This window comes from Mya arenaria, chromosome 9 (assembly GCF_026914265.1).
Source record: "Mya arenaria isolate MELC-2E11 chromosome 9, ASM2691426v1".
Lineage (NCBI taxonomy): Eukaryota > Metazoa > Mollusca > Bivalvia > Myida > Myidae > Mya > Mya arenaria.
Window position 1 is genome coordinate 44,663,440 of NC_069130.1, and position 144,179 is coordinate 44,807,618.

Below are 144,179 nucleotides of genomic sequence, written 5' to 3' on the forward strand. Positions count from 1 at the left end.
TTTCACAGTTTGCAAAATTCTTAATTGGCATTCAATGGCTTCGCCTTTCTGTATTTATGATCAGGGTACATCTTCTTTTATGACCTAAATTTCCAATTAAATCGATAATTGACATGGGTATGTGGACTAATTGGCATGTTGTACCACTTTAGCGAGTGTGATAAACCGAGTGATTTAGAAGACGGAAATCACGAACCAGCGCGTGGAGTTAATGCAGACGATCTAGAACTATAGCAGTTTCGATTATTTATTTATTTTTTCAAAAACGAAAAACCACGAATTTAAGTACCCACGAAATTGTAATTTTTAGGGAAACCATGAAATTTCATGCCAACGAATATAAATGATTTCACAGTACATAAAATACCCTTTTATAGACGGGTATAATTGAAGCATTTGATAAATATTTGTATAATATCCAGTTTCAGGAAGAATATTTCATCTAACGAAATCTTAAACTTCAGTCGAACGATGCGGATTAAAATCAGTTTATCCATTGGATTATTGTAATATATCTTTATATTGACTGTTTTGATAACCAATATGAAGATTGGCTTCTTTAGTGAAACCACCGGCCAGCGGCCAGTGGTCAGGCCCCAATATTTTGCACGATAGTATGTCCCTTAAAAACTGAGTCAAGCTAATCGCATTATTATTGTGTGGGTGTAATTTATATGATATCTCCATTTTGAAGTATAATGGGGCTTTTTATTGAAATTAACCTGTAGATACCAATTAATTTTGAGAAATCAAGTTTATGTAATTAAGCTAAATGCAATGTGTATATTTTATCAGGTTACATTATATTTCTTCAGGTTACCTATTAACCAACCACTGGCCTGTACCTTAATAGCGACGTTTTCTCTTATCGCGGTATAAATGTACATGGTATTTTACAGATTTGCGGCTTACGGTTACATCTTGTACCTCGACTACAGGCATCCGATTTAAAACAATGGACGTACTTAAGGTTATACTGTGCTTGCTAAGTGTAATTACTTTGGATGCGCAAACATATTCGGGCTTAGGGGAAAGTAAGTTTTAAATATAGACTTATGTTTTATTGTAATTATAATAAGTTGCATTTAAGGAAGCTGCAAGAAATGCTAGAAACTTAAGATCGATATTGTTTTGCATATTAAGTGTTTGCTTCATAAGGTTGCATATAAACCAACTACTGGCTTCTTCTTTAATACCGACGTTGTCTCTTATCGCGGTAGGGATACACATGGTATTTTACAGTTTAGCGGCTTACAGTTTGCGGCATTCGGTTTGAAATAATGGAAGTACTAAAGGTTATACTGTGCTTTTTAAGTCTTGGCACCTTGGATGCGCAAAATTACTCGGGCAAAGGAGAAAGTAAGTTTGAGATATACACATTTTTAATTACAATTCAATTCTAATAATTTTATAAGAATGAAAGGCCACACTTCAATCAAAGTACATAAATTCAAAACAACGACAAAAGTAAAGTTACATGAAAATTTACATAAACAGTATGAGCAGTACAGTTGTATGGATGGTGGTCGATAAGGCAAAACTGCATGTCATCTACTTGTATTAAAGATATGGATGATACATTTACAGATATAAAAAAAAGTTCTTTAACATTTTTTGTTGTAAGTTTATTGTAAAATACATTTAGAGTTGAGTTTGAGTCTTATAGACATACAATTGTGTTTTATTGTAATTTTAATTATAATTAAAGTTCCATTTAAAGAAGCTGCAATATTTGCAAGATCAATAACATTCTGTGTTTTGAAGTGATTTCCCTGTTCCCGTTCATACATGAACTCACATTTCGGAACGATAACAAGACAGCCAGTCGGACAGACAGACAGACAGAAAGGCAAACAGTTTATTGACTTGCACATAGTTCATCGTCATAACACATACATTTTGTAATACATTTTGTCAACGTGTATAAGCAATGATAATAATAAAGAATAATAAATACACATTACAACATAAAAATATGTCGAAAAAACAACAATAATACATAATAAATAAGAAGGTAAACATAGCTTATAAATGTTATTAAGTATTGGCATTTAGTAAGCTTGAGAAGAAATGATTATATTTATTGTGCGGTAACATAATTGTGCTGTTGAATAATGACGAACGCTATTTGTTGAGCTGGGTACTTGTCGTTGAACAGACGGTTTCGTCAAAAAACTTCCACAAACTTCTTTTATTAATACATTTATGCTGAAGCGCTCGTGAATATTGATGCTATGTCGTTGTGCAAAGACTGTTACATGATAAGAAAAAAATGTACTGCTCTTTTTTTTTTTTACATGAAACGTGCTTTTGATAATGTTAGTTTACGTACATAGGCTGAAGCTTTATAGAGCAGGAGTTGGCGGTAAAATGCTTAGACGTGTTAAAAATATGTATTCCAATGTGAAATACTGTCTAAAAATGTAGCTTGTTGTCTGATTACTTTGATTTTGATGTCGGCCTTAAAGAAGCGAAAATAATGTCCCCGATTTGATTTGCCCTTTGCGTCGATGATCTTGAGCTATTTTTAGAAGATAATCCTGTTAGCGGTCTTACCTGAGATGATATCACTGTTATGCTGATGTTATTTGCCGACGATATGGTAGTAATGTTATTTCGGAAAAGGAGCATTAAAGGTGAAAATTAAAAAGGGACATATAAAAATAACTATCTTGAAACAGTTGATGTTAATATCTTGGAACAGTTGATGTTAATATCTTGGAACAGTTGATGTTAATATCTTGAAACAGTTGATGTTAATATCTTGGGACAGTTGATGTTAATATCTTGGAACAGTTGATGTTAATATCTTGGAACAGTTGATGTTAATATCTTGAAACAGTTGATGTTAATATCTTGGAACAGCTTTTACCTACACCGGGTCTTTTTTCTAAACCAAGAATCCAAAGCAGGAGAAGGTATTAAGGCTCTCAAGTTTTTATAAATAATACAAAGCATTAAATTTGAAACCTAGCTTTCTTTGTCAATTGTTTGACGCTTATGTTGGAGCAAGCGTGGTCCTCACTCTTTACCGAGAAAACCACCTGTCTTCAAGCGAATCAGACAGGTCTCTGACAGTAAGGGCAGTCTAAATGTCCATGTATAATAAAACATACTCTAAAACTACGAAAAATGTTTTTCATCCAATTAGTATCCGCATTTGTTTTACTAACACGTTCAACCTTTCAAATTGTAATTCATAAATGGCAGCGAAGTAATTTGGTGCTGGATTCATGCCCTTTTAAATTTAAAAAGCGAATTTGTACATATAAAAATAACTATCTTGAAACAGTTGATGTTAATATCTTGGAACAGTTGATGTTAATATCTTGGAACAGTTGATGTTAATATCTTGAAACAGTTGATGTTAATATCTTGGGACAGTTGATGTTAATATCTTGGAACAGTTGATGTTAATATCTTGGAACAGTTGATGTTAATATCTTGAAACAGTTGATGTTAATATCTTGGAACAGCTTTTACCTACACCGGGTCTTTTTTCTAAACCAAGAATCCAAAGCAGGAGAAGGTATTAAGGCTCTCAAGTTTTTATAAATAATACAAAGCATTAAATTTGAAACCTAGCTTTCTTTGTCAATTGTTTGACGCTTATGTTGGAGCAAGCGTGGTCCTCACTCTTTACCGAGAAAACCACCTGTCTTCAAGCGAATCAGACAGGTCTCTGACAGTAAGGGCAGTCTAAATGTCCATGTATAATAAAACATACTCTAAAACTACGAAAAATGTTTTTCATCCAATTAGTATCCGCATTTGTTTTACTAACACGTTCAACCTTTCAAATTGTAATTCATAAATGGCAGCGAAGTAATTTGGTGCTGGATTCATGCCCTTTTAAATTTAAAAAGCGAATTTGTACATAATCTGTTATTATTTGGAACATAAATCCATAAAGAAAAGTTCATTGACTAATATTAATTATATGTTTGCCCTTCAAAAAAGAGGAAGGAAATAATAATTTGTAAAATATAAATATCAGTGAGTTTTTTCTCCACAAACCAGAAATAGAAAATTGACAGCTACGTCATCAGCTATAATTTTTCGCGAGGTGTGTTCCAAAGGGAGCGGCGTAACAAACACTATTTTCAAAAGGGTGTATTTAGAAAAAAAACAAAACATTATACTGATAACACTACAAAATAAGCATATAAGAAACTTACTTTTTTTCTTTTCTTTGTAATTATGCCATGCATCGTTGTGACCATACTTTCTATCTAAATAGTTATGCTTATATTTATAATATTTTGTCACGTGCTCTTTCATACCATTTTTGCGACAATAAACATTTATGTCTTTCTGGGTTTGGGTTTGTTTGTCGTGTATTTAAAGTTTAATACACCGGTTGTGGGTTAATGTTGAAAGCCTCGACTTGGAAAATAGTAGCAGAAGCTCCGAATGAATAGAAGTCTCAAAATGATATGTCAGTGACTTATTTTCCCCCAAGGGTCTACTTTGGGTCAACTATTCCAAAAATGGTTCTTTAAAAATTCGATCGGTCTCTTTTATTCTTATAATGTCCAGTTTGTTGGCTTGAATAGAGAATTATTCGCGAAGGAACTCAAAGTCAACTCGCCGGTGCGTTTTTCTCAAAGCAAATACTCCAACCACGAAAACACATACCCGTTAGTTAATTATTCGAGAGTAGTAGCTGTGGCTGTTTTTTTAAATATCGAGAATTATATAAAGCGCGTTTGTTTTCTATTATTATAATTATCCTAAGGTATAGATTATTTAAATGGTGTCAATATTACATCAAAATTTGATTGCAATACTAGACGACGATTGACGTCGACGTGCAGGCAAGACAGTTACATCGTTCGTAAGTGGTTAGGGACCGGATGAACATTTATAAACTATAATGATGACTGCGCTATTTGCGACATTCTGATAAATATGTTGATATGACTGTAATGATTCAAAAACAAATGCATACATTTCATATCTGTCTGGACAATATTCATGGAAGCCATTTATATTTGACTTTATGCTACTGGCAAATCATTTGATATGAAAAATAACATAACATTAAAACAATAAAGTGCATATACATTCAATTTGTAGTATTTCCGTGTACTAATATGGTTTAAAACGCCTAGGTGCAGTGTTTGAATTTAACTGTTAACTAATGAGAATGTACTCTCTGACTTGCTTTTCTTGAGAACGAGCACTTCATTTTTAAGTTTAAGATTGTTAATTTTCCTTTCATGTTTTTTGATGTCACAGTGCCACTTAGGGTTAAATATTTAGAGAAAAAACGTTTCTCAAATGAATGTGGTGTCAGCATTTTCGAAAGTTTTTGTAAAATGCACTTTTATGTGTATGACCTAATGTGGCAAATCGGGTCACGGACACTACGGACCATGGACATTACGGACCAGACACTACGGAGCAGATTTAGGGACACTACGGACCAGATTTAGGGACATTACGGACCAGATTTAGAAATTTACGGACCATGATTTATATTGTTTTTAAACATTTGTTTTTTTAATTATTCACTCATTGGTCTGAAATTTGTTAATAAATACTATCTGGCAAATCATAGGGAGTGTTTAAACTTAGATACTGAAAGCTGGAACCTCTCAGCAAATGTTGTTATTTGCTCAAGTATCGTTGTTGAAGACCACAATTTTCATATAAGCGTCAACAGCTTTGTTTTTGCGCGTTTTTTTAATTGGCATTAGCACATGATGTTATCAATGTATGGTCAACATGTCTAAATATCTAACGGGTAAAGAAAGTCTTGGTGATCTGGTGGGTCAAGTGTTGATACTCTATTTTTTTTGAGCCCAAATAAAACCAAACTATTTTTATAATATATCTTATTTTTTCGCTGCTATATCGATATCATAGAGTAAAATATGATAAAATTAAGTGTTTTCAGATGAATTATCGGGAAAACTCTTTAAACAATAAACTTCTTAGTTAAAATAAACAGATCACTTCTTTATAAAGCAACATAAAAAATTAGGTATTTAGAAAGTCACGTGATATGCATATTAAGTAATGACGATGTGCGCGCTAATGTGACTTGAAGGGCCATTCTGTGTTGTCCTCAGAGTCGGAATATTCCTGAATTATATATGAAAATATTATAACATCGTACATACATTCTTACATACACACGCACACATACATACGCACATATACACGCACGCGTACATAACACGCAAACATTCACTCAAATTCGCACATGCATACGAACGCACGCAAACACTTACATATGTTTTAGCTATTTTGCATGTGTTCATTAACGGCGGAGTATGTTCACATGTGTTTTAAATGTATGCATACGCTTCATAGCTGGTCTTTATTGATTTCTGCATCATCAGCGTATGGGTTGGCCGAAGGCTTTACTTGTACCTGTAGCACACCAAAATGTTCTCGTAGTATAACAGGCGATACTAGGGTGACACTCTTGCACATAACCGGTGGCAAACAGCGCTTTCCGATGACTCGCGTGATTCGACATCGAAGTTTCAAGTCCTTTACTTGCTTTATATTGAGTGAAAGATCTCTATGACTAAAATTGGTAAATTAATTGCAATTTATCATTTAACCTTTAATTGGCTTCAAAATGTATCGAAAATAATGAATTGGTTTGACGAATGCTATACAATAAGTGAACCATGGTTTATGAATTATAATTGAACCCTTTTAAACATAGTATACATGGTATTTGGACGAACTATAAACTCATCATGATATAAGGCTTATCAGCTTGTACATGTAGGTCAGCGGATATACAAGTGTTGTTTATAAATTTCAGACACCAGAGAGATGTTAACCAGTTATTTATAGTTCGCCTGTTCAGATAATTCGGTAAAATTAGCTTATACGACTGCGCAGTAACTGGAGCAGTAGTTTTAGGTGTATATTTAAATAGTGGTGAGTTCAAGTAGATTTCCATCTTGTAAATTTTAGTATAATAGAAGCTATGGAATAACAGTTGATATAATTATGGTAGCATCGAGATATTAAAAAGGACAATAAATTGACTTATTCAGCCATGTAAAAAGGAATGGGAAAACACCCACCTTGAACATGCTAGGAGGATCAAGAATAGAGAGAGACTTGAAATTTGTAGGTTATACATGATCGCAGATATTGGCTTTACGATGTTCAACTGTGTTCTATGATTAACTCGAGGCATTTGGAAAAGCTGCAGTTTTCTATTTTGTATTTACAATGATTTACAATTCACTATTGAAAATACATTTAATGTAAAAGTACGGATGAGTTAATATTTTACTCTCATACTGAAATTATGCCACTTATAAATCAATGAAAACAAATTTGATTTCCCTAATTAAACACTTACCATTACATTCTTTAGCATCTGCTTAGCAACGAATGGCAAATCTTTTACGCTTCACATTTCACGCAAACTTCTGATTATACATGCACGCCACCACACCGGTTTTTGTTTTTTTTGGCATACAGATTGGCTCCAAAACGGCCAACGTGAACATTTACGTCCGAAAACAGAAAAATGCGTATTAAAAGTGTTTCTATGTGGTTAAGCTGTACTGTGTACTGAAACAATCTGACTAATTGATGTTATAAATTTTTTTTTCAAATTCCAGGATATTAAAGTCAGAAAAGTTCATAATACATCATGAAGACCAACAATAATATTATGTTCCTTTATATACTTTTCTACGATAGTGCATCTATAAAGTGAATGTTCAGTTCACTCCCTTAAACAAGGAAATGTACGTAACAATATTTGTCATCTTATTGAGAAATTCATATCTGATTATGTTGAACTATCTTATTATAAGTAAGTGTAAGTTCATAATCTATATAGTTGGTGAAATCTAGATGGTCTGGTGGATATGCTACAGCTTTGATACGCATGGTTCAAATCCCAATTTGGCTGGCTATAGATTTGTTTTCTTTTTTTATTAATTTTACTGAATTGCTGAGCGTACTCTGTGGCACTTCAGTTGCGATATAGAACAAAATTACTGAGTATACAAACGCTTGTCATAGAGCAAGCATAGTATAACGAATGTAAATGACCGGGAAGGTCACTGCTGCTGCGTCTGAAAAAATGACCAATGTAACGACGTCACACCAGTCCTCAAGCAATGAATCCACCAGTGCTTGCAGGGCTTTGATTATTTTCATTAATGATTTCTTTAATAACATTCTTACTCAAAAGAGTAAAGTTCACATTTCCGCTTTATAATAATAGAGTTCTGTATCGAGATGTACCGCAAATGATAACCTTTACCCGTGCAAGGTTTTTAAGGTTAAATGTTCTAATAAACATGACCCAGTATAAATCTCGAATTTGTTTATCTTTTAGAGCAAACGCAGTGCAAAAGATTTCTGGATTACACTCGAATAATTCGCGAGTTTACAAACCTCTGATGCACCCAGAGTAGAAACATATTAGCTTTTGTATTTTCACAAATCAGCAGTTGAATTGAGTCGGATTGGCTTGTTTACAATAATACCTAACAAATAATAATGTTTCATAAGAAAATATCGTTAAGACTTCAAAAACATCAGTTTAAAAAGCAGAAATCAACACGCGACACTGGCACTATACCGGATCCTAAGATATCTTGGATCGCAGAGTAAGATTTTCTTTGCGTTGTTTAGTTGTGCACTTCCGTTGAACGCCTCTATTTCAGCTTTAAAGCCGGGCACGAAATGAAGCATACCTGTCTAAAAGTAGCATGGTACATATGAACGACAGTAGTGTGCATCATGCTGTCAATGGAAAAGGAAATGTATCGGGGCATGTAATATACGTAGTTTACCACGATTACCACGTGCAGGCTCGTCATAACGTTCTACATCTTACACTTGTAATAAATACCACCGCACGTGTTTATATTCATCATAATCATGGTGTTTACTTTTGATGGTAATCTGACCTGAGCTTGTGTTTGTGTGAGTGAGGAGTGTTATGATTTAGATCTTTAGGAACACCTCAGCCGTTTTCCATCGAAAACAATATCGGATGTATATGGACGGTTTATAATGTAAGAAATCTTAACATTAACTACGCTGCAAGTAGATCGCGTAGTAATTTCTATTTAGACCTGATGTCTTTACTCTTGGGAATCTTACTATTTTTGCAATAACACACTTTGTTGGCAATCAATTTAAAATAAGTGATACATAATACACATCAAAACGCTACAATTTTTTACGAACTTCTTCCACTGATGTACCGGAATACATTCGAAGTTGTTTTCGAAGGAAAAAGACCGAATTTTAAATGGCTTTAAATTTGTCTTTCTTAAACATTCAGAATTGTGATACACGGTGAATCGTTCGTGTCACTGAAACTTAAGAACACTTATTAAGGACTGCTTTATTGTAAATAATGCAAAGCAAACAGCAGGTTCTAAACGCCACTAAGTTGCCCCTCATGTCCTTGCATTTATTATCACAGGTGGATAAACAATGTTTATTTACCCGTATGATTACATGCTGCAAGATGATTTGTAATGGTATCAGTCAGGGATAGTACCTAATATTATACGTCTTATTTTTACCTGTAATCGTATCCAGTATGATTGTGTCGACCTGTTAAATAATTACTTAGTTTATGTTGGAGTTTTATTTAGCTCACTCTTTCTTCTGTGGATGAAGATTATACTCTTTTTTATTCATTGAACTACAGAAAAATAAAGCAGGTTTGCGTGGCGCCCGAGGTAGCTTGCTCTATTTTCTGTAGATCAAAAGTAGGCTCTAACTTATTTGGCGATCTACAAAAAAATAGAACAGGCGAACATGGCGGCCGAGGTAGCCCGTTTTTTTTGCGCCCGAAGTAGCTCAGTCTTTTTTCTGTATATCAAAATTAGACTCTCACGTATTTGGTTTTAATTGGTGCATCTGTCAAAATTGTTTATCGTAAAAAAATAACATAACATTTGCAAAGTCCTCGATTTTCGTCGGCCGCCACTAAAAATGCGAACACCAATATGTATAGAAGGAAGTTCTATAAATATACGTATACAAATATGTATATATATATTTATATGTACACTTAGATATTTCCGTATGCTACCAAATTCCTTTTTAACTTATGAATACACATTTCTAATTGTCTAGATGTACAAAATCAATGATTTGCCATTGAATAGCAGTTTCTTATGTATAGACAGTAACGCGTTTTAAAGATGCACTCTCACAGATTAAACGTTTTGACAACTTTGTGTTTTTTTGGTCATGGAACGAACCAATGTTTGAGAAAATGCATGGACACCAGTTATATAATGACAGCTGACAAAAAATAGATCGCAGATATTTATATTTAAGTTTAAACATTGATGTTTAATGCATTTTTCTTAAACCGTTAGTAAACCATAAAACATTAATTTTCGAACGGAAATGTGAAAATTTGCAATCAGATCTTTTGTCAGCAATCTTATATCATTGGTTTGCAGATATTTACGCAAACAATTGCTCTTTCCACGACAAAAATAAAAATAGGTTGTAAAAACTGTATATCTGTGAGAGTGCAGATTTAAAGGGACACATAACATATAGGTTACACTTGAGAATGCAATTTTATGTTTAACTCATTTGATTTTAATGATCAAATAAAAAAAGCATATGATTTGTATACAGCTTAAAGCATATTTATTGAGATTAGCATAGTTATGGTACATCCTATATTGTGCCCCTTAAATGCCCCTTTCGAAAATGATGTTCCACTTTACATGGACTCAGTTGATATTTTGTGGTCTGTTACAAAATACTTCAGCTAAGCCTAAAACAGGCAGGGAAGGTCGGCCTTTCATTATTAGGCTCTTTACAAAAACGTTATTGCCTTAATTTGGGAAAGGCGTTAATGCACTCTCCTGCATAAATCCTTAATGATTTTAAACTACATATTAAAACACACACTAAAATGCAAACTCACTTTAAAAACGGTAGGATCGGCGCTTATTTCGAAGGTAGGTTCGGGTAACTCGAGCTATAAGAATTATTTAATTTGACCAGATCTTAGTAAAGATCGAAATATATTACATAATTTTATTATGATATCACGCCTCAGACAGAAAAAAACGAAACGCCATTGGTCTAGGACCGGTCATTCGGTGACCCCATATTTTTCCATATTGGGTCATTGAAATGTATTGTTCCAAAATGGCGTCTAGTTAATAATTCCGACGAATGAAAAAAAAACATATCCCATAAATTTATCAATTAAAACGGGTTATCGGCGTGATTTATACGTTACGGAGTTAGTATTTGACCCGATATGAGATGTACGGGCGCAGGAAACAATAGTCGGGTTCGGGCTTTGCTCTAATGCGCTATGGTTTCTTTTGCCACGATTAACTCATATCAGGTCACATTCTTACCCCGTAACTTAATATATTATCCCCTGAATTAACATAACAGACCAGATGTAATAAAACGAATATCACTCAGACAGGCTTAAACAGGATGTTCGAATTAATGGAGTCGGCGGAGTGGCGTTTATTTACAAGCTACTTGTGTGCATCAATTTAAAATCAGTTTTATGATCATAAACCTCTCACGTGTGATTTAAATTTGTATGCTAGTCTTAAAAGTGCACGAAATAGATTAATGCAAAGTGCATATGATCGTGGTACAGATAATGAAGACACTAGCACGTAGCTATTAAGTGACTCGCTCATTGTTTGTAAAATGCACTTTTATAATTACGAAATAAAGCGTGGTAAGTCATTATGAGTGTTCAGACAAAAATACCAAAAGCTGGAAAACTTCAGCAAATGTCGATATTTGCTCAAATATCGTCTTTGGAGACCACAATTTTCATTAGCGTTTATAACGCGATTGAAAATGAATTACGGCTGTGGTGTTGCGTGATTGGTTGATTGACATTATGTTATCAATGTATCCTTAACAGGTCATCATGTCCATCTAATTGTTAAATTCCCGTTGGCCGTGTGGACTAGCCGGCTGTTTTTTACTTTTTTCTTGACTTTACCAGCTTGGGCTCGAACCCCACTAACACTATAATAGTACTTTGTATGCTATAACTGTATTTTTTTTCTGCAATTTCGATATCATAGAGAACATAATGATAAAATAAGTGTTTTCAGATGCATTACCGGGAAAACTTATTTTTGGTCCATAACATGAGCGAGTCACCTAAAGGTTACCATTTTTTATCTGTACCTAAATTAGCAATAACAACGTAACGTCGTTTTTTACACTTCCCTATTCTGCACACTGCTAATACCACTCCTCACTTCAATGGATTTTACTCCTGCAAACATTTATACATACTGCCGAAAATGGTACCAAAATAATCATGAATAAATCATATCTTTTTTGTTAGACTCATATAAGTCAAATAAGTTAAATATGAAAATACATCAATTAAAAAAAGTTTTGCATCAACCTACATTGTGAGCCTTTAACTCGTTGGTATTCACTAGTTCGGAAATTAGCTCATTTGGCTAATGTTTCTTGTTATTTCACACCCACAGGGGTAGGTTGCGTTGTAACACACCCCTTTGACAACGAACTCCTACCCCCATTTTTTTTTAAAATCCCAGACTTATTAATAATGATGGGGGAACTGTTACTTAAGATAACTTACAAAAACACGATTTGTTATTCTGTTAGTTATGTAAAGGGTGACGACTTGCCTCTGTATTTTCCCATAAATGCTGAGATGACCCTGCTCAAGAGTATGGAGGCTATTCGTTGCCAAAAGTCCAGACGTGTAATTCCCACAATGGGCTTCTTAATCGTACTAAATATCTCTTACATTTGTCAATGTAGACGTGCTTTTTGTTGTTTCTATTTGTCAGTTTTTCCGTATTGATTTGTCATTTGTTATTATAGTTGTCAAAATGTATATTTGTCAGATCGACCCTGTATAAACTCACTAAAACATAGATCGTATAACTTGCCTTTAACAATATGATGATGTAATTTAGAAAGCCGAATCATGCATATGTAAAACTGCAATCCTACAGTCGACACTCGCATTCGTAAAATGAACATTTGCAGTTCAACAAGTCCAGGTTTACAAAAGTGAATTGACAACTTCAGAATTACAAGGATAGACGATTTCGCCTATACCTTATATGGTAAATGCCACCGAAAGAAACGAAGGTGAATGGGCGGAGCTAACGAATCAGATTTTCTTTCGTTTATTTCCGTCGAATCAAGCAAGGGAGATAACATCTTCGAGTACTCTCTCTTTATTTCACAATAAAAACTAAAATTAACTTCATCTTTTATTTTATTTTGACGATCAATGTTCCTAAATGGGTTATAAATCACCATATTATTTAGTCAATTGCAGTTGGGTGTATCTGAGCTGGGCTCACGGACCCAGATTTATACTGCCACTGTCAGTTGTTTTTTTACTTATATACCCAAGCAAGCAAAACATTTTCATTTATTTTATTTACAAGTGGACCATGTACGGCCTGTGTCCCCCCCAGTTGGCCCGCAAGTAAACTTAAAGGTTAATTTCTTTGTCAAAATTTATCAGAAAAAAAACTTAATTACGCCATAATGCACCAATTCAGACTAAAATTATTTAAAATATTCTAGGGGGAGTACCCCTAAACCCCACTTCCCACATTTTAAACATATTAATGTAATGCCCACTCGAGGGATCATGTCCAAAAAGTTGTGCCCCTAAGTAACGCCCCTCTAACGCAAGTCCCTGTTCAAACCCTGCTCCAGCAAACCCACGAAACTTTTTATGGACATCATAATGATATCCACCTAGTTTTGTCTGATGTTATACATGTACTATCTTAATAAACATGTATGGTGCAAACGTGTAATTTCAATACATCATTGAAACAAAATATCCATGTGGATGGAAGAACAGCCCTCCAACCCACTTGTGTCCCCCAGTTATGAATTACGGGATCTGCCACTGTGAACCATAACAATCAAGTGGGGGATTTCAAGAACATGAAAAAATAGATATCGTGAGTATTAGATTAGAAAAACAAACGCGCGATTTTTCCCCTCTAAAAGGGCTAGGTCCGCTTCACCTAAATGTGAAAAAAGCCCTGACTGTTGAGTGTGGGTGGGGTATAAAAGGTAGCATCAAGTAATAATTGTTTATTAGCAATAAATTGACTTCATCATTAAAATACTTTATTAATTACCTATAAAATAATATTCGTTACAGTATAATGTACGAGTTATATGAAGTTGTAATCTAAGTGTATTTTATCCATACAGTTCCAGCTACCAGGTAAGAAACCTCTGGGGCATCTTAGTGAATAATTTCAACTTAATGAAAATTTAGATTTTTTTCTTCGTAAATTTTAAATTATCTAATATTACTTGCAATCTTAAACATTGCAAAAAGGCAAGAAAGTGTCCTCTAATGGTAGAATTTAAAATCGTGTTTATAGTAATTTAAAGCTGCACTCTCACAGATTGACAGTTTTGACAACCTTTTTTGTCCCAGACTCGGCTGATTTTGGCAGCAATGCTTTCTATACAAATAATAAGATAACTCACACTAAAACAGATCTAAATTTTATACACAACTTTATAAACACGACTGAATCGTCTGTTGAATAGATGCAACGAGAATAATACTCCAATTGGTACAATGAAAAATGAAAATGTGCAGTGTAAAATGTAAACATACAACCGATGAGTTGGCGGTTGTAAAATGTAAACATACAACCGATGAGTTGGCGGTTGTAAAATGTAAATTGGTAAATCATCAATGTTACAAACCTAAAATACACACATACACGTCTGGACTTTTGGCAACGAATAGCCTCCATACAAGAGGCCATAACTTTGTCAAATCGCAACCAAACTATACACTTTTGGGCTTTCCTTGTAGAGTTAATACCAAGCTTTAAGAAAATGTACACCTTTACTGAAAATAAATGCAATTTCAATCCTGAAATGCAAGAAAAACACGTTACTCGACGAACCAACAGGGATTTAATTAGTTTCTAATTTGTGAAGAATCGTTACTTATTGCTGAAGACGACTCTTATGATAAAGGTAATTGCTATAATTACACATGCGCATATAGCCTATTATTTGCATAAGCAAAGACGCAATTTCAGTGTCAAGCTTAATCACGAAGAAATAGCATAATAAATTCTTACCTGTACTTGGAATACAACCTACATTTTTAGCAAATGAAATTACAGACAGGCATAAATTAAGTGCTAGACTTAATCATTAAGAATTATTTCACGGGTGTATTAAGTTCCGTCCATTGCCACTAATCCGATCTACAATCCCTGCATCAGATTTTGCGTTGTCAATGTATCAGCCAATGAGGTTGTATTCGAAGTCAGTTGTGTGACCTGAATTAAAATCTTAATGATTAAGAGGGGCTTCGCTTCGCTCGATCAGCCCATTCTTAATCATTAAGAGTTTAATTCAGTTCATCTCACTATTACATATCACGCATAACATAGCACGGCATTTAATATGTCGTCATTGATATATTGGTATAAATAGATGGTGAAAGAGTATTGTAGGGATATCAACGGTGTTGCAATGGTGATTAAAAAAACAACAACACAAAACTCACCACAACGAATCTTTTCACTTGTTAGGGAATCAAGCAGATGAACCAAATGAGTAGTCTTTCTACCATGGTTCTGTCGTGTTAGATCATAAATGCAACTGACCTGAAATCAAATGCGAAAACATAGTCGTGTATTTCGTTTAAACATAGTAGATACATTTCAGCTATATATATAGTAAAAACCACTGTATAATTGAACAGACGGGATCGGTTTAGAAACTAGAAATGTGTAGCTATGGTTGATTGCAAGTTATCTTCTGTATACAATTTCTAAATGGGAACGTCTGATTTATTCAACGAAATAGAGGAGAAGTGCCCATTTCAGTATTAGATCAATATATTAACATTGGTCTAGTCATTTGGATAGGCGGAACTTCCCGTTTATATTGTATAATACGCAAGGAATAATAAATAATGATTTAAAACGTAAATAAAAGTATTGATAGCATTTTTTCTTGCGTAAATGCTGTATGAACGCAGTCGGACAAGCGAGCAAATGACCAAAAAGCTCTAGCGCGCTTCATTTAACATACTCGCCCACTGTGTTCGTACAGCATACACGCATACAAATCCTACCAATCCTGGAATAGATTTCACAAAGGGAAATTCAAAAGCGATATTTAACTATTGGCCTAGCCACAAGTGAACACTTTACTTTTGGGTTACCCGATATAAAATATTTCACTAAATAAAACAATGTTTATTTTACAAGATGCAGGAAAAAATCGACAAGCCTTGTGATTTTGTTGACCAGTTTGAGTTAAGCCGACAGTACCGCAATATTGACAAGCCTTGTGATTTTGTAGACCAGTTTGAGTTAAACCGACAGTACCGCAATATTGACAAGCCTTGTGATTTTGTAGACTAGTTTGAGGTAAACCGACAGTACCGCAATATTGACAAGCCTTGTGATTTTGTAGACTAGTTTGAGGTAAACCGACAGTACCGCAATATTGACAAGCCTTGTGATTTTGTAGACCAGTTTGAGTTAAGCCGACAGTACCGCAATATTGACAAGCCTTGTGATTTTGTAGACCAGTTTGAGTTAAGCCGACAGTACCGCAATATTGACAAGCCTTGTGATTTTGTAGACCAGTTTGAGTTAAGCCGACAGTACCGCAATATTGACAAGCCTTGTGATTTTGTTGACCAGTTTGAGTTAAGCCGACAGTACCGCAATATTGACAAGCCTTGTGATTTTGTAGACCAGTTTGAGTTAAGCCGACAGTACCGCAATATTGACAAGCCTTGTGATTTTGTTGACCAGTTTGAGGTAAACCGACAGTACCGCAATATTGACAAGCCTTGTGATTTTGTAGACTAGTTTGAGTTAAGCCGACAGTACCGCAATATTGACAAGCCTTGTGATTTTGTAGACTAGTTTGAGTTAAGCCGACAGTACCGCAATATTGACAAGCCTTGTGATTTTGTAGACTAGTTTGAGTTAAGCCGACAGTACCGCAATATTGACAAGCCTTGTGATTTTGTAGACCAGTTTGAGGTAAACCGACAGTACCGCAATATTGACAAGCCTTGTGATTTTGTAGACCAGTTTGAGTTAAGCCGACAGTACCGCAATATTGACAAGCCTTGTGATTTTGTAGACCAGTTTGAGTTAAGCCGACAGTACCGCAATATTGACAAGCCTTCTGATTTTGTAGACCAGTTTGAGTTAAGCCGACAGTACCGCAATATTGACAAACCTTGTGATTTTGTAGACTAGTTTGAGTTAAGCCGACAGTACCGCAATATTGACAAGCCTTGTGATTTTGTTGACCAGTTTGAGTTAAGCCGACAGTACCGCAATATTGACAAGCCTTGTGATTTTGTAGACCAGTTTGAGTTAAGCCGACAGTACCGCAATATTGACAAGCCTTGTGATTTAGTAGACCAGTTTGAGTTAAGCCGACAGTACCGCAATATTGACAAGCCTTGTGATTTTGTAGACTAGTTTGAGGTAAACCGACAGTACCGCAATATTGACAAGCCTTGTGATTTTGTAGACTAGTTTGAGTTAAGCCGACAGTACCGCAATATTGACAAGCCTTGTGATTTTGTAGACTAGTTTGAGGTAAACCGACAGTACCGCAATATTGACAAGCCTTGTGATTTTGTAGACTAGTTTGAGGTAAACCGACAGTACCGCAATATTGACAAGCGTTGTGATTTTGTAGTCTAGTTTGAGTTAAGCCGACAGTACCGCAATATTGACAAGCCTTGTGATTTTGTAGACCAGTTTGAGTTAAGCCGACAGTACCGCAATATTGACAAGCCTTGTGATTTTGTAGACCAGTTTGAGTTAAGCCGACAGTACCGCAATATTGACAAGCCTTATGATTTTGTAGACCATTTAGTTAAGCCGACAGTACCGCAATATTGACAAGCCTTGTGATTTTGTAGACCAGTTTGTGTTAAACCGACAGTACCGCAATATTGACAAGCCTTGTGATTTTGTAGACCAGTTTGAGTTAAACCGACAGTACCGCAATATTGACAAGCCTTGTGATTTTGTAGACCAGTTTGAGGTAAGCCGACAGTACCGCAATATTGACAAGCCTTGTGATTTTGTAGACTAGTTTGAGGTAAACCGACAGTACCGCAATATTGACAAGCCTTGTGATTTTGTAGATCAGTTTGAGTTAAGCCGACAGTACCGCAATATTGACAAGCCTTGTGATTTTGTAGACCAGTTTGAGTTAAGCCGACAGTACTGCAATATTGACAAGCCTTGTGATTTTGTAGACCAGTTTGAGTTAAGCCGTCAGTACCGCAATATTGACAAGCCTTGTGATTTTGTAGACCAGTTTGAGTTAAGCCCAACACTCCAGTTTCATTACCGCAGTGTTGACTAGCTTAAAGTATTTCGTAGACCATTTTAAATTATGCCAAACATTCTTGTTACAGTACCGCAGTGTTGACTAGCTTAAAGTATTTTGTAGACCATTTTAAATTATGCCAAACATTCTTGTTACAGTACCGCAGTGTTGACTAGCTTAATGCATTTTGTAGACCAATTCGAATAAAGCCGAACATTTCTGTTTCATGGTCGCAGTCCTACAAGTCTAATGTATTTTGTAGACCAATTTGAGTTAAACTTTCAGTACCGCAGTATCGACAAACCTAATGTTATTGTAGACCGGTTTGAGTTAAGTCAAACATCCCCTTTTCAGCACCGCATTGTTGACAAGTATATTTTTTTCGTAGACCAGTTTAAAATTCAGCCAAACGATCCTGTTTCAGCACCGCAGTGTTGGCTAGCTTAATGTATTTCGTAGACCAGTTCGAATTAATCCAAACATTCCCTTTTCTGCACCGCAGTATTGAAAAGTCGTATATTTTTTGTAACCAGTTTGAATTAAACCAAACGACCCTGTTTCAGCACCGCAGTATTGGAATGACCTTGGCAAAGCTGATATTAACAAAGCCAGGAAACTTAAACCGAATATCGGTGTGGCCAAGAATGTTATCATCTTCCTTGGAGATGGTATGGGTATTTCCACGGTAACCGCTGCTAGGATACTTAAAGGTCAACTTCAAGGTCAACCAGGAGAGGAATCAAAATTAGTTTTTGAAGAATTCCCACATGTGGCATTATCGAAGGTAGGTTATCAATTGTAAGCCCATAACAAAACTCATTATCATTATCGTCTGTTTTTTTTATCTTGCAAAAACTTTAACCTTGGCCATAAAGTTTCAAAACCATACTTCTAAATACAGGATTTCAAAAGTGTTTTGAATAAGACTAGACCAACACCCAACCTCGGGTAAAGAACGGAGGCCCTTGGGCGGCGTAGGGCTGCACCGTGTCTAAATTAAGTTGGAAAAACAACCTTGCTACCAAGTTCCTTGGTTTTAACATTTTAACTGAGACACGTTCTATATGACGTATTTATAATATTTGTCATGTGTTTCCGGCCGGATAGAATAATCCGACCCGAGGGCACCTATTTCGCCAGGTAACGAGGCTTGCCATGATACCGGCTACGCAGCGTGACCGAGGGTCAGATATTCTATCCGGACCGGAAACACATGTTTTTATTTTTTTCGAACATACCTTAACTTACTTTTTGGTGAAAAAGCGCGGGTGGTGATGTTTACTGACAGTATGACGCGCAGTATATTTTATTAATTGCATACGTCAAGAAATTTCTTAAAAAACAACAACATCTTTTAACGGCTATTTTGTTTTGTTTTGAAGCTATATTTTTGTTTAGTTAATGTTTATATATATATATATATATATATATATATATATATATATATATATATATATATATATATATATATATATATATATATATATATATTTTGAAAACTCATAATAATTATTATAATGATTACATAAAGAGAAAATATGATAAACGAAATAAAATAATCCGTCACAGTGCGTGTCTCATTAAGCAAATCGGTGCCGGAAAGACTTTTCCAGCACGGCTGAATTCACCGGGAATCGCTATCCGGTGTGCTAGAAAAGCATTTTTGGCGTGGTCAATACACACTGCAACCTATCTTTCAGACATATAACCAAGATGCACAAACACCCGATTCCTCGGCAACAGCGACAGCCTACTATACGGGCGTTAAAGCCAATCTTGGCACAATGGGCTTGGATGCGAGCGCCCGTCGGTCAAACTGCTCCTTTACGGACGAGGCTAAAATAGAGAGTATCCTAGATTGGTCGTTGGCAGCAGGTATAAATAATTATTGTTAGAAAAAGTTAGTTGGTTCAAAACTATGTTTTACCAAAAGAAGGATAACCGTTTGAAAATAATATTTGTTACTTCTGTAACGCATCATACGAGCCCCAAGTATCTAGTGTTCTATATGAATCTATATGTATGTCGGCGTTTGATTTATTATTTTATCCAAAAATTCGTCGGTCAATTACCAACATTCAATATTACAATGAAAAATAAACGGACAAGTGAATTTGCCATAAACCTTGTGACAACGGTAAAGTTTCAAAGAAGTTAGTGTAAACGTAAAATGGCGTTTTATAGTAGGACTATTCTTATTTCGTCTAGTTTTCAAAAAAAAAGTCCAGGTCATAGCCTCGGTGTCGTTGTCGGCGGCGGCGTCATTGTTGTACAAAATGTTAAACCTAGCTCAAGATATAAACATGTGACTTAGCACACATATTACCAGAGGCAATACGCACATGTTAAGCAAAGCCGATCAATTTAATAATTTACGAGTTATGCCCGTTATTTGAAAGAATAACCAAATATGAGCTTTGGTGTTCACAGTTAAGAAGGGTTAACAGCACAAACAGTGAATAATCCAAGGATATTTTTTCACCACCAAGCGAATTCCGCCTGCACTGGTGGCACATGAAATGTCCGGTGATATTTTCAACAATACGTTGACACTATCACCAATACTGGAGTGATTTGACATGGAGATATAGTTTCATATAAAGAGGAATTTGAAACATGACAATGACATAGGAGTTTACTCGACGACCTTATGATGTGTTAACTACACGCCAGATCCAGAGATGTTCACTATGTCACCAATAAAGATAGGGTCAGAATTGTAAACACATTTTCCATGAACATAGGAAAACCTTTTGGTTTTTTCACCACTCGTGTTACCTGGACTACATCATTTATCCTTTTATCCAACGCACCATGACAGCAAAATTGGGGAAATGACATTTGCATGGGAGTCACTTGAAACATTGTTAAATTTACCTGTTCTCTTATACTGTCTGGTACATATATTGACATAGTCACCACAATTCGCTGATCCAGGTGGCGCATCTTCTGCCCCATTCGTTATGAATGTGCAAACATTGCGTCAATATGGTAAAAATATAAGCAAACATTCCAATATAATGGGCCATTTTCGTCTTAAATTAGCCACAATCATCTCGGGGGAGCACCCAAATCCCTTATACAACGTTCAGAGTCGAAGTTTGGCTGTTGTTTTTTAAGCGGAAGGAGAGCACGCCCTACATTTTGTGTCCAACATATTCCCTCTAACATCAAGTCCTGGAACCGCCCTTGACCACAACCAGGGTTACCCAAGCGACGACATAGGCCCTTTATGTCAACACACCAATGTAAAATGAGGTAACTGACAAGGACGAGAAGGTCTGTTATAAGCAGGGACATGGATGGCATAAGTGTATCTCTTATCCTTGCAGGTAAATCAGTCGGTATAGTTACCACCAACCGAGTGGCCCATGCAACCCCCGTAGTCCTTTATGTCATCACCCCAGAGTGAAATACTTTTTAGTAGTAAAATTGGCAATGGCATAACTGTTAGCTTAAGCACGGAGCATGAATGTCATATAGGTATAAGTTTCCCTTCCAGGTAAATCAGTGGGTATAGTTACCACCACCCGAGTGACACACGCAACACCCGGCGCTCTGTATGCCAGCATTCCAGAAAGGAATTGGGAGAATGACAATGACATGGCAGACGTTGCTAACTGCAGCGTTAAGGATATAGCGGCACAGCTGATAGAGAACCCGAATATTCAGGTGTTGTAAACTTGTTATCAGAGAGGTTACGAAACTAGACTTGAACGTGTACTAAAACGTGTAGCTACACGTTTACGTACTCGTTGAAGTTGAGTCTTAAAGTCGTTTGCAAAATTTCACTTTAAACCTGTACATGTAGGCTCGCTGATACTTGAAAAAACACTTTCAAAGTAAGGACCCATCTTACATGAATGATACTCTGAATGTGTACAGTGTACACACACGCTGATGACGTAGTACGCAAAAAGTAGGTCATATGTACCCGTAGACGTTTCGCAGGCTCTCGTGTCTGATGTACGAATTTAATTCATTGTCCTATACGTAAGTGTATCAGCATAAATCATTTACATTATTGTACAGACTTATATTTAGTGGTTCTTGTGAACAAAAACTGTATATATTATCTTAAGCAATATTATTACGAAATAACTATTTTAGCATTTTATTTTCCCTAAAGTTTTCAGTAAGAAAACTCATGATTTTGTACGCTCTGAATCATGCCAACTTTAATTTTAAGGTGGTTTTTGGTGGAGGACGGTCGAAATTTTTGATGAATAATACAGAAGACCCGGAAAATGGCATCATAACAGATGGAAGACTAGATCGGGACCTCGTTGAGGTTAGAATTTGACTTGAATTATTGTGTTTGCTATGATTCTGATTTATAGTAAGTAAATACACATGTTTGCATGTATATATATATATATGTGTGTAAATGGAAAAGTTGCATGTTTAACTATTTGCTGGCACTCACATCTGAAGCCTTTATAAAAGGCTTTAACAGCGTTTGAGTAGAATGACTTTACAGCAGACCATGAAAGTATGTTACTGATTTATCGGCTTTTGATGTTACCGCTATCGTTCTATTCATAGATTTCTGCAGCTAAAAAACGTTCAGTCAGTCAGTTGCGATCCACTGGATACATTTTGGCTAGTTGACTCTTTAAAATGAATTGATTGGTTAATCGTTTTTATTGGATATCTATTGACCAATCAGTATACATTTAGGATACCTTTGATTAAAACCAAAACCATTACGAGTTACTATTGGCGGAAGCTAAAAAATACTTTGCGACATTTAAAAAAACAACTTTAATTATTTCGGGAATAATTAAAACACATGATATGAAAATATATGTTATTTTGGCCGAAAAAAGGCTGCATAATTATTACACACATATGATACAGAACAATAGCAGCCAAATCACCCAAAACAAAAACTCGGCTAAAAAAATTAATTTGACAGAGCTACATGTCTAGCGGCCTGAATCAAAGATATGTCAGAAAAACGTAAAAAACGTAAATAGCAGCCCGACTTCCAGTTGCCAAATAATTGAACAAGTTCACCTGGTACTCCACACTTAAAGTAAAAAGATGCACCTCCTCTTCTAAAAGTACAAATTGTTTGATTACAGAGGCTCCAATTAAACCTAATTTTAAGTTTCTTCATTAATTGCAGCTTTTTTAAGACTTTTCAATGACACTGTTCTAAACATTTAACATTTTTTCCTTAGGAATGGAAGTCCATACAAAACGGTAAAGACCGCAGATACAAATATGTTTGGAACAAGACGGACTTTGACAACATCAATCCACAAGATACCGATTACGTTATGGGTAAACTTTTGTATTGTGTTGTTGTAAAGCTGTAACTGGGCAATATTGATGTTCATGGATCTAATTCATATAGATGTGTTAGCTAATCAGCTTTTAACCATTATTATAGTCGAGTGGACTGTAGTTTGAATAGAAGGACTTGTTACAAGCTCACATAAAAGTGGCTTGAGCCGTTTCTCGCAAGAAACCGCTACCTGTATTCACTTTGAAAGTCCACAAGAAGTTCTTTTGACGAGGCTCAAGATAAAGACACCTAGATCATTGTAGACTTTAATTTATTGAAGGCTATATTAAACTATAAATGTGTTTTTCCCACCGCAGTTAAACAAAATATAGTAACAATGCTGTTTATTTTATTTTTTTCATTCATGTTCTTTTTTATGTTTGCCGTATGACATGATAAGGATTTGAGCATGACCAAATATTAGGATATAGTTTTCTTGGATAGGAGAAAAGATTGTCCAAAACTATTATAGTCCCCGACTAATGCTATCACCTACGCATTCAAAATTTAAAACGTAAAACCGATATCACCTGCTAAATTTTGAACTTTTATTTTCAGGTCTTTTTGAAAGTAGCCATATGCAATACGTACTCGACAGAGATACAGATGTTGCAGGGGAGCCGACTCTGGCCGAAATGACGGAAAAGGCCATTGATATTCTAAAGAAAAACGAAAAAGGGTTCTTCCTATTAGTTGAAGGTATTATATTAGTGGCACATGGTCAATGTGTAACATATTTGGCAATTCTAAAAATTAAATGACTTAACAATTTGGACTGTACTGATTAATGCCTCTGAATCATTATTAATCTTCGATCTCCAACATTGGACATGACAATTTTCGTAGTGTATTACATTGCAAACGTAGTATCAGTTAAACAGTCAACGTCATTATCATGTCCCTTTGACTGATTCTTGCACTAATAGTTCCACGGTAGATAGACAGATAAATTTATTTCGGCATTGAGTGCATAACATGGACAATCAAAACAACATATACAGTAAACATAAAAATATTAGGTACATGCAAATATTACTGGTCCATGCCCTGCATACCAGCACCAAGGATAACTCAAAAAGGTCACAGGGAACCCTTATTTCCATTGAGGTCCTTACAATGTAAGGCTACAAAGATGTTTGAATCCAACTTTCTGCGGTATATCCATTTCAGTTCTTTTGATCAAGTTGTCCACATGGGATCTTTTGCCTAGTTGCTTGATCAAGTTGTCCACATGGGATCTTTTGCCTAGTTATTTGATCAAGTTGTCCACATGGGATCTTTTGCCTAGTTGTTTGATCAAGTTGTACACATGGGATCTTTTGCCTAGTTATTTGATCAAGTTGTCCACATGGGATCTTTTGCCTAGTTGTTTGATCAAGTTGTACACATGGGATCTTTTGCCTAGTTGTTTGATCAAGTTGTCCACATGGGATCTTTTGCCTAGTTGTTTGATCAAGTTGTCCACAGGTGATCTTTTGCCTAGTTGTTTGATCAAGTTGTACACATGGGATCTTTTGTCTAGTTGTTTGATCAAGTTGTCCACATGGGATCTTTTGCCTAGTTGTTTGATCAAGTTGTACACATGGGATCTTTTGCCTAGTTGTTTGATCAAGTTGTCCACATGGGATCTTTTGCCTAGTTGTTTGATCAAGTTGTACACATGGGATCTTTTGCCTAGTTATTTGATCAAGTTGTCCACATGGGATCTTTTGCCTAGTTGTTTGATCAAGTTGTCCACATGGGATCTTTTGCCTAGTTGTTTGATCAAGTTGTCCACATGGGATCTTTTGCCTAGTTGTTTGATCAAGTTGTCCACAGGTGATCTTTTGCCTAGTTGTTTGATCAAGTTGTACACATGGGATCTTTTGCCTAGTTGTTTGATCAAGTTGTTCACAGGTGATCTTTTGCCTAGTTGTTTGATCAAGTTGTCCACATGGGATCTTTTGCCTAGTTGTTTGATCAAGTTGTCCACATGGGATCTTTTGCCTAGTTGTTTGATCAAGTTGTCCACATGGGATCTTTTGCCTAGTTGTTTGATCAAGTTGTCCACATGGGATCTTTTGCCTAGTTGTTTGATCAAGTTTTCCACAGGTGATCTTTTGCCTAGTTATTTGATCAAGTTGTTCACAGGTGATCTTTTGCCTAGTTGTTTGATCAAGTTGCCCACAGGTGATCTTTTGCCTAGTTGTTTGATCAAGTTGTTCACAGGTGATCTTTTGCCTAGTTGTTCATTAAAACAATTCGATTGGTTAGTAGTTATAATTGGATAAATATTGACCAATCAATAATAAGTTCTTTGACCATATTATAATATGAAATGTTAAGGGTTAATAACACAAGTGGTTTGACATTTTAATTAGAGAAAAACATCCTTGCAAATACACATAAATACGAGGCTTTCGACCACGATTTTTTAACTGTCAGTAATGGCTACCAGGTATAATGATTGGCTGTTTAGTGTCACGTGAGATCAAGCTAAAGGCTATGACAGTTTCAAAAGAAGAAGATAATTCTCAACGACACTGGCGATATAAAACATGACGCTAACAATATTAAACCTAGATTCAAAGTTAAAGCATCATTTGTAAAAGAAGCTATACAAAGAGAGAGAAATAAACAGTATAAAATGCACGGCTACGAAAAAACATTAAAATGCATTATTAAATGCAATGTTCTTTACAATGGTTTTATATATTAAATGGATGCTCCAAAGGTTTTCACCGGGTATAATTTCTCCATAAAAATTACACGTGGATACATATCCTTAAGACATTAATAATGTCTGTCATGACAACTTACTTTTTCTATTTGTATTCAACCTACATCGGTTCTGTATTATGTGATTTGTTGAATTCATATTTGTAAATGTGTTTGATATTATTTGACTATGTACTGTGATGGTATACGTCTAATAAAATTCTGTTCTGTTCTGTTCTGTTCTGTTAACATTGTAAACAATGAAAAAGACATAATTATAACACAGTATATTGTCCTAGCTCTAGTTCGCTAATACCGTTGCGTTATTTTATCACTTTTTATACATACATGTAAAGTAACACAACATTGATGACATGAAGTAGACATTACGCTTCCATTGCTGCTTTATTTGAACCAAGTTCACGAGGATTAACACAATTGTAAATCAATAACCCTTAAACGAAGTAAAACATTTTTACACCTTGATTAATAAGAATTGAAAGTATTTCTTATATATTTCTATGTTTCAGTTTGTATATTTCACACAGTGATTTTTTTTTTTTAAAAACCACAGGTGGGCGTATCGATCACGGACACCACGCCTCCATGGCTAAACGAGCACTCCATGAGGTCATCGCTTTTGACGATGCCATACGGACAGGGGTCACCAAAACCAGCGAGAGTGATACGCTCATTGTGACCACTGCCGACCACTCCCACGTATTCACAATGGGTGGATATCCGTCACGTGGGAATGATATATTTGGTATAATATATAATTAGTTCTTACTATAGCATTATACTCAAAGGTATTTCTTATTGTTGGCTGACTTTGCAGTTATAAAACATTTGCGATGTCACTTAGTCTATTTTTCACCGGCATATAACTGTAAATAAAAACATACACATTTACTGAAATAATCGAGTATATTTATATATTATTTCGGGCTTCTCCAAAAGAGACTAATCAAGGCAATTATATATAAGCTAAACATCTCACCTCTGTGCCCAAGGGGCGAGGTAAACCTCGTTTCCGCAAAACCCCACACACCCGGGTTGGGATAAACCCACCTCACACACTCGTTCATGGGAGATACTTGTTCCAATTCTAAAAGTATTGGTTATCTATATACTGTTCATAAATGTTTATTTTTACCTAGGACTAACGGACGACAAAGGTGAACACCTAAAACTAGCGGGAGACAGCCAGCCTTTCACTACCCTGGGGTACACAAACGGACCCGGTGGATACGCAACAGGACTGAATGAATCTAGGCCGAACTTGACCAGTGTTGATACAGGTAGGTAGTTGGTTTGAGTTTGCTGTATAAGAATATGAAGGCATGACGAAATACTTGCTTCAACTACCGTTTTGGATTTTTTATTTTTTTATTTTTACAGTATGATTGTTATGACCCTATTTGATTACCTATCCGCCTATGGGCTTGTGATATGGATCGAGAGTTCTTACTTAAGGAATGAATTGCGGGGTTGATGTCATTATCAGGGTATGAACGCAATTGGATTGGTAATGTGTGTGGAGTCCAAAGGACTCCACGCGTACTTTGACCAACTCAATTGCGTTTATATCCCCGATAATGACATCAACCCCGAAATTCATTCCTTATATTTACACCATTAGTTCATTATTTCATTCAAGAATTGGTAAAAAAATAATTTATTTCATAAAAGAAAACCTTTCAGTAATCCGTTCTTACCTATTCTGTAAATAGAACGACCCGACTATAACCGGAAACATTTTTTTTCAAATGACGTCACAATAACGCGGGAAAAGATCAACCACTTGAAATCACTTTAAAACGTAAAATTGAAACACTTCTGGTACCAATATATTTAAAATATAATAAACTAACACCTTTTAAAATGTTGATCTATATTTTACGGGACACAATACAAACAATAACAAGATCAATAGCTTTCATGTATATTGTTATGCAATGAATTACGATCCGAACATATCCGAAGATGTTGCGTTCATCGATTGATGAACGCAATTGCCGAAAGGCGGTTCATTTAAGGAATGGAAAATGAGGTGTAAATATTTTTCTATGAATTTACAATCGGGAAATTTCATGATAAACCCATGCTCTTAACCACTGTGCTATGAAATTATTTTAGAAATGTTTATTTACTAAAAATTTAAGTTTAACACACTTCAAGCCAACTTTGAACACATTTGAATAAAGAACATTTTTTTTTTTAAACAATTTCACCAGTATGTGAAGCATGTCATATGATTTCGCTGTCAAAATGCATATTCTACTTGAATCGTTTTTGTTTCATTAAATATGTAATAACTCATTTGAAATGTCTGTTTAAGGCCACAAGGACTTCGTACAACAATCAGGAGTCAAACTCGAATCGGAGACGCACGGGGGCGAGGACGTTGGAATCTACGCACGTGGTCCGATGAGTCATCTATTCCATGGGGTGCACGAGCAAAGCTACATAGCGCACGTGATGGCCTATTCCTCGTGTGTGGGGAGATATTCGGACCCGGAGTCGTGCGCCATGGTCGATGTGAAAGAGAATGAAATTAGCAGCGGCAGTACCATGAGAATGACTGTTTGGATGTTGGCTATTTCTGCATTAGTATATATATGTATATAAAGCACCGGGCCCCCTTTTTTGGCATAAGCTGCTTTTCAATAAAATTATCGTAAGGACATTTATCGTATATATTCTGCCCGTACACTCACGGCTGAACCCAAGAACTTTAAATCAGCGTTAGCCCGTGTCACACTGTAGCGAGTTTCGATGAACTGATGTACGGTACCACCAGAATTTATACCCAGATCAAAATGTGCCTTCCTTTCTTGTTGTTCACTCGTAGTAACTCGCCATAATCACGTGCACATATCGGTAAAACTCATCTAGACTCGCTTAAACTCGTATGTTCTTGGAGAAATCTTTACGATAGTCGATAGTGTCGCACACAGATCGTACCGATTTTGCTTAAACTCCAGACAAATAGAATCGTCTCGTATTACTATCGTATAACGATACATGGGAAAGTGAACTCGAGCAGGTGTCGAACTGATGTCCCCAGCATCGGAAAACTCGGTGGCATCTCGTGGCATTTTCGGCGAGTTATAATTCGTCAGCACTCGTGGAAACTCGCGGTTTCAATTCCTTACAGTGTGACACGGCCTTATAACGTTTACAGCTAAGATATGTTTTTTTCTTCTTATTTTTCTATTTTCATTATGATTCAACACATATAAAACAATGTTGCGAAAGATGACATGCACTGAATAATTATATTATACCAGCATACTTTGCAAAACTATTTAAACAAATGTTTGAGACTTTATGCTTTCTATATAGTATGAAAATAGAGTAAAAAATCATTTTAAAATATATGTTAAATATCGATTTTTTTTTCTCTTTACTGTCGCTAATGAAATATGCTTAATAAAGACTACCACATCGAGTGGCAAATTTTATTATCATAATATTTTAATTTAAAAATATAAAGGATTACTTACATTATATCAAAGATATTCTTTTGAAAAGGGGCTTTGAGGCGGTATTCATAAAATTTCTTAAGTTATTTTTTAAATAAAGTCAACTTCCTCATATGTTCATAGTAAATTTAGTGGGTTTTTTTATATGTGTCTTTCATAGAAAAGTTTTATTTTTTTATTAATTAATTGAAAACAATACATTTTAGATATTTCACATAGAAAGTCACTTTATTATATGATAAAATGACTTAAACTAAGGTAAACGACTTAAGTTAGGAAAATACTTAAAATGTTTTAGAATATTGACCCTATGGTATATAGCTGTATTGTATACGGTACTTATGTGTGTATGCTTCTGAGAAAAACGAAATAAAATTTTGAAATATTTACCAATAAAACGTATACATTCCTATGTTATATTCTCTTTGGTAAGAGAGGTTTCCACTAAAAGTAAACCCGATATAATGAGCCATCGTGCGTTTCTTAAGGAATCCTTCCCATGATGCACCAGTCAATTGCAAACACGGACCCCCAGGGCCGGGGGTATACCGGGGATAGCCGGGGAAATGGCCCGGGGGGTATACCGGGGATAGCCGGGGATAGCCGGGGAAATGGGCCGTGTTTTGACCTTTTAGTTGGCCCCGCAGTGCCGGGAGAACGCGGTGTTTTTGTCTTCGGTTTAAAAATAGCGAGGAATGGACGTTACCTAGTTTCCCTAGGGTGCGGGTGCATTTGTCGGGGATTTAACCATCTGTTCGTCCTTGCAGGGCGGGGATTTTAGCCTGGATTTGCTGGAATGAAATTCAAAGTCCCCGCTATTCACCGGATCTTGGGGTCCGTGGTTACCACTGACTGGTTATTAATAATACAGTTTTTTGATGGCTACATTAATATTTAAGTTAAAGTTAGGTATCATTTTAAATGTGTTTGCTGGACCATTACTTGAATGTAAGATATATGTGAGAAAATGTAAAGAACTAGCAAATCCAGGTAGGAGGGGGCGTAGCCCCCCCCCCCCCCCCTTAAATTGTCCAATATACTTTTTATTTCAATAAAGAGAAAAAAAAGTATTAATATACGCCCAACATGCACCATTTCGGACAACATTCTCATAAAATTTAAACCGAATAAATTTCGGTTCAAATGTTTACGCCCCTAAGTTACGCACCCTCTCACTAAAAATTCTGGATCCGCCCATGAAAAGTTATTGCAGTCTGTACATTTGTACAGTTCGGGATTCGTTTTACATATTTATTTTTTTTGTACAAGGGAACACCTTGCAAGTGTTATCAAAGTATAATGGGGCCAACAAGCTTCCAAAAAACACCTATATGTGGACTGGATTCCATTAAACTATACTGCCAAATATCAGTGTGTGTATACCACGTGATAAATTGCGTCATAAATGCTACGTCGGAAGGCAATGTTTTGATTTGAAAAGAATACTTTAAACAAAGATAACTTAACTATTTCTTTACCATTTTAAATGAAATAAAGCGCAGTCTACTCCGCTTACGGAGCCCTGCTTTCGGTCTTTCACAGGAGTTTGATTGGGAGTTTAATTTCTTTAAACACTTCGACAAACCTTTTCGCAATACGGCCGTCTGACGGAGCACTGTCGAAACATGATTATGTAAACAGGTTTGTCGAAGTGTTTAATGAAACTAATGACCTTATCAAATGTCGGCAATAAAACAAATGCGGGCTCTTTAAGCGGCATAGACTGCCCTTAGTTTCATTTAAAATGGTATTGTAAAAGAAAAGTTATCTTTGATTTAAGTCTTCATTTTTGGCAAACTGTTGCCTTCCGACGTAGGATATATGACGTAATTTATCACGTGGTTTACACACACTGAATATGATGCAAATGTCACATGTATCCAATACTCCCATACTCCCTCCAAAGAATGTCGTGTACACGTTGCGGCTTTCTATAGAACTCCGCCAGGGCAGACTACCCGTGAGGCGTCGATGCCAAAACATTTGCTTACTTGTTTCCCTTTGAATGAAATTCAATATTCATAGGTATCAATAGGTCAGACAGTTTGCATGAAAATCATGAATGCGCGACATTCGGAAATATCTCGGCCATTTTCCATCGAAAATATCTTCGGATGTATGTGGACGGTTTACAATGTCAGACATCTTTACATTTAAATACGCTGCAGGTAGATCGGGTCGTAATTTTAATTTAGCAGTTAAACTTAATGGCTTTACTGTTAGGAATCTTAATTGTTTATGCAATAATTCACTTAACTGGTATTAAATTTAAATTTAGTAGAACAAAATTCACGTTAAAACACTACGATTCATTAACGCTTGGTTTCAATGGGAAATGGTCGAGGTGTTCCGAATGGAATACACAATTGTTTTGAAACACAATACTATTTTTAGTCCTTGGTTGTTGTATCACTTTCAATCAAACCAAGATTGTTAATTTCATCTGTAAGAAGAGGATCTAAAATTAACTGACAATATCTACAGTAAGATTACATTTGTGATAATACTCTAAATTGGCGAATTCTAGTGTAAACTTCTTTTACTACGAAGAGGCCATACATGTCTGCATTGAGGAAGGGGGCGCTGTGCTAATTCAATTCTTCGCCGTCGTTCTTTTTGTAAATATCTATATTAAGGTTTAAAGCAGGCAAAAGGAAATTCTTATACATGTACTTTGTTCGTCAGTAACACAAGCACTGAACTATTGACTACATGCGTCTCCCATTTTCCCACTCAGAGCATGTAGCATCCTCCGTGACCGGCAACATATAAACGGTACTAGTCATTTAGATGTCGTACTTTCCAGCACTGTTAATAAGTTTTGTGTTTTTTTCTTAAATTTGCAGTATTTCTGCACATGGCCACCCAAAAATATACCTCATAATCGTACTTTGTATTTCTAATCAAGACAACCAAACCTTTGTTTTAACTAAATCAATTAAATCGTTACATGACATCGAACATGTTGGGAAAAACAAATGCAGTTTTGCCCTGGGAATGTCCACGAGAACCGTATATTTAAAGTATACGATAATTGCGTTATGACAAGAGACCGCTAAACTATTTCCTGTAATTTCTATATTTAATTGACCAATTTGCACGCGGAATATCACCGATTTCTTGTGTTTTACGAACCCCGACATTATCTAGGGAAGCAAGTTTCACATGTTTATAAAACAATGTTTAAATTGTGGAAAAAGGTGCTTAAAGTAGATCAAGGAACTTTTTTTAAACCACAAACCATTAAACTTCAAATGCTATTTCAAACTCGAACATTTGTGGTAGACATGTCTTCTCTTGTCGCTGTTTCTCGCCGCGTTAGTAGTTCTTGACCCCTTCGAGTTTAGCAGCGACGTAGGGAGACATTGATACGATCTCTGCTCGAGACTCGTTCGAATTGTAATGGGTTTGCACGTGCCCCTTTCGACATGCACTCGAGGTTTCTGCGTTTTCCGTCGAGTTCGTTGTCCTCAACGTATTTATAAGAAAAATATATAGAAATGAAGGCCAGTTTATTTTCGTTAAAATAATATTTACCACATGATTCTCATTATAAAAATGACTGTAATTGATGTAAAACAGTGTTGACGTGTGGGGAAATCTAACGTGACCCCCATCTTTTGACGTTACGCCTATAGATAAAGAACCGCATAATTTCTCCTGGTGACTCCGACCTTTCATCATCACTATTTTACAATTCTTTGAGCTTACTCATTGTAATACGAGTAATGTTTCCAAATAGTTAGGGAAAGGCTCCATTAAAACGAAAGGAGGCTTTGATGCGGCACCTACGATGAATAACTGGAATCTTGACCTGATGTACAGTACCTGCATACTATATACTCAGAGCGCCATTCCTTTCTCGTAGTTCGTGCACATCAGCAAAAACTCGTCTAGTATCATCTTAACTCGTACGTTCACGTAGAAATATCTTCGGTAGTCGAGAGGGTGTCGTACATAGATCGTACAAATGCTGCTAAAGGTCGAATTAAATAGAAGCGTCTCGTAAACATGTTGAAAAGAACTCCATCAGTAATGAACGGATGTCCCTAGCATCGGAGACCGCGGTCACATCTTGTTTCATTTTTGGTGAGTTCAATTATAGGCTACAACTTCGAGTGGCAAATTTTATTATCATAATAGTTTAATTTAAAAATATTAAGGATTACTTACATTATATCAAAGATATCCTTTTGAAAAGGTGCCTTGAAGCGGTATTCATAAAACTTCTTAAGTCGTTCTTTTTGTAAATATCCAAGGGCAGTAATGTCAGGTGCGTCCATGCTTCCCGGTTCATTGTTTTGAGTGAAAAACGTCCTCGATTCGGTGAGTATTACCACTGTTTTCTATATGTTTCAACGATAATTTTAGAAACGACCTTGTGCACCGAATGAAGAGCAATTGTTCGTTTACGAAGACGCTTGTTTTAGATCAAAATAATATCTGTATTAAAATATCTCGTGAAAACAATGCACGTTCTTACTAGGCTTCCCGATTCACTCAATGCATAGTTTGCTTCAAAACAACTATTTAATACCGTTCTCTTGCGTACAAACCCCACCCGATGCTTTGTTTTGGATATTATTTTGATCTAAAACAAGCGTCTTCGTAACCTGTCACGAATTGGATCCGCGAATTTTGACGAGTGCTGGCGAATTGAACTCACCAAAAATGAAACAAGATGTGACCGCGGTCTCCGATGCTAGGGACATCCGTTCATTACTGATGGAGTTCTTTTCAACATGTTTACGAGACGCTTCTATTTAATTCGAGCTTTAGCAGCATTGGTACGATCTATGTACGACACCCTCTCGACTACCGAAGATATTTCTACGTGAACGTACGAGTTAAGATGATACTAGACGAGTTTTTGCTGATGTGCACGAGCTTATGACGAGTTATTACGAGTGAACTACGAGAAAGGAATGGCGATCTGAGTAAATAGTATGCAGGTACTGTACATCAGGTCAAGATTCCAGTTATTCATCGTAGGTGCCGCATCAAAGCCTCCTTTCGTTTTAATGGAGCCTTTCCCTAACTATTTGACTTGAAGCGGTATTCATAAAACTTCTTAAGTCATTTTTAAATAAAGTCAGCTTCCTCATATGTTCATAGTAAATTTAGTTTTTATATGTGTCTTTCATAGAAATGTTTTGATTTTTTATTAATTAATTGAAAACAATGTATTTTAGATATTTCTTGGCCACTTTATTATATGATAAAATGACGTAAACTAAGGTAAACCAAGGAAATTACTTAAAATGTTTTAGAATATTGGCCCTATGGTATATGGCTGTACTGTATACAGTACTTATGTGTGTATGCTTGTGAGAAAAACGAAATAAAATTTTGAAATATTTACCAATAAAACGTATACATTCCTATGTTATATTCTATTTGGTAAGAGAGGTTTCCTATTAAACCCGATATGATGAGCCATCGTGCCGTTTCCTAAGGAATCCTTCCCATAATAAACCAGTTCTTTGATAACTTCAATATTATTTAAGTTAAATGACGGTATCGTTTTAAATGTTTTGCTGGACGATTACTTGAATAAATGAGCAAATGTAAAACACTAGCGAATCCAGGTCGGAGGGGCGTACCCGGCGCCCCCACCTAAATTGTCCAAATTTACTTTTTATTTCAATATAAGACAAGAAAAGTAATAATATATGTCCAACAAGCACCATTCCGGACTTAATTTTTTTTTTTAATTTAAACCAAATAATTTTTTCGCTTCAAAAGCTTTAGTCTCTAAGTTACGCCCCCTCTTTCTTCAAATCCTGGATCCACCCCTGTATAGTTATTGCACTTTGTACATTTGCTCTTTATTTTTACTGAAATCGGACGTAAAAAATGATGAAACAGAGTAAGATACAAGAGATCCGGGTGCGATACCCTAGGTCTTTGCAAAAAGGGACCTTTTGGTTCTTTGACGTGCTCGGTGTAAAACACCGATAAACGGGATACAGGTTTCCTGGGTTGAACCAGTACTGAGCACGCCACTTTTCCAAGCACTACCCTTTAAATGCCGAGTGCCAGACAAGGAAGCTACTTTAACCAACTTTCAACGTCTTTCGGTATGACGCGGCCCGGGATCGAACCCACGACCACCCGCTCCGCGGACGCCTTAAGCACAAGGCAATGGAGACGGTTACAAAGAATGTCGTGAACACGTTGCGGCTTTCTATAGACCTCCGCCAGGGCCGACAACCCGTGAGGCGTCGATGCCATAACATTGGCTTACTTGCTTCCCTTTGTATGAAATACAATATTCGTAGGTTAAACAGTTTGAATGTAAATCATGAATGCACAGCACTCAGAACACCATTATCAATCTTAAACAACTACAGATGTACGATTGGACGGTTTACAATGTCAGAAATCTTTTCATTTAACTACGCTGCAAGTAGATCGCGCAATGATTTTAATTTAACAGTTAAACTTAATGGCAGTCTTCCAAACAATTGAGATCTGTTCTACAGGGATTTATCATAAATTCATGACGGGACTGAATTGAAAGCATTGATGCAAAAATGAGCTGATTCTGAGACAAAAAGGGAAAAGGTTGTCAAATAGGTCAATCAGTGTAGCTTAAAATGAAAAGCTAAAAAATCATGACATTTTTAACAGCTGGGATGCCATACAGGTCGACATGGCGGTAGGTGGCGCCGGGCTCATTCAATTGTTAGCCTTTGATTCGTTGTATATATATTATGGTTTTTAATTAGGAAAAAATACTTGTAACTTGTGAGTTATTAACACACGCAATGAACTGTTGATAACATTCATTATTAACCACTCAAAGTATGTAGCATCCTCCGTGACCCGCAACATATAAACCGTACTAGTCATTTAGATGCCGTACTTTTCAGCACTGTTAAAGATGCACTCTTACTCCCAGATAAGATTGATCACACAAAATAATATTGTTTTAATATTCGAAAATGGATGAATCAATGTCGAAAACAATGGTTCTTATGAAGGATACCGAGTTTGATTCGAAAGAAATGAGCATAAAACACGGTATTTCTACCTTATGAGACTATAGTAGACCTCAGTAAATCTTTTAGCATTCACCAATCATTTAATATTTTTGCGTTTAAATACACGGTTACAATCTTGTTATCAGTAATTATTTTTTTCCATAAATGTATTATTTAGTAAGTTGCAAAGGTATATCAGTCAAAATTTCAAAACTGATGTTTGTTATACATGTGTATGTATTGATTTTAAATAAGAGTGTCACTTTAATCTGTTCGTGTTTTTGTCTTGAATTTGCAGTTTTTCTGCACATGAGCATCCAAAAATACACCTCATAAGCTTACTTTGTATTTCTAATCGAAGACAACCAAACCTTTGTGTAGAACGTTATCAATTCAATCGTTACATGACGTCGAACATGTTGGGAAAAACAATGCAGTTTTGCTCGGGGAATGTCCACGAGAACCGTATATTTATAGTATCATTCGGAGCTCCTCGGCCATTTTATCGAAAACAACCTCGGATGTATTTGGACGGTTTACATACTCAAAAAGTGGTACGTTTAAGTCCGCTGCAAGTAGATCGCGTAGTAATTTTATTAAGCAGTTTAACTTTGTGACATTACTCTTGGGATTCTTAATTATGTTTGCAATAATACAATTTAATGGCAATAAAATTAAACTTAGATCAATAAATACAACTCTAAAACACTACATTTAATTAATGATATAATTCAAAATTTTACGAACTACTTCAACTGATGTACCTGCATACATCCGAGGTTGTTTTCGATAAAAATGGCCGAGGAGTTCCGAATGTTATAGTATATGATAATTGCGTTATGACAAGAGACCGCTAAATTATTTCCTGTAATTTCTATATTTAATTGACCAATTTGCACGCGAAATACCACCGATTTCCGGTGTTTAACTACCCACGACATCATATATGGAAAGCAAGTTTCACATGTTTACAAAACATTAAAACATGCTAGAAAAAAGTACGTTTCTTAAAAGAAAAAGGTTAAAGTAAACAATGCAGTAAAATTAAGGAAAAAGTGAATAAAGTAGATCAAGAAACTCTGCACGTTTTTTTAAACCAAAAACCATTAAGTTTCAAATCCTATTTAAATATGGAAACAAGCCAATGGTCTGAGATGGTAGTAACATGTTTTGATTCACTGTTAAAAAAGAACAAAAATGACACTTCCGAATTGGTGTAATTTGTTGTAGTGTTATACTTTCGTTTAGGATTTTCTTTGATCTTAATATTTGCGGTTTAAAAAAAATATTATGGTTACATTTTAAACTTTCTGGACCATGATTATGAACAGTCTCTTGAAAGTCTGAGCTCAGACTCAAGTGACTATACTGTAAACTTTCATTTCCTTTTCGTTGATAATTTGTTATGAAATATGTTAAATGTTGTAATTATGTAAAGCTAACATTAATGTTTGTACAGTGAATTCAATAGATAGAGGGGCGAAGCCACGAGTTTAATATTTACTTTTGGTGTTCACGAGGTGAAATATATTGCAATCTTAAACTGAAACTAACATGTTTTCTTTTATCTTTTACCTAAAATTGATATTGAAATACATTTTAATTGCATTTCATGAGAAAAAAACGTTCCTAGCTGTATGCGCAAGCACCGTCATTCCGGAAATGACGTCGTCGATATTGTAGATAAAGACTGTTCTTTGTAATTTAAAGATGCACTATTGCTTCAAAATGAGATTTACCACACTTAATAATATCGTTTTAATATTCCAAAAAGGGTGATTAAATGTCGAAAACAATGGTTCTTTTAAAGGAATTTATTACCGAGTTTAATTTGAAAGAAATGAGCATAAAACACGGTATTTCTACCTTATGCGTCTAAAGTAGACCACAGTAAATCTTTAAGCATTCACCAATCATCAAATATTATTGCATTTTCTTCTATCAAATACGCGGTTATAATTAATATTTTCCATAGATGCATTATTTAGTAAGTAGTTAAAGTTATATCAGTCAAAATAGATGTTTACTTTACATGCGCATGTATTGATTTTGGATAAGAGTGTCACTTTAATTAAAGTGTTTTTCTGAGTCTGAAATCAGACTGAAGACTGTTATCACGGCCCATGGGCGTGTCACTGTAGTCTCCATTGTATTACAGTCGAACTTCGTTGGCTCGATATCGCTTGGCTCGAATTATTCATTGCCTCAAACTTCATGTAAAAAAACGTTTTTATCTTCTATGTAAGCATTCCCGCTTGGTTAAATATTTGCGGGGCTCGAAGTATTTTGATCGGTCCTTGGAATATCGAACGGGCTTTAATTGTATTTACTGAATGTTGTACTTTTACACAGATTAAAAGTAAACGTTTGAAACATGGACTTTGGCATTGACTCAGATTACGACAACTATTTGCCAAATTGTTAATGTTTTGAAATGTATTTATTGAATCAACTAATTAAGGTAATCCGAATTATCTAAAGATTAAAGGGCACAAATGAGTTCACATAATATACATGTTTTAATCCATGTTAAGTCGAATTAACTATATCGCGCTTACAGAAGGGACGTCAATTGCACATTGCTTCGGTAATAATGACGGGATTTAATTACATTATGTGAAAAGTTATCTGGTATGTATAATAATTTTTGAACTTATATGTTTAACTGGGAAAATGATTTAGCACCACAATGAAAGAAAATGCTATAAAGTTTCAAGATCTGTATTTAATTATTAAATGCTGTTCACAATCACTAAGTGTTATAGTTTTGCGATTAAGTTCGGTATCGTATAATGTTTCTTAAGTAAGCAGTGTGTGTATACCACGTGATAAATTACGTCATATATGCTTCGTCGGAAGGCAACAATTTGCTTAAAATAAAGACTTAAATCAAAGATAACTTTTCATTTACAACACCATTTTAAATGAAACAAAGGGCAGTCTATGCCGCTTAAAGAGCCCCGCATTGGAAATTAGACATTCAAAATCGAATGTTGTGCTGGCACGACATTGGGCATTGGACATTCAAAATGAATGTCGTGCCAGCACGACATTGGACATTGGGATTTCAAAAAATAAATGTCGTGCTAACAATAAATGTCGTTCAGCACGACATTGGACAGCGGATATTCAAAATCGAATATTGTGCTGGCACGACATTAGACATTCAAAATCGAATGTTGTGCTGGCACGACATTGGACGTTCAAAATTGAAAGTCGTGCTGGCACGACATTGGAAATTAGATATTCAAAAATGAATGTCGTGCCAGCACAACATTGGACATTCAAAATCGAATCTTGTGCTGGCACAAAATTGGACATTCAAAATCGAATGTTGTGCTGGCACGACATTGGATATTAGATATTAAAAAGTGAAAGTCGTGCTGGCACGACATTCGACATTGGACAAGGCTACTGACTGTATGACACGCGATCTGAAAACGCAGTGTGTGAAACGGGATTTCTGTCCGCGATGTCCAATTTAAAAGGTCTAAAATTATTGCAATAACGTGCAAGTCTCCTAACTTATTTTTGGACCAATGTAGTTCCATTTTTTTCAAAGAAATCTGTACATTTATTTTTAAAATGGTTAAATAAATATTGAGTCTAGTTGGTTAAAATATTTCGTATTGAAGTTGTTCATTATTGTTTGTCTGTTTATTTTTTTTAAAAAACGGCTAGATTAGTCTCATATCCTATGATCTTGTGTAATAATTGTATCTTGAAATGTAATTCTGTATTGATGAGACTTAAATACATTATGAAACATATGATCTGGAAATGTTTGCGTGCGCAGAAAGAAAGCTAATAGTCGAAATAAGGGAAATAAATTAGAGTTTGCGTGAAATATCCTAAAATAACACGAGATTATAGTTTTTCTGTAACATTATACGGCACATGTTTTCGGTCCGCTTATAGGTTCATGTGTTGTTAATGTATTGGATAAAATATGTTAATTAAAATCCATTTTTATAATGACAATTCTAGTTATGAACTGCCTTAAAGCTGCACTCTCACAGATTGACCGTTTTAACTTGGAATGAGGCATTTTTTGCGTTAAGTGTTTGGAAACTTATGTGATATAAGGCTGCTGATAAAAGGTCAGATCGCAGTTTCCTTTCGCAGCAGGTCGGATATTTGCCACATAAACAAAAATTATTTAATAATTTGACATTTGAATAAATAACAATTTTTAATAAATATAATCAAATATTTACACCTTTAATGACGTTTGCCGTTTTCATGCGTTTACGCGTATAAAGCAGCGTTAAACAAAGCTACAGAAGGCTAATAAGTCGCCTACGAGCACGTTTTGATAATATTAAAAAAATATTTCCAACATTAATATACGTATCCTTTATTTTAAAGATCACTAAATAAACAACAATCATACCGTTTCTCAGTCTTAAAACAAACCCTAATTGCTGACCGACTTAAAATCTGGGATGAATCTTTACTTTGTCTTATAAACGCTATAATTACTTTAAAAAAATAATAAGGAGAACAAATTTCAAATAATGATTGCCACTGAAATTGAATCTTTTTATGAAAGAAACTTTTTTTTTCAAACGTACATTTATCAAAATAATATTTGTTTTCAGACACGATGCCATTTCCGAGTTTATTTGTGACGTTGTGTTTTGCCATCTGCATCATTGATGGCGTAGATGGCACGGCACCAACCCACTGCAGTGAAGAAGGAGATAAGGAGTACTATTGTGATTACACGGCGATGACGTCATCCTCAGATCGACCAATAGACTATGCCGGCTTCGGAACAGTTCCGCAAACGCTGAAAATTGACGTGTCTGGATTTATTCCGTATTTCGGTACTACTTTTTCATAAACAAATCATGTTAGATTTAATCCTCATTTAAGTTCATATAGGCAACAAATAATGCTCTTACAATACAATGCCATATAGTTACATTTATTCGGCAATTAAATATTAAAATGATATGAAATGATATATAAATATTAACTGCCTTGAGGGTGACAGTGCATATTGTCAACCTGAGGTAAATACTGTCGACCGAGGCGAAGCCGAGGTTGACAGTGTTTTCCGAAGGTTGACAATATGCACTGTCACCCTAAAGGCAGTCAATATCTATTTTATTATACCGAACAAAAACTGTAGTATTTTAAAGACTAAAAATACCATTTTCACTGACAGCTGCGAATCTTGCTGCCATTTTGGCAAGAATTGTCGGCTGGTAAACAAAAGGCTCAGGTGATACAGACTTTAAGTAAAATACTATCAGTAAATCCCGTATTCGTACCGTATTGCCAATTTCATATGTTTTATAGAAGTGAGGTTTTATAATTAGTGCATTTTAAGGTTGCAATGCCAGTTATATATTAATCATAATTTTTCACATAGAAATCCAACATGGCGGCGTATTTGTAGCGTATTTTCAATTTCATCACGTCAGAGGGTGACAGTGGGGGAGAGGGTTTTTACTATATGTTCTAAAGAAGTGAGGTATAATAATACATGTTACCAACATACAGCCATACGCTTAAATAGCTCATATGGATTTTTTTTATCTGTATGTATACCATGAATGTAGAGTTAGATTTTAATAAATATTCTGTCGGTTTGTCTGTCTGTCTGTCTGTCATTTTTAATGAATTATTATGTATCACTGATTTAAACTTAAATGAGCAAAACATGAAAGCATTTCATTTGTGTACAGATAGTTGCCATATCTTGGGCAATTTTCAACTGGGAATTTGTGTCCACAGAGCTATTCATCAAACTGAGTAAAAAAGCTCGCCCTCATTTTGTTTTTATCTGTATACAAATTATACGCTCTTTATCATTAATAACATAGTAACATAATAAAACGTTAATTTATTTTATTTCTATCACATCAACCTTTATTGGGCCCCCGAATCTGGAATATGAATTAAAACATGTTTGCTACTTTCAGGCGACACACAGATGTTCAGCACGTCGTTTGCCAATGTTGATGAAACCACACTGGACACCAACAGACCCGCGTCGCTCGAATTATACTGTAGTCTCGGAGCCAATATCTTCTTTGAGGAAAATGCATTTGATAACATGACATACATGCAATATTTCAAGGTACATCGTCGAAATGGTCGGCCGGATATTGTTTTTTATTGATGCATATTTCGGGCAGCGATTAAAACAAAATCTGGCTAGATGTTTTATACATGCATATTTCGGGGGGGGGGGGCGGGGCGATACAAAAGTCTTACCTACCATTAGTTGCAGGAAAAACCAATTACACAGTCACAACTGTTTCGGTAATTTCAGTGGTAGATAAAGAAGTGATTAATAAGTCCAGAACACTTATCTTTACTCAAAATTGATTGCAGTAACCATTTTAAACATTTATTAATTTGGTTCAAATCCGACTGTGTGCGAAACGTTGAAACTACATCCATGTATTTCAGTGTCTGCAAACGTAAAAAAACCACAATACATGATTTGAAGTAAAATCAAATTTAACGACCGCTTACATGATTAAACTCGTCCGCTGATTGTGATCATGCCCTCAAAAAGTATTTTCCCTTTATTGTACAAATTATTATCATTGCAGATAAAGGACTGCACCACTCTTTATGTCCCTGCTCGAGCGTTCGCAGGATTTGTATTCTTGGACTCGTTCATTATCGAAGGGGGGTCAATCGATGACGTCGACCCCAGCGCCATGAGTGGTTTGGACGTTAAGGACCTTTCTGCCTCTATTCACGAAATGCCAAGAAATTTCGGAAGTTTCGCTATACGCTATGCGAAGTTTGTCGGCCAGACAATCCCACCTGGTTTACTCTACAGCTGGAAGTATTTGAACGATGCTGCCATTGTGGTGAGTTGATGGAAAAGTAACAGAACCGGAAATGCATGTTTTAATAAAGACAGCATGAAGCTAGGACATCTATCATTAGTATGCAAAGATGAGTTAGTGCATTTAAATATTAACATCGATAGTATGTATATGTTTATTTTATATTGATTAACCATTATACTATTTTTGCATGGATTACAATTTTTGAATAACACCATAATGACGCTACTGTTATGGTATATTATATATCAAAGGGGGGTAATAAAGCAAAAAATACTATTTAGCAAATTAAATCAATTTAATTCTTAAATAACATATTGCCTTTATCAAAAAAAGATAAAAACTTCAAAAATAGTCATTTTTTACATTTTGTAACTTTAAAATGAAAGTTAACCAGTAACAATGTGTTTTTGTATTAATAAAGATGGCTTGCTTTAGACACTGTTATCTAAAAAGGAATCCGGTAAAATGTATTTTTACCAACAATGGTTACGACCTTTTTCCAAATTGAAGTCAATTCAATAATTATATGATAATTAAAATCTGAGTCAAATTTTAAACAGTCATTGTTCGAAGCTCTAATTTCAATAACAAATAGAAAGAGAAAACAAACGATTCAGTAATAGGGTAGAATTGTCTAGTGGTAAAGATATCCGCCTCTTACATGAGTATTTAAAGGCGCTCTACCATGGTCATTTTTGGTTAATGATCTTTCAAAATAGAAAGCAGTGCTTGTTTCTTACTAAGGAAACGGAATCAACATAAACAAACGACATAAATAACCCCGTGACAATATCAGTCCGAGATGGTGACAAGTTCATATCATTATACATTAAACAAGTGTTCACCATCTCGGATTGATAGGGACTTGTATGAATCAAAGATTCCAGAAATTTAAAAAAAAATAGCGGAACAAATTACTGTTAGTACCATGTTTTTGCATCAGGGTGCAGACGTGGCGACGATGACAGCTGATGCGTTCAAGTACAGCGCACGACTCAAGAGGATTGACATCAGTGATAACACGTTCACCTCCATCCCCTCAGGAATGTTTGAGGTTAGAATAAAACTTGCTCCAAAAGGCTACCCTTTTTAATAGGCCATTAAACGAGATAAGTGATAACACATCTACCTTTATCCCCTAAGGAATGTTTGAGGTTAGGATAAAACTTGCTCCATAATGCCACACATTTCTATATGCCATTAAACAAGATACGTGATAACACATTTACCTTTATCCCCTAAGAAATGTTTGAGGTTAGGATAAAACTTGCACCATAATGCCTACCGTTCAAATTGCCATTAAACAAGATAACCGATAACACATTAACCTTCATCCTCTTAGGAATTTTTGCGGTTAAGATAAAATTTGCCCCAAAAGGCCTCACTTTTCTAAATTCCATTTGATAAGATAATTGATAACACATTTACATAAGGCCCCACCTTTCTATATATGCAATGAAAGAAGATAAGTGATAACACATGTACCTCCATCCAATCAGGAATGTTTAAGGTAAGGATTAAACCTTCTCCATTGCCTTCACGTTACTGTATGCCATAAAACAAGATATTAAAAGATGTCTTTTCGACTTAAACCTTTTTGCATATAGTTTTAATTTCATAATCAATAAATTGTAGAGATAAATATAAGGTTGAACGATTGCAAAATCAGTGTTATGTTTTATACTCCAAGAGAATAACCCTAAGGTTTATTTACTTTTCTTTGGCACATAGTAAAGCTGAATGGTGTAATGCAGTTTCATAAAGCCGGTTGAAACTAATGCACTTGTCAATTGTAACCACGGCCCCCCTGGTCCGGGGAATAGCGGGGACTTTTACTTTCGGTCCAGCCAACCCCGGGTAAAATCCCCGCCCTGCGGGGACGTACTGATGGTAAAACCCCGGCCAAATGCCCCCGCACTCCAGAGACTCTATATAAGGCCCAATCTCCACTAAATTTGGCGCTAAGACAAAACCACAGCGGTCACCAGGCCCTGTAGGGCCACCTGGAAAGTAAAAACACGGCCCTTTTCCCCGGCTATTCCCGGTATACCCCCGGACCTGGGGTGCCGTGGTTACAAATGACTGGTGCATAAAATTGTTGGTTGTCCGGTTAGTACAGTGGTTGGTTTCAACGTCATATATTTCACAACGATTGTGAAGAAAGCAATGATAGCTTATACTAAGTCACTCTCGTTGGCACGATGTTGCGCGAGAGTGTAGTTTTGTGGTCTAGTGCAGTGGTTAACCAATTCGCTTCTCACCAGGTTCAATTCCGACCTTGGCGCAAATGAGTTTGTTTTGTGGTTACACAGCCGGACAAGTGGGTTTCCTTCGGGTACTAACGTTTCTCTCACAACAAGAAATAACACTCTTGTGTAACACCGGGCGTTAGCTAAGTTTGTTTTGTAAGGTTAAAAAACCTAATCATTTAGTATATGAACATAACAGACGGTTGTTAATTTTAGGGGCTTGACATGCTGTCCGAGGTGACGATGAACAATATTGCCTGGACATGCACGTGTGATGACGCCTGGTTCGTAGAGTACGCCGAAACCAACAATATCACCATTCGGAGTGATTTGGTATGCGGACAGGAAGGTATGGCAGTCCATTGGTTTCACTTCGCAGTCGAAAAAACTCTATATGACATACATATATTGTAAATATTACTTGTTATCTATTATGTTAAAGTGGCACATCATAGTTAACACTTCATATATGGCCTTTTAATGTATTATTATGTAAAATACAATTGTGCAGTTGTCAAGTTTATAATCAACATAAACAATTTAAGTAACCAAGTATGATGGTAACGATAAAAAATATCAGCAATATTTTGGGGCGTTTAAACTGGAATATTAATGGCCACGTAGATATCAACCCCATTTATCACGGTTTATTTGTAATAATTGTACACAAATCATACGCCATTTTTGTTTTGATCATTATAAAGAAAAATGAATAAAACCTATTCATGAATTAAAATAAAACAAAAACAACATTTTTTTAATCACCCTGCCCCAATAAAACAAGTTGCATATACTTTCTATGCGCTGTTTTATGCCAGATGTTCAGTAAATGATGTTGAAATAATTTTGATGGAGTCATCTTAAATTTGATCTTAAGCGTCAAAGAGTCACATTGTCCATATACATCATTCTAGCACACCGGATAGGCATTTCCGGTGATTTCAGCCGTGCTGGAAAACTCCATCTGGCATCCCCCCATGCCAGATGAGTCACGCGCTGTGACGTAATACTTTCAATTTCTTTTATTAAACACTTAATGTAACCATAGTAATGAGATTTCAATAGATGAGTTCCATTAACATTAACTTTACAAAATATTCCTTAAAAACAAAACAAAAAAAGCCTTAAAAGAAGCAATCTCATTAAAATCATATAAAAAGGTGACGTTCACTTCATTTCATTACGTTATGTACACTAGCACGACGCTCTACACAACTGAGCTTACCGGGCGGCTGGTTCTTACCCACACACAATACGATTTTGTATTTACGTTTCATAATCCGGTGTTTTTATCAAACTGTTCATTCCAATAATTCTTTCCAAGCAGGCCTTTAACAGAGTATCAAATGCTGCAGCAGAGTCATAACATTTGTACATACGAAATGAATAAATAATGTAATATTTTTGGTGAAAATGAAAGTGTCAGTCAACTGGACAAACAGCAAGTTCATAACATTTCATGGACATCAGAATAACCCGTTAATATTATGGTATTAAACTATTCATATTTAATATTTTACTCACGCTTATGTATCCGCATCGTTTATAATAGGTCAATAGTTCGTAATATTATGATCATATTGGAATTGTTTTACTAACAAACAAGTTCAATTTTCTAAGACGCCATTTTGTTTTTTGGTAGTGTTAATTACGGGAATACTTCAGTAATCGATGACACGTAAAAAAACAGTTAAAAGAAAATACAGGATGGAAAGGAATATTTATTATAAACTTAATCCAGTAGCAATCGGTTTACATCTAAAAGTGACGGATGCCGGTTTTTTACCTCGGCTAAACGGCTATTGCAGCATCTTAAAATGGTGTCCTTTTAATGACATTTGGTATAAAGAGAGAAAAGTAGTTTCGGATGAAACCTTGAAAGTTTCATCAAAACGACACCATTCTGAGCATACGAATTTGCTATTTTTTGTAAAATTGCCATATACTCACAGCTTAATTCGGCCATGACGTTTGGAGAAAACGTCAGCTTCGTGTCTGCCTTCGACGTAACGAGCAATTTCATTGGCTAGTGGAGAGGTCAATCTGAGGTGACCCCTTACGCGAAGTCCTCAGATCCACATAACGTAACGTCGTGAAGCGAGTATTGGCGATCTGGCCCCGATTTCTCGAAACTTCTTAAGCATAACAGGCTTAAGTAGCTTATTTCAATTAGCTAAAATACATACTTGAATTTAGCTTTTATGAAAGGAAAATGGTTTATTGTGATTATCATAAATTTAATTCTTATCTAAAGTATAAAAGTTCTTGAAGAAGTTAATATTACGCAAATTATTGAAAAACAAAAATAGGGAGCTTAGCTTAATCCGGTTATAAAGGACTTAAGAAGTTTCGAGAAATTGGGCCCTGATTTTAATGAGATTGTAAAAGACGTGATAGCGAAGGACGTATGCAGTGTATACAAATTACTGCGCGTCATGACGTCAGTAAACATCATCGCACGCGCTTTTTGGTGAAATGTACAAAAACGCGCTTTCTTATGTATTTTCTTCACAAAAAATGTAATTTAAGGTATGCTAGAAAAAATATCTATCACGTGTGTCCGTTCCGGATAGAAAAATCCGACCTCGGGCACGCTGCGTAGCCGGCAAGCCTAGTTACCTGGCAAGGCAGGTGCCCTCGGGTCGGATTTTTCGATCCGGAACGGGAGCACATGATAGATATTATCATTCTGAATGTATTGAGCACATCTTTTATATATCTGCGTGCTTTTGTTGACATGCAACTGGAGACTTCTGTATTATTCGTAAGCCACAGCTTTCAATAACTCAAAATGTACTATAAATGTTTATGCGTAACATCAATTAGTACGTTTTTTACTGCATGTTGTGTAAACGCAGTGTATTTAACCATAGACGTCCATTTCAGGTATGACGATTACAAAGTATTACTACGACACGTGTGTAACGACGAACGTCTGCGACGGAATGATCGGTAATGTTTACTTCCGGCAATCTCCAATTAAATATTAAACCTTTTTAAATCGTCGTCATATCTTCTGCGATAAACGTAGCTATGTTGGCGACATTAAACAAGTTCATATAAGATAGCATGTTTCTCGTTATAGTAATATATGCATAAATGATATCGACGTTGATATCATTATGGCCAATATAAAATAATTGCTAGATTTTTATCAATTTTTTAATAGGGCCTGGTGACATTTTTTCCTAGATGACTGTTTTACCGTTTAATATGTGTTCATGCTCCTTCTGATTGCATAAGGGATCATATACATGTGTTTCAAGACGAACCACGAACACGATCGTAACAATTCTCTATTTTTAACATGCGATTGTTGAACATCGACTCCGAATGTATGTATATAAACGCCGTCCTTGGACAGTACCGGACCGATACGCAATTACAAACCCTAGTTCAACATTTTTATTTGAGTCAATACAATTGAAGTGGCGGCGGAAAAAAGAGGTGGGGGCGGGAATGCAAATCTAGCAATTAATTTATAGTCGCTTAAACAAACACGTTTAAGTTTCCCATTGTGCACATCAGAAGCTAGCAAACATGCATTTTTGTAGTAACGATCAGCCAATTTTCATGAAATTTAATCATTTGATTTTTTCTCTATGCTACAGGCTTTGCTGTTTCGGGAAAATGCCTCCACCTGATTTCCCTCCTAGTCTACGGTCTAGCCTTCGTTGCTTTCGTTCTATGTTGGGTAAGCCTCGGTTTGATCATCTGCACACGCAAGCAGCACGCGCAGAAGGGCGAGCGCAAAACGAAAGCACGTGGTCGCTGGAATAAAGTCTTGGATATGAAAGCAAAAGGGAAAGGGAAAAAGAAATAGACAATTCATTTCTATCTATTATTTTGAGTAGTGTCTTAAATAATTATATGTTTACCAATTGAAGAAGGCATGCATTTTAACATTGAGAGAAACTAAAGAATATACCAGATATGTACTAAAAATGTAACTGATGATGAATTTCACTACTTAACTTGAATGTAACCATCTTTCAACCATACGTAAAAAACTAACTGTCCCTATTGCATTCGACACCCAAACTCCTTTAAATAAGATGATCTTATGAGGTTTAGCAATAGTTCTTAATTGATTAAGATGGCATTGTTCTGTAAAACTATTTTACTGAAATCCAAATGACACATTCTCCATACTCTTATTAACTACAAGAACTGTTGATAATTACCATTTCGAAGTGTTTTATTACTTCATATTTTCACTGATGTTGTTTGAAAAAGTGTATTGTGTTTGATATGCATGTTAACCGATTCATTTGATGTTTAGGCCTAAAAAAATATGTCTGTTTCGGGTAACCCGACCCTACCTATAACAATACGCCGACCCTAACTATTTTTTTTCCGTTTCTGAGCAAAAACAATATTCATTAGCGAATAGAGAGTTACGAAGGGCGGATAAATGCAGATTTTAATCAGAATTATTGTTTATATAATAAAACAAAGTCAGGCAATGACAGTAATGTAGGAAAGACTGTCATGTGCAAGAAAACACTCTGAACTTACGACAGATTTTGAAAACAAAAATAAAAAAATCCCTACCTACCCTACCTAGAAATTTTGGGAAGGTAACCCTAACAAAATTTTTTTTTTGGCCTTATCAAATATGTTTTCATTGTTCTGTGATATGGCATGCATATTATATGCCATGATGAAAATAAAACTTGTTTAAGCATTTATCTTAGGAAAATGAGTCGAAAGGACATAGCTATGGCGTCAGATTCCAAGACTTTTTAAAATCATGTAAAAACAGCGCCTAACCCATACAATCAAATGATTGTGTCGATGTTAATTAGAATATACTTCTTTAACTTTTTATAAATATTAAGCAAATGCATAGTTTTAAAAATGTTCATTTTGTTCAACTTAAAAACATATTTTTTAGGTCTAATCATTCCAGTTTTCAGCTTTTTTGCTTGGATAGATCCGTGTTTTTAGCTGATATTTCCATTTTTATAACGAATAAAGTTTTAAACAACTGACTTAAAGTTTACGCCAAGTATCCAAATATAGGTTTATAAAAATCCCGAACATATTATACAGTCTTATCTATTTCCAAGGATACTAATGAAATAATTTGTAAGAGATCGTGATTAGCAATGTTATTTTCATGATTAATATAACTCAATACTTCAAATTTGAGATTGAGCGGTCATTCACTTGACTGTACTGATTTAATCTTAAGGTATTCTTATACATATTTGATTATCAAACATATAAAACGTAATAAGAAAAACGAGTGTCATTTCCTTGATGTTATTTAGTGTATACATAGCACTCAATCATTGGAGCTTTAAAGCCCGATTTTTAAATTTTACCCCAATAAGCCTCTATAATGGAAACTATGAAACCATACTCACTGTCCATTTCCCACTCAAGGCGTTACCGCGGAACACGCGTTGGAGCATTTTCAACGCAAAACAAAATATTATGGCTCCAATGATTGCCCGCCGTGGTATATGGTCATTCAATACGGAATTTATTAAACGAGTCTTCTAAAACTATTAGAGATGAGCCATGGCAAATTTATACTAATTTAATTATGTTTGTATTTAATGATATTTTATTAATATAATAAATACTATATTGTATATAATAAATGTGCTGACTTAAAGCGCTAAATACATAAAACGCTCTCTTTTGACACTAATTATCTATCTAAAAACACTTATACTATCATTATTTTATTCTATGATACCGACATTGCAGAAAAATATTCCATGTAAGTAAAAGAAATCTGTTTATAGTGGGAAGCGACACCCCCCCCCCCCTCCCCCATTCAAAAAACAGAAAAGAAAAAAGATGCCGTACCATATCGCCCACAATGACTCATACTAAGCCGACGGATGTTTATTCTTTCATTGAATACATTGGTAGCGTCACGTGATAATGTCACCCAACTAATAACGCTACAGCCTTTTACTGAATCGCGTGATAATTGGTGGATTTCAAAGACAATATTTCAGCGTATCTCGATATTTATTAAGGATTCCAGCCGTCAGTATCTTAGATTCATCACTCGTCATGTGTTGCTACACTTAATTTCGTAATCATGTAAAAGAAATCCGTAAAATGCATTTTACAAAGTAAACCATAAAATAGTGCCTTTTGATATTAAAAAAAAAACGGTCAACAAGAACCGACATTTTTATCTGTTGCTAAGACTGCTATGCGCACGAGTATTCTAAAATAGGATTTAAATACGAACTACAAAAAGATGTATGATGTTAAACGTGTTATTATTTATTTATTGATGTCTAATTAAGGAAACGGACGATGGTTAACTCTTAATTCAAAAAGTCAGAAATACCCGTATTTTCTTTGATAATCTTTAAACTAGTCACTTTACTACAAAAAGTAACTCGTCGCAGTTTATTTGGTCAGTTACAAATTCGAAACGTCACTAAGGATACATATATAGTCAGTTTTTCAAACTTTACTCCAGTCACTGTACTACGGCAAACTGCACCATACCGCAGTCTATTTGGTCAACCACGAGGATGAATAAATGTCAAAAACAATGTTTTTTATGAAGAATATCGGGTTAAATTTGAAAGAAATGTGCAAAAATCACTGTATTTCTACTTTATGAGACGATATTAGATCACATTTAATATTTTTGCACTCACCAATTATAAAATATGTTTGCGTTTTCGGCTATTAAATACACGGTTATAATCTTGTTATAAGTTACTAATACAAACATCATAAATGTATTATTTATTCAGTAGTTGTCTGTTTATGTTTATAACTGAAAATTTATGTTTGTTTTACATGTGTTTGTATTGTTTTTGAATAAGAGTGTCACGTAAATATGCATAGTCATTTTAACAAACTTTACTCCTGGTACCTTTACGCACCGTACTGCAGTCTAGCCACGAAAGACATTTAATTACTTTTACTACCGTTCGTGTAGTCACTTAATGGCAAAGCGTACCATACCGCTGACATTTTTTGAAAATAAATTTACTAATAAAAACTCCTGGAAAAGTAATTAATGAAATATCAAATGTCTGGGAAATTTAATAAGTAGAGGGGTGAGAAAAATAAACAAGAATGTTAACTTAATTTCTAGCTAAATGGTGATTGGAGAAGAACATTAATATTTTTATACATACTTAAAAAGGTTGTATTGCTCTCTTTTTTAGGACCAACGTCATAAAAGTACAATTCTTAGTACAAATTTAAACTATAAAGTAAATATATTTCAAATTAGTATTCCCATTGGCATTACATAAAGGTTCTAAGCTGTCTACGTGGGGGAGGCGTGTATCACACACTTTTTAGAGTACTATTGATAGTCCAGTCATATCGTGGCGAAATTTAACCAAATTGTGCACTTTTGGTTAAAATAAAATTATTATGACACTTTGCCTGATGATACTTATGCATTGTTAGGTTAAAAAGCCTCAAGACACTCATTAATTTCGTCCAAGATGGCTGCCAAAATCCAAGATGGCCGCCATGACCCTTAATATCATAAAGAGGAACTGTCTTAGTAAATAAATTGTGACATGACCTCAGTATGTACATTATTCAAGTAGTTTTTACTTTTGGTTCAAATCTGAGAAAGAAACCTTATAAAATTCAAATATTATTGCCTACAGAATTATTTTTTGGTTGCCATTGCAACCATTTCTCCCTTAATATCATTTGTTCGTCAGTGTAATCTACTCAAATCCTGTTAACTTCTAATATAATGTTGATTGTTAAAAGACTATAGTTTTGTTTGGTTCCGGTAGAAGGGGGAGAAATTTTTCAAATGTCCGCCACGTCCCCCTCCCAATAAATGAATCAATAAATAACTCCTGATTCCGCCACTAGTTTGAACAAGGGGAAAACGTAATCAACGATTAGAAACACAAATTGGCAGTGACATTTTGCTTAACGATTGTTTTGTCATTGGAAATTAATATTCATAGAAATGTTCACTTACAAGTGATAGGAGCCAACACTAATTTCAATTTGTACGTGAACTTCTACAGGTAACAACGTTAATTATTAGCACATTGTTTAATAAATTTTGTGTCCACATAGAATATACCGCTTCATGGCGATAATCGATTTTGAGATGATGCAATCGAGTATCGGCGTCCATGTTTACAAAACGGCTATATAATCAAGTAAAAAATAGCTAACTGGCTCCAAGCTTCAATAATTTGCAGAATTGCATTGGTTTAAACAATTTTTATTTCTATATAAGAACATTTAGCAAAGACATAAATTACATTGATGATAATAAAGGATTGAGGAGATAGCTTAGAGCTAATATGCATACCTCTTTATTGAATTGCATTACTTACGGTATTAAAACTGTGGTCGTCAGCGAATATCAACATTTGTCGAAGGGTTCAAGCTGTCATTATCTCAATGCTTATACACGGCCTCTAAACGCCAGCTCCACCACTTTACGGTGGTGCAAAGAAAAAGAGCTGTTGACACTTCCGTGGTGGAGCTGTGCCCTATGTTTACATGAACAAACGTGAGTATGATTTATATGTTATTTGATAATTACATTTAACGGACATATTTGGAAAATCGGAGAATATGGTACCGTGTAAGAACACTTCTACTGTAGGCTGGTTACTATTTCGTTTCAATATTGTGCAAACTGTGGTGCCAGAAGCTTTTCTCCCGAATGGGACTTTTGAGATCTGATTGCATAGCACGTTCATTTCGGTGCTTACACACCCCGTAAGAACATTCTCACGCATGCAAACATAACTATACCTATGCCGGAACACAACAAAACTGATAAGCACTTCTTAAAATGGAAAAATGCACATATTTATAAAAGTGGTGGCGCTGTTGCCCTAGTGGTGGCGCTATCGAGTATGTTTTGCGGTTGAAGTAATATACCAAGTTAACGCTTTTGGAATGAATACAAAAGTTGCTCTGTTTATCATTCATTGTTATGCTGGTTATGCATACTACTTGCGGAAACAAAACTCTTCGCGAACTACCTTAACCTTACTGAAAACTATTTCGAAAACAAACAGGTGCTGTTATTTTTTACTAAAAGGGAAACATTTCATAAATATCTCAGAGAGTAATTTATTTTGCTGGACCAGAACCCGGCTGTAGTCTGGTCTGATGCAACATAAATTAACGGTGCTAAACTTCAATTGAAAGTGAGTGAATATTTTATGGAGAAAGGCGACATACCTTTTTTACTGTTTAAATCAATTGGGTTTGAACTATATTTCAAGGAAACGTATAATTATCTATACTTGAATCGCAATAAATGTATTTTTTTCAATCTGAGGTGTGGCCTGTTTGCATTGAAATGTAAAGGGAAAATAATTAATAATGCATAAGCTAAATTATCCATTTTTGCAGGTTTCGCGATGCGGTGTCAGTGTAAAAAATAACTATATTTCAAATTAAGTTCATAGTGAGGATGTGAAGAAGCGATAATGTCAAAATCAAATCTCGTGTGTTTTTGCTATGAAAAGAAACACCCAAGTGTAAAAGGATGCGCGGAATTAAAACTGAAATCTCGTGTCTTTCTGATGCTTTTTTTATATGTAAACTCATATGTTATTAGTGGATTAAATGATCGAAAAACATAGATGTGAGAATGTACAATGGCACCAGATGTTGTTTTTTTTCATGTGCAATATCAAGAGACGAGATATGAAGTGGCGATGGACCTTACAGGATTCCATACCTTTGTGAGATTTGGTAATACTTAAGATTATTGAAGTCACGCCCATGATTTAGATTCATTATTGAAACAGCCCGTTGTTCGAATTTCATTGTTTTTTTTTTTTTCGGCAAACCTTATTACCGGCTTCCGCATATGCCTTCGGGTCTGATTTTCCCCTCCGCCCCGAATACATGTAAAATATACTTGTATTCTATTTATTTAATTACGATGATCCATTTGACAATTAATGTAGAAGTCCCTCATTATCAACATGTTTTAAATATGCTTTGTATAAATATATTCAGTTAATCTCACTATATTTGTTGTTCTATAAAATGGGTAATATTTAATTCTTCAATAATTTTGAGAAATTATGTAGGAATAATCTGTATGATTATCAGAATAAACCATTTTTCATTTATCAAAATCCATTTTCAGTATGTTTTTTGGCTAATTTAAATAAGCGGCTTAAGCCTGTTAAGCTTAAGAAGTTTCGAGAAATTGGAGCCTGTTTATTAAATTGTCGCATTGAAGAGGAACTATGTTCCCTCATTAAACACAAATTTTAAACAGACTTATAAAAATCCAAAATCGAATGTGTATACATTGCTCAGATTTATGCAATGCATTCCCTTATCTCAGATACTGGGTAGATCCAATTATTTGGCCATGCTGGAATATAAGTATCTTCCATGGCCGAGAGTGTAAGATAGGTTCATTCCGACCGCTCCGAGCGTAGGGTGTTTTGCGGAAACGAGGTTTACCGAGTTTCCGCAAAACACCCTGCGCGAGGGTCGGGATGAACCTATCTTATACGAGCGGCTATGGTAGATGCTTTTTCTCCCACCTCAGTTAAACAAAATTAAGTAAAAATGTATTTTTTGCTGGAACTCTTTTTTGCTTAGTGAAAATAATTGCGTATAGATATGCGATAGCACGTGCTTGTCATGGATATACGCGCAGTGATCCAGTTAATGTTAATAGTCAAATCGGTCTTTTAAAATAGTTCTAAGGCGAATGAAGCATTTATTCTTGAATGGTGCGTGAAAACTGTTATATGGTGACATTTGAAGCGAGAAATAATTAATAAACGTTCTAAATATTACCATAAGACAAGATTTCCTTGATGCTACTAACGACAGTCTTCAACAAGGGAGGTAATTACAATGTGGTTAAAGGAGTTCCATACGGGCATTTTATCTTCGCCCGTGGACAAGATAAGAATATCTAGCATGGTTAGATTATTGGATCTACTTATCTGAGGTGGGAGAAATGTTTTTCTCCTCAGATAAGTAGATCCAAAGATTGGGCATGCTTGAAATCCTTAGATAAAACAAGTACCCGTATGGAACTCCTTTTTATTGTCATCGCACAATTATAACCTCCCTTGTTGAAGACCGTTGTCTCTTCCATCATGGAAACCTTGTCTTGTAGCAATATGTAAAATCCAACTTAATTATTTCTCGCATCAAATGTCACCATCAAATTTTTTTCACGCTGCATTCATTAACCAATGCTGCACACTCCTTAGAACTATTTAAAGAACGATTTGACAATTTGGAATCACTGCGCGCATAGCCATGGCAACCACGAATTATCACATATCTATACGAAAACGATTTTCAATACGCACAAAAGAGTTCCAGCTAAAAGTACATTTTTACTGTATTTTGTTTAATTGAGGTGGGAGAAAAGGCATCTACCATAGCCGCTCGTGTCAGATAGGTTCATCCAAACCCTCGCGAAGGGTGTTCTGCGGAAACTTGGTTAACACCCTACGCTCGGGTCGGGATGAACCTATCTAACACTCTTGGCCATGGAAGATACTTATAATCTCACTCCTTATAATTATCTTATCCTTATCAAGGGCAAAGATAAGAAGGGCCCGTATGTAAAAAAAAACTTATTAAACACAATTTTACAATATTTCGTTTTAATTGAGCCATCTCCCATGGCCGCTCGTGTAAGGTAAGTTTGTCCCAAACCTTTGTGCTGGGTGTTCTGTGGAAACTCGGTAAAATAACGTTTCTAGAATAAGTTCAATAAAATTGTTCATTATTCTTTCCTTTTAAAAGCACTAGCTACTAGATTAATATATTACTTATTTGTAACATAACGAAATTGGGGATCTTCAGAACTTGCCTGACGTAATCTTGCTGGATTTAAAGACAGGGAAAGTATTTTATAAACTAAATTAATGAATGTGTTTTCGATAAACAGCATTGCAGATTGACATTATCATTTTTTGATTTCGTATTGGTATTCAACAAAATCGCTGGAGTGACAACCATTCTAATAGTCTGTTATTATAGATCATTCTTGAAGCACTGACTTTTTTGAAGCAATCCGCATTGGATAGCGCGGATTTTCACTAGTGGCGTCCAATCAGGTCTGTCTTTTACAGTTATTGGTATTTTAGCGTCGCCGATACGCGTCTTCGGAACCCGCAATTTGATTTATGAACGTAGGCGTCCATATATATCCGGCGGCGCATTTAGCACTATATTAAGATTACGATTGGTAACGTTATCGAGTTAAGGTCTATGACGACTGATTGAGCATTTAACAGACAAAAAGGCGAAGAGTTGTTCTCAAATTTCTCTGAATTCTGTCAAATTGTGTTTCCATTTTGTACCATTTTCGCAAGAACAACAGGTGCGCGTAAAGTGGTTGATAATTAAACTGCAATTAGCGAGTACCACAAAACGCACCGCTCTCCTTTGGGACTGGTGAGGATCGGAGCTTAGTTTCTGCGTATAAGGTCTCAATTACAGGATTTATCGCCGACATTTTGATATTGCGATAAATGACAATGGGTATAAAATAATAGAGGGATCGCTTCTTCCTCAGTAGTGGATGATCTGTGAAAGCTATCGGAAAAAGACGAAACTCAGGTACGATGTAAAATATATCATTTCCTTTTATGTTTGGTTCTTGTTTTAATCGTAGCATGAAATAGAATGATGAAGTTGCTTTAATAACTAAACACACACATGCATGGAATTGAATCGCGTTTTCTTTGAAATAAAATTAATCATATCTTTCTTTTAAAAAAAGAATACAAACTTTCTGTTAAACAAGGGACAAGTTCTGAAACCTTAGTGCTGCTATTCATTTGATAGTATCTATGCATATTTGATGCTGGTATTAATTAAAAGAGTTTTGACGTAAGGAAAAACGTCTGAAAATGGTACATATTTGTTCAAGTTCTTGTACAATCTACGATATCTGTTTTTGTTTTCAAACAAAGTCATTATAATGTTATATTAATGGCTTTTTTTATATTAATTTATGGAAAAATATCCGTTGCTAAAACATCACGCATAGTGGCCTTGTCTTTTTATATCAATGACATAATCGTATTATAACAAAATCATTTGCTTAAAAAAAACACAACATTTGAAATAAACAGACCGAATTTTCTTATTTTAACAACAGCGTTTTCTAATTATAACAATGGCATTTTCTGATGAAAACAATGGCATTTTCTAATTATTAATATGGCATTTTCTTATTATAGCCAGGGCGTTTTCTCATTACAACAATAGCAATTTCTAATTATAATAAGGGCATTTTCTAATTATAAAATGGCATTTTCTTATTATAGCAAGGGCATTATCTTAACATAAATATGGTATTTTCTTCTAAATATGGCATTTCTTATTTAAACAACAATATTTTCTAATTTAACAATAGCACCTTTATAAACAATGACATTTGATTTTTTTATTTCGTATAACAACATTTTCTTGATATATTCTTATAACTAATGGATTTCTTATTGACACTATGACATAAAAGTATGAAATTAATCTAGCTAAAAAGACCATAACAATGCCATAACACGATGAGTATTCGGAAAGGATTAATTGTCCTACACAATCTTGCAAATGGACTGTTAAAAAGGACAATCTACCACTATCTAGCTATATCGAAATGAAAACTAAGCGAACAGTTCAATAACACCATTATATGATGTTCAGATACTGAGTATCATCGTCGGCAATCACGGTACTTTCTTCCGTCACACTTCATACACAACGAACCATAGCGTAATGTGTATCGGGGGTATCCGACGATGACCGAGTCTGTGAAGATCACTTACTCTGTTAAGTAATACTACTGTTGTGTATCCTTACAGCTGCTTAAAGTTTGTAACTCCATAATGAACGTTACTCATATCTGCACGTATCTCATGCGTAACCTGCGCGTATCTCATGCGTAACCTGTGCGTATCTCATGCGTAACAACTTCTTTCTTTTGCCTTAAAATAAATCCCCGGCAGCAATCAACCGTTGAGTATATATATCAAAGGGCAGTAATCATAAAACATCTTAAGTCATTTCTTAACTTAAGTCAATTCTCTAAAATTTACGTAGTGAAATTGAAAGAACTGTGTAACTGTTTTTTTTACATGAAAGTAAGTATTTTGATTCAAATCAATGAAAATAAAGTATTTGATGTATGATGAAACGATAATATCATATAAAACGTGAGAAACTTAATTGAAGAAATTGACTTACGTTCGGAAATGGCTTTATATGGTTTATAATCTTAAAGATGCACTCATACTCCCATATAAGATTTACCATAATTAATAATATTGATTTAATATTTCAAAAGAATGAATAAATGTCGAAAAAAATGGTTCTTATGAAGGATACCGAGATTAATTTGAAAGAAATGAGCAGAAAACACGATATTTCTACCTTATGAGACGATCAACCACAGTAAATCTTTTAGCAATGCACCAATCATTTAATAGTTTTGCGCTTTCTGCTATTAAATACACGGTTACAATCTTGTTATCAGTAATTAATAGTTTCCATAAATGCATTATTTAGTAAGTAGTTAAAGGTTTATTAGTCAAAATATATGTTTGTAATACATGTGTATGTATTGATTTTGAACAAGAGTGTCACTTTAATGTATTTTTTGAGGTAACGCAGAAAAGTGTCTATCTGGTACCATTTAAATGACACACAAAACATCTCCGACTTCACTCGTCCTACGGCAGATAATGAACTATAACAGTGGTAAAATTTAGTTTGAAGAAGAAATCTGATTTTAATATACGAACGCAAATAGTGGTGGTATTAAGTTACGATAACGGACTTTAATGTTGATAGATGCACAAAAACGGTGATAGTAATTAGTTTCTGTGACGAAATCTAATGTTGATAAATGCACGCAAATAGTTAAAGTTTCGAAAACGAAATCTTAATTGATTAAAGCACGCAAACAGTGATACCATTTAGTTTCGAAGACGAAATCTTATGCTGAAAAACGCACGCAAACAAGATATATCTTTGATGATTGTCGTTATACACATACATGTTATTTGAGTTGAGAAAATTGAGCGTATCGTCGCTATTACTGTATGATATATCCTTCCTGGTTTCTGGTCCCATATATTTTACACAACTTATTGAGTCATTAGATTTTTTAAACAACTTGTAATTGAACTTGCATGGAGACCTTTAGATTTTGATAATGACCATAATTAATATTTCACTTTTGTCATCACTCTTACGATGTTTCGTCAAGAGGTCGTTTATTCATAGGGCAACAGCGAACTGCATAATTATATACCGAAATGACATTCACTATCTTGTTCTAAAATGTCGCTTTATTAGAGAGCAGGTGATTTATTTTGAAAAAATGGAGGTTGTTTTTTGTTTCTTTAAAGCATATTATTCATTTTCAAACAACAATGGCAAACTTGCGTCTGAATTTACTTGCATTACACTGGATGTGAAAATGGTTATATCAGTGCTATGTAGTACCTTATTCAGTTCGTTACCGCATACTGTCTGTCGGCGAACTCTATGCTGGGCATTTGTTGATTTATTGTTGGTAAAAGAACCAATGAAAATCAAAAACTTAAAACAGATTAAAACATTCACCAAAAAAGAAGACAAATGCCGCGTTTGTGCCTGCGCATTTGTCGCTTGGTTTTGAATGGTAAGGCAAAATCGTTCCTGAGTTTATTTGTCTTGAACAACGTTCACTATAACATTGAAGTCTGCTAAAACTGCAAGTTTCATTTGCTTCAATCGATTAAAAACAACAACTTACGGTATTTCAATGAGTGGTCCGGTGATTGTTCTCCGTTTAAAATATATTTATTTTAACAAGGGAACCATATGCTAAATGCGTAATGTTCTTTTCTTATAATGAAGGTGCAAGCAAATGGTTCAAAGTTTTCGTGTTATGCTTTAGTTTAAACATAGAACTCGAATGTTGCAAACCCAACCCTTTAATTGCGTTGTGGCCGTTTATTTCGCCGCATTTGGATCTCCTCGGCCATTTTATATCGAAAACAACCTCGGATGTATATGGACGATTTACAATGTCAGAAATCTTTACACTTTCACTACGCTTCAAGTAAATCGCGTTGTAATTTCAATTCAGCAATTAGACTTAATGGCTTAATTATTGAGAATCTTAATTATGTTTTCAATACTACACTTCACTGGCAGTCCATTAAAACTTAGATATAAAAATACACGTTAAATCACAACATTTAATTAATAATATTATTCAAAATTTTACGAACTACTTCTAATGATATAGGTGCAAACACCCGAGGTTGTTTTCGATAGAAAATGACCGAGTCGTTCCGAATATTTTTGCGACATTATAGGTCGTCTTGACACGACCGTCACGTAGATATTTCTTGGTGAAATTTATGCAGTGACGTACTTCAGTGCTATTGAGCCATGAACTTATCTTCTCCGGTTACTGAAAGAATAATTCAACCAAGAATAATATATTATTAAATCATAGTATAATTATATAAGGAAAATCAGATGAAGCATTATAACACTATCCCTGTCGCCACAATTATTTTAATAACGCTTGTTTGTTTATCAGAGATGTACAACGTATGTCAAGGATGATAAAAAGAAATGATGACCATTTTAATACATAAAGGACGTATTCGTCCCTCGCTCTCACATTTTTTTAACAAAAGGGCGTGATTTTCTTCTATGATTCGATTTATCATTAAATTCGTCTTATAAAATAAACGAAAAATCGTGCGAGAGCTTACGACACGTAACAATACGATTCGATCCAATTCGTTACGACACGCTACGATACGGTACGATACGATACGGTATGATACGATCCGGTACAACACGATAAGATCATTGCGAAAAGCGCTATATTTTGGTCATAACTTTTAACGCAACAGACTGACTCTTTTGCTGAAGAAATGTATTTTATTTTTCGAAAGATGATTCTCCCTGAATGTATGAATGCTGTCTTTGTTTTGGATTTGGTTTCAAACACAGAACTATATGATAAGTTCTTCACCCACAACGTATCGAATTTATTTCACCCCAAGGTCATAAGGCGTAGCACTATTCTATGACTAGAAAAAAATATTTACGAGATTCAAATCACGTTTATATAGACGTCTCTTTGAACAAACCAAGCACCTTAGAGGCCTATCGTCATAAATCACTTTAAATCATCTCTAGCTATCTCCGTTTTAGTACGTTACGTAGACCTATTATTGCCATTTAGGTTTCTTATTGCCCTGAAGCAAGGATATGATTCTGGTGAAAAATAGCAGAAGTATAAATGACTGTTTTGATATTTATCGTACCGTCAACGTCATGTCTCTCCCTGGTGAAATAAGGTTAAAGGGACTGTTCACCAGAGTGGCACCATTTCTTTTCTGTTACGAATCTCAGGACAATTATTTAATCAAATGTTCTACTCTTTGATATCATAATTGTAAAAAAAATACCAAAATATAAAAAAAAAATCGAATCGGAGACCTGGGTCGGCAAAATTGCAGCCCAGTGTTGTATCCACTGTGCTACGAAGGCTTACTCCAAACGGGTGGAATATTTCAGCAATATACCTTACTTGGTAATATCACTTGATAACTTCGACTAGCCAATCACGCATAAGGAATGAATTCTACTTAGTAGGTAGACAAACCTAGTTATTTATTGAATGCAAACATACCAAAAAACTGCGAAAAATAAATTAATTTTAAACTATGTGGTACTTCAGTTAGTAAGTTTTAGTGCATCGATACCAAGTTTATGTCAGTTTTCGACAATTTTCTTTTTATTTCGCTATTTCATCATACGGAGTACAGCCCCTTTAAATAGAGTGTGTGTAGTCTGATCTGTACTCGTACTGGCTAAATGTCCATTCGGAGAGTGCTCCGATAAGATTGTTCGTCATTATAGGCTTTTGAAGCAAAGTGCACAAAATAATAATAATAATAATACTACCCTGATTAGAACTACTCTGGTTCTTTAACGTGGAAAGTTTTAGTGTAAAGTACTGTCACACGGGACCCCCGTTTAATGTCTCTCCAGGAAGACCATTCATATTTTCTCATTCGGAGCTCCTCGGCCAGTTTTTCAAAAACAACCTCGGATGTATATACCGATTATTTACATACTTAAAAAGTGGTACGTTTAAGTCCGCTGCAAATAGATCGCGTAGTAATCTTATTTAGTAGTTAAAATTTATGACTTAACTCTTGGGAATCGTAATTATGTTTGCAATAATACACTTCACTGGCAATCAATTTAAACTGAGAGCAATGAATAGAACTCTTAGACACTACATTTAATTAATGCTTTTATTATTATTATTATATATTATTTTTATTATATCCGAATGATATTTTCTAAGTGGTGCGGTGGGGAATCGCACATACGACACCTGTATTGACAGCCAACTGTGTTACCACTAAACCACGGACCAACCACATGGTTGAATAATAATTTTTAAGATGACCTATTTCCAACAGAAAGTGACAATCATACCTACTGAATAAAAGCAATCAGAAAATGTTTTGTTTTCAGTAACTGTCCATTATATTTATCTTTGTCGCCCTATTGTCAATCTAGATAAAACTATATATCTTAGCGGGAATCTTGGGGATTACCTCACGAAGAATAGGAGGACAAATCTGAAGCCGTCGACCTTCAATGTCTCGACGCTGGCAATACATACTTCGTCAAGCTAACAACCTTTAAAGGGACTAGACACCAGATGGTCCCAAACTCGGCTAATGCATTATTTCCACCAGACAAGCTTAGAATTGTCGTTACCAGGTCGTCTTATAGATCATTTTAAATGATTAAAATTATATCTTGTCGCTGTCTCAGCTGAGTTAACCCATTTGAAATTAGCTCGTAATGGCTTCACAGTTTATAGTGTGTATATTTACTATTTAGTATGTGAAAGTCACGTGATTAGTTAAGATATATATACCAACACTATTCTTAAGTAAACTGGGATTAAAGTGGTACATTTCGAAATTAGTAAGTAAGAGTCAAAGCGTTGTACTTAGCGAAAACAATTTTATGTCAGTTTTTGACAAAAACAAATCTTGCAATGGTATCATCTGGTGTCTATTCCCTTTAATATTTAGTGATAAAATGAAAATATTTATAGAAACTTTGACCGATCTGTACCAATGCACTATGAAATTAAGTAAGAGATTAGCTTTATCTGGTATGAAGTGACAAACCGCGTATAAGCTCGTATATTATATAATGTCTAGTCTATTGTATGTTTTTATGTTTATCTGATCCTTATAAGTTCTGTATGTAAATACAAATATCAGATTTGAATGTACCAAAGATACCTTAATATTGTAGCATTCGTGTTTTTTTTCATTAATAACGACACTAATGAAATTTTAATGGGAAAGGATTTCTCATTTTTTTTATTATTTATCTTGAATGGCATTTCAATTTCGTTCATTTTCTTCTCAGAGACGAATTAAATAAATAAGTTTGATGAACTTTAAGTTGTTTAGAGACTCATTAATGTCAAAATATAAAAGAAGAATAAAAATACTTTACTGGGCTAATTCTTTTTTGTTGTTCAAAATTAATTACATACGTGTTGCGTTTTTAACGACGCTCAGTATTTGTAAATAGGATAAAAATCTGATTTATTGATACAATATTTACCGACAAGGATGAAGTGAAAGTTCGATTGTCAATATTATATGAAAGTACATTCAAAACTCGCTATGTCGAACTTCGGTATTTCGATGTTCCGGTAATGTCTAATGTGTAACTATTATGTATTTCGGTTTAATCGAATTTTCGTTATCTCGAAGATTTTAAAGAGGTTCAAACCACTTCGACATAGCAAGTTTTGATTGTAAACCAATATGGCAATAAACACATTTACTCAGCTATTCTTTAACATTTAGTGCAGTGTGTGTTTCATCACCTGAAAAGTGCTTGCAATCAATGATGAACTACAATGATAAATTCGGATAAACCGTGTTCGGAATAACGGTGTTTAAATATACACTGTATTTTTATTTCGTTTTTTTGGCAATTTTCTTATGTTGTTAATCCGACCATTTAACTCGCATTTTTGGTAACCTGTAGTTCTCACGCTGCACTATATTTCCATCAAGATTGAAATGAAATACACTATTGTTAAACCCAGGAGAGAATGACTTCCCATAAGCCTAACATATTCAAAAACTTGGAAGTGATATACAAACAGTCCTGTGTCAAACCAATTTTTGTGAACAGTCTGCTAACAATGAAATTCAATTTAAATATATAATGAGCTTGATACATTATATTTTCTTGCGGAGAAACCCGATTTATCATAACAGAAGCCGATGACAAGCATGCTGGTGGCTGCATTTAAACGGTTTGTTCAGTGTACAAGCTCAGATAAAACTGCGAGCGCTTGTTTTTTTTTCTTATATAACTTAAGAACGCAATGTTCTAGAAAATTCACACTGTTCATATCGAATATTTGTTATTTAAGAATACCTGTTCGCTCACATCAAATATGTGCTTGATGACTTGTGTCTTGTATATATCTTATTGTGGTTAATCGTCGGATACCCACGATACACACACTACGCTATGCTTCGTTGTCTACCGGGGGCAATTGGGATAGGAAAATCTCGTAATCATGAATAATTAATGAGTCAGTTTCATTGGTTCCGTAGAGTACCAATTGCTTTAAGGTTGGACAATATTCTGGCGATTGCCGGTGTAAAACCGGGTCCACCTTCTCAGTACAATAATATTTGGCAGTAGTCAAGACCACACAGCCACAGAGGCTACTGTCATTGAAAATATATTGAGCAATATTTGACTGTAACATGAGACTTTATTGGAATAAGAGTTGTTTCCTCTGCCTTCCCCTGTATTATGTGTGGCGGAAGAAAGTACCGTGGTTGATTATGATTATGATAGGCTTCCATACATGCGTCCTTAAACTAGGCCATATTTGAATAATTGTTTCCTTGATTTGGCTTGCCATTTCCCGAATACGTACTAACCTTTATCCATCAAAGGATTCTATTTGGCCCTAAACGTTCGTCGCTTCACACAGTTTGCCAAAGCAGAAATTTATGATAATATAAAAAAGCGCCCTTTTTGTGAACTACTTTAATGACAAAACATTGAATGCTATTTTTAGATTTAAAAAAAAATAATTGCTGGAAAATGTTTCATGTAAATTGTTCTCATGCACTGCACTTTTGCACTTTTAAGACGATACCGTAAAGAACAATTTGATGCAAAAAACACAAACTACCAAAAAACACAAACACAATATTTTCTTTATGTTTTCATCTCATATTCCTTTCTAATTTCAGTAATTTTCTCAAACGAAATTGGCCATCTTACAAATCAAAGGAACATTTTGCAAAATGATAAAAGCATCTTATTAAAATGCTTATTACGTGTTTGCTTTTCTACATTGTAGTACGTCACGAAGAGTTTCCAACAAGAATAAAATCAAGAACACAAAAACAACTATTATCGAAAAAAAATCGAAATAACCATCATGTCCAACGGGAAAAAAAATCCGCGTGAAAACGTACCATTTTCTAAGATTTTCATTTTTGTCTTCTTATTTTAAGAATAAATGTTTGCACAACGTTCATATAAAATAGAGTTTTACTCTCTCATATGGTTAAACTAATAGAAAAAAACAACATGAAACACAATATGCACACATAATTTAACACACAGACTAATACACTCATCGCAGTCTGTATCGTTCTGTTGCATTGTGGTCGTTTGAAATCACGTGATACAAAATAGTTAAATTCATTTTTTTGGATATTTTATTTAGATTTCTTTGCAATGCCATTTAAAACACAAATGCACGTTAATGCGTGTGCATATATTTTTTGTAAAACTATATTACAGCCGATATTCACCTTGCGTCAGTAGTAGCCTCGGTCGACAGTATTTACCTCATGTTCACAAGATGCTCTGTCACCCTTAAGGCAGTCAATATTCATGATGTGTTGTCAATGTTGACAAGTAGCCAAACAGTGTATGCCTTGCTATTTAAAATATGACGATGCAAGCAGTCAACCAATAAACTTATATAGCGACCGAACAAGAATCAACGACCTATACTTACAACATAAAAAAGTAACTTCAAATTGCTGCGTTTCATGTACCAGTGTTCTGTCAATAATGCACCTGCCTTCCGCACGGAACGATTGTCTGAACGCATCCAAAAGAGAACAGGGTTAAAGGGGCTAGACACTAAATGATCTAAATATCGGCAAATGCAGTACTACAAGCATATAATTTGCAATTCGAGTTAGTGGGAGGCCGATAATAATCACTTTATATGATTCAAATACTAAACACAACACTCATGTTGCTGTCTTATCTGTGTTTCCACGTTTAAAAGAGCACATTATGATTTCTTTGTTTAAATTATTTATGTTTATAAGTACAGATAAATATACAGACGGTATTTTTAAACTTACAGGGGTTAACGTGGTCAACCATAGCATATTTCGATTTGAAAATGCGCATGAACTGCGAAAGATGCATGTCTATTGCATTTGTATCATCTGGGGCAGTGATTACGAAGAGTCTCAAGTCTGAGTTCAGACTCAAGACTCATCATGACAAAACTTCATTTCATTGTAACTTTCCTTTTATAAGAGTATTGATGGTAAAATATACTGAAATATATTAATATTTGAATGTTTTACCTTTATTAACATACATTTTTGTAAAAGAAATGAAATAAATATGATTTTTTGATCCTTTATAAAAATGCTTTTCTGAGTCTAGACTTGGACTTGAGATTGTTCGTAATCACTGGCCCTGGTGTCTTGTCCCTTTAAGGTGTTTAGACTCAGCAAATTTACAGTTTGAGATACCTTTTAACAAAAGAAAATCTGTTAATGACAGAAGTTTTAGTACAATTGGCCCTAAGCTCTGGATGAAACTGCATTTCATGATAATACAGTCTACCTCTTTTGACACTTTTAAGAAAAGCCTGAACACGCTCTTTTAAGAGACATCTATGCACTGTTTTAAACATAGTGGTCGATTTACAGTCAATACACTGTATGAGATTCTTTTTTACATTGTTTAAAACATACATAACTGATATATGTCCTGTTTTTATTGTTTTTTTGTTGTCGTTTCTCTATATGCTTTTATATTATCTGGTTTTTGTATGTTTTTGTTTATGGGCATTCATATCTCTTTTTCGTTTTTGTTTCAATCAATATTTAATGTCTATTATTGTACATGTTTTATACTATTGTATCACGCCATTGAATGTGATTTTGTACAAAATATGCGTTTTAATTAAATAGGACAGTTTCAGTTTCAATTTGATGTCGAACTATTGCCAATTTTTTACTACCAATAATGTACAATGTCGACAACAGATTCCTTATGATAATTATATTCACGAATTCATTGGTTGTAAGCACTCTGGATTCTTTAAAGGTGCACTTTCACAGATTGAACGTTGTGACAACTTTTTTTATTTTTGTCTTGGAACAAGCCATTTTTTGCGAAAATGCATGGACACCAGTTATATAAGACTGGTGACAAAACATTAGATCACAGATTTTTATATTTAAGTTCAAAAAATGATGTTTTATGCATTTTTCTTAAACCGTTAGTTACGGTTTAAACCATAAAACATTACTTTTCGAACGGAAATATGAAAATCTGCGATCTGATCTTTTTTCAGCAATCTTTTAACATTGATTTGCAGATATTTACGCACAAATTTGCTCTTTCCAAGACAAAAAATAGTTGTAAAAACTGTATATCTGTGAGAGTGCAGCTTTTAAACAAAGGTGTTATCTAAATATAGCATTTAAATGCATTAGATACATGTCTACACTGAACACATTAAATTTGTCTTGAAAATAAAAAAGTAATGTGTATAATTCAAAAGTATCGTATGAGACAAAAAACAATAATTTAATTTTCATAATTTACGGATGTTCTGATCCGTCCTATTAATTTAAAAATAAATTTCTTGCGGCAAAACAATGTCATTTAAGCACCAGATGAGAAAATGTTTCCATGAAGATATAAAAAATATCAGCTTTTCAGTAGACTTTCAGAAATTTCCATTCAGTCACGTTGACAATAAACCTTGTGTTCTTCGTCAGTATAAATGCCTCATCCATATTTCAAACAGTTTAAAGCTGGCGTCAGTTTTTCGTTAAAATATGGCGATTTATCAGTGGAATAACAACAGTGAAAATATGAGATCTTTGCAAAGGGGTGTGCAATCTTTTTCTTAAAACCAATAATAAAAGCAGCAAATTAAAATACAGTTATATCTCCAACGGTAAGCATAAAAGACACAGAACAGTTATTGATTTCAGTGTAAGTTGCTAACTAATTTCACGATCATAGACAAACGATAATTATGCGGTTGTTTTTTGAAACACCCGTGAAATTAATACAGTCCTACACTGAAATCAACATACAACATGCATGTCCTCTGCTCTCACATAAATCATAGATTCTACTTTCTAAAAATCTGTATTAAGACACGAATTTTTGTTTTGTTTTCAAATATTTAACAGATGTAAGACACGTTTTAGATTGTTTAATTCTTGTAACAAAATACATTCTATTTTCAAGCGATAATAAGAAAGGAAATACAAGTGCGATAACAAATTGTTTATATATAAGGGCAATAAAGTATTGAATAATGATTTCCATTGGACAAGAGGCTGTCACGTGACAGACAATAGAAAGTGATATACACCTGCAAACAGTGATATTTTGTAAACAAACCTGCCTTCGTGTCAAGAAGTGCCGTTATTTTCCTTGAACGCTTTGATAAAATACGTGACTTAACGCCAGTTAAGTCTAAGTTAAACATTGTTGGTCGTGCTTCATAAACACATTATGTGAAAGGAGAGTTAAGGAAAAAAATACTCTTACAGATTGATAAAATCTGTGTATATCCCGTTTTATTGAGTACAAAAAGTGATATTCAACTCTACTTCGTTTAGGTTATCAGTCAATACTTGAATATTATAACATAGTGCAAAACAAATATATGAACTCTACGTGAACATGCCTTTCAGTCATGACTATATGGAACAGTGCGTGTCTCTCGACGAGAGTCTGCTTGAGTCGCGTGTACCTGTAGCTTTCAACGTATTATTTGTTCATTACAAAGTGATCGAAGCAAATATAAACAAGGCCAGTATTCAATATTGATCTAATCATTGACCTTAGACATGCCTCAGTAATTTCAGCTTATTGGTCAGCTAAATATACAGGCAAATCAAAATACTTAGTTCCTTATCTTAATTTTAAGTGCAATCTAAGTTGCTTATTTAATACGGCCACATGCAAAAGACATCACACTCAGTTTAGAACCATATCAGTGTTTCTCTTAAAAAACTGTTGGGTCACATTCAAAGAACGGATGTTCACTGGGGTGAGATTATTTCAAATCTTAGAAATATCATGAACATACATCGAAACATCCACAGTTTGCAAGTATCATCGTAAAGATTGAAGAGATAGCTGAAAGCTTTTATTATTACATCTCCCCTGTGGGCGAAATTAAGCTATGGATGACGTTTACTTATAGCATTCTATAAGAGAGTCGTCAACATTTTTAACATATTTTTTGCACCAGACAATGAAAAGAACATATACCGATATCTTATTTTCACATTATAATACCTGTTTTAAAGATATAAGAATAAGTATCAAATTCGTCATGAGCATCTGTTATAACAGATAAAAGTAAAAGTCTAGACTAATATGTCTGATTTAAAGAGAATCGGCTCTGATCCTTTAAATAAAGACAGCGTGGAAATAATGATGTAAAATTGCGATATATTATATAGTTTCTGTTATAACGAGCTGTTTGTTTATGTAATATTAAACTCTAAATAGTTATTGAAAAGGAAAATCGTTCAAAAGTCGAGCTATTCACTAATAACTGCTACATATTCTTTTCGTCTGGCTCGCTCGAAAATCTACGATTAACACACATTCACTTTTTATTTTGTCACGGTAACATATCGTTACAACAGACATGTAATAACATATTGGCTTCAAACTTAGGGTCATTCAACTATCATTATCACAAAATAATTTCACTGGTTAAGTTTCATTTTAAAGTTACAAAATGATTAGTTTGAATATTTTTAAAGTTTTCACCGAGACCTCTCTTTATATAGACATTATTTTATATAAGAAACACATTAATAATTGCTATAAAATCATAGTAAAACTCCCTCTTTGTTATATCAATCATAATGTTAGCGTTGCTATGGTCATTAAAAATGTAATCCAAGCAAATATAAAATAATAATATCTAATAATTAATCAATATAAATTAAACTTAGAAATAACCTAGATGTTAATATTTAAAATGCACTAAACACATCTTTTTATCCTTGTGATGGATAGCTTACCTTAAAAGAGTTCGAAATTGTTTGATAATTAACCAATGCTAATGCTTAAACCGTATTTCTACATTTATAATAATTTAGTTCTCTATTAATGTAATCTAAACCCATAACAAATTGATAATTTCCTTATTTTTTATCATGAAAAAATATCAATTTACAAAATTAAATTTACAATCATTAAAATGTCGTTTTAGACTGTTTTGCTTGACATTAAAATGGAACAACCATGTGTCAGGAATCTAGTTCAATTCTAGCATCACGCAAAACACCACCTGAACGCAGGATGATTATAAGTATCTTCCATGGCCGAGAGTATAAGACCCGAGCGTAGGGTGTTTTGCGGAAACGGGGTTTACCGAGTTTCCGCAAAACACCCTGTGCGAGGGTCAGGATGAACCTATCTTACACGAGCGGCTATGATAGATGCTTTTTCTCCCACCTCAGTTAAACAAAATTAAGTAAAAATGTATTTTATTTTGCTGGAACTCTTTTGTGCGTAGTGAAAATAAATGCGTATGGATATGTGATAATTCGTGGTTGTCATGGATATGCGTGCATTGATTCAGATTATGTTAAAACTGAAATCGGCCTTTAAATAGTTCTGTGGAGAGTGAAGAATTATTTCTTGAAAGGTGCGTGAAAACTTTTTTATGGTGACATTTGAAGCGAGAAATAATTAATAAGCATTCTTAATATTGCAACAAGACAAGGTTTCTATGATGCTACAGACGGCAGTCATCAACAAGGGAGGTAATTACAATGTGATGACCATTAAAAAGGAGTTCCATACGGGCGTTTTATCTTTGCCTGTGGGCAAGATAAGAATTTCTAGCATGGTTAAAGTTTTGGATCTACTAATCTAAAGTGGAAGAAATGCGAATCCTCGATATGCTAGATACCAATCGGAAATAAACGATTCAAGAACTTACGCTTTAGAAAACTAACAATAAACCGAAATGTACTTGCAAATCACATGTAGGTCGCTTTTTATTGTTGATTACAACTTGGCATTTAACATTGTTATTTCATACGTTTAAAACTGATTGTTTACAAAACGAAATTTTATCTGAGGGCATATATTGCGGGGCTCCAATATGTCGAAGCGAGAAATACCTCTATACCAGTCAGTGAGCAATTTTTCGAGAATAACTTGTGAATCTGTAGTCCTACAGGTATGTATATGATCGCATAAAAGATATTGCTGGAAGGGTAATATTGGAGTACCCATCCTAAATCAGAAAAGTGTATAAACTCATGTCTGACCCACAACTACCTATATCTCAAACCAATTATCGCCCATCTGTCTCTACCATCTCCTTCACGGTCGCAATTTGATTAACAATCAAACGGGTTTTGCCGTCAATAACACTGGCCGTCCGTAATGCCTGAAAAGCCATCTTTGAATACCATGTCCGTCTACAAATGGTCATGAACGCTATGAATGAAGCTCCATCTATGTTAGTCAACTCTCCATTGACGAGCTGTGATTGAGATGGCAAAGAAGATTCATTTTAAATCATATTACACAGTTCAAATATTGACCAGCGTACATACACAAGGGGCCTACCACTTTATAATTGACCACATGTTTCATTTCTTCTTCAACTCCTATGCCATATTCTAAAGTAAAATGTCGATTCTAAGTATGAATTTTAAACTGTAACAGATTGTTTCCACTGATGCACCATCCGTCAAAGGGACACCAGCTCCGATAAACGAAATCACACTCTTGACATAACTATTAATATTCATCTTTAAATCAGTACATGATGTTGCGACAATAAACTGAGTAAAGATTAAAGTTGATTTTGTTAAATCTATGAATCGTGACCACCGATATAAAAAAAAGCGAAAAAGGGCAGTAGTCAACTCGTTACTACAGAAGCCAAGTTAAAGGTCAAGGCTATTAGTACAGAATTGATCAAATATTTTTTCGTCTTGCCAAAGAAAACAAGATATCTGATAAGACATGCGAAGATATCATATAAATATGTAATGTTTGATTCATGACGCGAATGATAATAACATCTCGAATGAATATAATGCTAGTATAACCCTTGATATTAATCACACAGACTCTTTAGGGAAATACGTTAATATACGATGTTTTGCAATTCATTCATTTTCGCATTATCGTCTGAATTATAAAGACGGTCGCTATTGTGTAACAACAATAAATTATGTATATATGATATTATAACATAACTAGTAGCATTACAGACCAAGACATAACAATGGAACCTCTGAGAAAGTGCGATTAGGAAATAAATGGTGGTCAATAACCTAAGGCGATAAACTTGAAAGTTATAGAGATAATGATCTAAAAAATGTGACCCGGCTCCTTTTTAAAACTCCGATACCAGCTAATGCCATCACTACTTTCAACTTCCTTTAGACGCCCATAAACAAAACAGTCCATAATCTCCTATTCTGTTGTACCGACTTAATCCGCCATTAAATCGTTTGCCTATATGGTGTTCTTTGTTTCACACAAGGAACAAGATTTGGGTGTAAAAAAGCTCCAAGATAATAAAACTATTTGATCGGTTCTTTGCCGTTATAATTATGACCAATCGAGCAGTGAATTTTGCCATCAAGCAGTTACAAGCATCACGCCCTGAATGGTCCGACGAGGGCATCGTTAAGTTACCCACGCTCCGCTGTAGGGGTAACGATTAAATGCCATTGACAAATTCCCGAACCGTTTTTTGAATCGCGGAAAAAACTTATCTGATCTCCAACTTTTCTCACCATTTTCCATGGTTATTTACTGCAAACAAATTGTTATTCGCACAAATAACAGAAACAATTTAAAGCCTGCGTGAATGTTCAATCTATGTACATTTATTGGTTGGGTGAGGTAAGGTGAGGGTTGCCCTACATCCTAATATCATTAGTCTCGTTTGTTTTTATGGTCTGAATTTATCCATTCGTCATTGTTTTACGAATACAATGCGTTCATAGTGCATCACAATAAACTTTAAGAACCGGTAATCTAACGCCAATCCTGTTTCAGAAAGGTCAAATGATCTCAATTAGCACTCTAATATAAATTATTTTAGGGAAAAAATGTTCATTTCCCATGATTGGAAAGCATGAATTATTAAATAGCTTTAATTGTTGTTAGCGTCGCAGGGTGTTAATCTAGCCAAATGAAATAAACTAATTACACGAGAGACACAAACTGTGCTATTTTGTTTTTAATTGCTGAACAGTGTGATTCCGAATTTTGCCAAAGAGCGTTAAGAACGCTATGTAAAATTGTATCTTTAAGCTTTAATTTACTAAATTCTGTTCAATCTACAAATTGCTATATAGTCAAGGCAAACTGAAACGAACTACAACTGAAAACACAAAGGACACAGCTTTCAAAATACAAAGAACACACTTGTCTGCAATTAAGGTTTCTAACATCCATCTTTGTGTTTGAACAGTTAGTGATATATTAAAAGGGACAATGCCATGTTTGGTGAACTAGCGCATGCTAGAAAGCGGTAAAAGGTTGTTTCAAAAGAATGTTGATTTGAGAAAATCAGACTATATGATTTGGTATCAATGAGCATGCGTGTTTTCAATATTTATGTGACATGGGGATTTAGCGGCTATTTGGCTATTCAGCTATTTGTTGCATATATTTTCTCCATACGACTGTACTTTATACTATCCATTCTACCATTTTTCCTGATGCATCCTTCGTGTGTTTGTGTGAACAACTTATGATTATAGATTCCACATATTTAGGCTAGCCTTCTGACATTAGTACCGCAATTTAAAATCAAGTATAGTCAGATCTACTATTTAACATGACATGTAAAGATGATAATTGCGCCGAGGTGAACAAAATATGACGTATGGTGTTATGCGGTTTAAAATAATGCGAATTAAAATACCGCTTATTTATATACGTTCATAGGATTGCAACGTTAATGTTAATATGAAAGCATGATGAAGAATTTTAAATGCATCTTGGTGAGGAACCGATAGAAAAAGAACATAATAGATAATAACGCAGAAAACGGAAAGGTGTTGACTAAAAGCCTTTAACTCATAAACTACAAATAGTCGAAACATTCCGAGCCAATATCGGTTTCATTTAATTAACTCTACACTTGCGAGATGAAAGCAATTTTCATATATCCTAGTACATAGCGGTTTATCCGTTACTGTTATGGCACTAGCTAATTGTATTAAATATTCATTAAATTACATCACCTATTACTCGGTAATAACGGCCACTTATCGGTTAAAGTTTTGGAATACTTCAAGTATATTTTTATATTATTTTGTTTCAGTCTCATCAATACATTATAAATTCATGAATAAAAGGACATTCAACAAACAATACATACAAGTGCATTGCCGCTCTAGTAAGAGTTTTAAGAGACTACCAAATTTATAATACAACTAAGACACATATCAATACATCGTTTTACAGATACGAGCAAAATACCCTTGCTAATCCCATTTTAAAAACTGCAATAAATATACCCTTGCTTATCAACTGCTTTAAAAAAATCTGATAGTGTAATCAGATCGGATTATAAAATATGTTTTGGAATGGATATTTTCCTGTGAACATAATTGTATAAAAAGTAAATTCACACTTGTCGCGCCTACAACCTTTCAGCTCTTTCAGCGCTTTGATTGTATCCTTATCCTCGCATCTGATTTGTACACCAAACCTATTTTATCATGTTTCGTGTGTTGAAAAGGGTGTTTTGAAATGTTCTAATTCTCGTTTATCTTCAAACGACGCTCACTCTCGCGAATTATATTAACAAAGATGTGTTTGTGGCGGAGTCTGATAACATTGTTTTAGTCTTTCAGAGATTTTAGCCTTAGGTGCTGATATTTTTATTTGGCTTTTTGGCTTTTACGTTATGGCTTTGGATTGACTGGCTACAAGGCTTGTCACTATAGTCTCCACTGCATTTTCGTCTGTGTTATAACATATATGGGTGGATTATCAGCATATCTGTTACATTTTCAGTAATTGTTGAAGATTGATAATTAGTTTTTACAAAAATAAATGGTTTAATGCGATGCAGTCTCATAACCGTTAATGTTGTGTAAAAAGGTACTTAAACATTTTAGTTGTTTATATAATAATAAGTAAACTACCCACTTACTGAACCAGCCACTATCTACCGCTTCACATGATTAAAATCAAAAGCGGGTGACTGCTGATGTACTGAAATAAATGCATTGGAAAACTGGAGAAATATTGCCTTCTCATTGGACAAAATATAATGTTGACCACTAAACAAGAATATATTTATTGGAGGATATTTCCAAATTATCAAGAAGCAATGAAATGTATGAGTGATTGTAGTATAACTGATAACTGTATGTATTAAGTGTGGAATACCTGTCCGTTATATTCTAATAAGTGTTTTGTTTCAAATCCAGATAAAATTCTTTTTTTTCCAAAGGTACTTTTTTTGTAAAAATGATTGATTTGATAAAACCTATAACGATAGTCACGAGCATAAAAAACCCTTATATAATAATATTCCAGTTAACTTTGCGAAATATAAGGCAAAACGCGTGAAAAAAAATCAACGACCAACATAAGATTTCTGAGGAAAAACAGAATATTTACAAAAATGACAATGTTCAAATCAATGGAAAGGTATTTATGAAAAGAAAGACTTTCATTGGTATGGTATTGTTGGTATAATCAGAGACAGAGAAAAAAATCTGTTTTCATGACAAAATCCATTTAAGCTACTTCCGAAACATAAAGTTCACACGAGTTCAACACTCATTCAGAAAGAATTAGAATGAAAATACAGCGGGCGAACCTAAACAACACTAATGATGATCTTGTTAACATGCTCTTTAACCATAAATGGCTTTAATGCAAACACACAATTGGATCACGCTCGCCTAGTTCTGAGATGAACAATATACATTTAAGAAGTACTGCTATGAAGTACGCCATATTGAAATTCTCGCGCCAACCACGTGTTTATAAAGTATCATGCAAGGTTGATTCAATGGTTATTCAATATTAAAGGGGCCAGACACCAGTTGGTCCAAAATCGGCAAATACATTTTTTACACAAAACAAGGCTAGAATTGTCAATACAAGATATTATGGGGCCGATAATACAAACGTTTACATTATTTATATAATATGCCTAGCCGTTTGAAAATTATGCTTTAGTTAACGGTTTCCCAGTTTATAGTGTTTATATGTAGCATGTGAAAGTCACATGAAACGTACAGAAACACATACTGACGCTGTTTTGAAATTAACTGGGATTTTCGCGGTAAATAAACCATGTAAACTTCGATTTTTTAAAAAAAATAACGCAAAAAAAATGCGAAAGATACATGTGTCGTAAGCGATGTGATACATCAGTGAGTAAGTTTCAACGCGTTGTACGTAACGATGTCAATTTTCTGTAAGTTTTGGACATTTTTTTCTTGTAATTGTTTCATATAGTCCCTGCAAGGTATGCAAAATACAAATCGGCTTTGCATTTCAATGATATATTGATAATACTGTTAAATTTAGATGTCTGGTGACCCCATGTGACCCCATGTAATTTTGGTATCATTTGAAAAGTTATTTTATACTGACACAAAAGACACTGAACGCATTCACGAAACAAACCGTCCATGAGTCAACTTAGGTTTATTTAAAGCTTCACTCTCAAAGATTTAACGTTTTGACAACTCTTTTTTATTTTTTGTCCAGTAACGAGCCAATTTATTCGAAAAATGCATGGAAACCACTGATATAAGACTGCTGACAAATAATCAGATCGCAGATGTTCATATTTAATTCAAAAGTTTGATGTTTAATGCATTTTTCTTAAACCGTTAGTAATGCTTTTAGCCATTAAACATTGATTTCCAAACGAAACTATGAAAACTGCGATCTGATCTTTTTTCAGCAGTCTTATATCACTGGCTTTCAGATATTTACGCAAAAAGTGGCTCATTTCAAGACACAAAATAAAAAAGTAATCAAAACAGTAAATCTTTGAGAGTGCAGCTTTAATCCGGCGGTTCGATCCCCCGCTGTACCACTAAATTAATACTAATCGTCTTCTGTGAGGGATGTGGGGAAATGAGGTCCCGGGTAACAGTGCTAAACAGTTGTGCAAATTAAAGAACCAGGGTAGCCCGAGCAAGGGTTACATTCTGTCTGTGCACTGTGCTTCGAAAAAAATGAATGACCCGCAATCTTATCGGAGCACTCGTCGAATGGGTCTTACCCGAGTGCGAGTATAAATAAGCTGGCACACCCAACCAATAGGTAATTATTCCGGCCTGGAACACTGAAGCGAGCTGATCCAACATCTGACCGCTCCTGGACATGACGTCACGATTCATTGACCATTGGGATTAGCCTTTACAAAAGCAGCCCAATCAACTGTGAAATAGTATATACTATGAAGATAAAGACGATTTTACCAGAAAGTTTGATATACCATGAAGATAACTTTGCTAGAAATTGATGCCCAGAGTCGACTGCGACGGAGACTCCAAGAAGACTATAGCGATGGGTGTGCAAGGCAAAATCAAAGCGTGTTTACTGTTGGGCACCATACCATTGATTCTCCTGTATGATGTCATCGCCGTTTAAGCCATGAACGACACCACTCGCCGCTGATATATTCATAGGCGAAATAATCAAGCTAGTTTCCACACATTGGTTGTCCTAAAGGGAGCTGTTTGTCATTAACATTCCACACTGTATCAACATATCCTGAAGACAAATCTACACTGAAGTTACTTAAGGAAATATATTGTATTACCAATGAAAGAGAATTAACTCGTGTACTCGATACCTACCCAATATGCTCTGGATATGAAAGCAGAATGATGTTGTGCAAGCCTTTCTAGCCTTTGTAAATGAAGATTAATTAACATCTCTAAGTAAAAAACTATACTTTTTAACACGAAACAATACATTGTTCGTATTGTATAACACTTACAAGATCTTATTTTCTGCGAGTATTCCGACGTTCACGTCCTCTAAGTGAAGGAATATTGCGTAATGAACTTATCGTGGGATTGCATGGTTCACAGTCTCCGTGGACTTTAATTCTGAAGTTTCATGGCGTATCAAGTCTTTAAATTTTAAACATCGTTTTTTTCTGAACCATATTGCTGATGTTTTTGTTTTCCCTTAGCATAAAGCGATTAATCATGATATTTCACTGTGACATTTTGACACACCTTCTGACAGGGATAGGTTTTATTGAGGAATGGCCTTTGCTGAAAAATAATGTTCCTAGTTTGAGGTGATGTGAAAATGGAACGGGCGCTTAAAAATGATTTAATACTTCATCTGAATCTTTAGGGATAAGGCCAGTAAGCAGAGTAAGTGTGTATTCTTTTGAGGAATGGCCTTTGCTGAAAAATAATGTTCCTAGTTTGAGGTGATGTGAAAATGGAACGGGCGCTTAAAAATGATTTAATACTTCATCTGAATCTTTAGGGATAAGGCCAGTAAGCAGAGTAAGTGTGTATTCTTTTGAAACACGGATAAAAAGCTACAATAGATGTGGATAAACTTACACACACGCACAAGACAACAAACTCACAACCAACATTGAACATAAAAATTGACGATAAATATTTCTTTAGAAAATGACAGTTAAACCGCAGAAATATCCATTGTTTTATATTAAATATTCAATCAAGGTAATACGTTATGAGATAAAATAAAATATGTTGATTAATTGAAACCCAGCTTTTTTCGAATAGGGGAAGGAGAGGGGGGGGGGGGGCATAAATGTTCTTGCTTGTTAAGGGAGGTATTTGCACTGGAGAAGTCCGAAGTATCTCGCTTCCATTGACTGAGTGTTGGCTATTTTGAGTTCTGGAGTTGTGACTCAGTTCCCATTAGAACTTAATGCTTTTGTCGATGCAACAATGCGTTTTGAAGAATCAACCTATACCTGCATTTCAAAACTATTGTCTCTCGTTTTCATCCTACTGTGCATGCTGTTATAAAACGATTATCTTCTCAACAAAGCGGCACTTTTTTCCTTATCGCACAAATGAAAGGTTTTGCGGGATAATCATTAGTTAATGCCATGAAAGTAGCGATGCGTTCTGGTGAGGCTAACAGTCACCCACGATAGCTAACATTTGCGATGTGGTTTCGCGCTTGAATTGTATGCTCTGCGATGTAACATGGAAACAAAACATCGTTAGCCCTAACAAATTAATCGAAAAAAACGCTTTGTAATAATATTCCGATAAAAACTGCAGGGACAAGCACAGTAGTCGTGTTTCACTGTGCGTTCCAAGGCGGTTATCCAATCATTCATCGGTTAAACTATTTTAAATTGACACTCTTATTCAAAATCAATACATACACATGTATAACAAACATAAATTTTTTGAGTGATAAACCTTTAACTACTTACTAAATGTGCATTTATGGAAAACATCAATACCGGATAACAAAAATGTAGCCGTGTATTTAAAAGCTGAAAACGCATTTTTTTAAATGATTGGTGAGTGTTAAAAGATTTACTGTGATCTACAATCGTCTCAAAAGGTAGAAATACCGTGTTTTCTGCATCTATCTTTCAAATAAAACTCGATATCCTTCATAAGAACCATTGTTTTTGATATTTATTCATACTTTTTGGTATATTTAAACAATTGTAAAAAAGTCTTATTTGGGAGTAAGAGTGTATCTTTTACGAATATGTACATGGTCTGTTTGTGGTGGTTTTATTTATGTATGTGGTGTTAAAATGTTTGTGTCCTGTGTTCATTGTCGTTCGGGCACCTACCTCCTGCCTCCTTACAGGGTTTGTATTTGATTTGTCAACTGGCCCCAAATTCTCTTAAGTCCCTTATAACACGATTAAGCTAATCTCACTATTTTTGTTATTCTATAAAATGTGTTATATTAACTTTTTCAAGAATTTTTAGAAATTATGTAGGAATAATCTGTATGATTATCAGAATAAATATTGTTTCATTTATCAAAATCCATTTTCAGTATGTATTTTGGCTAATTGAAATAAGCAACTTAAGCCTGTTAAGCTTAAGAAGTTTCGATAAATTGGGGCCTGGGCCTGTCTCTGTAGTTTTCATTGTATCATTACAATAAGTTTGTACAGTTTTGCGCTAAATGTTAGGACAGTTTATCAGGCAAAGTTCAACATATGTTTGTATTTTTATGATAGAAATATCGGATTGCAAAACGCGACGCCTATTGAAACGGAATTGTGATGCTTTGTTGTTGACTCATGCGTAGAAATTCTAATACATTTATAATAGAATTTGTCCCTCCGGAATGTATTTCCAAACTCATTTGCTGTCAATTTGTGATTTACCCGTACCTGTTAATTGATTTAGGGATCATCACGGCCTTTTAATACCTGCAATGAAAAAGGCGCGGTAGATAACATCACAATTTGTTTAAGTGCAGCCAAAGCTATATAGCTGCCAATAGAGATCCCTATGGAATGTAGTGGCTCGATAATCGTGGCTCTTTGTTAATTAAAAATGTTATTTGGCGCAGCTTTAGTATATCTCATTTATTTAATTTAAAATTTATATCGTATATTTTCCATGATATATTTTATAAAATGCAAACTGTCTGTGGCCTTGGTGATAATATGCCACACATCTGAACTGTATGCGCAAACTACAATGATATATGATCTCTGAAGGTTTTCTTACATAAAATAATAATACATACAGCGTATACATTATACAGCGTAAGCACTGGACAGTGTAAACACTAAATAGCGTTGAAACTAAACACAGTTTAAAGTAGTTGTTTACAAGGATGACACTGTTAAGCCAGACAACATCGATATGCACTGATTTATTTTCCACAAAGGCTGTGAAAGGCAAAAAAGTAAACTTAATATGTATAATGCATATAAGAAGTACCTGGGCACATATTTTATCAAATATATTACGTTTTTATAGTGCGAAGCTGTGACAAAAATGTTTCGGTTTTCTTTTGGTTGTCCCTTATTCTCGCTTGAGACACCAAAAAGTTCATATTGACCTTTTGCGTACGCATACCTAATCCTTAATAGGTCATCCTCCGCTTGATATGTTAGCATTTGTCATATTTTGAATAATGATAATTGAAAAAAGACGCATTTTTGGCTGCAAATATCCAATCTGTTCCCTTGTGACGTAAACTCACGTGGTTTGTAAACCACGAGATACTGCGAGATACTGCGAGATACATTCGTTGCAAAGTGTGATAGATAGTTGTAAACTAGCTGACAGAACACTTAACTCCTCATCAAGGATACCCCGACTTATATGTACATTGTGAAAATAACAAGACACGTTATATAAATGTACATACAATGGAGCAAATGCTTAAATGTACGTGATGAAATTACAATTTTAGATAAAGTAGCTTTCAACTAAAACATCTGCAAGATATGAATGTTTTTTTGAACATTGATAGGACCTTGAAACGCATAGGGTGGATACAATGTGCTGTTAACGTTTTTTCTTGACTGAGCAATCTTGATGGCTTCGAGAACTGATGCAACTTCTTAAATTAAAAAACCAACAACAACAACCGAATATTAATAGTTTATCAAGCAACACTGAATATCAATTTGTTGGAATAAAACCAAACTTTCGTCTTCTTTAGTATCATTAGGTTCGTTTGGTTAAGAGCTAGATACGAATTACAAATTGTCAAGCGTTTCCTGTCGGTTTATAGACTCTACTGAGTTACTTTATTAAAATATAAAATATCTTGCCGACTCCAAAGATACTTTATCCTTCCTTTCTCTTATCTTATTTCGTTCACTTTCAGGATTCCATCCAGGAACGCTAGATCAAGATGAAACTCAGCAGTACAATGTGGTGTGAAGTGGTGTCGATCGTCATCGTCATGCTGACCATTCTCAGTGCCTCTTTAGCTGCCCCACTAGACACATTCTATCCTACAGACGATTCAGACATAATAAATCCTCAGGTATGTGCTTGTCAAACGATCATTGTGCCCCTCTAGACACATTCTATCCTACAGACGATTCAGACAGAGTAAATCCTCTGATGTATGTTTGTTAAACGATCATTGTGCCCCTCTAGACACATTCTATCCTACAGACGATTCAGACAGAGTAAATCCTCTGGTGTATGTTTGTTAAACGATCATTGTGCACCACTAGACACATTCTATCCTACAGACGATTCAGACAGAGTAAATCCTCTGGTGTATGTTTGTTAAACGATCATTGTGCACCACTAGACATATTCTATCCTACAGACGATTCAGACATAGTATATCCCCAGGTATATGTTTGTTAAACGATCATTGTGCACCACTAGACACATTCTAGCCTAAAGACGATTCAGACATAGTAAATCCTCAGGTATGTTTTTGTCAAACGATCATAGTGCCCCAATGGACACATTTTACCCTACAGACGATTCAGACATAGTAAATCCTCAGGTATGTTTTTGTCAAACGATCATAGTGCCCCACTAGCCACATTCTACCCTACAGACGATTCAGACATAGTAAATCCTTTGGTGTATAATTGTTTAACGATCATAGTGCCCCACTAGCCACATTCTACCCTACAGACGATTCAGACATAGTATATCCTCAGGTATGTTTTTGTCAAACGATCATAGTGCCCCAATGGACACATTCTACCCTACAGACGATTCAGACATAGCAAATCCTCAGGTATATGTTTGATAAACGATCATTGTGATACTTATTGATAATTTATCCAATGGTTAATACAGAAGTTACTACTCAAGGGAACATAAGCATGAATGTTTTAATTCTGTGTTTAGGACTCAGACTCAGAATATGTGTACCGAGATTCATTGGGATACCTTTAAGACCGGTTTTGAGTAATGTCCAAGGTGAAAGCTTTTGCACAACGACGAAGCAAACGCAGACAATAACACCACCAAGGGTATGGCAATACCTCGAATATTTCTTCGAAATACAGACGAGCGAAAAAATCAAGAGCATACAAGACAGATTCAATGTACAACAATATAAAGTTTAAATATCCAAGTTTATTGGGCAAAAGTCCTCCGGCCCGTACACAAACACAAACGCAGATATATATGATACAAAGGTAATAGTGAGATTGACATGTAATAATATCAAACATAAACCTCCATAAAATATTTTCTTTCTTTAAATGCATGATATATAAACATTGCGTATGATCAGAGCATTTTACTAGACATAAAAGTATAAAATTTATCTATAGTAGGGTATTATTGATAGTATTTTGCAATATATACATTCCTTAAACACATTATATAAAGGACATTTTAACAAAAAATGGAATTCATTATCAATATAACATTTGCAATATTGGCAAGTGCGTTCTTCTCTGTGTATCCCAAAATATCATATATCAAATATCCTTTGAGAAATAATGCAAGGTGAATCGCATTAGAACGGTAAAAAAACAAATGACACCTTTTGAGGATAAAATAGCAAGAGCATCCAATCTTATTGAATGTTCATTGATATTTTATCATGACAAAGAATAAACGATGAAGCTAACAAAGGCAATAAATTATTGTGTTAAACACGTTAGAGCGATGCATTCATTTCCTTCACATATTGAGATGGTCGCCTTTATATATAGCATTACCGTTTAACATTACAAGAACAGACATTTAGACAACCTAATGAAACATTTTAAGCACACAAGAGATGTTTCATTAATGTTATATCTTGGTTATTCTGAACTTTACTATACGTACCAGGTCAAGTACATGGACTATAGAGATAAATATAGGGAAAATTAAATGAATCACGTTGACAATGTTGGAAGATTTGCACTCTTGAAGCCATCCCAAATGAACCCCTCATCTTGTAGTGTTTTCTTTCCGAAACGTAACAACTTGCGAGATAAAGGGCTTAGTTTTCATATTAAATTCAATAGAGTAATGTCCCGTGTGAATCGAGAATCAAAAACAGAACTTCTAGAACTCTCACCGGCAATCTTTGAATATTTATGTGTATTGCTAGAGTACGGTCCTGTATGTTAAAATTATTCAGATACTAAAGATTCTTATCATTTCAATGAAAACCTCAAATTGGCACAGGATGTTTTTGAAAACGATAAGATTACATATTGTACTTGTTTCATAATAAGAATAATTAATCTGTTAAGTGAAAATTGTTCTACTTTGTTTTGTAGTGCACGATATCGCTAAAGGATAATTGTATATGCTTTCCGATATGTACTGGACACATTTATGTTTACAAAATATAAAAAAAGTCTACATACCAGGCAAAAGTTTTTACGAAAATCAGTACTTTTCTTATAAAACCGCCATTTTGTTTGCAACCGAACATTTCTTACTCTTTATGTTTGTATTAAAGCAAACAGCCTCCCACTGGTCAGTAGGCAAAACATCATCTCAAACACTTAGCTGGTGAAAGAGTTACTAGTCTGTTACCATCCAGGCCAATTTATTTTGGTAAATGTACACTTATAACCTTTACCAATTACATTTTCTACTTCAATAAATATATTGGTTTAAATTAATGTTTCAAAAAACAACAAGAAATGATGTTTTTACTGTCGCGGACAGTCTAAAACCGTGAATAAATGTTCATAAGGTACAAGATTAACAATTTTTCAATAGATCTAAAGTTTTCTTTAAAGATGCACTCTTACTCCCAAATAAGATGTACCGCAATTACTATAATTGTTTTAATTTACCGAAAAAGATTAATAAATATCAAAAACAAAGGTTCTTAAGAATGATAACGTATTTAATTAGAACGAAAGATGCAGAAAACACGGTATTTCTGCGTTGATGCGTTGATCGCTGTATATCTTTTAGGACCCACCATTTAATATTTGTGCTTCTTCAGCTATCATAAATACGGTTATAATCTTTTTATCAGTTATTAATATTTTCCACAAATGCATCATTAAGTAAGTAGTAAATGGTTTATCACTTTTAATATTTGGAATTCATATGTATGTTTTAATTTTAAATACGAGTTTAATTTCAAAGTGTATTATGATGCTGGCGTTTTCCTTCCAGAAACTAGAACTGCTCAAAGACTTACGTGAAGTGTTAGCAATCGAAGAGAGAAACAAGGAACAGCAGTACGCAAAGCGTTTTGACAACAGCGAAGAGCAGACAGGTCTTGCGAGAGTTATGCCCCAGAAACGATTCCGACCCTTCAGAACGCAAACACGCGGAGGTAGTAGTAAATGTTCCTTTTTTATCTTTTTTACCATGCTTTGCTTTCAGATAAAAAGCTTTCGCATACCTGTATTCTGAACCAGATTGCAACCCAATTGAAAACATATATGATATAAAGTCAGCGTATACTGATGAAACAGAAGAAGACAAACTAAGCAAACTTAGCAATTTCGCTGTTGCTTAACATAGGATTGAAAATACACTCATACTCATGTTAACTTGTCATAGGATCGTCATAGTAAAACTTAGTAAAAGCGGATCAACCTCGTACGTTTATAAGGAATATGAAAGCATTCACATTTTAATACTTTTTCTGAAAATGAAATATGGCATATGCTGGTAAATTGTTAAGACATATAACACGTGATCTTATGCGCAAAAGCATAACACAGTACAGCCTTATCTTTCATAATGCTCTTGCAATCGACAATGAATATCATATTTAATTCCTTCTAGACAGATATAAATAGTGTGTGTTTAGCATAAAGTATAATTGATCACATACGACAACATTATTAGGTAATTTTCATATCATTATAAATATGTTTTGATAACATGAAATAATACTTAAAATTTACAACTACTAATTTTTCTGGGTCGAAGCAGTATGACTTTCCATACCCAAAACAATAGCAGATTTCAAAGAACGACGTTCAAGTGGGATTTTCCTAGCATTTTCCAATTAATTGCAATACGAATTAAAATGAAGCTGAACAAATAAATTCCTCACTGAATTATTTAACAGTCAATTCATGAAATTAACAATAGCGTCGCGGAGCAAACGCGAACGCTCGTATATTTCACTTTGACAAAAAGGGTCATTACTCGGCAATTATGAGAGCCAGACTTATTGCACTTGCTATTTATGTTAGTATTGTCTCAGGCAACATAAGTACCCAGTTTCATTTGAATATACTGGACTTTTTCAGTTATGGTCAAGGTAAAGGTTAAAGATTAGTACGTTGGTGTTACCGACGCCGACGACGACGCCATTGCTTTGACAATACTTAGACGTTTGGTTATTCGAAAAACAAATAAGATAAATATGAGTTGTAAAAGCACAATGTTCAAAATATTTGACTGGATCGATCTTATTAATATTAACATATGTGCTTGTCTCCAGAGAAATATTAAGGTCTACTATTTCACAGCTGTATGGAATACTTTGACAGTATGCCGTGTTTGATAAAATTGACATAGTACAAAGTGACATATTGTCATTTAAAACATGAATGTCGACTCTCTCAAGTTAATAAAATAGCCACAAGGGAATCGAGGCGGGATTGCGGAAAAAATATCTAAGTGCTTCAACACGTTTCCGATTTCTAAACGCAACCACTTTTCAACTTCACTATCTTCAAATATTGTTGATACTCAAGTATATTATAAGATACGGGGTTAGTAGGTGTCCCCTTATGGGATAAACGGTGGCAAAGGAAATCGGAATATCCATCGGAATCGGACAAAAAGACGTCATTTTGGAACGGTATAAATTCGTTGAACCTTTATGGAAAAATATAGGGTCACAGGGTGATCAGTCCTGGACAAATGACGGTGCGTCATTTATGTTGGAGGCGTGATATAAAGCGCTTTGAAAACCAATAAAATGGGATTTCTTGGTCACGTGATATAAATATTGTTTTTGCTGTGTAATGTTTTAATTATGCTTCAAAGTCAAACCAATGGCAAAAGAAGCATTCATCATTTCAGTTGTTTGCTTTCTAATCTGTATCAAAAATATTTCAGTAATGTTATTCATAATATCGTATCCGTTTAGGTTATTAGTTTTGTTTCTTAAGTAAGTCAGATTCTTCTTTTAATTGTGGCAGAATTCTGCCATTTCATGTTATCGCTTATTTAGTAATTTTAAGTGTTGTTTATAATTTACATTTTGCAAACAAATTGCAGAATAACAAACTTCGAAATTTACTCTAAAAGAACTCGGAAGGAACGTGTATATCATTATAATCTTTATAAGATTTTTCCTCAGTGCAAAATAGGATGGGGAAAGGAAAAAATTAAAGCGTATGAAAAGTTCACGTTATATATAATTATGAGGAGCAGTCTTTTTTAGGGAGTGAAACATACGCCCTTTGCCTCCTAATTTGGGTTGATAATGAGTTGACCGAATTTAACGAAAGAAGATTTTATAAGATTTCGTATCAAAAACATTTGTAATTATTCGGAAGCGTCTGTCGACATGATAACTATGTGTTTGTGACAAAAACATCCCAGACCACTTTATCAACACTGTTGTGTGATATCATTTCAAATAAGAAAGGTATTCAATGCAAAAATAGTGGATACAATTATTTACCTGGTTACAAAAAGGCTTATATCATTCTAAAATCTAGCTGCAATCAAAACAAAACCATAAGACATTGTTGATTGGGCAGTACTGACTATTTGACAGGAAAAATATATTCATTTTGTAAAAAGACAATTCCGTAAATGCAAATGCATTTTGATTGGATGTTTGCAATCTGATTAAAACTTATTTTGTAAAATTTGCTGAACTCTTTATTACAGCTACACTATTGAACCTCAAAACTAAATAAGAAATAATTCAAAAATGTTTTGGACCTTTAAACGACTTTTGTAGTGTGGAACGCCTTTATGGCAGGAAATAAGTAGTAAACCTTATCGTATCGTCAGTATATTTGCGAAGCGTCCTTTCAAAAAATATACAGCCGTCTTGCTTTTAGCATTAGGGTCTCAGGAGATATCTGCAATGAGGACAACTTGTCATGACGTTCTTGAAATGCTCAAATCGCAGTGTTGTTGTCAAAATTGAAGCCTTTGGGTTTTTGCTATGATTATATTAAACATGGCATTTATATAATATTTCAGTAACACAAATGCATTTTAATCAAACACTACTTTTTTCAAAATGTCATCAACATAAGATGGTCCTTAAATCGGCAATTTCAGTATTTCCTCAAACCAAGCCTAGAATTATCAAAACGAGACATTATTTAACATGATTCAAATACTATCGCTGTCTCAGCCGAGTTTACCCGTTTGAAAATAGCCCATACTAATTTCCCAGTTTACAGTGTGTATATTTAGCATTTGAAGGTCCGGTATTTAGTACAGATACATATACCAACATCAAAGATCTTTTTTCGTGGTAGACAAACACAGTAAATTTCGCATTTGAAAAGAATGCAAAAAAGCTAAAGATACATTAGTAGTACACGATGTGGTACATCAGTTAGTAGGATCCAATGCGTCGTACGCAGCGATATCATTTTTAAGTTGTTTTTTATACAATTTTCTTGTATTCTTGCAATAAAATCATTTGTTGTCTACTCACTTTAGGACCCAATTAACCAGTATTGAGACACTATTTTTCTTCTTTGTTAGAGCCTTTTAACAAAATGTTTACTTATCAAGTTTAACTATTTTGTAAATCGGTCTTAAGAATGATGCCAGATTTTTACGGCTACCATGACATGGCTTGATTGAGCACCTACCGAATAGGGTGTCTCGCGGGAAATGATTGCATCGTTTTTCCCAATAAATTCGATAACAGCTGATGTTTAATTGATATTATTGTCGTAAGGCCGTCTTAATTGAATTTACGGTACTGGAGACCCTGATTTGTCGAAGAGGACCGAAATGTTCAGACAAATTCAATATATCATCATATTTCCCATCGGGGAAAATAAATTGTGGAAGCGAAGTAAACACATCTGCTAAATGTCATGTAATTGCCTACCACGAGCAACCTATATGTTGTTTTTGTTTCAGATGTTCTCAAATATGATAAAAAAGAGAATAAAAGAGAATACCGTGAAGGAATAATAAGGAATGGAGTGCACGTAGCTGAGAGGCGGCCCTTTCTTTCCAAACTTTACATTTCGTTGATATATCTATGGATATACCTGTTAACCTTCTCCTTTTCTTCAGGTCTCAAGTTACATACTGTTTGCCAGGTTGTGTTCCTGAAAAAAAGCCACAATAGTTAAATGTGTTACGAAATAGACTGGGTTAAAAATATTTCAAAAATTAATTTTTAGTTGAGTAAAATGATCAATAATTCCAGAATCTGTGTTATTGTGTTCAACATTCCGATTTTAACTTAACTAAAATGTCACATGCTGCTATTTTGTAGCATTAAGTCAATGCTCAAATGTATTCAATTTAAACCATTAACATATTTTTTTCTGATAACGTTATGTTGTTTATCTAGTGTTAGCCTCTACATTGAATTACAGAATATGTTTCTCTTTATTTTTCACTATCTGCCTTTCTTAGACATTTGCTCAGACACATGGATTTTGTCAGTAATTATGGTATACATGTGATAATAAAACCCTGATTCCTGTGTTATAGTGTCATTCGGGACACATTCCCTTAAACCTTAACAATGGACACAAATTAGTGGTTCCTGTCATGATTCGAGAGTGATTCATTTCAGCTATCTTTACATATGAACTTAGCATAAACTAACGTAGACTTCAGTTAGTATAGACAACTCGCAGATACACTTTTATCAGAGTTGGCTCTATTCCAATCAATTAATCTAATAATGCTTATTACTGATTTAATTTTCAGGCATATCTGCTTGTTGAAGGCAATTACGAAGTACCTGAAGTACCAGCATGTCATCATACGTTACATATTTATTCAAAACCACACTAATCAATTAACAGATGTTTAATAAGTACTGGTGATATTTTTCAGGCGGAGTTGCTCTTTGTCTGTGGAAAGTGTGTCCAGCTGCTCCCTGGTTAGTCTCCAAGCGCTGATGACCGCCGGGTACCAGTAACAATTAAAGATACGGAGAAACAACCGTGATGGATATTTTTTTCAATATCTTTATATGGATACGATTGACATTGCCAACAGTTTGAAAAATAAGATACGAATATATTTATTGTCCAATCTCATTGTTCTTATACATTTTAAGCCCCGTTGTTGGGGTTAACCTTTCGAAAACATTCCTGGCTAAATTGCATAAATGAAGTCATTAATAGAACGTTACCATAATTATTGAATAAATAAATAACACAACACATTCTTTCCAACTCGTGTTACAACTTTTTAAACGCAACACATTTTTGTGAAATGTGTTTTGTGTAGAAATGTTTTGTTTTTTCTCTCAGTTATTTATGCCTGGAACTGGACGTTTTGGGATGTAATAGTGTTACTTTGGTTAAAAATACAAACTTTTAACATCACTTCGATTTGATAATGAATAAATTGTTAATCTTTCTTAAATAGTGAAACTCCTGTAATTGTGATATAAAAAAAATGGAAAAAGAAATAAAAGAAGTCCTTGTATATCGTGTTTATTTTGTCTAAATGTAAACTGAATGTGCTGATAAAGGAAGCATTATTATATTGGATGATAAACGTGTGAGGTCATTATAGTTTGTTTAAACAACGATGCCAATGATTCTTACCTCAAACAAGAATGGCGCGATTGGCTCATGAGAATCATATGACCATAAACACGTGATTTTTTTTAAAACAGGAATGTCGTTTTTTTCTGATAAGAATCATGTGACCATACCAACCTCATTTTTGTTAAATACATGAATGACGCGATTAGCTGATAACAATCATGTGACCATATAAACCGTGTTTTTTTTCAAAACAGGAATGACGCGATTGACTGACAAGAACCATGTGACAATACAGACCAGTTTTTTTTTTTTAAATAAGAATGACCCGATTGGCTGATAAGAATCAGGAATGACGTAATTAGTCGATAAGAATCATGTCAGTACTAACCTTTTTTAAACAAGAAACCTATTGTTTAAACAAGAATGAAGTGATTGACTGACAAGAATCAGGCATGACGCAAATATTCGATAAGTATCATGTCAATACTAACCTGTTTTTTTTTAAACAAGACTGAAGCGATTGACTGACAAGAATCATGTGACCATACACACCTGATAAATTAAAGAAGAATGACGCTATTGGCTAACAAGAACCATGAGACCATACAGAAGTGGGACATTTAAACAAAAGTATGCATATATTGGCTGATAATAATCATGTGATAACTGAAAACAAATAATACTGATGAGGATCATGTAGTGTACGTTTGTAATCAATACAATATGGGTATTATACAATCGTTTTGGATATCACAAACATTTGAGTATACGTAATGAAACAAATTTACGCCAACCTTACTCAATAACCATGCGATATTCTGATGAATAATATATAACACGTCTTTCGGCTGTTTACGGTCAGTCCGGGCATGGAACCCGAGACCACCTGCTTGCAAGTCAAGTGATTTATCAATTCGGCTAGCCTCTGTGGATAACACACATACTCTCTAACGTGCATAATTTAGTATAATTCAGTATTGTGACGCAAAGATAAGAGAATATAGGACGGAAACCTGAAATATACTTAAAATGTTGCCAAACAAATTCAAACCGTCCTTGCGTTATAGTACGAACGAAAGTTTATTCAATGAAAGGCCTCCAGCCCATAATACATGTTACAATGCAAATCAAATATAACAAAATGCATATATGTAACTAAATAAGAGTTGTGTTTCTTGGTTACCAAGTTAAGTGTTATCTATAGCTAACATGAGTTTATGAATGTAAAGAGCAATGGATTTAATATGGGTAACATTTTCCGATGCCATCATATTATAGAAATGAACAATGTCAGTAGTTCCACGATACAAGAGAACAAATAATTTTACCGGATGTTATTAAATCTTGAACACTTAAAAAATACATGATATTCATCTACAATAACAAGTATGTCTTTATCCAATAAACAATAAATACAAAAGCGATCATTCCTATCAATACAAAAAAATCGACCAATTTCAATATGGTGTTTATGACTAGATGTTCTAAATCTAGCCAATGATTTTCGTATAGGAAAAGGTAAACTGATATTAAGGTATCTTTCAACATTCAATAAAGACTTAAAGCATTTATAAGTATCACAACGTGAGTAATTATTTACATCACCAAGCCATGTTTGTCTACAACAATCAGCAATTCTTATTTCAAAATGACACATAAATATATCTATATCTCCGACATCCTGGGCAATCCAAGCATACCCAAAGCCATATGTAAACTATATTTCTTTTATATAAGTTGCCCAAGTAAGCCTACCTAAACTATCCAGATTTATTATCATAATATATGAATTTCTATGAAATCTATTTTCAGGCATTTGTAATACTTTGCACCAAAATTTTACACATTTCGAGACATAAATAGTGAACATTGGTAATCTACCACATTCACCTAAAGCCACACAATTATTTACAGAACTCTTAACTCCGAGAAAATATTTACAAAAGAAAAGCTGTACTTTTTCAATCTCATTACATTCCTTGAATCCCCAAATTTCTGAGCCAAATGTCACTATCGGGGAGACCTTTGTATCAAAAAGTTAAAAAAAAATCATTATGATTAAACGTACCAAATGACAACTGATAGTTTTAAATTGAAAAAAAATAGCGTTCCTTGCCTGAGCTGCTAATTTGGATTTAGCTGCAGACCAAGATAATGTTGGAGTAAATAATAAACCCATATATTTGTACATCGATGTAATTCTTACGATGTAACCATTAAGTGTCCAATTTTCATACTGGCGTAATGCGCCTCCGTTTCTAAATACAATAATTACAGATTAATCTGCATCCCATATTCATTACAGAAGTCGGAAATAGCGTTTAATTGTCGTTGAAGGTTTATGGCAGTATCAGCACAATTTGCCACATCATCTGCGTACAGTAAACAGTGTATATTAGGAATATTGTCCGTGATAAAAACACCCTGGTTACAACTATCTTTAAGATATTGACATAGATCATTGATAAAAAGATTAAATAAAATTGGAGAATATAAATATCCCTGCCTTGTCCCAATATTACACTTAAAACCCTCAGTAGCATAAACGTTTTTTGTATTTACGTCACCATTTGTTATGACGTCATCAAAAAGACCACCATGGTTATCTAATTTTGGAAAAAGATCAACCAAAAAGGAATGCAGGAAAAACCTTATTGATTAACTTAACGAATCTATATTTTCTCGATATTTGTTTTGGAATTGTGTTACACAAATACTTCTTTGGGGTGATGTAAAGTGTTGGATATTTTGTTAAAAAACAAAGCCATATTCAATAAAAAATAACATGGTGAGTAGTTTTGTTATAAAGTCAAGGACCGAGATACAATTGGTACTGTGAAGCGAATGACGGATGAGTAAATATGACAAGGCACCACTGCTTTTTAAGAAGCAAAGAATTTTTCAACTGGGCAAAACATTAAAACTAAAATATAAGAAATTTCTTTATGTGGGCCAAGATAAATGCTAAGATCAGATGAGTCAGATAAAGACATATGCACTGAAATGAACAATGCAATTTCTTGCTGTTGGAATGACCAATGGTTCTCAAGCAATAAAGTACTGAAATAGTGTTTGCTTTTGCAGCATTTGGTTGAGGAGTCAACAATAATGATTCAGAAAACAGAGTAACTCAGTTTGATGACACAGCGTCGAACAGCGAAAGCACAACTGAAAACATGGCCATTATTGCCTCAAGCAGCAAACACACAACTGAAAGCCGATATTTCAGACTTTGTGGTTGCAGTGTTGGAATGATTTTGATATGTATGGGGAAGGTTGTCATCAAAGGTGATACTGAAAAAAAGTTTGAAGGCAAAATCAATGAACAAACGACCGACGTCGAAGGATCGTTTTTTGGTATCAGTAGATGACATAATCTGCATAGTGAAATCAAAGCCCCCTTTCGGGAAGTCAAAGAGACTTTAAAAAAAACCCAGACATTAATCTAAATGAATTTTGCATATGGTATATGTTCATTTGTTCATTGTTTGGGGTAAACAATTTGAAGTAACAAAAACATTTGTTTTTACTTGTTATTCTGCCAAAGCAAGACCTTATCATAGTTTTTTTTTATTGTTATACTTTTTCTAATGTTGTTTCTAAATAACGCACGCAAATCAGATGTGATGTACGCGATGTTCAAGTATGCAACGTACTTTCCAAACATTATTATTATATATACGTTACGTTTGATCCTTTAAGTATGCACTTCAGAATTGCCATGTCAGCTCATAAAACCAAAAACGAAGATAGCATAATATGTTTTAAAGTCACAGATTCATGTGCCAGAGTTCTATTTCAAATTTTCATGTTAAAATGATTGACATTTTAGCGTGGTCTTTGTCCAGAGAGTAAATAAAGAATAAATAAATAAATAAATAACCTTACTTTAATATATATCATATAACAGTAGCGTCAGTCTATATATTAAAGATGCACTCTTACTCCGAGATAATATTTACCACAATTAATAATATTGTTTTAATCTTCAAAAAAGGATGAATAAATGTCGAAAACAATGGTTCTTAGTTTCATTTAATATTTTTTTGCAATTTCTGCTATTAAATACAAGGAAACAATCTTGTTGTCAGTAGTTTATATTTTTAATAAATGCATTATTTAGTAATTAGTTAAAGGTTTCTTACCTAAACACCGACTAGACGATAGCTGTTGCAATTGCATTTCTCATTTACAGCACACATGTTTTCGAAACAGAACGGAAAGTTATATATCCATATGCTTATCATTCACGTGTACATAATGTAATGCCATAATAAAAATCTAGAACTTGATTTATGAAGGGGTCAGTGAGCTTACAGACAACTCTTTTAAAAAGACAATCTCAACTGCAACTTAAACATATACTTGATATAAAAGCTCGGTGATGAGATGTCAAATATTTGATTCACCCCTTTGTAAGTTCGCGATTTAATGATTTAACCGTTCCAAATTTTAACTTCACAATTTAAACCGCACGGCGATTTAATGAATTTGTTATGTTGAAATGGTTAATTGGTGAAATTGAAATCTTGAAAACGTGTTTTCGTGAAATCTTTAATGTGTGAAAAGAAAATCATGAAATAATGATCCTTCGTCACGTGCGGCTAGGGTAACATATACACATGGTGTTTTAATCCCTCAATAGAATGGTTGTATAACACTTCCTGCATGTGTTTGCTACTTCTTATTAACTTAGTCACCAACTTTTGCGCCCATTTTAGGGTTAAGAAAGGAGTGTCTGACAACAAGAGGATAGTGTTTATGTGATACAACATACCAGTTTTCAATATTTTTCAAACGAATTGGAGATCAACTTTAACTTTCATGTGTATGTGTACTTAAAGCAATGATACTGCAAATCTGTTTTCTTTTATTATGTATGTAATTTGTACGTGATGCAACCCACATGTCTAATTCACCTCAGAGATTTGTCTGCCACTACCACAGCCCGCAAAGGAGCCTTTATACCAATTTCCACGTGCATAGCAACTTGATGGTATGATTCAATATTTGATAGAAATGATCAGCATGATATATATAACTTGCAATACGTCGTTTAACCTAGCCAATTAAGAATGATTGTTCTGTTCTTAATCCCGTATTACATATCATGATAATACGTAATGGCAACTGTTTACTTTTGGCTTTTCAAACAATTAAGTAGGAAGACAGGGTGAAGCCCGAACAAATTGCCTATAGCTTTGTAACTCTAAATTATGCAATTGTTCGTACAACTCTGTGCAAGCGATCTGTATGGTTCTGACACCATTAATAACCGGACCAATATTATTAGTCAATCCGTTAAGCTCGCTACTACATGCAATATGTATCATTTTAATGTATGATATACCAACAGTTCTAGTACTGAATTCGAAAGTCAACATCCTTATAAATGGTTGCATACCTGTACATCGTGCAAAACTCAATAATTGCATATAAATGTTTCACCAGTTTACTTAACATAACGACAGTTTTTTCACGTTTTATTCTTAGTTCATGAATTTACCTTAATAGACAGGACATTTCTAAGTTTTGGGACACATGAGAGAAAATTTAAGTACTGGGAAAGCGTCGTTCTTAGTACTGGTTTAAGCCCTAGATATGACTGTGAATGTTAAAAGAACATAGAACAATATTGGAAGTGCTAAAGAACAGAGTCCGATTTTTTGTTTCTCACTTTGTTTTATTTAACGCTTATATTATGCAATGTATGACATACCATCATGCAATCAAACAAACTTTACGGTCACATATTTACCAATTGTATTATACTAGATGTGAAATACCATCATACAATCAAACAAACTTCTTGGTCATATCGATACCAATTGTATTATACTAGATGTGACATATCATCAAATCATAAACAAACTTCTTGGTCACATCTTTACCAATTGTATTATACTAGATGTGACATACCATCCAATCATAAACAAACTTCTTGGTCACATCTTTACCAATTGTATTATACTAGATGTGACATACCATCTAATCATAAACAAACTTCTTGGTCACATCTTTACCAATTGTATTATACTAGATGTGACAGACCATCAAATCATAACGAAACTTCTTGGTCACATCTTTACCAATTGTATTATACTAGATGTGACATACCATCCAATCATAAACAAACTTCTTGGTCACATCTTTACCAATTGTATTATACTAGATGTGACAGACCATCCAATCATAAAGAAACTTCTTGGTCACATCTTTACCAATTGTATTATACTAGATGTGACATATCATCAAATCATAAACAAACTTCTTGGTCACATCTTTACCAATTGTATTATACTAGATGTGACAGACCATCCAATCATAAAGCAAACTTCTTGGTCACATCTTTACCAATTGTATTATACTTGATGTGACAGACCATCAAATCATAAACAAACTTCTTGGTCACATCTGTACCAATTGTATTATACTAGATGTGACAGACCATCCAATCATAAAGCAAACTTCTTGGTCACATCGTTACCAATTGTATTATACTAGATGTGACAGACCATCCAATCATAAAGAAACTTCTTGGTCACATCTTTACCAATTGTATGATACTAGATGTGACAGACCATCCAATCATAAAGAAACTTCTTGGTCACATCTTTACCAATTGTATTATACTAGATGTGACAGACCATCAAATCATAAACAAACTTCTTGGTCACATCTTTACCAATTGTATTATACTTGATGTGACAGACCATCAAATCATAAACAAACTTCTTGGTCACATCTTTACCAATTGTATTATACTAGATGTGACAGACCATCCAATCATAAACAAACTTCTTGGTCACATCGTTACCAATTGTATTATACCTGATGTGTCAGACCATCCAATCATAAACAAACTTCTTGGTCACATCTTTACCAATTGTATTATACTAGATGTGACAGACCATCCAATCATAAAGAAACTTCTTGGTCACATCTTTACCAATTGTATTATACTAGATGTGACATATCATCAAATCATAAACAAACTTCTTGGTCACATCTTTACCAATTGTATTATACTAGATGTGACAGACCATCCAATCATAAAGCAAACTTCTTGGTCACATCTTTACCAATTGTATTATACTTGATGTGACAGACCATCAAATCATAAACAAACTTCTTGGTCACATCTTTACCAATTGTATTATACTAGATATGACAGACCACCAAACCATATAACACACTTCTTGGTCACATCTTTACCAATTGTATTATACCTGATGTGACAGACCATCAAATCATAACGAAACTTCTTGGTCACATCTTTACCAATTGTATTATACTAGATGTGACAGACCATCAAATCATAAAGAAACTTCTTGGTCACATCTTTACCAATTGTATTATACTAGATGTGACAGACCATTAAATCATAAAGAAACTTCTTGGTCACATCTGTACTAATTGTATTATACTAGATGTGACAGACCATCAAATCATAAAGAAACTTTTTGGTCACATCTGTACTAATTGTATTATACCTGATGTGACGGACTATCAAATCATAAAGAAACTTCTTGGTCACATTTTTGCCAATTGTATGATACTAGATGTGACAGACCATCACATCATAAAGCAAACTTCTTGGTCACATCTTTACTAATTGTATTTTGCTAGATGTGACAGACCATCATAAAATCACGCAAACTTATTGGTCACTAGCGCTCCGATATCCTTTTGAGAAAGCGTACGCTTAGCGAAATCCCAGGCTGCATCACTCAGAAAGACGTTAATACATGGTTCCAGTAGCTGGCTCTTGTCATTCAAATGGTAGTATTGGGAAATGGTGAGTTCAGTATTGGTAAGTACCGCTGGAGGCAATTAGAACGAAAACTGGTCACGAATTCTTTCGGAGTGAACTTTTGAGTGGTATCACAGAGGTCTCATTGAAGTGTAGGAACGTGGCCCCGGTTTGAAAGGGTAGGACTCTGGTGTTTTCTCCGTAGATGTGTGGGCTTTGAGTTTCCTCATTCAATATTGAACGCACGTGTTAGCTTTATATCGTGTGAGTTTTTTTAAGATGATCATTATGAAATATACAATCCACAATTTGGGCCATGAACACATATTACGGGAGAGAAAAACAATAAAATGTTGTTTTTTTACCAATTTTACCAATAAACTGGTTTCACATGCGGGGGAGGCGAGGATTGAGGCTGTTGGCACGGAACGCGCCATCCGAAAATCGTCACGAGAGGAACGCCAAATCATTTCTCTTATAGTCTTGTTATTTTTCATTCATTTTTATCAGATGTAAACTTTGTCATAACAAAACCAGGATTGGCCAATGCAACAACAAGCAAATTCAGTGCCAGAAATTTACCAGAAATGCAGGCTATATACCTGTTTATGGAGCTTTTATAACCTACCTTTAAAACTAGTGTTGCCTTAACAAGTACCGATTTACCGCAGAACATGCTTTGTGTTTTAGAAATAATACATCAAATGGTATAGAATTCTCGAAGGACCGAACATTCAGGATCTACTAAAGATTGAGAAAATCCAATTTATTTACCTTACATGGGCTTGACACGGCTTGAATTGAGCTATCTCTCACTAAGGCTCCCAGTTGACCGATGTCATGTCTGAGCATTAAAAGATACATCAAGGGACAATTACTGGTAAAGGGCGACATCTATTATCACTAATTAAATTTGACAGTAACTATTCGAACGGTCGGGAGTGTCTAAAACAATCCTCTCTCGTTTGCCACTAAACATTAACAGCGTTAAAAACTATCATAAATAGTAAAGCTTATGCAACTTCATTTTCATGCTCATTCATATCGTTTTATACTCCAATTCGACTGCCATCCCAGTAGAAATTAGATTGAAATTTCTTCTAGGCATTATGACTTACCTCGATTTATACTAGTATGCGGATTTATTCGCGAAAATAATGGAAACTGTCAGCGAGCGTTAAAGATATAATTATTTCCATTTAATTGAAAAACGGGGAATGGCAAATGCGATGCCATTTGTTCCTATGATATTACAAATTATAATTGTTATCACGAATGATAACAAAAGACCCCTTCATTTTCAGGGTAACTTAAAGGAAATACTCCTTGAAAAATCTATTAAATGTTTACGTATTCCAGATTTCCGGAAGTTATTCCAGACATGAAATTTCTTGTAAAAAAATCATGATTTTGCTTTGCAGCATTCCACATGACTTCACAAAATTTCGGTGTGTTTGGTTTCCGTGTGAAACTAAGCAGCAATCGTTTTAAAGCAATTAATACTTATTTTGCATTTTCTGAAAAAAAAAATTGCGGCAAATCCGTCAAATGAAATTCTTGGTGTTGCAAAAGAGCATTTACTGTCAATTTTTCTTTGTTAATTAATGTAAACATTTATTAGTATAAAGGATAGGAACTAAATAGACAATCGCGTAGGGTTTGATTGAGTCGCTGTGTTCTGTCAGACATAAACATCAGTAGTGTTAAATGGCTGTTAATAAAGCAGTCGGCTTTTTCTAAATTTTAAAAAATCACCGTCAATAATGCATTGAAAAGCACAAAGACAAGACAAATATAGCATTACTGTCCATTTTAAGAGGCAAAACCCATATGTTCCATCACATAAATATAATTAATTAATTGCAAAAAGGCACAAATAAGAAATGAATTCAGAACAATTTCGGAAATAATATGCTAAAACTTGAATTAATGATTACAGTCGTGTAAATTTGCAATGTATGGTTTATGTAAGGGTAAAATATAATGTTTAATATGAAGATTTTAAAAGGTGTCTTGTAGCGTTGTGTATCTTGTATGATGTGTGTTTGTTAATGACCCTTATGGCTTTATACATGGTCCTGATTAAACTAAAAGCTTAATTCCTTTAAAGTTTACATTGTTTTATTTTGTAATGCTGACTTTTATAACTCGAACTTTAAAAAGAGTATTAATTTCTCTTCATTAAAGAATGATTTTGATTAAAGTTTATAAAGGTCATAATAAGTTGACATCGTCATGAAATTATATCACATGACTAGTCAAATACTTCAATTAGGAAATTACGTATGTAAGAAAATAAATTACGGTGTTATATGAATGCCGGCCATGCAGTTTTGACCTGCATTTACTTACTTTATAAATAGACAAAAACTCTTCAGACTGACTGTTACTAAACTGTTTTGATAGAAAATGACAGATTAAAAGGTTTGTATGAATTTCTCCTTACAATATTACAGTCTACAATAACACTAAACTAAATTATCCCCTTCGAAAATTATAACTTAAACATCAGCATCAATAATTTGATGATTCATAAAAAATGTATGCGCAACGGCCCTTAACAGCAAAAGATTTGCATCTGTTACCTTATGCGAGAAATCAACGGCGTCAGATAACATCGCAAAATGTACTGAAAGAATAATGTTGCTGAACGCGGTGATCGGATTGCCTTTAAAACAATAGCTCAGCGCAAGAAATGGAAAAAAAAATCACGCTGGGAACATCATGGAGTGAATTTTACGAGAAGTCAAAACAGCAATTAAAAAGGGAGCGAAATACTTAGAATCGCAGTAGGTTCGGCTCCTGCAATAGTCGTTGTTGCTGGCATTGTATAATTAACTTGATGTTGCTGTGTATTTTTACGTCTTGATAAATAATTACACTAGAGGGACAAAAGATAACAAAAAATATGACGTCAACATTTACCAACGAGTTTGTTTGTGAGCTTTTATGTTCCAGAATGTTTATTGAGTAACCAGCAAAAAATGTATTTTTTGGTAATCGTATTTTACTACGTAGTCGAGTCGTAACTAATTTAATAAATGCTATAGAAGTGAAAACACAGTACATCAAGATCAAATGTTTCATCAACCCTTCACTTCATCCTTATGTATTTGAGTGTCCTTTGTGGAATTATGTATGAGTATGTTATGATTTTGTAACTGTATATTACAAAGTAATAGAAACGTTACTTATCTAATAAATGCTCTAAGAGTGGGAATACAGTACACCAAGACGAAGTGTTTCACCTACCCTACCATCTTTAACTTTAATGTGTGTGTGTGTGCGTGTGTGTGTGCGTGCGTGCGTGCGTGCGTGCGTATGAAATAATTTATCTTAAACAATTTAAACTTAGCAACTTATATTTTCACGTGCGTGCGTGCGTGCTAGCGTGCGTGGGTGTGTGTGTGTGTGTGTGTGTGCCAAGGTGCTTACGGTAGTTCCAAACAATGAAACAAAGATATAAGTTGCTAAGAAAACGTGTCTAATTTCCCTGACTTATGTTGTTTATTGTTTTCATTGGAATTGTAGCACTTTCAATACACAGTACGCTTATTCACATTAAAAAGTTAATGGCTAAAATGTTTAATAGTAGGAAAAATTGCGAAATAGAGCGCATTCGGTGTTCGGCGATTGAAGCTGACTTTGTATTATTTGATTGATATTATTGTATTTTTGTGGATGTCTGGTCGAATTATTCCACTAGAGGAACAAAATATGACCAACATAACCACCAACATTTGTAATGGTTTTGTTATATCATATTACTACGCAATATTGTTTTTACTAATCTAATAACTGCTATAACAGCGAGCATTCTGTACATCAAATGTTTCACTCACCCCCACTAATTTATCTTTACGTATTTGGGTGTCCTTTGAGAAATTATTTATGTTCATTGATGTGCTTAATGTAGTCCAAAAGCAGAAAAGGTTTCCTTGCTCATTTTTCAATTAACTTATCTAAGTTATTTAATGCAGTTGCACTGGAAAATGTGATAGTACTGCATTGTTTTATTTTACCTATTGAATGTACGATTGTATTTTCCAAATGAGAAAACATTATATAAATGCTATCTTATATAAACACAATTAATTGACAGACGATTAATCATAAAATTAAAGCGCTGAAAGCGTTGAAAGGCTGTAGTCGTGACAAGCGTGATTTTCCGTTTACTCTATTATTTCACAGGCAATAAAAAATCGAACCCTGAAAATATTTTGAGTCGACGCTAACTGTAACCAATGTTTATTTCACGCACACCGTGCCCATCATGGTGTTAACCAGAACCAGAAACTATATTATGTATATGAAAAGCTACAAAAGCAAGCTCGTTAGCCAAAAGCTAAACATTTACCGCGTTTAATGGCACAGGGTAAACGCCAAAGACGTATATTCAATACGCTTTTTATTCGCGAATCATCATCTTCATTTGCATTTAAAACACAATTCAAATTACATCTTATGACAAAACAATGACATTAGTGAATGACTGTCTGTTAAAATCGTTTGTTTAAATGCGATTTATTCTGGTCTTTTATGATTTTGAACATTTTACTGAGTATATGTTGTGTTTGAATGTCGTTGTGTTTGTTATTGTTTGAATGAGAAATGTATACTACGTTTGTAGAATCCATTGAAGACCACATTGTAAAGAAGATACTTATGTAACTTATTGTGTTAACTTCATGAAATAAAGTTATTATTATTATTATTATTATTATTATTATTATTATTATTATTATTATTATTATTATTATATAGTTTCCAAATAACCGGATTGTGGGATACTTTATATGCCTTAGACTCACGCTATGGGATTTGATGATGGTATGTGGGATCTTATATTTTGACCCATAAACCATGTTCTTTATAACTACCCTAGCTTACTCTTACCCTTTTTATCTCCTGATTTAAGGCATAAATGAAAAAAAATTTGACCCATAATCCAATCTTTAAAGGTCCCACAACCCAAAATCTATTTTTAGATTTTCATTTTCAGACGGTGAAAAATCAGTATTCGCTCTGTATAAACAATGTCCCATAACACTTTATATATGATCCCACAAAACGATGAATAAATTAAAACATATATTTTCTTATTAATCATTTATAATCCTATTTTATATTTTAATTTTTGTTTTTGGATGTATAAAAAATAGCTATATTTGTTACAATTTTATTTTTTTTATTTACGATTTCCCTTGTCACGTGACACATTCACAAGCAAAATGGCTGTCAAATAACATTTCAAGAGAAGTGAGCAACGAATCCAAGTCTTTGATGTGCCTCTCTTGCTATCAGACTAGGCCACAATCTTTTAAAGACTGCATGAATAAAAAGAGGGTATGCCATAAGCAATATATATGAGGTTATGAGAACAAGTAGTTGTGAATACATTTTGTTTCATAATGCTGTCAGAGTGGAATGGATTATCCAGTTTGTTATTGATATAAAAAGATTTCGTCTGGCAACAATGAAGAGAAACAAAGCCAGTTGAGAAAAAACTTCTCAATAGGTTTGTACTGGATAAGGTCACAAATTCGAACACTTTTTCGAAGGTTTTTTACAATTATCTTTGAGAGTTTTTGTTGTAGTAATTTCAAATTTCGTATGAAACATCTTTGGTTTATGTGAGAAGATTTGTCAAATTACAGATTTACGCTTTTATCGATTGTATGTTGAAAATCGTTCATTTTATGGACATAATCGTCCTTCAATTTATGCTATGGAGGTCACAAATACCGAACACTTGAAAAACGAAAATACATGGTCATACAATTACAATTAATAAGTATTCTATATTTAATACACATTTAGCTGCTAGGTTATTGATTCCGCTGCTTTTTAAAACATGCGATTTAAATGTAAAGCGTGATTTCTATTCATAAATATTTTGAATGTAGGTCAACATAACTGCAAGTCCTCAAAGATGCACATCCGCCCTCTAGCGTCATTCCCCCGTGTGCTACATTTTGATATTTAAGCGTATTAGAACATTGAATGGCATTTTTAGAAAAATACTCGACACAGCAAGCTGAAACAAGTGTGACCAAGGCAAGCCTCTCCCTATGATCTAGATCATTGAATAATCGATCATGGTAAACAAATGCATGTTTAATAGGTATTCGGAATTTGTGCCGTTTTCGGAAATGTACCGTCAACCAGTACTTAAACTTTTTATTCATAACAAACGGTAAACAGCAAAAAGAATAAATAATTTTGGAAACAGTATTTTTAAAAAATAAATGGAACAAGTAAATAACAGGATATTTTGCTCAAATCTTAAGAAACTCTTTAATATGCAAATGTTGTCAAACTTTAAAGTAATAAAATCTTATAATTCGAAGAATCTTCTATATATCTAGTCTACCTAAATGTCAGTCAACGATTTTTTAGCCGATTTTTTACTCTGGTTGAGAAGCAGTTTCCGACTGAAAGTAGTTTCTGACAAATTGCTTTTTAGCTTAAAACCATATTGCAATAAATTACAATACGTATTGTTGTCTGTATGAATATAGAATAAAGTGATATAAACTAATATTCCATGTATATGGTTTATGGTGATTTATTCTTCGCAGACATACTATGTCATACAACAAAAACTGTGACTGTTAAGTCCGGAATAACACTGTTTGTGAAAATTGTCTTGTATGATATAATTGAGGTCTTAAATGTTTACAAGATCACAAAAGCCTTCATTGCTTGTAATGCTAACTACTCTAAATGGACGAAGATCTTGCACCATAAATCTAGCATTGTTTTCTAATAAAATCTTCGCCCTATCAGAATTTGTTTTGTATTTTTGCTTATTTTGGAAGATTTCAAAAACTTAAAGGTGGTCTAAAGTGTTGCCGCATGCACTCAAGCTTGATCCAGAAGAAACAACAGTTGTTTTACCTGCCAACTTACTCAATTTGAAAATCTTATGGTGACGTTTTAAATGGTTCTTTAATTAAGTAATCCCGCACGACCACACTTTTACAGCAGTTTTGCACCTGTTGCAGAAAACAACATTTCAACTACATCGCTTGTCTCGCGTTTCTTTTGAGGCTGAAATGTCCCCAAACAGCGCTTTTCCCCTTTGAATTAGGAATAAACTCATATTCTGCGTCGTCTGCCATTACAAATCGATCTTAAAGACTGACACTTTATTTGCTTATTTTATCAATGTAATTTTTACAGCGACACCGTGTCACAATGTGCAGGTTACACCGGTTTACTTTCTGTTTTATTTTCGGAAACTAAATGAAAACAACAGTGTTGGAATATACTTATTTTGCCAAACAGGAATTACTAATAAAAAAAACTGTATGGGCGAAGTTGTACCGCGGTAATATATTTTTGTCAGTATTATAGTATATCTCACCTCCTACATGAATGACGCTATCCGATTGGCCGAGAGCGGTCACGTGCACGACGTGTATAATCCATACCCCCCCCCCCCTGTAATTTCCAGTATGTTTATACTACCCCTGTAACTCTCATACTCCGCAGAGGATGTAACAAAATGGCGGCCGATTTTTTTAAATTCTCTCTCGGCTTATCTTTTCACTGTAGGGGAGCTAACTCATGTACGTTATTGAATATTCATAATATTCAAGCAATCTGAATCTGTTGAGTGTAACCGACTGTTTACATGAGTCATTGGTTACAAAATGGCGACTAAAAACGGTTTACAAGCACAACGAGTGACGAATCTGTCGAAAAAAGGTTAAAACTAAATCCAGAAGAGACGCTTCGATGCAACAAGAAATCTGCAAATGTGCTGACTAGCTACCTTCAAGAAATTGTTAAAAACTAAGTGTTCTGAACAGTAAATTGTTAAACTGTTGTTGTTTTTCTTATTAATACATTAATTGACTGTGATACAGCTTTCTTGTACAGTTTTGATTTAATGTAACCTTACTGAGAGAATATACATGCTGTTAAACAATTGTATTACTATATTTACATTGTTATTGTATTTGCTCCAAATAAACTTGATTACATAAACTTTTGTTTTTCTTAAAATATAATTTTGAGACAATATTTAAGCGTCACTGAATATTTTTATAACAAATACATTATATATTAAAATAATCTTATTATTAAAAGTACTCGGTGAGATATATTCGTTACATTAATAGTAGCTGGGGGTATGTGATACCCCCCCCCCAGCTACTAACAGTGTAACTAATAATACCGGTAAACCTTTACACCCCTCCTTTTTTCAGATATTCTTAGAAAATGATGTGCAATTTAATTATATCTAAACTAGGCAATCAAAAGCTGAAGTTCATACTGAGACATGGAAGTAATAAATATTATTATCATATAAAGTTTCATGTTTGTTTTACATTTTGTACACCAACTGGCACGAGGGGGGTCATCACACGCACCGCAATGGGCATACACGTGAACCCAATATCCATATTTAATAATAGCTACAAGGTTTTCCTAAATAACTATTACAAACGATGATTATTGTGTACAGGTTTGCGGCCAGTATTGCAATGCTAGTTTCATGCCCATATTCCCTAAAATGTTAACAAGCACTTGTTTTATCAGAAATGAATTATAATAACATAAAAAATAATTTGACTTTAAATACTTATTGATTCTTAATTACAGGATTTATTATAAATAAAAAACAATACTATAGCCTTATACATGTATTCAGTTTATTAGTAAACAGATAAAAAAATAACACTGATTAAGCACCTGAAACTTGCCGCAACTTTTTCGGAAACTGCTTCGTATCACAAGCAAATCAGAATAGTGCAAGTACCCTCTTTGCGCCCCTATTAGATCCACTTTGTGTGACGTCACACATGTGATAAATTATTGACGATAGCAGCTTGATCTGCAGTTAGTCTAAATGTGAACATTTTGAGGAGGGATTCAAACATGACTGAATAATTCAATAAAAACCTGTAATCACTGTCGGAAACTGTTTCTCAACCAGTATGGCAGACTCAGGACAGGGATACATACAATTGTCAAACTATTTAAAAAGTATCCCTGATCTCTTATTATTGTAGCTTCTATATATATATATATATATATATATATATATATATATATATATATATATATATATATATATATATAAGCTTTAGTGGCTGTCAAGACATTTTGCTCACAACAGCAGCACCCATAAGTTACATAACTGTCAACATGATGCTGCGTTATAAAATTGGATGAGAGATTTCATCATGGCAGCCGATAAAGGCCTTCTTGGTAGTTATGCGTGGAAGAAACTTTCTTCGCCACTTACCGAGCCCCGCCTTCGGTCTTTTACCAGAGTTTGATTGAGAGTATAGTTTCTTAAAACACTTTGACAAACTCATTTCACAATACGGGCACTGACAAAACATTATTTGGAAACAGGTTTATCGAAGTGTTTAATTAAACTAATCACCTGATCAAACTCAAGTAATAAAACGTAGGCGGGCTCTTTAAGCGGCATAGACTGCCCTTTTTTTCATTTCAAATGGTGTTGTAAAAGAGAAGTTATCATTGTTTTAAGTCTTCATTTTAAACAAAATGTTGCCTTCCGAGTTGGCATATATGACATAATTTATCACGTGGTATGCACATTGATAGCAGGGCTTATTAAAAAAATTTAAGCCCAGCATTAGTATAAGAATTTGGGCTGGTTCATCCAAAACTCAAATTTCGATGATTGTCAATTTAACCATTCTTGTCAGTTTTTTAACACACATTTGTACCTCTGTCATTTTTACCACAATATGTTAAGAGTGATTTTTCTGTTCCGTCAGTGTCCACTTTTTAATAAAGATTAGCTATATTTGGGCATTTGTTTACATGTATCTTGTGAATTTGTAGTAACGTAGCTATTAAGTAAAAAAACTCATAAATAAATGATCTTTTTTATCTGTACACAAATATACATGTGTTTTTATCGTTAAAATCAAATGAGTTAAACTTGAGAATGCATTAAAATTAAACAAAAATGTAAAACTATATTTAGCGCCTTAAAGCTGCACTCTCACCGATAGAACGTTTTCACACCTTTTTAATTTTTAATCTTGCAACGAGCCAATTTTTGCAAAAATGCATGGAAGCCTGTGATACAACACTGCTGAGAAAACATTAGATCGTAGAATTGATTTTTTTGAAGTTAAAAAAATGATGTTTTATGCATCTGCGATCTGATCTTTTGTCAGCAATTTTTTATCATTGGTTTGCAGATATTTACGCCAAAAATTGCACTTTCCAAGACAAAAAATAAAACAAGTTGTAAAAACGGAATATCTGTGAGAGTGCAGCTTTAAAGTTGTATGCAAATCACAGCGTGGAGAATGGCCATTACCATATCTACCAACTAACCAATATCCTACACAGTCTGGAGTACTTTCAAATGAAATATGTGTATAATTATGCAGAATATTCAGCAGTAAAATATAATACTAGTTTGAAATAATATCTTTATTAATTAAAAACAAACTTAAAGCAGTTTGATGAAATAAAGATTCTAGCCTTCATTTATGAGTCGTTAGTACAAACATCCAATGATTGTTCTTATTTATTAGACCATGACCAGATGGAAGTTGATGTTGATTATTAGGCAGATGAGGCTGACACTGGGATTGAAGATGACGTTCCCCACACCATCCCAGAAAATGATGAAATGGACATGGACTAAGATATTGAAGGTGCTTTTGCATTATCATTTTAAGCTCGACTATTCGGAGAATAAGGAGAGCTATACTACTCACCATGGCGTCGGCGGTGGCATCGGCGTCGGTGTCACACCTTGCATAAGGTTTTGCATGTAAGCATTATCTCAGTAAATATATCATTTATTGCATTGGAACTTTGGATATGTATTTCCAACTATCTAACCTACTAAATTAATGAAAATAGATAAAAAAACTTATTTGAATATAATGCAAATAATTGGCCTTTATTATTTGACTTAGAAATTCTGGTTAAGGCTTTGCATGTAAGCACACAGGTTAATATCTCAGCAACTAATTGATGTAGTGCATTGAAACTTATTACAGAGATCCATGCATGTTTCACCAAAACTTTTCAATCCTTACACTGAAAAGCGGCGGAAAAGTCGAGCGCGCTGTCTCTGTGACAGCTCTTATTAAAGCTGAAGCTGTAAATGTATCTTGGCTTTTCACATATGTCAAAGTCCTGTGAAAGCTGGTTTTCATCTGTCTATTGATTTTCTTTCATGACCAAAGGCTCATGTTTTTTTTAATGCTGACCGTCTATCTAGACTGTGAGCAAATTTTTAAGCCTCCGCCTCCCAATTAAAGAATGCTGTATCAACATGAGAAAGATGTTACTGCAATTTGTCCATCATATTCAGATATCAGAGAAGCTGAAAATTTAGAGTAAGATAAAACGAAGTAGGGAGGGGGGGGGGGGGGTTGGGCTATAGCCTAGCTTATTTTTAAAGAGACTGTTTTGGTTCTGTAACATGCTCAGATTGAGGAACTTATACACAGGACACATCTTTCCTGAGTGTAACCAGTACTGATCTCACCACTTTTCTTAAATGCCAAGTGCCAGGCAAGCGAAGTATTGGTACAAACTTTTTATTTGGTCTGACGCAGCCAGGGATCTAACCCACTACCTTTTGCTCAATATGCTTTTTTTTCCATTTTATATAGACCACTTGCCAAGTTCTATCACACCAGATTTACTATTCTTTTATAACTTTAACCCACATTTACAGTTTAAACTTGCGAGTAAATCACAGATTTGACAGCTTGTCTAAATAATTTTGCAATAATCTCGGATTAAAAGTATTAACATTAAATACATTGTTATCAGATTTATCCTACTAAAAACAGAAAATTACTTTTGAAATATCAAGGAATATCATAACAGCATTTAAGTAGTTCACATTATAGTTAATTTAATTTAGTGACTTAAGGTAAATTGACATGATGAATGACTTAATGTCAGCATGTTGTCCCATATGAATCTAATGTGCTTCACCTTCAGTGATATAATATTTATGAAATATTCTTTAAAAAAATGCAGATATATGTTGGCTCCTGACATTCAATCTTTATAAAACTTAGTGCTGATATATGTGCATATATATATTAGTAGTTTATGGGACATTCCATATCAAATTTATTGATGATAAACATGCAGATATATGGTGGATTATGGGACATTCCATATCGAATATCTTTCTGATATATGTGCAGATATATGGTGGTTTATGGGACATTCCTTATAAAATACATAGTTGATATATGCGCAGATATATCGTGGTTTATGGGACATGTCAATTGATTTTTTAATGCATTGTTCTCCTTACGATATATAAATGCCTCCACATGAGCAAACCAAAGAAGGGCATGTTATAGATGAAAACTATCCTCTGCATTTATTTACAATAAACCCTCAAAAGAAATACTTTATGTCGAAGACAACATAGTTATAATTTGCTCCTGCATTAAATTTTCAGATGGCTATCAGCATCTGCACAAACAAGAGAAGCCTTCTTTAAGTGTTCAGAAGTAAGTTTCTGTTTTATGTGACAACAAGACACGCTGTCAATTCAGTTGTCAGCCATAACTTAAGTTTAAACGTTATATATTTAATAACGATTGTGAGGATAAGCTATAATAGCTTATACTAAGTCATTCTCGTTGGCACGATGTTGCGCGAGAGTGTGGTCTTGTTTTGTGGGGGAAACCTGGGGAGTACCTCGAGAAAACCCACTTGTCCGGCTTGGTGACCACTAACCAAACTCACATGCACCCAGGCCGGGAATCGAACCCAGGTCGCCTTGGTTAGAAGCTAACCACTGTGCTTTCCAGAAAAAAAAACATAACTTTATTACTGTTTATACGACTTTATAACTTCTCATAATTGGAGACCTAATGAAACCTGAAGAACACATTCTTTATGAAAATTGGTCAGAATTCATGTAATTCTTCTGGATATTTTCACTAGGTAACATGAGGCTATATAATACATATATATTATGCCTTAAGTTTAAGCGCCAACTCATGTTTTCTAATATTTTAATAGTGAACTGATATTATTTATTTCCAAATAGATTGTAATGTACTGGCTATTGTTTCAAAGCTGTGAAGTAGTTATAGATATATCTTATGTGATTCTTGTTTAATCTCTTTTTTATTAGGTATAGAGAAAAATAAAGCAGAACAAGGACGATCCAAACCTAAAGCAGGACAATCCCTGAGGTTTGTTTCAATGTCTTATCATATACATTGAAATATTTCAATGAATGCAACCTAGCAACTTTAAACAGAGTTTAAAAGGTACTTATAAAAATATTTATATATTAAGTATTGCAAAATTTGAAACAATGAGTAAAAAATACCAGTTCAACTGAAGTTAGGCCATATTTTTTATTGTAGAAGACGAGCATGTTTTGTGAATTGAATTAAAATTACTCCCTGAGACAACCCTGTTTTGTGAATTGAATTGAATTTAAATTACTCTTCAAACCTGATACCGTGCAAATTGTTTTTTAAAAACCCAATACGTAAGTTTTATACTGTATATATATAACCTGGGAAGAAAACAAAAGAATGATAGCCAGAATGCTATTTTTTGGATAAACACACCATTTTTACAAGAAGTCGTATCAAAAACGAGATATTTTTTAATGAAACTCTGATATTTTAAGTAATATGGATTCAGTATAGTTTGCATCATTCACCTAAGATCTAGATAAATATAGTTGAAGCTTTATTAGTCTTTAATCAAGGGTAATTATGTAGACAGTTGTTTCTTATATTCTGAACAAGGGTTGGGTTTATGATCATCAAAACTAATGTGGAGTTGCCACTAGGTGATTTCTTGGTCAAAGGTTTAGGTTACACTTTAATAAGATACCATTTTTCAAACATTAAGAAATGGGTTTGACCTACAGTAAACTAAGTGTTTTGTGTGTTTATTAGTCTTGATCAATTGATGACCGTTGGTGGTTTCAAGTCATAGTAGCCATTAATTACATTGATTAAAATGTTTTTAGGCCAAAACTGTGCACTAAACTTGCACTAAACTTGATGCTGGGCTTAGTTGTTTGGTGAGTGCGACCTATGTTGAGTTTGGCTTCTGTTGCAAAAAATGTTGTCCTGATGGTAACTTAAGAAAATGTCAGCAGATTTAAAGCTGTTTTGTGGACTGGTTTCACCTTAAAAAAATCCACCTCCCACCCAAAGAATTTCTTATGTAACTGCAATGGTTGTTAACCATGGGTGGTATTCATCAAACTTCTTAAGTTTACTTAATCACTTTCCTAATTTTATTATCTCTTTAGTCATATGAAATAAAAAATAAAGAATTTCCAAAATGCATTATTTCTATTGACCTTATTGAAAAAACATACTTTAATGTTAAAAACACTTGAACATTTCATTTGACTTTGAAGATTTTTGAAATTGACATAAGTTAGGACATGACTTAACCAGTTTAATGAATACTACCCCAGGTTTTCAATGAAGATGTCGTCGGACTGGCGGGCGTCAAACTGGTGGTTTTAGGGATGATACTTTCAATTACTTTGTATGTAGCAAGTTTATGTGGAGACGAACCTTGAAATTACATTTGGGTTATCAGGTCAAGGTCAATGATACTAAAATAGATAAATGGTTTCTACGCAGTCACTGTTACTAAAATTAGAAAATGATGGTTTCCGCGTTGTTGTTTGTTGGTGCCAAGGTCACTGCTACAATTGTATATATAACAGGCGCGTATTAAGGATTTAAGGATTGGGGCTGTGGATGGTGAGTGTCCGATGAGAAAAAATATGTTCAGACATTACTCCAAAATCAGACTCCAGATTGTAGTGCATGTTGGCATTGGGAGTAATCACCACAGCAAAAAGAGGCAAAACAAAAACATCAAGCTGATAATACAAAGGCAGTTACAGCAGTAATTGCAGTAGCCGAACACCTAATGTGATCCTACTGCGATTACAAGTACTGCGTTTCATTTCGTTCATTCATTTGACCTCATATCAGACTAGGTAACAGATGCCAATATTTTGCCCTTTATGGATGTTGCACATACATATTTGACCAATCACTTTTTAGTTTCGCAGTGCTTAAAACGTTGATGTGTATGTTATAATACCAGAAGGGAAATCAACGATGAATTCAGCGTCTGTGTGGACATAGAAAATACTGAGACGCGAACTTAAGTCAAACATTTTTATGCCTCGATCGTTTATCTATCTCAAAAATATATTCTGACTTCAGTCAGAATCTATTTTGTCGGTTAAAGTAAATGCAGGCCAAAACGTCAGTGACTGTACTCAAAAATCATTTCCTACATGTAAATAAGTATTTTACCTAATTGAAGTATATCACTGATATGTTTTAATTTCTTGATTATGTCAAAACAAAATACTTAAAATTTCATCACATTTAATCAATTCCAAACTTTAATGTTAAACAGTAAACTATTTTGATTACCAAAGGTTAAGGAAATATACTTACGGAATGACGTCAATGTATAATAAATTGTAATAGTTGCGTGTAACCTTAAGCTAGAAAATTACTTAAGCGATTTAATGAATATCTGCAAGGAACAGCAACATACTGTATACCGCATATTGAAGATAATGAATGTGGTCACGTGGTTTTGATCATTATCGTGTTAACTGCGTGCCGGCAGTGAGTGTACAAAAAAGGAAGCTATGAAATGTGGAGAGGTCGTATCCTGTTATCAAACTGTGCTAGTTTTTCGAATGACCGTATCGGCATTTCTCATGTTATCGTGTTTGTCTCCGATATCTCGCTCGTTACTGAAAAAGTCAACTCTGTCATAAAATATTACAGATAATCCATCAAATTTGAGTATTAAGAGTGCGACACTGTTCTCAAAAGAGAGACTTAGTAAAACCAATTATGGTTAATTCTCAATTCTGTGATTTACTCACTGTTTGCATTTCACCGATCTTTATTTTGCATGTTTGTTATGCATTTCTGTAGCTCAAATGCTTATTTACTTTTTTCAATATATTCTGCAAGAAATACTTAGAGTGCGACAACTTCAGATGTAGGCACTGCAGACACGTTGCTTTTTTTATATTAAATTGCATTAAGTATGGAAAAACAAAACAATTTAGTCTTACCACATTATCGATTTTAACTGTATCATGCAATTTAGAAACGTTAATTGAAAACTAAACAAGGAAACCTTTCCTAATTTAAGACTACTTTTATCACATCGGTGCATAAACTTGATGTACTGTATTTTAGTGTTATTGCATATATTAGATTAGTAACGACTTTATTGCTTAGAAATATAATACAAAAAATCATAAAATTTATTGGTGGTAACAAGGCAGATTATTTGGAACCTTGAAGGTCAGGACAAACCCATTGCTGGGAAGTTGAAGTTATCATGTTAGTCATATGTTGTCACTCTGGAATTAAACATCTTGACACCTACCAAAACACCACAACAACATCAAGCTTGCAATACAACGGCATCGTGAAGTCGAATACCGAACTTGTTTCTTAGTCTTTTGCTCGTTTTTTATCATTCATTTGACCTCTTGTAAAATGCATTCAATGATGTTCACATCGGAATAAGTTTTTATATTTCTTGCGCTATGGCGTCAAAACTATCAATTTTTCCTCCCCACAGATAAGAAGATTAAACTATTTAGCCTTGCTAGACATCCTTATCGTGCTCATGGCTAAAGATAAAATAATACTCGAAATGAACTACTCTTGTCATCACATAATTGCCCCCCCCCTTGTTGAAGATCGTCGTCTGTACCAAATTGGAAGCATTGTCATATGGTATTATTTGAAATGTGTAAACTTTGTAAACCTGGTTTCCGCATAACACATAAGGCTCGGGTCGGTATGAACCTTTCTTACACAAAAGACCATGCAAGACACTTATTATCTTACATCTTACGAAGGAGGGTCATTTTCATGGTAGTCAATAGTCGGTGCTTCTTATTATTTTTTGTGATTTATTCTGGAGAAAGATTTTGACCATTTTCGAAGCAAGGGATTTAGATTTGGAGTGTAGGCAGTTTTATGATTAACCTTTAGGAATGGCGATTTGTTATTGAATGTAATCGTTTCTTGCCTGTTGAATTTTGTTCACTTTGGAACGTACATGGGACGGTTTTGGCTGAAGTGTAATGCTTCCATTTAATTTATCCATTTTTATAAACATTTGGTAAAACTACAGAGGGGCAATGAGTATTTGGAAATCTCCCTTTGATGTCCTTCATGCAACATGAATTGAACATTTTCAAATCGATTAAATTGATATAAATTTATACCAGGAATAAGAGATTGGTGTAATATACATTCTCGTCACAAATCAATAGAGATCAATACAAACTTTAAAATAGAATAACATAAGCACGTTATGAAAAGTTATGTTAAACATACCGATTAAACGTAGTCAGATTTATTTAGATGAGAAGAAGTTCACGTTAACGGCAGCACATATAACATTCACGTTTACAACAGCATTTCTTGAAACATCGATATTTATTGAAAAAAACAACATCATTTAACGAAAAATTCGTTTTATGAATGTAATGAGCAAACCTTACTTTTAACGCATGTCCGATTTCTTAATAATAACAAATGAATAAGAAATATGTACAAAACAAAGAATCACGGCGCGCACAGCGTTGCATCGTTCTACAAAATTCCTTCGAGTTGAAATTTTGGTCAAGGCTTGCATCTTTAAAATGAAAGCAAATCTAAAATATTTTACACGTGTAGAAACAGAATTTAGGAATTACTTTCACTTTCTTGCTTGTTTACATCGGGTTTGAACCGTGGTGATAAATGTGAGAACCCCGTTGAAGTCACGTGATTCCTCACCCTGAGTAACATTCCAGTACCCGAACACCGTAGTCGATCCTAAATCGGTTCTAAGAATTTCTCCTCTTTTTTAATCATTTATTACCAGTTGAATTAAGTAATTTTCTTGCGCAAAACTTTTGTTTCAAAGCCCGTTTGACAGCCATAAGTAACATAATGCTTTGACATTTTGATAATTTGGCATAATATAAAATATATTAAATTTATCAAAAAACTTAAGAGTATTAATAGCGCGCCATTTTGCAGTTGCAGGCGCTGCAGTCGCTTTTGTTTCAAATAATTCGTCTCCTGATTAATTGTTTTTCCTAACGGTATATATTTGTTTCTCATTGTGAATTTAAAATCACATATACAATTGGTAAACATGTTAGTGTTATCAGATTATCCAGTGATAGTGCATTTTGCAAATGAGATACGTTAATTGATCATTTTCCTGATTTTGGGACTGCATTAAGCACATCAGTGCACAAAAATAGGTTCTCATAGGACTCTTAATTATGTAAACATTAAGTGATCGGGGTGGTTGAAACATTTCATCTTGATGTACCGTACTCTCACTTTTAGCATTTATTAGATTAGTAACCACTCTATTGCGTAGTAATATAATATTACAAAATCATAACATTTATTGGCGGTTGTTCGATCTCGAACCACAATCTCAAATACGAACACGTTGTCGGGAAGGAAAAGTCATCTTGTTAATTAGTTGTCCTCTCTGGTATGCATCAGTTTATAGAGAAAATACCTCAATTAAAACCAGGCTGCTCTTTATAAAGTTTGAATGAAGATAAGTATTGGTATGTATCGAAAAGGGTAAGTTATGTTACAGTAAACATCAGTTCAGCAAAAAGTATTAAGCCACAAAATGGCTTATCTACTGTGGTAATGAGGTGGCATACATGTTTAAACGAGTTATTTAGTCGTTTATAGGAGCGCCCTAAGTCATTTCAAAGGGATAAAATATTCATGTGTACGCATGTCACCTTTATGCCACCGATTGGAGCATCAATTGTTAAAGTGACACTCTTTTTCAATATCAATGCATACACATGTATAACAAACATATATTTTGACCAATAAACCTTTAACTACTAACTCAATAATACATTTATGAAACTTTTTAGTTACCGATAGCAAGATTGTATTCGTGTATTTAAGAGCTGAACACGCAAAAATATTTAATGGTTGGTGAGTGCTAAAATATTTACTGTGATTTACTATATTCTCATATGGTAGAAATACTGTGTTTATGCACCTTTCTCTCAAATTGAACTCGTTATCCTTTATAACAACCATTATTTTCGACATTTATTCATCCTTTTCGGTATATAATAACAGTTGTATGAATTTTGGTCAATCTTATTAGGGAGTAACAGTGCATCTTTAAATCATTTCTTTTAACTCTTGTAAAATTAATTTCATGATGTTCCCAGCGGAATTAATTTCCATTTCATGCGCTAAGCTATTGTTCTAAAGGCATTTTTTTTACCGCGTTCTGCAACAAAATACTTCCACTACAATTTAAGATGTTATCTGTTGCCGTTGATTTTTTCATATCACATTAAGTTACAGATGCAAATTTATCGCTGTTCAGGGACGTTGCGCATTAATATTGTATCAATCAGTTTTTTACTATCTCGGAACATTTAATGCTGATGTTTAAGTTATAAATCCCGAAGGGAAATCAAGGATAAATTTAGTGTCTGGGTGGAAACTGAGAGGCGAACTTCAGTCGAAATGTTTTGATTGTCTTTCTGATAAAAAAAACATGTTAAAGTAAATTGAGGTCAAATCTGCAGAAGGTATTCATAAAACATCAAAATCATTTTAAAGCATAAGTAGTGTTTTTTAACTGAAGTTTATCACTGATAATATGCAAATATATTATTTTTTTGATAATGTTGAAAATATAAATTAATTGCATCAACTTTAATCAAATTACTTTTTGATGTTAAACAACACGATATATTTTGAATACGAAAGGTTTAGGAAATTTACTTAAGGAATGGCGTACATCAATGTACAGTAAAGTTTAATGATAGCGTTTATCCTTATATTACAAAATGACTTTTTAAAGCGGTTTAATGAATATGTTCAAGGAAGAGTGATATGTTATACAATATTACAATGCAGCTTTCACCTTCCATTGGGGGGGGGGGGAAGATTAACGAGATTATAGTTGTAGAATCTTTTTTCTATATATTACGCATTTTAAAATCCCCAATGACGAGCACAGATCTCTGTCCCACGTTCGAAAGAATCCACTTTTTAAAAAGAAATGTTTGTTGTACTGTTGTTCCATGTTTTTTTTGTTTGTGATGTTTTTGTTTTTGTGTTTTATGTCTTTGGCGTTTACCCTGTGCAATTAAACGGGATATATGTTTAAACTTTTGGCTACTCAGCTTGTTTCTGTCGTTTTTCACATGCATTTTGATCCGATCTCATTGCTGTAATTTGTCATATTTGGAAATGTTAAATGTTTCACATTAAAAGTCAAGATATATTTGAAATAAAAACAACAATATTATTATCAATGTTGATGTGTGGTTTCGATCGTCATGGTGTTTAATGAGTAACGACAGAAAGTGTACAACAAAGTGTTTCTTGTGCTGCCATGTTAATCCCCAGTGTCCGATTCGTCGTTGAAAATTCTACTCAACAGACTACTCAACAGATGATCCATCACTTTATAAATATAAATAAGCTATATGTGTTTTGCGATTGAGACACATCCATTCAATACAAAAAATGTTAATATGTTTACTGACATGTTTTTGTATTGTAATTTCTTGTCCATTTTTTGGTTTCCTCTTAGATAATATTTATTTAACGGTTGTAATTAGGGTAATTAAAATTGTACATGCAATGGGGTAAACACAACAATTTTAACAAGATCATTAATCATTATATCCAGTGGAATTGCATTTAGACCTACTGTACGTTTATGAAATAAAACAAGAATAGCCCTCCTGGTTTTGGAACTGCAGTCGGAGATCTAGGTCTCATAGGACATGGAAATACGTAAATGTAAAGTGGTGGGTGGGAGAGATAATTGATCTTGATGTACAGTATTCCGCTTCTAATAACGTAGTTATATAGCATCAAAAAACATATCATGTATGGGTTTCTGGATATACTATCTGGAACATGAAACCTCACAGACAAACACGTAATATTCACGAATCTAACCGAGCAAGAACTTTTAAATTTGAGAATAAAAAAATGAATTGAATAAATTATTTTATTAATAACCAAAAAGCCTTTGCATGGAATGTGCATTGTTATTTTTAAGACGGTTTTTTAGCACACCAACGTGAGCTATTGTGATCGGCCTTTGTCCGTCATCCGCCGTCAGTCAAACACAACAAGGGGTCAGGATTGATCAACAACAACAACAACAACAGCAACAACAACAACAACAACAATAAAATGACCTACTTCCTGTTTTGCTTTATAAAGCTTTATAAAGCAACAACAACACAATGGCTTACTTCCTGTTTTGCTTTAAAAAAACATCTCCTCTGAAACTACCGCTCCAAATTCAATGAAACTTTACAGCAAGCTTCCTTGGGTGACCCTCTACAAAATACAACAAGGGGTCCCGATGATCAACAGCAACAACAACAACAACAACAACAACAACAACAATATAATGGCTGACTTCCTGTTTTGCTTTCAAAATCATCTCCTCTGAAACTACCATTCCAAATTCAATGAAACTTTACAGGAAAATTCCTTGGGTGACCCTCTACAAATATACGACAAGGAGTCACGATTAATCAAAAATCAGTTCGAATTTTTCAGAGGTTCCCGAAAGTCGAAAAGTTTCTCGAAAGTGTTTTGTGCTTATCCAAATGGACAATATCAGGAACACCTATGTCGACATTAATGAACTAACGACGTTATTCTAAGCAACAAAGCGGTACCGTTTGAAAGGGTTTATTAACGTACATAGTTCATAATAATTGGACAAAAGTGATGGATATGTTTTAAAATGCACTTATGTTTCCTTAAATTAGGCGCACCTGCTTCATTAAATTGTTGAGCACCGCTTTATCTATTACCTATCATTTCTTTTAAAATTGTGAACACATTTTTATTCAAATATAGATATAGTACAGGTATTTTGAAGCATTAAAAACAAGCATTTCTAAACCTAAAACGAAGATTATCAAAAGTCTGAAATGTTGTTTTAAAAGGTGTGTGTTAACAAGTAAAGGAAATTGTAATGTTTGAGGGTAACCTTAAATAAGAAACAGAAACACTCCTCCGGTTTTATAAGTATATGCCAGGAACAGTTACTTTTTGTAATAGATAACTGCATGTCTTTCACGTCTCCTATTTGAACAGAAGAATCGTATAATCAGACCGTAAAGTGTTATCATTCTAATCTCCTACTCGGTTATCCCCATTGACAAAGAGAAAGGATCTCGATCACAACGTTAGACAAGATGGACTTTTAAGAAATTGTATTTGGATTTTTTACCCAGTTATCAAATTGCGTTAACGTCTCTGATGTCACTATCGTCGTCACTCGTGCTGTCGTGTGCGTCTCCGGTGTCACTTTCGTTGTTGAAAATGTCAACACCGTCATTACATCAAACAGATAATCCATCAGTTTTCGAGTTTAAGGTTGCAACTCTTCTTTTCGAAAACAACATTTGCAAACACTGCAGGCTTTGATTGTGTTATGATGTAGGCACAAATCGAAGTCAGGTTTCGCCAAACGTACTTTTTGATATAATGTGCTAATATAAGTTATTCACCGGGGTGACAAAAGGGGACGAATGGTGCCATGCGGTTCAAAATAGTAGGAAGTCTATTAGACTTCATTTATATACGCTCATAAAATTGCAACATGAATGTGAATTTGACAGCATTTGACAGAATCTTGCGGAATTAGATAATTATAAAAAATACTCAGAAAATTAAAATGTGTTGAGTGCAAATGCCCTGTCTTAATTTACCTTTTACAAATAATCAAAACGTCCTCAGCAATGTTTATATATCCTAGTACATCGATGTTAATCAGTTTCTGTTATGAAACTATATATTGCATTTAAAAAAATCATCAATTTAACAATTCTTAGGTAGGGGTACCTTTTTGTTGCTGAGAATGGCGTCGTTAGGTCTTGAACGTCAAAAACGTGTCTTGATATTGAGAAATTGAAAGAGTTAAGTTTAAGAATCTTTAAGAAACGACAATCAAGAATTTTGCTTGACTTTCATTACCTATTGACGTAATTTATAGCAACACAATAGGTTCGGATTTAAGATTAAAATGAGCATTCCATGCACAGTATGTTTGTAAAAATATTTGAAGAAGATCTTTAAAACTACTTACAAAAAATTCTGGAATATTAGCGCACCTGCTCAATTATATTCTTAAATACTACTCGATCCTCAATAGTGTATATAATAAGAGTTTTTCTTTTCAAAATGATTTCTTTACTCAAATTAGAATGACAAAATATAACAAAAAGATGACTTTAACTTCTTAACAACGGGTTAATTGTCTGTAAGCTCCTAGGTTTCAGATAATCTGCCGAATAACCACCAATTAATGTTATGATGTTAGAATACGATATATAACTACGCAAAACAGTCGTTACTAATCTAATCACTCTATGAGAAATCCGCTTTTTGCACCGAAGTGCTTACTGTACTTTAAGACCAGGTGAAGTTTCATTGTTTAATTTTCAACTAACGAATTTTAGATACATCGCACAGTTACATTGGATAATGAGAAGGTATTTAAGTGATTAGTTTTACCCAGTTACATGTACGATTTTAATTCCCAAATGAAAAACTATTACATACTAGATATTATCTTGATGGGAAATAATTAAATAACATATATGTATATAATTATCGTTTCTGTAGTACTTGCATATCTGTTTATAAAGATTTTTCGAGTGTACGAGTAAGTATCGTACTATTAATTATCCCAATATACATTTTTAAGTTGATGGACTATCTGTTTTATATAATGACATTATCAAAAATTATATTAAATGAAGAGGGCTATTCTTCCATTTAAAAAGTAAGAAAAGAACTTATGTTAGGAAATGAATTAAGATGTTTTATGTATAATCCTCTGCATTATAACCTACCGTTACTGCAACATTGAAAATAGATACAAAACTGACTACAACCTATACTTCAGATAGATAATCAATTGCGATTTTAAATGTTTTGACTGGAGTTCGCGCCTCATTATTCTCTATTGTCTACATAGACGCTAAAATTATCCGAGATGTATCTTCAGCAAAAATAACTTAAACATCATAATCATTTGATGCTCAGTTAAACATAAAATATTAAAGCGAAACGTCCCTGAACGGCAAAAGATTTGCATCTGTACATAAATGTGATATGAAAAAAATCAACTGCAACAGAACGCATCGTCAATTGTACTGAAAGTATTTTGTTGCTGATCGCTGTGAAAGGGTTGCCTCTAGAGCGATAGCTTAGCGCAATCAATGGAAATTTATTTCTAATATCAAAAAAATTGTATCGAATTACCAGCGGTATTCTTGTTGGTATTTTACGAATACCTGTCATGCAGGCAAAACAACGGAGGCGTTAAAGATTTGACTTAAGTTCACCTCTCAGTATTTTTTGTCCACCCAGACACTTATTTTACACTAGATTTCCCTTCGGGAATTATAACTACCACATCAGCATTGAATGCTGCGAGTAACTGAAAAGTGATTGATAAAATATGTATGTGCAACATCCCTAAACGGCGAAATATTTGCATCTGTAACTTAATTTGATATGTAAAAAGTAACGGCAACAGATAACATCGTATCATTGGAAGCATTTCGTTGCTGAAATCCGCTGGGAACATCATGATGTGGATTTCACGAGAGGTGAAATGGATGAAAAAAGAGGTAAAGATAAAACATGTTATAAGGATCGCCTTCAGGACTCAGCTCCTGAAATGTTCATTGCAACAAAGTCGTTCTAATCTAATATATTCTCTAAGAGTAGGAATAACGTACATCAAGATCAAATTAATCACTCACCCTCACCTCTTTTGTTTACATATTTGAGTGTCTTATGAGACTTTGGTCTCTGTAATGTGTCTGTGGTGTATGTTTTCGCTGTAACTGTTATTAGAGTTCTTTTCAATAGAACTGTTAATACTCTTAATACTTTAATGTTGATGGGATGTTTTATATGATGATAGAGCTGACATTTGCACCGAAAAAATGTACAAACACGACATCAGAGAAATGGAATCTTGATAACAGGATTACCCTTATCAAAAAAGGCTCTCAGGCGAATATTGCGGAAAGATTGCCGCAAACATTGCGGTGAGTTTGCGGCAAACTCCTTTCAGCAAAATTTTACCATGCAAAGGAGTTTTGCGGTAAATTTGCCGCAACCTTTTTGGGGAGGAGCTTCTGTTTGCGGCAAGTTTGCCGCAAACCTCATTTGCATGGTAAAAGTTTGCGGAACATTTGCGTCAATCCTCATTTGCGGTAGAAGTTCGTCAGAAGCTTTTAGTAAGACTGTGGCGAACTTCCTTTACTTATTTGCCAAATGGTTCCCAGAAGTTTCAGCAAACATGTTACGGCGATGTTTTGGCAAACTTTTGGTAAAGTTCTGGCAAACTTACGGCAAACTTTTTTTCAAACATAGGAATAACTAATAGCTAACTATATGTTGAATTATAAGAAAACAAATACATGTCACATTTCTTCAATAGAAAATAAAAGAAATATAACAAACATAACATTACAATTATTATTTCATGAAATTTGTAAAACAAAGAAATTACTATTTAAGTGAACAAAGGATTCTTACATCCAATGGTTACAATTAAGAGTTCTTCATAGAATATTACAAACAAACTCATTATCATATAAAATGTAGGTAGTTGAAAATGATAATTGCTCCTTTTGTGAATGCTGTAAAGAAACTCTTTTACATCTCTTTTGGGATTGCAATAAAATACAGCCGGCTTTGCAGGATATGCTACAAAAGTTGAATACAAATGATGAAGAATTGTCATAAACAGTATGTTTGTATTGTTAGGTTCTGGGAATAATAACTTTAAATTTGATATACTTTTATTAGAATATAAGAAAATTATTTTTTTTTGTGTAAAAGAAAAAAGTGTGTTCCAACAGTTATTGGTTTCAGAAATAGCCTTCAGTAAGCATGGAACATTTATAAAAATACAAATATCTCAGATAAATTTAAAAGTAATTGGGCAATTGTAAGAAATTGGTTTTTGTAACTACACTTTTTCAAAAGTTGTTTGTGCATATGAATAAAACAATATATCGACCAATTAGATCATTAACATGCATGTTTTGTGATTTTTTCTTTTCCTTCATTTTTTTCCCAGTATTTTTTTGGTTTAGATTGGTTTTAAATTCATAGTATCTCAATTATTATTCGTAAATAACATAACTGCATTCTTATAGCATGTTTGTAAATTGGTATTATGTAATGTCATACTATGTTATGTAAAATGCATATTGTTGAATAAATCCAAATTTAAAAAAAGAAAAAAAAGAAATTAACTCTTAAGTAAAAAAGATAATAAATTGTGCACACATTTTAACAACCAATGATGGTCTATACATATTTGACTTTTATAAATTTTCACTCTTTGGTTATGATATTTGACTCCAGCTGGAGAATGTGATGATTTTAAATCAATCAACCGACAAGAACTCAGAGCAATGAATGTGATATTTTTGTGTTCTGACTTGGAAAGCTGAAGATGAACTTTGTTATCTTACAGACTTTCAAAACATTACCAATTTCATTTCACAGGGATGATTCCCTAAGGCAGAGTAATCAGAAATCATTTTAGCCTATCATTCATTACATTTGAACAAAACGACATATAAGTGAAAAATTGACAGTAAAGAAATATTGTTAACAGGAATTGTTCATAATACTTGAAAATCAATTAAAAACAATGCTTGACAATAGCTAAAACAATGCTTGACGATAGCTATTATTCAGCACAAAGTATTTCATAGCACCGAAAATGGGAAATATAATATTGTTGTCAAAGCTAAACATCACAAAATTAATAATTATGCTATTTCAAACTTGAATTGGCATTGAAAAATAACAAATACATACTGTGACATCCTATAAGACAAATCACCATTATTATAATCATTTTAGTGCACATAATGACAAGAAAAATAATGGCTTTTAACACTGTAAATCACAAACATTAACATAATACCTAAATATTAAAACTAAAGATCATGCCATATCACATAACAATTGAGAAAAACACAAACTGACTAGAACATTAATGGCTTTCAAAATTGTAAAAATGAATCTCAACAATAGGTCTAGGTCTTATACAAACAAACACAGAGAATTTCATTAACATAATACCTAAAAATTAAAACAAAATGCCTCTAGTCATGTTATATCACATAACGATTGAGCAAAACACAAGCTGGCTAGAACAATAATGGCTTTTCAAAATTGTAAAAATGAATATTGAAAACGGCTCTAGGTCTTATACAAACACAAGAGAATTTCATAAACTTTGATAATAACTTAAGCAAAAGATTAAAACTAAATGTCTTAAGTCATATCACATAACGATTGAGCAAAACACAAACTGACTAGAACAATGGCTTTCAACTTTGTAAAAATGTACGTTTTTGTTTCACATAAGTGATTAAAGAATTTGACACCACTTTCTCATATAATACATATTTATTCTAACACCTCTATAAACTAAAATAAAACTCGTATGACAATTGTATACAATGATGAATGTTATATTAATGAATAGATCCGAACAACATATCAGCTGCCTTTTTAAATTCAAAAAGGTATTGAAGTAATGAAGTGATAAAAGAATGAAATGAGATATTATGTGTAAAAATATATGCCACAAATCTGTTTATTTACATATATATGTACCTAAATCAAATATGATTTTTTAGTGGTTAAAGTAAAAATCCGTTAAACATATTTTTCAGACCATGTTTATTTATCCAACAATCTCAGATTAGCTCCTTTAACCAACAGAAAAGATCTGTCACTTAAAATAAATTTGAGGGTATATCTTAACTTTGTCAAAATGTCAATACAAGTTGCTCATAAGGACAAGATTCCACAGAAAAATTAGATGCAGCCATGTCTGACTCAACAAAAATGAAATAACTCACAAACACTAAACAATAATACTAATCTTTAACTTCATTTGTCAAATATATTGTCATTGGTCAATCGCATTAGTAAATTTCTATAGAACTAGTTAGCATTGAAAATGAGGTCACCAAAAATTAGCTTTAAAGTCATTTTTAATATTGCATGATACTATCATTCTCTCACTTCTGTTCTAATAAAATACACTGAAGGACTGTAAAAGTTCAAAGCTTCTGTTGGTTTGTTCTTTTTCAAAACACACTATTTAACTCTTCCAAGTTTCAGTGCCCTGGCCATGGTATGTATTTTTGTGTTGACTGCCTTGGTGACCGAGCTACTGTCCATATTCAGGTTATTGATGCAGTACACTGAAAAAAACAAGGTTAAGTTTTCATTTAGTACAAAATAACACACATGTTACCATGTTAATACATGTTAATATAAAAAGGTATTGCTAACAAAATATAGGACACCAATTAAGAAAAGTAGCACAGAAGCACAAGTTTTACCTTTAAATTTCTGTTTTTGGAAATTAAATTCCTATGTGTGGTGCTGGGTTGATTTTGATATATATTGTGATATTTTTGCATTTGCAAAACCAAGATTTAAGTACAAATGACAAGTGGTAATCCACCAGTACCTCAAATCCACTTTGCAACTGCCTATCGGCCATTGCAAAAATTTCTTGATCAGCAATGAATGTTAACATAAACATCTCAAATTTCAAAGAATTTACTGCAGTCATCATTAGCGTTGTAACTAGGAAAGCAATATACCTAACTTAGGCTAACTAACATTAAATAACAAAACAACCTTCACTGATCAAAATTTTAACAAGACTTAAGAATACTTATGTGGCTTAATTTATTCCAATATTTTAGCAAACATGTCCTTTTATATGGCAGTCTTCGAAATAACCCATTTGCCCGAACCCCGGGACAAGTAAAAATGCTGTCGGGCAAGTAGAAATTCAGAATTGTCTGCCCGAAAGGGCAAGTTCTGCTTGTCTTCCGGTTTGACTAGCTTTTTAAAAGGTGTCACAAAATGTGATGACGTAGTATGCAAAGCAATCTTTTGACTGGTTCTTATGCTGATTGTGTATGTAAAACACACTTTTTATTTCAAGTAACTTAATCAGTCAATACTATTTGTTTTTGTTTTATATATTGACCTTTTAACTATCGAAAACATTGACAAAAACAGATACTTATGGATGTTTCTGATATTGATGATGACGATGATGCTGACAATGAGAAGTCCCTAGATATTGTCTTCTTGTTGATGTCATTTACAGAGTGAATTAGATGAAGAAAATAATATTTGTTTCGTAATTTTATTCGGGCAAGTAAAATTTCTTTCAGGCAAGTAAATTTTGAAAGCAACTAGCCCGACTCAGCAAGTTAAGCAAAAAATCAATTTCAATCACTGACATGATCAAGAAATTTTACTGAAAGGCCTTTCCAACTGGAGTCCTAAGGTTCTCAGACGCCGTTTTATCTAGTATTGCCTGGGGCCCGTACAGGCCATTCAAGAAAAGCTTGGCACAATGGGCCCTCGTTTTATTCTTAAACAGGGCTGTTGTTGACTCAAGCCAAGTCGCTGGGACGCACATATCGGATTCAGAGACCAGATACGTGTATCCTGTTGATGGTGCCTCTTGTCCAGAAGGAACAAAAACCTGCAATTGAAAAGAAAACCATTTAAGTATTTGCATTGTATTATATTATCATTATTGTATCTGTTTTATTTGTGAGACAATTGTTTACCGAATCAAATTGGCCATAATGCATATAATTAGCCTATGATACTACTTTGTATTTAATATCCTAAGCTGAATATTCATAATTGTGTGTAACTAAATCAGGTACAGTTTAGTTATTTACTGTCTAACTTAAACACCAATCAAAATAAAATTGTATGTTTTCATAAATCATGAAAAACAATGTGTACTGTTTATAATGTACATTTAACATACACAATCGCATTTGTCAACCCGAATTCCTCTGCTTGGGTAGTAATGCTCTTCAGATGAACTGTGCTCCAGGGTACTTGGGCTGCTGTCTGAAAAGTATTTGTTTTATATAACAAGGGATCAATTTGAAGTGTCATCTCTAAACAAACTAATATATGCTACATATCATGATACGACTATTGAAAAAGAAAACAGTATAAACATATAACAGACCATCATAGCACAAGTGGGTAAGCTGGTCGGAATATCAACATTATGAATATAATAGGAGCCAACCAAGACAAATCTTGAGCCTGTTTTCAGTAAGGAGCTGCTCTTAAGATGGTAGGCAAATATAGTATTGCGTTTCAAAAAAAATACAAACAAGGGAAGTTCACCCTACTTTGCAAACCTATAAAACCCTTTATTCATAAAAAAGTTATATACATGTTAAAAGTTTTATATACATATTATTAAATCAACAAATGAGACTTGCTCAAAAACGGTTGTCTTGACCTCAAGATATGTGTGACAATCATGGTGATACGTTTAAATTAAGTTACCTTTCCTGTTCTTGGCATTTTCACATTCGCCTCGCCAATAATCAACATCTTGTGTGAGGGTCGTTATGTTGGTGGTGTTGGTCGCTGATTCGTTCCTCTTTTTGGAGACATCTCCTCATGTTACGTCTGACAGCATCGACATGAATGATGAATGTATGGCTATGCTAGAAGAGTGTGGTGTTGAAGAAAACTGGTGGGGTGCAGGTGAATCAGAAGGGAGTGTGGTTGTTGCTGCAAAATGCTTGTTAGGTGTAGGTAAGTCAGACGGACGTGTCGGTGTTGCTGTAGGAAACTGGTGAGATGTAGGTAAGTCAGACGAACGTGTCGGTGTTGCTGTAGCAAACTGGTAAGGTGTAGGTAAGTCAGACGGGCGTGTCGATATTGCTGTAGCAAACTGGTGAGATGGAGGTTAGTCAGACGAACGTGTCGGTGTTGCTGTAGCATACTGGTGAGATGTAGGTAAGTCAGACGAACGTGTCTGTGTTGCTGTAGCAAACTGGTTAGATGTAGTAAGTCAGATGTGCTGGTGTTGCTGTAGCAAACTGGTGAGATGTAGGTAAGTCAGACGGGTATGTGGGTGTTCCTGTAGCAAACTGGTAAGATGTAGGTAAGTCAGACGGGTGTGTAGGTGTTGCTGTAGCAAACTAGTGAGGTGAAAGTACGTCAGACAAACGTGTCGGTGTTGCTGTAGCAAACTGGTGAAATGTAGGTAAGTCAGACAGGTGTGTGGGTGTTGCTGTAGCAAACTGGTGAGATGTAGGTAAGTCAGACGGGTGTGTGCGTGTTGTTGTATCAAACTGGTGAGATGTAGCAGAGTATGGCTGAGTTGTAGGTGTAGCAGAATGTGGTTGAGGTGTAGGTGTAGTAGAGTATTGCTGTGAGTATTGCTGATTTGTAGGTGTAGCAGAATGAGGTTTAGGTGTATGTGTAACAGGATGTGGTTGAGGCTTAGTAGAGTGCAGACAGGCTGCAAAAATTTGGTTTGCAGTAGTGACATGTGTTGCCGTTTGTAGGTCTACCAATCGCGTTCTTTCCTTCACAGTTTATGTAAAATTGGAAATGTCCAGATGCATTTTCTACACTGTAACAAGAGATAATTAAAAGAGGATCTTGCAAGAGTGCCCCCTTAAACAAAAATAAGGGGGTGATTGTCAAGCAAATGTGCTTATTAACCCAAACCCCTTTCACAGGTGCAACACTGAGGATGCTCTGTATATTTTTAACTGTTTTAAACATCCTTATTTTGCCCAGAAAAGAAATTCATTGTCCAGCAAAATAACTCCTTATCATACTATTGTTAAACAAACGCCGATATTTCTACATAATCATCTGTCCTAATGTAAATAACAAGTCAACTGCATTAATTTATCTAAGCTGAACAGAATGAAATATTTCAAGAACATCTTTTGTTGTAGATGGGTTAAACGCCTGTCAATACGTAATATAAAGGCACTGTCAATTTAATATCTATCTGGGCTCCACATCCAGTGCATTCCTCGGCTAGACTGCAAGCGAGTGATATTTAGGACAGACAAAAAGAAATCCATATCCTCTCCCTATTTCTATAACAGGGGCTCAAACTGAATATTGTTTTATTTTATATCATGTCTTACCTTTTTTCTTCTTAGATGCAGCGTTGATTTGTACATCAGGGCTACGTTTCTTTTTGGTTGTTTTTGATGGGGGTTTTTTCTTGGCCTAGAAACCCTTCCGAAATTTCATCGCTGCCTCTTTTGTAAATGCAATGAATAACTGTGATAATTTAAAAAAATAACTGATGAATATGCTTCAGTTACCATATTAACTGAAAACATTTATCAATCTCATTGTGGTACAACAGTATCACTCGAAGTGATGAATGTGCCCAAAGTGACGTCTATATGAAGAGGCAGAAATGGTTCTGCAATGTGTTGGTAGAAGGTGACTTGTTGTTTCATCATAATGCACAAGTTGCTTATGTCAGATTTGAGTACTTTTCTTGTTCTGCTTATGTTCTAATAAGCACAAAACTGAAGTTCCCATCATTCTACTGTTTGAACCCGGAACCGGCTAACTAAGGTCATGATGATTTGATCACATAATTTCTTTTTTTTTCCTGCGATCACTCTCCTTCCACTTATGATGAAAAACGTGTCGGTCATTTGTAGTGGAGCCAAGGAATGCACTGGTTGTCAGGGCCCATGCAGATCCTATTGACTTTACAATGCATATATACGATGGTAAGGCATGTCGACTGGGTTTAAACCAAACAATACATATACAATAAAACTAGAAAGCACTATAATAATTAGATAGCAGACAAAAAATTTCATGCAGAACAGAAAGTTTTATAATATGGAAGTTAAATGTGCTAATTACCAGACATATGAACAACATTCCCTTCGTAGAGCTGACCATTACGCCATGGTGCGAACCACAGCTCGTCGACTCGTGGACATATGTCGTCACCATACGTGTCATCCTCATCTTCTAACTGGGCTGCAGTGGGTCACTGAGCTCGTCGTCCGTAGTGTATTGGACCACAAACCATTCTGAAAAATGAAAAACTAATTGAGCATTCACCAAGCTGATGGAGCCTGACCGATTTCCAATCATCGGTACAGCTTTCAGCCTTTAGACTAGTCCAAATAATTGTACATTGACGGATTTTTCTTTACGATTTTTGATATGGCAAATCCTTCACGTACAAATTGTTTTATACCAAAATGGGTAGATATTCCGATCGGGCTTCCTGGTTAAAGCATATATATAGCGTCCATAAAATATCTTAAAAACAAGGAATATTACTAGATAATGTTATTTTATATAAGTTCCGTACACAAAAAATAAATATCCAACGATTAATTATGAGTTTGATGCGGTTTTCTTCATTTCATTCTTTCAAAACATTACAATATAAACATGAAGGGCACCTCCAAGGCTGCAGTTCACAGTTTTACAACATACAACAATCGGAACACTTCGGCCATGGCCGAGATTTTACGATTGTATTTACGAGGTCTATCTCGAAGCTTCTCGGAGGTGGCCGAGTTATTAGGATTGATTCGAGTTGTTCCGCTTGGCATAATTGTTGTCTGTGTCAGTCAAGTTTCATTTTATTGGAAAGGTAATGTACCAGTCAATTGTAACCACGGCTCCCCAAGGTCCGGGGAATAGCCGGGACTTTGACTTTCGGTCCAGTCAAGCCCGGGTTAAATCCCTGCCCTGCGGGAACGAACTGCTGGTAAAATCCCCGCCAAATGCCCCTGCACCTCAGAGACCCTAGGTAAGGACCATTCCCCGCTTTTTTGGCGCAAAGACAAAACAACCGCATTCACCCGGCACTGCGGAGCCACCTGAAAGGTAAAATCACGACCCATTTCCCCCGCAATCCCCCGGACCTGGGAGGAGGCGTGGTTACAATTGACTGGTGCATAAATCATGTGTTTTATTGCATTTGATGCGTATTTTGTGCAAAATAACTTTTCACTTACATGGTAAAATATTAATATAAATCTTTATTATCCATTTCAACCCCCCCCCCACCCCCGGTTTTTGCACAAACCAGTTTAGATGTAGGGATTGGACGAATCCTGTATAACACGTCTATTATTTTAGACCAGCCTTTAGACATGCACTCTTTGGATGTTCAATTGTAAAAGTAGTCAACATGTACTATTACGAACGGGTGTTTTGAATGGTTTTAATCGTGAAAAATATTGCGGGAAGCGATCACCAAGGCAACTGGTGAAAAACGTTCCCGTAAACGCGCATTCCTTACTGTAGCTAGGTTGGACAAATACTATATTCTACAAAAAACACTGACAAAATTTACTTACGTTCTTCTTAGAATCTTCCTGGTAATTTGACTCGTCTCTTTCCAGACATCTTGCAGCAAATTAATTTTGCGCCAATCTAAAATTTTCGCGCCTATATCAACGGAAACTGAATATTCGCTGTTTCTGCATTTCGCAATAATTCATAGTTCTATAAATTACAAAGCGGGGAACAAAACTTACTCAGACCGAAGTATTCCAACTGACGAAACATATGGTATTTAACATAGGGCATGGTACTTACTTAAATATTTCGTTCCCCGATTATTCTGTAAACCGTACTTGTAATACAAGGTTCATTAATCACCATGAAAAAGATATGTGACAAGAATATTTCAAAAGGTGTGTGTGCATTGGAAAAGACGAACATATCGTACATATGTCGATAAATAAGAAAATAATATTTTTTGGACGACCTTACACGAGTATGAATCAGCTTAGCCGAGAACAGCAACAACCGTCAATTTGATAGATATCAACTTTAAAGGCGAATTCTTGCAAGAAAAACATAAACAATAACACTAGAATGATATGTATTGTTATCGTTGTGTATACAGGTAATGCTAAGATAACGTTGTATGTTCATGCGTTCAGATATTGCGCTCTTTCTGAGAATTCATGACATATATATATATATATATGTTGGAATATGTCGATATTGAATCTGTTATGTACATTGATAATTCGCATTCACAAACAATATACGAAACTGTTCTTGGAATAAAAATAAAATCATGGACCATGGGTAAACAATTTCTGCTTAGATCCGATGGTAATTGCAAGGTTTATCGATAGAAAACTACAAAAAGTGTCCGAAATTACTTACTAAACCAGTATGTATTGTTCGTGCTATTGATGCATTTAGAATTGTTTTCAACATAATGCATGCAAATGTTGGCGTAATAACACTACAATGTATATGGAAAATAAATGCATCACTGTTGGCATATTGTGAAACATTTAATCCAAAATGATTATGAATAATTGATGTAAAATTATGTAGATGAACATGTGTGTATTAAAAATTAAGGCGTGAAATAATTATACATGTTTATATGTCTTATTTTATTTTATACATAAGTTTGTCATTTTACGTTAAACCAATGGATATGTTTTTGATATGTTATTTCACTAACAACCTCAACAACAGCAGACAAATAGCATCAAATTCATCTCAGCTGTTCAGACACCCCAGTGTGAAAACAGCCAAACCATCAACAAGCACAGCAGGAACCCCATACTGTGAACCAGGAAAATTTCCATATCGAGTACCAGCCTATCAACAACTTTTCAAGCAGAGTTTCAAGCATTAAGGTGAATTATATCTATTTATTATCATATATTCTTTCATGCTTTACGATGAAATATGGGGGTTTAACAGTGAAATAACAACAGTGAAAATATCAATTTGATATTTTCACTGCAAAATAAGGAGTGAAAATATCAACTTTCAGAACTACTTTTAAATTCCTTTGTTGTTACATGTACTTGCCTTGATCAAAACAGAACATTGGACTTTAGTAAATTATGTCAAAAAATGTTAAAAAAAGAAAGAAATATTTTATAAATTTAAATAAATATATAATTGGAAATTAACAACTTACCGTTTATTACCGGTTATCCCATTTATCAAACATTTTACTGATCTTTGAAGCTGAATGTTCGAACATTTTCTTTCATACCAAACAAATTACAGACAAAAACAACTGTTCGAACATAAATAAAATTTTATATCTTCGTTCAAACGTATTTTGAACTGTTAATCGTTGTAGTACGTAAAATGAGCTTCCTGGAAAATTCACACAAATTACAGATAGATCCGATATTTTTTACCCCACCCACACCTCAAAATGTGTCAACAAACTAGCGTGGCATTAAATTTTACTCTTTATCTTGAAAACAAACATTTTAAATCGAAACAGACTTGTCTCTGACAGTAAGATGACTGAATATTAACTTACTATAAAAACACGCGTACATGCAGTCTTGAACTAAGAAGAATGGTTAAAATCCATTAGTATCCACATTTGTTTAGCTAACACATTTGACCTTCCAAATTTTCATTCTTTAAATAGAGGCGTAGTAATTTGGTTTTGTATTCATGCCCATCTTAAAATAAATAAATAAGTGTTTTCATTATTTTTTGGAACATATGTGCACTAATAATACTTCATTGTTTACTGTTCATAAAGCTTTGCAATAAAAACGAGCGAATATTAAGCTATAAGAATGAATAGCAGAAAACTATTTCTCAGCAAACCGAAAGTAGAAAAGTTGACAGCTATAACTATGCATGAGGGGCGCCCCACGGGTAGCCGCCTAAAGCCCACCCTTTTCAAAAAGGGGGTAATTCAGAAATAAATAAAAAACAAATAAAACTCCGAAAATAAGCATAAAAGAAACAGAAAATTTGTTTATTTCAGTGTAAGATCGTATTTTATTTCACTCGTGATCATAAAAAAACTGCATTTTCACGAGTGGCGAAGCCTTTCGTGAAAATATGTTTTTCTATGACACTCGGAAAATAAAATACGATCTTACACTGAAATAAACAAATATCCTCTATTAATAATATACTTAAGAAAATTGCCAAAAAAATCTTTATCACATTTATTGTCATATAGATATGTTTTATGGAATTATTTTTACTGCCTGTGCCTTGCAAATTGGGAAAAAAATTGACATTGGGAAAAATACAAAATCAGGCCTAAACAGCTAATATAATGGTAACTATAGGTGTTCTAACCTTTTTATGCTGTGAAAGAGTAAGTATTGTCAACATTATGTTTATATTTCAAGAAATTCATTGCTTTTTTTATTCATTAACGTAATCTACATAAATCAAATTGGGAAAAAAAATTGAAAATAAATGGACATTTTCTTGCAAAAGGAAACAGCCTTTAGAAGGCAGTTAATTGCACCAAAAATCACTGGTCATGAACATCTTTAGGAGGCACTTTTGTGACTTAATCGAAAGCGAAAGTTGAAGATTCGAAAGTGAGCAATACTTTTAAAAACAGAAACTACATACATTGAACGCTTTCCCTCAAAATTACAGTTAATTAAGTATAATCAATATGCTTATAAGTATATAAAAAATGATTAGCTATTACGTAACCTCACAGTAAACTTGATCTTTGAGCCAAATCTTTCTGAAAAAGAGCATGTAACAACTGAGAAAATTGAAAAATAAATCAGTTATTTTCTAAAGTAATTTCACTATCGGTTTCAATGTGCCTTTAGAAACATTAAAAATCTGTCTCTTTGACTGGGATTAAAAAAACATGAGGAGAGGATAGAGGATATTTATGATGGAGCATTATAATAAAGAACTTGCGAAACCAGATGGACCCTTGTCTGAAATGTTTCCATATATCTTTCACACGGATGGAAAAGCTCAAAACTTTCTCTATGGCCTATTTACTTAACTGTAAATAATCTTCCGTACAAACTTCGTATGAAAAGGGAAAATATGATATTAGCAGGTCTTTGGTTTGGAGAAGAGAAATCCATTTTCAATATGTTTGCAAAACCACTAATGAGTTCCCTTAAAACTTTAGAGGGGGGAGGCATGTTTGTAAATGACATTTCAATAAAAGCTTTTTTAATTTGTGGTACAGCTGATCTTCCGGCCAAAAGACTTGTGATGAACTATAATCAATTTAATGGTGTATTTAGTTGCATGAGATGTTTGAATCTTGGGAAGACTTTTAAGACTGTTAAAGGTGGAAGTGTTCGTGTATTTCCACACGATGTTTCTAACGTCTCATTTAAATCGAGAACTTCTGAACATTGTTTGAACAGTGCTATATTGGCAACAGAAAAGAAGACTGCAGTCAACGGCATTAAAGGTCAATCATTTCTTATGACATTTAAACAGATTTGTGTCTAGTAGTGCAATTGATTACATGCATGGTGTGCTTCTAGGAATAACTAAGCTTTTGATGATACTTTGGATAAGCCCTAGTTTTCCAAAAGAGAAATGTTCCGTGTCTGGTGCTGTTGACCTTATTGATGAGAGATTGACATGTATCAATCCATCACCATTCATTACAAGGATTCCAAGAACACTGTCAAACTATTTTAAATATTGGAAAGTATCATAATTGCGTTCTTGGTTGTTTTACTATTCTTTACCAATATTACATGACATTCTTTCAAAGGATTACCTTCTACACTATGCCTCTTTTGTTGAAGCTGTTGTTCTGTTATGCACTGATTCAATTGCTGATGAAGACATTGCTCGAAGTGAGAGGTTACTTTCGTATTTTGTATATATGTGCCCACATTTGTATAGTGATAGGTATATTACTCTTAATATGCATTCACTCTTGCACATACCTCAATGTGTAAAAGATCTTGGTCCTCTATGGGTATATTCATGTTTTCCATATGAAGATGCTTTCTCTTCTTCAGCTTTTTCATGGAACTCATAATGTTAAAATGCAAATTCTGGGTGGTATCAATGTCATTCAAAACCTTTCAACACTGACTGATCAAATTACTGATTCCAAAGTTTTAGACTTCATATTGAAATTAAAAGCTACAAACAACTACAAAAAACTTTCACATGCAACTGACTCTGGCACATCTTCGGGATTTTATTTGCTAGGCAAAGGTACACATAAATATATGTCTGATGAAACTTATGTAAAACTAGTCAAAGAAAACAATTGTAAGCCAACACAAATTCTGCACTATCAAAGAATTATGCTTAGAGGCTGTGTTTTACATTCAGAATCGTATGCACGTGTTCATGCCAGAAATTCATACACTGTTAAGTACTTTTGTTTAAAGAATAGCAAACTGCAGTTTGGTATTATTGTAAATTTTCTTTATGTGAAGAAATGTGACTGCTTGCAAGATGTGTGTAATTGTGATAATTGTATAATTGCTGTCATGAAACTATTTGAATGTTCAGGATCAATAATGAATGAAAACTTTTTGAACATAAAAGTTCCCAGCATATCAGTTTGCAAACTCTCAAATCAAACAGATGTAACTGATGTTAGTAAAATTATAGAAGTACAAGTCAATGTGAATTTCAAGGAAGAAAGCCAGTTGTATTTTCTTTGCGATGTTCCAAATGTTAAAGAATGTGACTGAAAGTTGTACATATGTTTTTATTTAGTCAAAATGATACATTATATGAAAACACAGCATTTTACTCACCCTGGCGTCGGCGTCAGCGTCACACCTTGGTTAAGGTTTTGCATGCAACTACATTTCAGTTAATATCAGTGATCATTTGATTATTACATTGAAACTTCACGCAAGGCTTCTCATTAAATTATACCCACTAACCTTATCAAGTAAGATAACTCTGTTTTGCATTTAATGCAATTTATGCACCGTTTTATTGTTTTTTACAGGCGCATATTACATTGTTAATGCATTTATTTCTAAGACAAAGCGGTGTATAGTCGAGCACGCTGTCCAACGACAGCTCTTGTTTTCTATTGATCTTTATATTTTTTCTTAAAAGCAATTGGTTACCAATATTTTCTGACTTTTATAAATGAATCAATGTTATGTATAACTATTTGATGTGTAAAGTTCTATGACAATTCTTTGAGTAAATCAGTAAAAAAAATCTGTCATTTTATATATTGTTATTCCTTCAATATTTGCAAAACGAATGTGTTTTGAAATAATCCGTGTTGTCTTAGAAAATTCATTAACATTAAAATTCTGCTAAAAAGATCACATTCAGAACAAATAAAAAAAGGTCTTAAAAGAAAATTGGTCTTAACAGCCTATTCAAATTACATATTAAAAGCTGCTTTGATCAATAAAAAATGTCTGAATAGTTGGGCCCCTGCAAATGGTCTTTATAGCAGATTTTTACTGTAATTTTGTTCTATATTAAAAATTACAGTTTCTGTTTAATATTAGTCAATTTATCACAAAAGACACGGGTAGCATTAGAAGTTCCATTAAGTTTGTATGTGTTTTGCAATTCTTTGGCATTATAGTTATTTATTGAACAAATTCGGATAAAATTTCGGAAAATATATTTTGGATGAAGATGTTTGTGGCGATTCTCTGGCAAACTTGTTTTTATAGAAAAGTTTCTGGTGCACTTTCAGCGAAATTTTTTTGACAAATAAGTTTATGGCAATCTCTGGCAGACTAGTTGTTCACTGAAAAGTTTCTGGGAAACTATTGGCGAACAACTATATATTCTGGTGAATTCACCGCAAAGTCGCCAAATGTTTGCTGCAGAGTCGCCACTAGTGGCGATATCTGGCGAACATTTGACACAGTGTTTCGGCAAACTATAAGGTTTGCGGCGAGTTTGCGGCAAAGTTGCTGCGAGTTTGCCGCAAACATTTCCTTTTGGTAAGGGTAAGATTTGCAAAATTAAATGTTTCAATGATTAAAACATATTTTTTTTGCCAGGGCGTTCCGTCGGTAGTATTTCAGTTGCCTAAAGAGTTGTCGCGGCTTTCCGTCGATAGTATTTTGGAAAGACTGTAAGGTAGTGTTTCTGGCTTCTGAAGAGATGTCATGGTTTTTCGTCGATATTGTCTACATTCCAAGGAGATGTCAGGGCTTTCCGTTGACAGTGTTTCAGAATGCCGAGGAGTTGTTACGGCATTCCTTCGAAAGTTTTTCAGGTTTCGGAAGAGCTGTAATGGCTTTTCCCGATAATACTACAAGTTGCTGATGTGTTAGTTGTCGCGGCATTCAGTTTATAGCGATTCTGATTCACGGCTTTTCGATAATTAAGCAATGCCAAAGGGTCCCGTCACTCTTTTATCGCAAAGCCGTGCCATAGGATTCCGACGAAATATCGCTAGAAAGTTAGGACAGAGGATCTCCTCACACTATCAACATCGTGACAGTAAGACCGTTACGGAAGATCCCGTCAAAGTATCTTGAGAAAGGCGTGACGAACAATCTCGTGACACTATCACAAGAAAACCATAACCGAGGATCAAGTCACACTACCGACAGCGGACTCAGTCACACCATCAAATCAAAGTTTTTGAACTTAAGCTATTTAGGCCTCTTGAGATTTTCTGGCAGTTTTAAACTGCACTAATGCAATGTTATTTTATGCTAGATCATTTGAAGGAGTGACCCCTTTGATACAACTGAAGTGTTTTTGGGTTAAATTGTCGCTAAATGTATTTCAAGTCACCTACGCAGGAGTCTATGCCTATCAAATGACTATGTTCATAACATGTCTCGATAAAATACAGGTTTCTAACTTCAATGCTGGCGATTTATAACGTCAATTAACGGTTTATTGCACCATTTATATTTCAAATATATAAAATGATGTTGCTTTTTAATGATGGCAGCATCATTAAGGATTTTGAAAAAAAGAATCACACATAGACAGAGTCATACAAATGGGCGTGATTCCAAATACTGGGTTTGGTCTTAAAATATCTCCATGCCTCAACACAATTATTTTTTAAAATATGATTAGCAGAAACAGGCATGCTTTGTTCGGTTTTAGGCCCAGTTATTTGAAGCAAGCAGCGGTTCGGTTTTTACATAAAAGTAATATAGCATATCTACGTTATACTCCTTAAACACGCCCGAAGGATGACTCTATAAGCGTTGATTATGAAACAATGATCTATGGATATTTTTTAGATTGTAATGAAAGTGAAAAGTTCCTTAATCTATGTTGTGAAGGAACCGTTTAGATGTTCGTAAATAGTTGAAACACCGATATGAAAAAAAATCTTTCAAAAGAAATAATAGCCTGACGACTATCAGGAAAAACAACAAAAGCTCGTTGCCCTTTCAATTAGACTGGCCGCTGGTCAGAGGAAGTGATATCTTCCCGTTGACCACATATTTCTGAACTAGGCAGACAGTTAAGGCCACTACCTACTATATTGACATGACCGCAGTCATTTAATGCGAAATGACTTATTGACTGCCATTCGGGTAGTAGGTGATACATGTTTAAATTAATATTTAACATGTCTCTGACTTGATTACATATGCTTTATGTTTAAACCTTTGGCTACTGATCTTTTTTCTTCAGTTTTGTAATACATATTTAACCGGGGTATATCAATTCATCATGTCAACCCGGTATATTTCCATCACGGTTAATCTTGGATTTACCCTCATTCGAATAATTTTATTTTCACAAAAATATATATATGTTCACGCTTGATTCTTTAAGGTGCGTCTTTAACGTATAACATCGAAATTCGTCTAGTATTTTAGTAATTCCGGAATGTGACACAATTACACGTCTGGAGTGAGTAATTTGTCTTCTTGCAATCATAAACATACGTTAGCGCAAGATAACCTGGGACAGATATACTGACATCATTCATCAATTAATTCATTTCAGGTGTAATTCCGGAAATCATAACATTAATAGATGTGACTTCAATTAAATTGACATTGATGGCGAAATTATAAATAGACGGCAATTAGGACGTTTTGGTGATCGTGAAAAGGTATAATTGCTTATGGTTTTTTTTTCGTGAATCGAAAATAAAGAAAATATATATTGATCCGTGGGAATAATATTTGTCTCTGCTTATAGTCATTGGATACGTTAGAAATAATTGATTTGAGAAAAACATATGATGCCCATACAACTCCAGTAACCTTTTGTTATAAAATAATTCGTTGTTAACCGCCTTCTACATTTTTACTGGAAAATAATTGTTTGCTGCTTAAAATGGTGTGCATTTTGAAATTGAATTGAGTATGCGAACGAGACTAATTTGCGCGAAGTGAACAAATAATTGACGAAGTTGTGTTCCTAGATCTGCATTTGGAAATTCATCAATTATATCAATTATTAAAAAAAAACATTCAGAATAAGATTATTCTTATCTTTGGGAAGATCCACTTAAGGTTGAAGCAGTAAGATCACATTGTCTACATAGTGGGCAAACAGACTAATAATATTTTTTCCCCGAATACACAATCATTTAACTTTTATTCGTTTATAGCTTACATACATGTCGTATATTTATTTTGTTGCATTCTATGCCAGAGAAGTATACAGTGTGTCATTGATTTCATCTTGCAAGTTTATTGCCTGTGTAAAATTCATAAAACGAAACCCGATATTGCCTGAGGACGTTTTGACTATTTGTAGTAGGTAAACTAAGCCAGGGTCATTTTCACTGACTGATACTCTGATCTATGATCACAGTCGTTTGATGGGAATCAACTCCTGCTTTCGTATCGTATATCCTGTACAAAATTTAGCTTAAAGTAATACATTTTCATCAGATTCATCGAAGGGATACACTATACAATATACAAGAATCTGTATGTAAAGTCCAGTATATGCTAACACGAAACGTTGGCTCAATGAACTATTTTCCGACATTAATAACAAACATACATCACAT

At 34.2% G+C, this 144,179-nt stretch overlaps 3 protein-coding genes across 5 annotated transcripts; all 3 read left to right on the top strand.

Annotated features, from left to right (window-relative positions):
* The first annotated feature begins 458 nt into the window (after nt 1–458).
* Nucleotides 459–30,232, top strand: LOC128245408 (alkaline phosphatase-like). Of its 2 annotated transcripts, XM_052963544.1 has the most exons (11): nt 459–506; nt 900–1,034; nt 18,909–19,129; nt 20,046–20,220; nt 21,848–22,017; nt 22,535–22,636; nt 23,532–23,634; nt 24,197–24,337; nt 26,910–27,101; nt 27,496–27,636; nt 28,677–30,232. In XM_052963544.1, the coding sequence occupies exons 2-11, from the start codon at nt 956–958 to the stop codon at nt 28,964–28,966; spliced, it is 1,614 nt and encodes a 537-aa protein (XP_052819504.1). In that variant the 5' UTR covers nt 459–506; nt 900–955; the 3' UTR covers nt 28,967–30,232. The 2 variants fall into 2 exon arrangements, with proteins under 2 accessions (XP_052819504.1, XP_052819506.1); XM_052963546.1 differs by lacking the exons at nt 459–506; nt 900–1,034 and adding an exon at nt 1,165–1,359.
* Nucleotides 30,233–41,415: 11,183 nt separating this feature from the next.
* LOC128246074 (uncharacterized) lies at nt 41,416–49,702 on the top strand. Its single transcript, XM_052964282.1, has 6 exons — nt 41,416–41,638; nt 42,743–42,900; nt 43,382–43,648; nt 44,574–44,684; nt 46,096–46,228; nt 49,491–49,702. Exons 1-6 carry the CDS (start codon nt 41,416–41,418, stop codon nt 49,700–49,702), a joined length of 1,104 nt encoding a protein of 367 aa, XP_052820242.1.
* An 8,359-nt stretch (nt 49,703–58,061) lies between these two features.
* LOC128203446 (uncharacterized) lies at nt 58,062–92,711 on the top strand. 2 transcript variants are annotated; one of them, XM_052904861.1, is made up of 4 exons: nt 58,062–58,434; nt 84,028–84,189; nt 87,258–87,423; nt 92,112–92,711. In XM_052904861.1, the coding sequence occupies exons 2-4, from the start codon at nt 84,055–84,057 to the stop codon at nt 92,174–92,176; spliced, it is 366 nt and encodes a 121-aa protein (XP_052760821.1). In that variant the 5' UTR covers nt 58,062–58,434; nt 84,028–84,054; the 3' UTR covers nt 92,177–92,711. The 2 variants fall into 2 exon arrangements, with proteins under 2 accessions (XP_052760821.1, XP_052760822.1); XM_052904862.1 differs by having other exon boundaries at nt 58,063–58,434; nt 87,258–87,420.
* Nucleotides 92,712–144,179: the final 51,468 nt, after the last annotated feature.

Coding starts and splice junctions, on each gene's coding strand:
- LOC128245408 (XM_052963544.1), top strand. CDS start 956: ATGGACGTACTTAAGGTTATACTGTGCTTGCTAAGTGTAATTACTTTG. Junction 1,035..18,908: donor ATATTCGGGCTTAGGGGAAA/GTAAGTTTTAAA, acceptor ACCCTGTTTCAG/CACCGCAGTATTGGAATGAC. Junction 22,018..22,534: donor TAGAGAACCCGAATATTCAG/GTGTTGTAAACT, acceptor TTTAATTTTAAG/GTGGTTTTTGGTGGAGGACG.
- LOC128246074 (XM_052964282.1), top strand. CDS start 41,416: ATGCCATTTCCGAGTTTATTTGTGACGTTGTGTTTTGCCATCTGCATC. Junction 43,649..44,573: donor TGAACGATGCTGCCATTGTG/GTGAGTTGATGG, acceptor TTTTTGCATCAG/GGTGCAGACGTGGCGACGAT. Junction 44,685..46,095: donor TCCCCTCAGGAATGTTTGAG/GTTAGAATAAAA, acceptor TGTTAATTTTAG/GGGCTTGACATGCTGTCCGA.
- LOC128203446 (XM_052904861.1), top strand. CDS start 84,055: ATGAAACTCAGCAGTACAATGTGGTGTGAAGTGGTGTCGATCGTCATC. Junction 84,190..87,257: donor CAGACATAATAAATCCTCAG/GTATGTGCTTGT, acceptor TTTTCCTTCCAG/AAACTAGAACTGCTCAAAGA. Junction 87,424..92,111: donor AACGCAAACACGCGGAGGTA/GTAGTAAATGTT, acceptor GATATTTTTCAG/GCGGAGTTGCTCTTTGTCTG.